The sequence below is a fragment of the Chrysoperla carnea genome, chromosome 3 (genome assembly GCF_905475395.1).
Source record: "Chrysoperla carnea chromosome 3, inChrCarn1.1, whole genome shotgun sequence".
Taxonomy (NCBI): Eukaryota; Metazoa; Arthropoda; class Insecta; order Neuroptera; family Chrysopidae; genus Chrysoperla; species Chrysoperla carnea.
Window position 1 is genome coordinate 87887086 of NC_058339.1, and position 118995 is coordinate 88006080.

Consider the following 118995-nt stretch of genomic DNA (forward strand, 5'->3'; position numbering starts at 1 on the left):
CAAAGATGGAGACAAGCTGACGTTCATAAACATTTACCGGAAGCTGACGAATGTGGATGGGTTCATTCCGGAGGACTCTTTTTATTATTAGAGCCACAAAATGACTGTTTTTAATTTTTCTGTTCACAGATTAACAACATACCCATTATCCACAAAAAACTACAAGAAGGAATTCGTCGAAGGGAAGCTGGATGGAAAATTACCATTTTTCGATTAAGAAATATCCAAAGATGGAGACAAGCTGACGTTCATAAACATTTACCGGAAGCTGACGAATGTGGATGGGTTCATTCCGGAGGACTCTTTTTATTATTAGAGCCACAAAATGACTGTTTTTAATTTTTCTGTTCACAGATTAACAACATACCCATTATCCACAAAAAACTACAAGAAGGAATTCGTCGAAGGGAAGCTGGATGGAAAATTACCATTTTTCGATTAAGAAATATCCAAAGATGGAGACAAGCTGACGTTCATAAACATTTACCGGAAGCTGACGAATGTGGATGGGTTCATTCCGGAGGACTCTTTTTATTATTAGAGCCACAAAATGACTGTTTTTAATTTTTCTGTTCACAGATTAACAACATACCCATTATCCACAAAAAACTACAAGAAGGAATTCGTCGAAGGGAAGCTGGATGGAAAATTACCATTTTTCGATTAAGAAATATCCAAAGATGGAGACAAGCTGACGTTCATAAACATTTACCGGAAGCTGACGAATGTGGATGGGTTCATTCCGGAGGACTCTTTTTATTATTAGAGCCACAAAATGACTGTTTTTAATTTTTCTGTTCACAGATTAACAACATACCCATTATCCACAAAAAACTACAAGAAGGAATTCGTCGAAGGGAAGCTGGATGGAAAATTACCATTTTTCGATTAAGAAATATCCAAAGATGGAGACAAGCTTACGTTCATAAACATTTACCGGAAGCTGACGAATGTGGATGGGTTCATTACGGAGGACTCTTTTTATTATTAGAGCCACAAAATGACTGTTTTTAATTTTTCTGTTCACAGATTAACAACATACCCATTATCCACAAAAAACTACAAGAAGGAATTCGTCGAAGGGAAGCTGGATGGAAAATTACCATTTTTCGATTAAGAAATATCCAAAGATGGAGACAAGCTGACGTTCATAAACATTTACCGGAAGCTGACGAATGTGGATGGGTTCATTCCGGAGGACTCTTTTTATTATTAGAGCCACAAAATGACTGTTTTTAATTTTTCTGTTCACAGATTAACAACATACCCATTATCCACAAAAAACTACAAGAAGAAGGAATTCGTCGAAGAGAAGCTGGATGGAAAATTACCATTTTTCGATTAAGAAATATCCAAAGATGGAGACAAGCTGACGTTCATAAACATTTACTGGAAGCTGACGAATGTGGATGGGTTCATTTCAAAGGACTCTTTATTATTAGAGCCACAAAATGATTGTTTTTAATTTTTCTGTTCACAGATTAACAACATACCCATTATCCACAAAAAACTACAAGAAGGAATTCGTCGAAGATAAGCTGGATGGAAAATTACCATTTTTCGATTAAGAAATATCCAAAGATGGAGACAAGCTGACGTTCATAAACATTTACTGGAAGCTGACGAATGTGGATGGGTTCATTCCAAAGAACTCTTTTTATTATTAGAGCCACAAAATGACTGTTTTTAATTTTTCTGTTCACAGATTAACAACATACCCATTATCCACAAAAAACTACAAGAAGGAATTCGTCGAAGGGAAGCTGGATGGAAAATTACCATTTTTCGATTAAGAAATATCCAAAGATGGAGACAAGCTGACGTTCATAAACATTTACTGGAAGCTGACGAATGTGGATGGGTTCATTCCAAAGAACTCTTTTTATTATTAGAGCCACAAAATGACTGTTTTTAATTTTTCTGTTCACAGATTAACAACATACCCATTATCCACAAAAAAGTACAAGAAGGAATTCGTCGAAGAGAAGCTGGATGGAAAATTACCATTTTTCGATTAGGAAATATCCAAAGATGGAGACAAGCTGACGTTTATAAACATTTACCGGAAGCTGACGAATGTGGATGGGTTCATTCCAAAGGACTCTTTATTATTAGAGCCACAAAATGACTGTTTTTAATTTTTCTGTTCACAGATTAACAACATACCCATTATCCACAAAAAACTACAAGAAGGAATTCGTCGAAGGGAAGCTGGATGGAAAATTACCATTTTTCGATTAAGAAATATCCAAAGATGGAGACAAGCTGACGTTCATAAACATTTACCTACTGGAAGCTGACGAATGTGGATGGGTTCATTCCGGAGGACTCTTTTTATTATTAGAGCCACAAAATGACTGTTTTTAATTTTTCTGTTCACAGATTAACAACATACCCATTATCCACAAAAAACTACAAGAAGGAATTCGTCGAAGGGAAGCTGGATGGAAAATTACCATTTTTCGATTAAGAAATATCCAAAGATGGAGACAAGCTGACGTTCATAAACATTTACTGGAAGCTGACGAATGTGGATGGGTTCATTCCAAAGGACTCTTTATTATTAGAGCCACAAAATGATTGTTTTTAATTTTTCTGTTCACAGATTAACAACATACCCATTATCCACAAAAAACTACAAGAAGGAATTCGTCGAAGGGAAGCTGGATGGAAAATTACCATTTTTCGATTAAGAAATATCCAAAGATGGAGACAAGCTGACGTTCATAAACATTTACTGGAAGCTGACGAATGTGGATGGGTTCATTCCAAAGGACTCTTTATTATTAGAGCCACAAAATGATTGTTTTTAATTTTTCTGTTCACAGATTAACAACATACCCATTATCCACAAAAAACTACAAGCAGGAATTCGTCGAAGAGAAGCTGGATGGAAAATTACCATTTTTCGATTAAGAAATATCCAAAGATGGAGACAAGCTGACGTTCATAAACATTTACCGGAAGCTGACGAATGTGGATGGGTTCATTCCGGAGGACTCTTTATTATTAGAGCCACAAAATGACTGTTTTTAATTTTTCTGTTCACAGATTAACAACATACCCATTATCCACAAAAAACTACAAGAAGGAATTCGTCGAAGGGAAGCTGGATGGAAAATTACCATTTTTCGATTAAGAAATATCCAAAGATGGAGACAAGCTGACGTTCATAAACATTTACCGGAAGCTGACGAATGTGGATGGATTCATTCCAAAGGACTCTTTATTATTAGAGCCACAAAATGACTGTTTTTAATTTTTCTGTTCACAGATTAACAACATACCCATTATCCACAAAAAACTACAAGAAGGAATTCGTCGAAGGGAAGCTGGATGGAAAATTACCATTTTTCGATTAAGAAATATCCAAAGATGGAGACAAGCTGACGTTCATAAACATTTACCGGAAGCTGACGAATGTGGATGGGTTCATTCCAAAGGACTCTTTATTATTAGAGCCACAAAATGACTGTTTTTAATTTTTCTGTTCACAGATTAACAACATACCCATTATCCACAAAAAACTACAAGAAGGAATTCGTCGAAGAGAAGCTGGATGGAAAATTACCATTTTTCGATTAAGAAATATCCAAAGATGGAGACAAGCTGACGTTCATAAACATTTACTGGAAGCTGACGAATGTGGATGGGTTCATTCCAAAAGACTCTTTATTATTAGAGCCACAAAATGACTGTTTTTAATTTTTCTGTTCACAGATTAACAACATACCCATTATCCACAAAAAACTACAAGAAGGAATTCGTCGAAGGGAAGCTGGATGGAAAATTACCATTTTTCGATTAAGAAATATCCAAAGATGGAGACAAGCTGACGTTCATAAACATTTACCGGAAGCTGACGAATGTGGATGGGTTCATTCCGGAGGACTCTTTTTATTATTAGAGCCACAAAATGACTGTTTTTAATTTTTCTGTTCACAGATTAACAACATACCCATTATCCACAAAAAACTACAAGAAGGAATTCGTCGAAGGGAAGCTGGATGGAAAATTACCATTTTTCGATTAAGAAATATCCAAAGATGGAGACAAGCTGACGTTCATAAACATTTACCGGAAGCTGACGAATGTGGATGGGTTCATTCCGGAGGACTCTTTTTATTATTAGAGCCACAAAATGACTGTTTTTAATTTTTCTGTTCACAGATTAACAACATACCCATTATCCACAAAAAACTACAAGAAGGAATTCGTCGAAGGGAAGCTGGATGGAAAATTACCATTTTTCGATTAAGAAATATCCAAAGATGGAGACAAGCTGACGTTCATAAACATTTACCGGAAGCTGACGAATGTGGATGGGTTCATTCCGGAGGACTCTTTTTATTATTAGAGCCACAAAATGACTGTTTTTAATTTTTCTGTTCACAGATTAACAACATACCCATTATCCACAAAAAACTACAAGAAGGAATTCGTCGAAGGGAAGCTGGATGGAAAATTACCATTTTTCGATTAAGAAATATCCAAAGATGGAGACAAGCTGACGTTCATAAACATTTACCGGAAGCTGACGAATGTGGATGGGTTCATTCCGGAGGACTCTTTTTATTATTAGAGCCACAAAATGACTGTTTTTAATTTTTCTGTTCACAGATTAACAACATACCCATTATCCACAAAAAACTACAAGAAGGAATTCGTCGAAGAGAAGCTGGATGGAAAATTACCATTTTTCGATTAAGAAATATCCAAAGATGGAGACAAGCTGACGTTCATAAACATTTACCGGAAGCTGACGAATGTGGATGGGTTCATTCCGGAGGACTCTTTTTATTATTAGAGCCACAAAATGACTGTTTTTAATTTTTCTGTTCACAGATTAACAACATACCCATTATCCACAAAAAACTACAAGAAGTAATTGGATTACATAAAAAATGTAGCGGTACTCAACGGATATTCATCGAACGTAATTGACCAATTATTAAAAAAGGCGAACTGGCAGAAGTCCCTAAAAGAACCAGAAGAAGGTCAATGTTATGTTATTAAAGGATTGTATTCCAACAAAAAGTCAGGTATTTATAAAGTTAATTGCGTAGATTATTTGAAAGGTTATATTAGCCAAGCCCGTTCCCTTAGCGTTCGCTAAAAAGATCATATAACGCATTTCAACAAGAAAAGAAAGGAAAAATCATCAGTGGCATCACTCATAGAAACTGGACATGAGATCGGTGAGATAAAGTTGTAAAAGGTAGTGAACATTCCATAGAAACTTGATGCTTACGTACATGAATAGTTTGTACATCAACAGAATGGTAAAGAACGCTTTGAAGAGCTTATTTTTTGAATTTGCTTACTTTCATTTAATCTGATTTTTATATTTTGTCTGTTACATTATTTTGGTTTTTTTATTTATTCTGTTTTAGATGCACTGAAGATACAAATTCTTGGTGGATCTATTTTTCTCTTTAATTTTTTGATTTCTGGTTTTTATTTAATATTTACAATTATTTATTTTAAGTAAATTAATCTTTTATTTTCAGGTTTAATTTCTTAGTTTGTTTTTTTATATATTCATAACGATAATTCTATCTTAGGATTGAAACTTAATATTTTATAATTTATTTAGTAATTTTGTGGATTTTAGAAATGTGAGTAATTTTTGTATGTTTTGTACGTCGCATCGTCTCCTAATATGTCTGCAATGGTTTGTGGAAGGTTTGCGTTTCTTCTTTGATCACGATATTTTGCGCATGTTGTCAGAATGTGGTTTATGGTGATCGGTGTTTGGCAAGCATTGCATACAGGTTGATTCTCTTTTTTTAATATGTGATTGTGTGTGAGTTTGCTGTGACCAATTCGCAGGCGAGTGAGGGCTATTTCGTCTTGTCGGTAGGTTTGTTATGATGAAATCCATGTTGTGGTTTCGAGTTTAATTTGTCTTAGTTTATTCGTTGTAGCTACCTCCAGCCAAGATTGAGTTTTCTTACGATTTATTTTGTCTTGGCATAATTTAATTAGATCGTCTTTGGTTGTGTTGGGGGTGAGGATTCCATCTGTGTGAGCTGCTTTTGCGGCATTGTCTGCAAGTTCATTTTCTGTTATTCCTGAGTGGCCTGGTACCCACATGAAGATGACTTTCTGGTTTTGCTTCACGTAGTTCTAGTTATGTTTTTTGAATGTTTTGAATAATTGAGCTGTTTGTGTTTAGATTTTTTATTGCTTTTAGAACACTAAGGGAGTCACTAACTATTCATGTTTTATGTGATTGTGTGTTATTCGAGTTTTTTATTATTAATGTGTTTAGGAGGGCTTCAGCCTCCGAGCTGAAGTTTGTGCACATGGGATTTAATTTAAATAGGTATTGGTTATTATTAGTTATAATTGCGAATGCCGTGGAAGTGTCGATTTTTGAGCCATCGGTGTATATTATTTCAAACTCTTTATGTTTGGTGTTGGTTATTTCACTAAAACTTTTTTTAAATTCTGTGGATGTGGTGTTATTTTTTTTATTATTTTTGTTTAGAGAATAGTTTATTTCTATTTTAAATTCAATCCAAGGTGGTATACAGGGAAGTTTCTGAATCTGGTGTAGGTAGGTTAATTATTACAATCTTGTAATTTAATATTTATTTATTTATTTATTTATATTATAAAAGTAAATACGATCAGGATCGTCTTCATTACAATGATTAGAATGTGTGGCTGGCTCTCTTATTAAATATACAGGGTGGACCTCATTCATTAATGTATGTGAATATCTCGCATCTATTAAAAAATAATCTCAACAAAAATTATAGAAGGTTAATAGGGGGGACATCATGTTCTGACATCAGATTGGATCTAATTCTTCGGATTACTTTATTAGTCAATTTATATTTTAAACGGTAAGAGATATTTAACATTTTAAAATTGGAAACTTGATTCTCATAAAAAAAATTAACAATTTTTGTTTAAAACGTTAGTTTTTTCAGATCAAAGTCATGGACACAGGCGGGCAAATATCTTGTATTGCCCTTGACAACATTTTACTAAAATTTTCAGTTTTTTTTTTTTTTTTTTTTAAATGAGAATCAACTTTCTTATTTAAAAGACTTATTCTATCTCTAACCGTTTAGAATTTAAATTAATTATTAAAGCAACCTGGAACTTGGAACCATGACGTCCTCCGTCAAACTCTACAATTTTTTGTTGGTATCGATTATGTTTTAATAGATAGCGTGCCTTTAGTGAGATATTCAGATGTATAGATTAAAATAGGAAAGGACACTCTGTATAAATAAATGTTATACTTATTAGTTATAAATTTAGAGTGTGCGTTAGTGTACAGTGTGGTCTTGAATTAAGTAGTAGATACAGGAGGTAAGTACAATTTACTTTTGATAATTATTGTGTTTTACCATTTATAATTAAATTATAATGTGGAGGTTTATCTGTAACTTGACGTATTACAACTGATGCTAATTGATTGGATCCTCCTTCTACACCTGCAACTACACCAACAGAAACAGATGATCCTTTACATAGATGTCTTGTACTAAATGGTCGTGCATCTGGTTGATGTGGTAATGGAACCAATTGTGTATCCAAATAAGTAAGTAGTCATCAAATGCATTACAATCTAAAATTAAAATAATTAACATTTTTATATTACAGTACAGGCTGTTCCTCCACCATCATTTAATTGATAAAAACAATCCAGTAAATGTATGTGTATCGATTTGGATGATTTTGACGTTAATCGATTTGTACTGAAGACATGGCAATCAAGAAAATTCAATATGGATGGCTACCAGCAGACGACATAATGTGAAAAATGTATTTTTTAAATAATTTTTTTATTTTAATTTGATGAATAATAAATAAAGTGTAGGGACTTACAGCAGCATCGCATCGGTTGGTAAATGATCCTCCCATTGTTTACCATTGAAAGCTGAACCAGAATTCCAACGATATTCACTCATCGAACCACCTTTTGCTAGTTCTTGAATCCATTTTACTAAATACTCTTGATTCGAATTCACTTCTAAGAATGGTATTAATGAACATAAAGTTGGTACATATTGTTGAGCTAATTGTGTTTGAGCTGTTTTACGTAAACGTTCTTATCCAATTGAATCGATTTCATCAACCAGACGACGAAGAATTGTTTGATAAATCCACTAAAAATAATATTCATCAACATATATTTAGGCTCCCTCCCCGCCAGTCATCATATTTTTTAACCCTCGAACTAGAAAAAAGGGGTTTTATGGTTTATTTTTTAATGGTTTCTTTGGTTTTGTTTGAAAGGTAATTTAATGGTGAGTGTTCTTACTAGAAAAAAGGGGTTTTATGGTTTATTTTTTAATGGTTTCTTTGGTTTTGTTTGAAAGGTAATTTAATGGTGAGTGTTCTTACTAGAAAAAAGGGGTTTTATGGTTTATTTTTTAATTTTTTTCTTTGATTTTGTTTGAAAGGTAATTTAATGGTGAGTGTTCTTACTAGAAAAAAGGGGTTTTATGGTTTATTTTTTAATTTTTTTCTTTGGTTTTGTTTGAAAGGTAATTTAATGGTGAGTGTTCTTACTAGAAAAAAGGGGTTTTATGGTTTATTTTTTAATTTTTTTCTTTGGTTTTGTTTGAAAGGTAATTTAATGGTGAGTGTTCTTACTAGAAAAAAGGGGTTTTATGGTTTATTTTTTAATTTTTTTCTTTGGTTTTGTTTGAAAGGTAATTTAATGGTGAGTGTTCTTACTAGAAAAAAGGGGTTTTATGGTTTATTTTTTAATTTTTTTCTTTGATTTTGTTTGAAAGGTAATTTAATGGTGAGTGTTCTTACTAGAAAAAAGGGGTTTTATGGTTTATTTTTTAATTTTTTTCTTTGGTTTTGTTTGAAAGGTAATTTAATGGTGAGTGTTCTTACTAGAAAAAAGGGGTTTTATGGTTTATTTTTTAATTTTTTTCTTTGGTTTTGTTTGAAAGGTAATTTAATGGTGAGTGTTCTTACTAGAAAAAAGGGGTTTTATGGTTTATTTTTTAATTTTTTTCTTTGGTTTTGTTTGAAAGGTAATTTAATGGTGAGTGTTCTTACTAGAAAAAAGGGGTTTTATGGTTTATTTTTTAATTTTTTTCTTTGGTTTTGTTTGAAAGGTAATTTAATGGTGAGTGTTCTTACTAGAAAAAAGGGGTTTTATGGTTTATTTTTTAATTTTTTTCTTTGGTTTTGTTTGAAAGGTAATTTAATGGTGAGTGTTCTTACTAGAAAAAAGGGGTTTTATGGATTATTTTTTAATTTTTTTCTTTGGTTTTGTTTGAAAGGTAATTTAATGGTGAGTGTTCTTACTAGAAAAAAGGGGTTTTATGGTTTATTTTTTAATTTTTTTCTTTGCTTTTGTTTGAAAGGTAATTTAATGGTGAGTGTTCTTACTAGAAAAAAGGGGTTTTATGGTTTATTTTTTAATTTTTTTCTTTGGTTTTGTTTGAAAGGTAATTTAATGGTGAGTGTTCTTACTAGAAAAAAGGGGTTTTATGGTTTATTTTTTAATTTTTTTCTTTGGTTTTGTTTGAAAGGTAATTTAATGGTGAGTGTTCTTACTAGAAAAAAGGGGTTTTATGGTTTATTTTTTAATGGTTTCTTTGGTTTTGTTTGAAAGGTAATTTAATGATGAGTGTTCTTAGATATAGAAAATTAAACATCACAATTAAATTAGCGATGTTTTGCTACGCCTACTTAATATGTGTGTTTAAAAATGGCAGGTTTGATAACGCATAGTCTGTCAATGTTTTGCTATTACAAATAATCAGCTGTCATACTACATATAACCTATGAATTAGAATTTCGAACGTGAATGAATTTCATCTAGGTAAGTGATTTATATTAATTAGACAAATATGATAATTAATTTAAATCTATTCAATTATTTATTAACATTAGTATTCAATTATTGTGGTTGTATTTTATTTTACAGTAATTTATAATATAAGCATAGCTTTTCTATTATGTGCATAGATGGCGCGCAGTGTATCATTTTATTTTGACATTTTACGAAAAGTGAAAGTTCAAGAAAAATGGATAGATTTTTGAATTATTTTATTAATTTATAAAGGTAATTTAAATAAAAATTAATACATAAATTTAATTTATCGGTTCTAAATATATTTATATAGCTTGTGTGAAATGAATCCTAATTTATTTAAAAAAAAAAAAGTTTACATGATAAATGTGACGAAAAGGTAAGTGAAAAAATATTTATATTATATTTTATTATAATTATTGATTATTTATATTTTATAATTAGACATTTTTACAAAGTAATTTTTTTATTCAAATAGCTACACATTTTAGCTCAGACCATATTTGTATTTTATTTTTCAGTCGGTAATTTAAAATTTAAGCATAGTTTTCTTATTATGTAGATAGATGGTGCGCAGTGTATCATTTTATTTTGTTATGTTAGAAATGTCAAATTTGTTTCATGTTCTTAAATGTGATGCTACTTTTTGCATTTTATTAAATTACATAGATAAATTTAATAAAAATTAATAAATAAATTCAATGTATCGGTATTAAATATATGTATGTGTAATGTGTATTTATAAATATAGTTTATTTATATTCATTATTTTAATAAAAAGTTTACATAATAAATAGGCATGTCGAAAATATAAATAAACAAATAGTGTTATATTATAATTTTAATTATATATTTATTTTCATAATATAATTTAGCTACTTTTTTACATAATAAATAATCATGATTTTCCAATTTTTGTTGTTTTTTTTTAATCAACCTACACCAAATTAGATTCCCTCAGTTTTGATAAATATATAATACTTATAATTACATCGAGGTACAAACTCAAAGTTAAAAGTTTTCAGATGTTCATGTTTAAATTTGTGGTTAATAAGTTGTATTAAATGTCAGTTGGATTACGCTCTGTAAAATATCAATTTTTTTAATGATAGTGGGCAGATTACAAATTACATGTTTATCATAGATAGCACCCACCATCGAAATTAATATTAGTTCAGCAAGTTTACCATAGATGGCATTATAGTGTATTTTGTTTTTGTAATCCTTTAAGTTTTTTCACTGAAATAATTTTTAAAATTCATACTTTATTTAGTATGTTATGTTTTCTTTACTACAAATTATCAAATTGATTTTTCCAATCCTTTCTTTATTATTTGCATATAAGGTGCGAATAATTCACTATGTAAATGGAACAAACGAAATGAACAAAATAAATAGTCAAAATTGTTTTATTTATACTTATTAAATAATAAAAGAAAAAAGAAAAAGGTTTTCAGGGTGAAAACACTTACTTACCATTTCCCTATCAGGTACTACTATTTCCCTTGTCAACTTATATTCTCCTAATACAAATGTTAAAAATTTTCATAATTTTTGGTGAAATTTGTCTTGAAAAATTTACCTTTTGAAAATGTAAAATCGCTATATCTCGAAAACGGTTGGTCCTAGAGCAAAAAGGACGAAAATTTTGAGCCACTCCTGAACCTCTTGCTTAGAATGCTTTTCAAAATAACATCGATGAAATTCGTGAAAATGGAAAATTTTGTTTAAAAATTGATGGATTTTTTCTCATTTTTTTGTGTTTTTTGGCCAAAATTACTTCAATTTTCTTCAATTTGTATTAGGAGAATATAATGCCAGGTTAGTACTCTAAGATTTTCATAAAAAGATTTTCTTTTTTATTTATCAAAATATAAAAATTAACGATTTCATCCCTCTTTTAAAGTTCAAGTTCCCGTTCATTTCCCTTCTATTTATTATTCCTTATAGAGCACTGAAAGGATTACAATTTAAAGATAACATACAATTATTTATTACAGGTTGTCGAAAAAGACGCAGAAACCGAACGGAAAAAAGCAATAATCGAAGCTGAAAAAGTCGCTCAAGTAGCGAAAATTCAATACGAACAGAAAGTAATGGAAAAAGAATCATTACAACGCATAGCACTTATTGAAGATGAAATGCATCTGGCGCGACAGAAAAGTCGAACAGATGCTGAATTCTATCAAGCACAACGACATGCTGAAGCGAATCAATTGTTATTAACACCAGAATATCTAGAATTAAGAAAATATGAGACTCTAGCACAAAATAGTAAAATTTATTTTGGTAATAGTATACCAAATATGTTTGTATCAAGTACGATGATGAATCATGAATCAAAACCATCCACAGCATCCACGTCAAGTGATGTTACCGATACCGATACATCATCATCAGGTCCAGGTCAAAAGACCAAATAATCAAATACTGTAAAACTGTAAAACTGTACAAAAATATTAATTTAATGTTTATAAATTTTAATAATAAAAACAAAAACAAATAACCTAAATTTTATCCATTCCTAATCTTTAAAATCTTTACATTTCATTCTTTCCTTTTCAATTTCATTAATAACTTTTCTTTAAGGAATGTAAAAGTCTTCGTTCAGTCTGATCAAAAGTCAATTTGGTGTCTAACGATCCTGTTGGAAAAAATATTTGAAAAACGAATAAGTGTTTGGAACTCTGAATTTCTCAACGTTTTTCAATTGTCTAATTCAGACTTATTATTTAGTCTGAATTAGACAATTCAAAAACGTTTTTACTAACTTAGAAGTTCTACATCGATTAAACTGAAATTTAACAAGTTATACCAACAGCAGCTACAAACTTTGTATTTATCTATTTTTGATCTTCGGCAGGGTGAAGGTTGAAAAGGAAGTTTAGGTATCGAATATTTGTACAATTGTAGGAAATGGTTTGAAGCAAATAAATAATAAAATGTAAGTAAAATGTTTTTTAATAAAATTATATAAAACAATTAATTATTAATAATTATAACAGGATGAATGTGGATCCTGGATCCTGGATCCTTAGAACACAACATCGAACGATCTAAATAATATTTATCTTATTTAGAAGTAAATCAAAGTGACTTCAAGACCTGCACTTTATTTTAAAAAGTATTTGATTGATATTCTTAGTTCACTTGTGTTTGTGTTTTAAATAGATCATAGATCATAGATCATGGTGTGTTCTACGATCCAGATCCATAATTATATTACAATTTAGTTTAGTTTTAAGGTTCAATAACAGCAGTTTTTAAATCATTTAAAATCGGTTCAAGATATTCTTCTAAAGCAAGACAATGACCTGTGTTAGCTTCACTACTTGCAATCAAATTGATCACAAGCGGTAATTTATTGAATTGAATCACTTGATATTGGGAATACATACAAATCAATGTTTTATTTTTACCTAAACCAAGTTTACTGCCTTGATCCGAAGCTAACGCAAATGTTGAGAGAAATGTTGGACGTTGTGCTAGTTCAGGAACTTTATCACTTGTTACTAAAAAACATTCAACATTCAATCAATCAATCATACAAATCAATCGATCGACCTTTATTTATACCATCCCTATCCGAAATTAATATGCAATGCAATCCATGAACTCTAAATTTAATAAAAATCATTAATTAATTATTTATTATTAAATAAAACAAGTAATAAAAGTACCTGTTTAGTAACGTGTTCATGTACTTCTTTAATTCCTGTTCAATAAATTTAATAAAAAATTAATTAATTTAACTACATTTATTGACGGGAAGACGTTACTTACTTCAACCATTTTAACGAATACAAAGTAAACTTTAAAAATATATTATTTAAAAAATAAATATTAAACTTTTATTTAAATAATTATTTAATTAATCATTAATCAATGTTATGTTTATGAATAATATGTCAAACTCTACAACTGTCAGTTTGACTAAATAATAAATTGAAACGGTTTTACCGACATTAGCTGATAAATCAAGTATTTATTTTAAAATGATAAGAAAGGATTGGAAAAATCAATTTGATAATTTGTAGTAAAGAAAACATAACAGAGTAACGTATGAATTTTAAAAATTATTATATTAACAAACTTAAGATTTATTTAATTTGATGCAATGAAAACAATATAAATTATCAAATGAAACTAGTAGTGCCATCTATACGAAACATATTGAACTAAAATAATTACAAAAGCAGAGCCATCTATGGCAAATAGTTTGAACTATTTATTAACTGCGATAGTAATGCCATCTATAGCAAATAGTTTGAACTAACATGATCCGACTATAGTGACATCTATGGGTAATATTTTGAACTAACTGTAAACAACGGTGGTGCCATCTTTGGTGAATATTTTGAACTAGCAGTAAATAAATAGTTCAAACTATTTGGCATAGATGGCTCTGCTTTTGTAATTATTTTTAGTTCAATATGTTTTCTATAGATGGCACTACTAGTTTCATTTGATAATTTACATTGTTTTCAATGCATCAAATTAAATAAATCTTAAGTTTGTTAATAGAAATGATTTTTAATATTTATACTTCATTGTTTTTTGTTAACTGGTACAAATTTAAAAATAATAAATATATTTATTTATTTTTTTATTAATAATTATTTACATTAAATACAAATATAATAATTTTTATTATAAACTAACTAAACTAACATTTTACCTCGATTTATGGTTAAAAATGGTACTACTATTTCCCTTTTCAACTTATATTCTCCTAATACAAACGTTAAAAATTTTCATAATTTTTGGTGAAATTTGTCTTGAAAAATTTACCTTTTGAAAATGTAAAATCGCTATATCTCGAAAACGGTTGGTCCTAGGGCAAAAAGGACGAAAATTTTGTGCCACTCCTGAACCTCTTGCTTAGAATGTTTTTCCAAATAACATCGATGAAAAATTTCCGGGAAATTCGTGAAAATGGAAAATTTTGTTTAAAAATTGATGGATTTTTTCTCATTTTTTTGTGTTTTTTGGCCAAAATTACTTCAATTTTCTTCAATTTGTATTAGGAGAATATAATGCCAGGTTAGTACACTAAGATTTTCATAAAAAGATTTTCATTTTCTTTTTTATTTGCACATAAGGTGCAAATAATTCGCTATGTAAATGGAACGAAACGAAACGAACAAAATAAATAGTTAAAATTGTTTTATTTATACTTATAAAAAAATACCAGAAAAAAGAAAAAGGTTTTCAGGGTGAAAACACTTACTTAAAATTTCCCTATCAGGTACTACTTTTTCCCTTTTCAACTTATATTCTCCTAATACAAATGTTAAAAATTTTCATAATTTTTGGTGAAATTTGTCTTGAAAAATTTACCTTTTGAAAATGTAAAATCGCTATATCTCGAAAACGGTTGGTCCTAGGGCAAAAAGGACGAAAATTTTGTGCCACTCCTGAACCTCTTGCTTAGAATGTTTTTCCAAATAACATCGATGAAAAATTTCCGGGAAATTCGTGAAAATGGAAAATTTTGTTTAAAAATTGATGGATTTTTTCTCATTTTTTTGTGTTTGTTGGCTAAAATTACTTCAATTTGTATTAGGAGAATATAATGGGAGGTTAGTACACTAAGATTTTCAGCAAAAAGATTTTCATTTTCAAATAATTCGCTATGTAAATGGAACGAAACGAAACGAAACGAACAAAATAAATAGTTAAAAGTTTTATTTATACTAATTAATTAATACCAGAAAAAAGAAAAAAGAAAAAGGTTTTCAGGGTGAAAACACTTACTTACCATTTCCCTATCAGGTACTACTATTTCCCTTTTCAACTTATATTCTCCTAATACAAATGTTGAAAATTTTCATAATTTTTGGTGAAATTAGTTTTGAAAAAGTTACATGTGAAAAGTCGGTCGGAAAAGTCGGTGGGTAGAGTAGGTGAAGGTAACTCGTCAACTGACGTTGAGAAAGGATGAACATATTTGCTCCGAACACAGTTGAAAATGGAGTAAAATCCGAAACATGTCTTTATAAAATTATAATAAAGTGGTTAAGCAATAAAATAAGTGTTTTTAAATTTATTTAATCACATAATATATTTAATATGTTCCTAGATATGTTACAAGTGCGAGTTGAGGGTTCCAAATCCGAACAATTTGTCGTGTGTTATTTAATTTTGTAAATTTTACTTGTATTAAAAAGTATTTCCAATATAAAAGTTTTACATTAAAAGATCCGATTAACGACGCTGGTTGACTGAACAATGAAAAGAAAAGTGTTGTAAAAGAACACTGTAATGGAAGTTCTTAGTCCTTTTCTCTGTGTATAGAATGCATATTTGTTGCAAAGATTGATTCTTGATTTGGGGCCAGTGCGTGGTGAATAAATCCAAAGGTGCAGTTGCATGCGTGTCATATAGAAAGTAATATTGCATCTGCGTTGCATATTTGAAAAATAATGTGACCTTGTGTGTAACGACAAAACGAACAAGAAGATACTGCTTTAGTGAGTGCCAAATAAGCTAATTCGTTGTGATGAATTATTGTTAAATAAATGTATCTTTGTTCCAATATCTCAGCAATAAAATATATCTGGGCATTTGTTTTTATGAACATGGAAAAAGTAACAATACCATACAATTTTAAAATGATCTAAAAATTTAAATTCATTAAAAATAAAAATAAAATTAAACAGCTCTTTCCTAAGTTTCTTTTTATTAATTCAAAATATATTTTCAAAATTTAAAAATATATTACAATTTATAAACTATATAAAAAAATATTTTTAAATCGCGATTAACATCATTGAAGTCACAGACAAATTAATTTGATCAAAAAAACTTTGTAAATAACATCATATCTCACATAAAACACATGTATTTGTTTTGAAATATGCAACCTAAAGTCAGCCATATTTATTAAGCTACGCATCTGTGTCAGTTATCAATATTCAGTTTATAAGAGATAGCAGGTTTATGTGAGAGTATTAACTTTTTGTAAATAATTTGTTATATTGTTAATTGTAAATTACAAATTAATATTAATTTTTAATGAAAGAAATAAAACTGTAAAGTAATTAATAAATTTGTTTTATTCATTATGCATGTCTAACAAACGTGCTGTTGAAAAAACGTGAGTTAAAATCGATTGAGCTCGTGTGACCTCAGTCTTAATGTGACCCCGTTTATGTTTACTTAAATTACTTTTATCTGAAAATGATTTACTACAAATGTCACATGAAAATGGTTTTATACCGCTGTGAATCAATTTATGTTTATTTAAATTACTTTTCTTATTAAATGTTCTGCTACAAGTCTCACATGCAAATGGTTTTTCACCAGTATGGAGACGTTTATGTGTATTTAAACTATTTTGCCTATTAAACTTTTGATTACAGATATCACACGAATAAGGTTTTTCACCAGTGTGACTCCGTTTATGTTCAACTAATTGCCTGCTAAAAACAAATGTTTTATTACAAGTATCACAGGAAAATGGTTTTTTTCCACTGTGAATCATTTTATGTTTAGCTAAAGAGCTACCGTGGGTAAATGATTTGCTACAAATATCACATAAAAATGGTTTTTCTCCGCTGTGAGTCCGTTTATGTTCAACTAAATGACTTTGATGGTTAAAAGATTTACAACAAATATCACATAAATACGGTTTTTCTCCGGTATGGATCCGTTTATGTTGAACCAAACTACTTTTACAATTAAATGTTTTATTACACATATCACATAAAAATGGCCTCTCTCCCGTGTGCGATCTTTTATGTTTAACTAAACTACTCCCGTGGGTAAATGACTTGCTACAAATATCACATAAATAAGGTTTCTCCCCCGTATGAGTCCTGCTATGTTCTTTTAAATGACTTCGGCTATCAAATCCTTTACTACAAATATCACATAAAAATGATTTTTCTCCCGTGCAAGTCCGTTTATGTTTGATTGAACCTTTTCTTTTTAATTTTGGAGATACAATAGGTTTATCGGTAATTTGAATTTGTGGTTCTAAAACACTCGGATCTAATATTTCATCTTTAATTGATAATATTTCTGTATTTAATCTGTTCCCATTTTCATGATTTGGTTCAGGTTCCCAACTAATATCACTTTTGTTATCTGGCATCTCTTCCATGCTATCGCTGTTGCTTTCTTCCAATATTTCATCTTTAATCTGTACTTCTTGTATTTTAACACAATCTTCATCTTTTATGATGACTTCTGGAACACTTTCTTCTTTTTTAGCAATTACTTCTGTATTTAATTGTTTTTCAACTTTAATATTTTCGTAAATAACTGGCAACGAATCCTCTTTCTCTTGTTCCCCTGATTTATTGCGTGATAATGTTCCCCCCCCGGTATGATGCAGTTTATGTTTAATTAAACTACATTTTCTATTAAATCTTTTATCACACATATCACATGAAAATGGTTTTTCTCCGGTGTGAGTCCTTTTATGATCCACTAAATGGCGTAACTGATTAAATGATCTACTACAAATATCACATAAAAACGGTTTTTCTCCGCTATGTAATCGTTTATGCACATCTAAACCGTTTCGTCGGGAAAATGATTTAGTACAAATGTCACACGAAAATAGTTTTTCACCAGTATGCATTCGTTTATGTTCAACTAATTGCCTGCTAAGAGTAAATGTTTTATTACAAACATCACATGAAAATGATTTTTCCTTACTATGTGTCCTTTTATGTCCAACCAAATGGCTTTTATTGATAAAGGATTTACTACAAATATCACATAGATATGGTTTCTCACCAGTATGTATCCGTTTATGTTCAAGTAAACTCCAATGTCTATTAAATGTTTTTTCACACACATCGCATGAAAATGGTTTTTCACCAGTATGTGACATTTTATGTTTAACTAAAATACTTTTGCGATGAAAAGTAGCATTACACATATCACATAAAAATGGTTTTTCTCCCGTATGAGTTCGTTTATGTTCAATTAAATGAGTTCTATTCACAAATTTTTTATCACATATATCACATACAAATGGTTTTTCTCCGGTATGAATTCTCATGTGTTGCATTAAACTCCAATTTCTGTTAAATGTTTTATTACAAATGTCACATGAAAATGGTTTATCCCCAGAATGTATCATTTTGTGTTTAATCAAACTGTTTTGTCTGTTGAATGTTTTATCACACTTATCACATGAAAACGAATTTTCTTCAGTATGAGAATATTTATGTTCCACTAAATTACTTTTATTATTAAATGTTTTGTTACACACATCACAAACATATGGCTTTTCTCCAGTATGAAGTCGTTTATGTTGAACTAAGCTCCAATGTCTGGAAAATGTTTTGTCACAAATATTACATGAAAATGTTTTTTCTCCTGTGTGTGTTCGTTTGTGTTGAATTGGTTGTTGATCTTCATTATCAATACTAAGTAATTCATTTTTAATAATGACTTCTGTATTCAAATCAGTTTCAAGTTTAACATTTTCGTTGTTAATTGTATCATTTTCATTATTTTCTTCATGTTTAAAATCACTGCTGTTTTCTAGTATTTCTTCCATTTTAACACTGTCTTCTTGAATTTCATTTTTAATTCGCCCATCTTGCATTGCATCGACTTCTAATATTTCATTTTTAATTTCGACTTCATCAAATGAATTTTTTGCCATTTTTTAATACTTTATTTATTAAAACAAGAAACAAATTCTGGTTTTACTATTATTCTGACAACACGATATATCTTTCACACACCTTGTACTACATACAACACCAAGCGTAAACCATTATATTTTATTCTATGAACGTAAACTGATTCTTATCCACCAATCAGATTATGGTGAACCAAACGAGTTGCCATTATTTTATTTTCAGTCAATCAGTACTTTCAGCGCCTTATTCAAATTTCAAAAATTAACTTTTCATATACTCTTGAATAGAAAACTACACTTATCGATTCTCATATTAATGTTTGTAGTTATATTATTTAATTTAACAAATGTAAAGCATATAAAATTTTACTTGTTTTTTTATTCACCGATATTTTTTAAGCAAAAAAAGAAACACTCATGGAAGAAATTCTGTGAGAGTTTTGCACGTTCAACTCCTATCAGCGAAATATGGTTGAATATTAAAATATTTCGCAAAGCTTCCTTCCATGTTTGGAACGAGGAATTTATGGACAATCTAGCTCCTCAAACGGTTGAACCAGAATCACTCTATAAGTTACCTGTAGAATCAAATAATTTATTGGATGCTCCTTTCTCGGTTCAAGAATACAGATCTATCATATACCGACTAAAAGATTCTTCTCCTGGTTAAGATGGCATTTACTATTCTATGATAAAAAAATCTTTCTGGCGAATCGGATATTCTTTTACTGAATATTATGAGTGATTTGTTTTTGAAAAATATAGTACCTGATGAATGAAGAAGTTCAATTATTCTACCCATATTAAAACCCAATAAAAATCCTGAACGTTTAATTTAATTTTTACTTAATGAAATTTTTATTTTTTGTAAATGGCTTTAATGGCTTAATGGCCCTTGACCAAATATTTTAAATAAAAAAAAATATTTTTGTATTTTTTGATCAGTTTTAAGCAAATAAGTACTCCTACGATTTTTTCTCTAGACTTTTAGTTTTCGAAATAAAAATTCTTGGAAAACTAAAAATGCAATATTCGATTTTAAGAAAAATGTTTATTTGTTTTGTTCTTTATTTTTATTTTTTAAATCTCTGAGGGAATTCGCTTAGCTTACGCAGCTCCTGTGCCACGAATTTTTTATAAATAGTACCTATCTTTCAAAGCCAAAAGTTTAACTGTGCTTGCTTACTAAAAATATTAGTTTAGCGAATCAGAAATATAGCCTAATCAAATAAGAATTTGATCCGGGAAAAATTCATTACAGAAATTTTCCTTGCGAAATTTTTTCGTTTCAGTCTATTTGTTCAAATGAAAATAAGTGCGATTTCCATTGAATTTTACAGTTTGATTCTCATATGTTAAGTGGTATTATGTGTTGAGATAGCAACAGCTAGTAAAATTATTTTGTATGAGGGACTTTTTCTTATATAGTATACAAAAAAATTTGAAATAAATGTAAAAATTTAGTTTCAAAAAAAAAAAATATTTATTTGAACCACGTTAAAAGTTATAAAACATTTAACTAACAATAATAGTAAATCTGACATAAAATTAAAATAAATGAAGTACGACGTAAAATAAAAATAATTCATAGAATAATTCTTTATTGTAAATTACAAATTACTTATTTATATGTATGTCATTCAAGCACACGCGCCTTTGAAAAAACGTGTGTTAAAATGGATTGAGCTCGTGAGACATCACTTTTAATGTGACCCCTTTTATGTTTACTTAAATTACTTTTATCTGAAAAGGATTTACTACAAATGTCACATGAAAATGGTTTTTCTCCACTGTGAATCAATTTATGTTTATTTAAATTACCTTTCTTATTAAATGTTTTGTTACAAGTCTCACATGAAAATGGTTTTTCACCAGTATGAAGAAGTTTATGTGTATTTAAACTACTTTGTCTATTAAACGTTTGATTGCAGACATCACACGAAAATGGTTTCTCTCCGCTGTGAGTCTGTTTATGTTTAAATAAACTACTTCCATGAGTAAAAGACTGGCTACAAATATCACATAAATATGGTTTCTCCCCCGTATGAGTCCGTTTATGTTCATTTAAATGACTTTGACTCGTAAATGTTTTATTACAAATATCACATAAAAATGGTCTCTCCCCCGTGTGTGATCTTTTATGTTTAACTAAACTACTCCTTTGGGTAAATGACTTGCTACAAATATCACATAAATAAGGTTTCTCCCCCGTATGAGTCCGGCTATGTTCTTTTAAATGACTTCGGCTATCAAATCCTTTACTACAAATATCACATAAAAATGATTTTTCTTCCGTACAAGTCCGTTTATGTTTGATTGAACCTTTTCTTTTTAATTTTGGAGATACAAATGGTTTATTGGTAATTTGAATTTGTGGTTCTAAAACACTCGGGTCTAATATTTCATCTTTAATTGATAATATTTCTGTATTTAATTTGTTCCCATTTTCATGATTTGGTTCAGGTTCCCAACTAATATCACTTTTGTTATCTGGCATCTCTTCCATGCTATCGCTGTTGCTTTCTTCCAATATTTCATCTTTAATTTGCAATTCTGGAAGTTTAACACAGTCTTCATCTTTTATGATGACTTCTGGAACACTTTCTTCCTTTTTAATAATGAATTTTGTTGTTAATTGTTTCTCAAGTTCGAAATTTTCGTAAATAACTGGCAACATATCCTCTTTCTCTTGCTCACTTGATTTATTATGTGAACATGTTTTTTCTCCGGAATGAGTCCTTTTATGATTAACTAATTGGCATAATTGATTAAATGATTTACTACAAACATCACATAAAAATGGTTTTTCTCCGCTGTGTAATCGTTTATGTACATCTAAATTATTTTGTCTAGCAAATGATTTATTACAAATATCACACGAAAATACTTCAACTTCGGAGTGTATTCGTTTATGTTTAACTAATTGCCTGCGAAAAGGAAATGCTTTATTACAAACGTCACATGAAATTTTTTCTTTAGTATGAGTCTTTTTATGTTCTACCAAATATCTTTTATTGGTAAACGACTTGCTACAAATATCACATAAATATGGTTTTTCACCAGTATGAGTCCGTTTATGTTCAAGTAAACTCCAATGTCTATTAAAAGTTTTATGACACACATCACATGAAAATGGTTTTTCACCAGTATGTGACATTTTATGTTCAACTAATTGCCTGCTTAGAGAAAATGTTTTATTACAAACGTCACATGAAAATGGTTTTTCTTTGGTATGAGTCTTTTTATGTCCAACTAAATGGCTTTTATTAGTAAAAGATTTACTACAAATATCACATAAATATGGTTTTTCTCCAGAATGTATCCGTTTATGTTCAAGTAAACCCCCTTGTCTAGTAAATGTTTTTTCACACACATCACATGAAAATGGTTTTTCACTACTATGTAACATTTTATGTTTAACTAAACTACTTTTGCGATGAAAAGTTTCATTACACATATCACATACAAATAGTTTTTCTTCGGTATGAACGCGTTTATGTTGAACTAAGCCCCAATGCTTGGAAAATGTTTTGTCACAAGCATTACATGAAAATGATTGTTGATCTTCATTGTCATCACTAAATAATTCTGTGTTGAATTCATTTTCACTTTCAAGTTTAATATTTTCGTTGTTAATTGTATCATTTTCATTATTTTGTTCATGTTTAAAAATAAACTCACTGTCATTTTCTAGTATTTCTTCCAATTTAACACTGTTGCTGTCTTCTTGAATTTCATTTTTAATTTCCACTTCTTCAAATGAATTATTTGCCATCTTTTTATTTATTAATTCTTCTGATACACAATATTAATAATTTTACATATTTATACATAACCTGATTCTTATCCATCAATCACATTATTGTGGATCAAACTGTCTACTGTCTAGTTCTACCCAGGGTTCAGGGTTGCCAGAAAGTTTTCATTCAAGTCGCCCCATCTGTGATCGAAAGTCGCAAAATATTCTGAACAGTCGCCCAATAAAAGTTTGAAAATACCTTAGACATAACAGCCTTGAATTTACCAGGTAATTTGAAATTGATTTTTTCCATAGAATATATAATGATTTTTTCTAAATAAAAATGCTGAGAAGAACTAAAATAAATTTTTGTATACTCTTTTATGATATAATAATTTCAGAGTCAATGGAAAACTCAAGAATATGAATTTGATATATATCTTTATTTAAATAAGTGAAATTTATTACTTTTCACACTAAAAAATGTACTGTAAAATGTACCTGTACTGAGGAATGAAAAGCGCCTAATTTGCGACTTGTTGCCCAAACTCATAAAAAGGAGCGTATCCATGAAAAAAATCGCCTAATTCGCGATAAATCGCCCCATCTGGCAACCCTGGTTCTACCAAGGATCAAACGACTTGCCATTATTTTATTTTCAGCCAATCAGCACTTTCAGCGTCTTATTCAAATATATTTATTTATATTGAATAACGAGTTAAATTTACAAAATTTAAAAAACCCCAGACAAATGTTTAAAGTCTCTCCCTTAAATTACCTTTTTCCTCATTAAAGCTTTCTCCAAACTGAGCCGATTTTGAAAATCATCACCAATTTTTTATTTTTTTCGGATACGGAACCCTAAACTCATGCTTGAAACATAGCTAAGAACACTGTCCATTAAATTACTTTTAAACGAAACAAAAAAAATCACTTTATCCGTTTAGACGCTTCGATGCCACAGACAGACACACGCACGCTCATGGTCAAACACCCTTTTTTTAATTCGGGTGATTAAAATTAATCTTTCATCTACTCTTGGTTCGAAAACAACACATTTTTGGGGAAATAGGAAAAAATAAAAATATTATTCTGGCACGAAATTTCACGCTTAACAACTTTTCTCTATTATAAATTTTCTTAAAAATGAATGGTTATGTAAATATTAAGCTATTTTCGTGTGTAATATGATTTCTAATTGAACAAATGCATCGACCAAGGTAACAACAAGGGAAGCTCACAACACACTTAATAAATTATTATTAACAAATTGGTTAATGGAATTTATAAATGTGAAATACCTCGATTGGGTTTATATCAGCTTCTTTTGATTTCTTAATTGTCCGAACTTTTATAACGCCTTATATAAGTTTCGTTACTTCAAATACTGTGTCATTATTTTCATAATTTTTACAGATTTTACAAAATAATTTTGGGGAATAATTTTACATTTATTAAGGATAAATATTTATTTTATTTTAAAAATTTAAATACATAAAAAATAATAAGATTTAATAACTGTTTCATAAGTTTCTTTAATAATTAAAAACATATTTACAATTTTTGAAAATATATTACAATTTATAAACAATAACAACTTAAAGTGTTTATGTATCTATTACCAATTATGGAGTACACTGAGCTTTTCATTGAGCTCGAAAATCAAAGTCAAGTTTAATGCCTGCGTAAGATCTGCGCCTAGACATACAATATTTTTCGCATGAAGCAGTTTTATCGATAAAAATAATTTTTCGAGTTTCAAGCATATGTCAACTTAAAAAAGTACCCTGCATACGAAAACACTATAAATATTACTACTTATATGTCTATGGAAAGTGAAGACAAGGGCAAACTCTCCACTTAGTATAGAATATTATACATAGATAACGCGAGGGACATGCTAGCCTGTAAGTGGATGCGATATGATGAATGAGAGAGAAGACTGCCAGTTAGTTCCTATGTGTCCTTGTCATAGTCATGTCATAATCATATGATGCATAGAGATTTTGTGTAATGTAAACAATATCTAGCCAATGATATATAGATTAGGCAAGGACACATAGGAACTAACTGGCAGTCTTCTATCTCATTCATCATATCGCAAATTTTGGGCCATGGCGTTCTCTATGTATAATATTCTATGCTCCATTTAGAACGCGTTATCGAGGTTTCGTATGTCAGACCTACTGCCGCGGCGGATTTTTCGGGGTATCAAAATAAAGGAAATTTCAAAAAATATCCGATTGCGTTAAATAAAGCCTGAAGTCGGGGCCCATTAAAATCAGGACCAGCTTAAACCTTCCCAATACTGGGTTCCGACTGTTAAAGTTGCTATATGAAAACTACTACACTTGTTTATTTGATTTCAGACATTATTTAACGCAGTCGGACATTTTATTTTTTATGTAATTATTGATTTTATTATCCAACGTGACTCCGTTTATGTTTATTTAAATTACTTTTATCAGTAAATGATTTACTACAAATATCACACGAAAATGGTTTTTCTCCCGTATGAATTAATTTATGTTTAACTAAATTACTTTTCTTATTAAATGTTTTATTACAAACATCACACAAAAATGATCGTTCTCCCGTATGTGTCCGCTTATGTTCGACTAAACTAGCGGGTCTAGTAAACGCTTTAAAACAGATATCACACGAAAATGGTTTTTCTTCAGCATGAATATGTGCATGCCGAACTAATTGATATCGAAGTGTAAACGTTTTATTACAAGTTTCACAAGAAAATGGTTTTTCGCCACTGTGAATCCGTTTATGTTTATCTAAAGTACTCCCGTGAGTAAATGATTTACTACAAATATCACATAAAAATGGTTTTTCTCCGGTGTGAATTCGTTGATGCTCAATTAAATGACTTTGTTGATTAAATGTTTTGTTACAAATATCACATAAAAATGGTTTTCCTCCGTTATGTATTCGTTTATGTTGAATTAAACTAGTTTGACTCGTAAATGTTTTGTTACACATATCACAGGAAAATGGTTTATTTCCACTGTGAATCTGTTTGTGTTTCACTAAAGTACTTTCACGTGAAAATGTTTTACTACAAATATCACACAAAAATGGTTTTTCTCCCGTGTGAGTCCGTTTATGTTCAATTAAATGACATTGATGTTTAAAACTTTTATTACAAATATCACATGAAAATGGTTTTTCCCCCGTGTGTGATCTTTTATGTTTAACTAAATTATTTTGTTTATTAAATGTTTTATTACAAATATCACATGAAAATAATTTTTCTTCATCGTGAGATCGTTTATGTTTAACTAAATTATTTTGTTTATTAAATGTTTTATCACAAAAATCACATGAAAACATTTTTTCTTCAGTTTCATCGATACTTTTGTACAGTTCCGTATTTAATTCTTCAGTTTTAATATTTTCCTCATTAACTGAAGACAATTGTTTTTCATTTTCATGATTTCGTTCAGGTTCCAAACTAATATCACTGATATTTTCCGGTATGTCTTCGATGATTTCACTTTTACTGTCTTCTACAAAAAAAATTAAATAATTCAATTTATTCACTTTCCTTGAAAATCATATTAGAATGTTAGAAAAAAAATTAAAGCATTTTTTACGTAAATTACGAGTCCGTTGGAGGAGAAAATAGTTTCAGTTTTCATATTCATTCCACCGAACAAAGAGTATATTTCGTGGTATTTTGACTCGCTGAATCGGAATTATGAACTTGGTCAGATTGGGGGGAATTTGTTATAAATAAATTAATTGTTTACACGGCCATAGCTCCTAAACTATTGAAAACAATTTGGTACCATTATATTCTACATGAAAAAACGACCAATAGAACCAGAGATTTGGATAAAATTGTAAACAAAAATGATATCGCATAAGGTCGGCGCGCAGCGCTTGATTTGAAACGTCCGTAGATTGGCCAATTAATAATATTTTAGCTACGCGCCGATTTATGCAATATCATTTTTGTTTACAATTTTAACCATATCTCCGATTCTATAACATATCTCCGGCCATAAGAGCTATGGCCGTATAAACAATTAATTTGTTTACAACCAATTTCCCCTCATTCTGAGCAAGTTCAAAATTCCGATTCAAGGAGTCAAAATACGTCGAAATACACTCCTTGTTCAGTGGGACCTGTAAATGCATACGAAACCCACTCAGCGCCTAAACTAATATGTATCATCAAAGAATAAACAATAGGGAATATTCATGAAATTTAAATTTGGTTCCGTAGCTTTAATGACTGGACATTTCAACTAAACCATTATTTTAGTGAGGACATTTAAAAATTTCTAAAACGGAAATTCAAATTTTTATACGGACGTGACATCAAAGTACGGGCTTGTCAAATTTGTTGACATACTACTATATGATATTAATTATTTACATTTTGTATGGTATTTCATTAAATTATTCTATTCTACGGCTTTTTATTAAAAAAACTTAATGATAACGAGTGTAAATTCTATGTTGTGAATTCATTTTTTTTCAGTGTAAATTATACATTGAACTGTCACCAATTGACAGATCACGTACTTATACGTCATCAACAAAAAGCGCCAAAAAACTGCGTTTAAATATCTCAAAATTATAATGTATATTAAATATTTTTCTATACTTAAATACAGTATTTTTAAGCAGTATTTATATTTTTTACTTTGTTATAACCTTTGAAAATTCACTACTGGAATTGCCAACAGAGTGAGAACCACGTCTCAAAGTAGCTTGACAAGGATAGTAAATGTCGAGGCCTCCAAAATGGTGTTTTCTCTATCAGCTATTTGAATATTGTATTTTTGTCTTTGTTAATCTACTCTGTGATGCCAAAATATACATATTTGGTACACACTGGGCTTATCTATTTAAAATATATGATCTAAGGTTATAACGGTGTAAACAATGAATTAAAAATATTTAAAAAAAAAACATGAATATTCCCTATTTGTAGTTTTTCACTATCTCCGCCAATGGATTCGTAATTAATGTAAAAAATGCTTTATTATGTATTTTTTTTTCCTAAGATAATTTTTAAGAAAACTTACCTTCATTTTTAATTTGTGCATCCTCCGTGATTGTAACATTTTCTTCATTTTTAACTACAACTTCATTATTTTCATAAATATCTGAGAAATAAATTTCCTCTTTTCGATGAATTTGTTCACTTTCCACACTATCACCACTAGATTTAATAACATCACTTTTATTATAAATATCACATGAAAATGATTTTTCATCGATATGATTTAATTTATGTTTAATTAACGTACTTTCACGTGTAAATGTTTTACTACAAATATCACATAAAAATGGTTTTTCACCAACATGAATCCGTTTATGTTCAACTAAATGTGATCGTTTATTAAATGTTTTATTACACATATCACATGAAAATTGTTTTTCTCGTGTATGTGTACGTTTATGTTGTGCTAAATGTGTACGTGTATTAAATTTTTTACTACAAATTTCACATAAAAATGGTTTTTCACCGGTATGCGTTCGTTTATGATCCAATAAACTACTACTTTGACAAAATGTTTTTTCACACACATCACATAAATATGGTTTTTCTCCGTTATGTATCCGTTTATGTCGAATAAAAATACTTTCTTTATTAAAACTTTCACTACAAATATCACATGAAAATGGTTTTTCTCGATTGTGCATTAATTGTTTATGACGATTTAAACTACTTTTTCGATTAAATGTTGCATTACACATATCACATAAAAATGGTTTTTCACCCGTATGAGTTCGTTTATGTTCCGATAAATGACTTCTAGTGGAAAATGTTTTATTACACATATCACATAAAAATCGTTTTTCAACACTGTGACTTGATTTATGTTTATCTAAACTAATTTTTGTATTATATGTTATTTTACAAATATCACATGAAAATAGTTTTTCACCGTCCGTATGGATTCGTCTATGTTGATCTAAATTTCTTTGTCGACTAAATGTTTTATTACAAAAATCACATGAAAATGGTTTTTCTCCCGTATGAATCATAACATGTTCAATCAAATGGAATCGATACGAAAATGTTTTATTACAAAATTCACATGAAAATGATGATTGCTTTTCAACTTTAATAGATTTTCTCGTTATATCATTGTTTTTGTCTAATAATTGTTCCATTTTGATGTTATTGCTATCTTCTTCATTTTTAATTCGTCCATCTTGCATTGTACCATTATTATCGTTCTTTAATATTTTATTCTGAATTAATAATTCTGAATTTAATTGTTTTTTAAATTCAATATTTTCTTCATGGATAAATAAATGGTTGTTTATATCATCAAATGAATTATTTGCCATTTTTTTAAAATATATTTTTTGTTTTCTAAAATGATGTACATCTAATGACAATTTGGGCTCTACTCTTTCTGTGAACTTGGCACTCTTCATACGTTATCTATACCTTAGATCATATATTTTAAATAGATAAGCCCAGTGTATACCAAGTATGTATATTTTGGCGTCACAAAGTAGATTAACAAAGACAAAAATACAATATTCAAACAGCTGATAGAGAAAACACCATTTTGGAGGCCTGGTATTCAATGCGCATGATCGTATAACCGGAATCAACTGCTTCAATGATGTGTTTATATTTCACATTCACATGTGCTTAAAATAAATAAATAAAATTTATTTTGTTTTAACGTTCAAACGATTAATATTGTTAGATAATTTTGTGTTAATTCTATGAAAAAAAAATTTAAAAATGGTAAAATGTTAATTTGTTTAAAATATACTGTTTTAACTTTATTTAAAAGTGGTATAATCTTATTTTAAATACGCGCCAGGATATTATGTTGTATATTAAGAAATGCATATTATGACCAGGCCTCGACATTTACTATCCTTGTCAATCTACTTTGAGACGTGGTTCTCACTCTGTTGACAATTCCAGTAGTGAATTTTCAAAGGGCTAAACAGTTGTAAAATAATATGATAGTAGTTTAAAAATATGAGGTAGTCTAATATATAATAAGTCTGTGGTTAGGGATGAAATTTTGTTTTTGTATGTTCGTAAATTTTCGGGTAATAACGGCATTAAAAACAATGGAAAATGGGGTAGTGGCATTCTACTTTTCTTGACAGTCGATTGTGGTTGAAGCTCAAAGTAAAATCTGGGAAAATTGTACAATAAGTTTGAGAAATAAAAAAAAAAAAACATTTAAAAATGGAAAATAATTCGTTTGATCATAAATTTATCAATGAAAACAATATTAAAGTTGAAACAGAATTTATAACAGTTAAAAGTGAAATAATCGAAGACAGCTCAGACAGCTACAGCAGTGTTAAAGTGGATCATGATCAAATTAAGGAAGAAGTAGAAGAAATATATGAAAGTAAAAGAAGTGAAATTAGTGTGAAATATGAACAAAGTGAAGAAAATGAAGAACATTCAAACGAAATTAACTACGAAAATATTAAAGTTGAAAACGAATTAAATACAGAATTAAGTATTAAAGAGGAAATATTAGATGAAAATGATTTAGAACAAAAACAGGCGAATGTTGATGATCGACCATTTCCTTGTGATGTTTGTAATAAAAAATTTACGAATCGAAACAATTTTCATAAACATAAAAAGACTCATTCTGGTGAAAAACCATATATATGTGAAGTGTGTAATGCATCATTTAATCGAAAAAGTAGTTTAATTCAACATAAAATCATTCATAGTGGTGAAAAACCATTTACATGTAATTTTTGTAATAAAGCATTTAATAGAAAAACCGGTTTAATACAACACGAACGAATTCACACGGGTGAAAAACCATTTATATGTGATATTTGTAATAAAACGTTTAATCAACGACCTCATTTAGATAGACATAAACGGATTCATAGTAGAGAAGAAGGGAGTGTCGAAACATTTTCATGTGATACATGTAATAAAACATTTACTGAACGGAGTAGTTTGAATAGACATCAACAAACCCATGCTGGAATTAAACCATTTTTATGTGATATTTGTAGTAAAACATTTACGAGGCAACATGATTTAGCTCAACATAAACGGACGCATACTGGAGAACGACCATTTCCATGTGATATTTGTAATAAATCATTTTCTGATAGCAGTAATTTACACAAACATAAACGTACTCATTATGATGAAAAACTGTTTTCGTGTGATATTTGTGAGAAGGCATTTAAAACGAAAACACATTTAACTAGACATCAACGAATTCATTATGGAGAAAAATCATTTGCATGTGATATTTGTAGTAAAACGTTTGAGAGAAATGACAGTTTAACACGACATAAACTTACACACAATGGAGATAAATCATTTACGTGTGATATTTGTAATAAAACATTTGAGAGGAGTGATAGTTTAACTCGACATAAACTTACTCACAATGAAGAAAATCCATTATCATGTGACATTTGAAATAAAATAGTTACTGAAAGAAGGAGTTTAGTTAAACATAAAAAAACTCACACACTAAAGAATTAACAAAAAGGAATTATTAACAAGTAAAAACCATGTTAATGTCACAAAAAGGCGTGTTTTTAATTTAACGTAAACAAATACGCCCACTGTGACGTAATTTGTTTTTTTACTAGTTGCATTTTAAGTTTTAATAATTTTGTTTGTTTACTTTAAATTAAAAATACGCCTTTTTGTGAAGTAATTTGGTTTTTTACTAATAATCTAATGTTTTCTTGCAAAAATATAATAAAAATATAAAAAGTAGGGATTTAACCAAAAACCATGAAATAATTTTTTAAAATGCTTTTTCAAAATAATATAATCGAATGAAATCAGTTGATACATGTAAAGAACTGCAAATTAGTCATAACAGCCTCCTTTATCGCCAAAATTTTTCACTGTAAGCGCTGGCATCGATTTTATTGTCCCTACCATGACTACGCACACAACAAATTATTGAATTCTTGTAGTAGCTAAATAAATGAAAATTATTGAATAAAACAAAAATGGTTTCGTGTATGTGTATATTCGCTCCGAGCGTGAATTTCGTTTCCATGACAACGATACACTACTTTAATTATAGAATTAATGGATGCATATATAATTGTGTGGATTGCATTGAAAACTTACATTTAAAATTTAATATTCTTGTTTCACAAATTTAAATAAATAATTACGATAATTAACATTTGAAAAATAATATTTGTACAATTTGATTTCTTATTTTCACAATTTTTAATGCATTAAGTTTAATTAATTAGTGTTTTTCAATCATTTTAATTTGACAGTTTCTATATCATTAACATGTAAATAATTGCAAATTAGTCATAACAGCCCACTTTATCTCCAAAATTTTTCACTTAAAGCGCTGGCATCGATTTTATTATCCCTACCATGACTACGCACACAACGAATAAATAATTTATTTACATAAACTTATAATATTTTTACAATTTGCACACCACAAACGTTTTATTTAAACGTTTTGTTTTATTTTGTATTTGTTTTTAAATAAATTGAAAAATTTTCAACAACATATTTGAATTTTACTTTATTTTATTTTTTTTAAAGATTTTTCTTTTTCATTCTTTTATAAAATTATGAAACCTGAATAAAATGAACGGGCTGCATAGGGTTTTTCTTGTTAGATCCATTTAAAATGCTACAGTAACACTACACTACAGGGGTGTTCAATTAATTGTCCAAAAATTTTCTCGAAACGTCAAACAAAGCGGAATATGGGGTATTGGGAGTGAATATGGAGCTGTATGCTGTAAAATTTACACAAATAACTTTTTACTCCGAATCCAAAGAATACGCCCGAAATGTTGTATAAAGATCTTAAAGTCGAAAAAATCATAAAAAGTTTTCCTCTTTTATTGTTGAATAATTACCAAGAATTTTTTGTTATTAAATTTGTATAATAAATAATTTTCGGCATAATCATACTTTTTTCGATAATTCCCGGTTTGTGATAAACTATCTACTAGCATAACTTGGTATTTGTTCAATCTTCGCAACCCCTGTGACTCCTTTAATATCCCAAAGCCACTTTGATTTGGGCTTGTTTATAACTCTTGAAATATTTGAACAATCTCGAGCACCCTGTATTATAATAGATAATTACAAAATAATAACAATAAAAGTGAAACGAACTAAGTGGGGTGGGGAAATAAAAACAATGAAGGAGGGAGGGTGAAAAGGTAAGTAAAGTAGAAATCTCTTTAAAAAACATGATTTTATCATTAATATTTGTTTTATAAATACTTTTTTTTTTTTAAATATTTTGTGTAAAATTTATTTTTATACCGGGTGTTTAGTCTAAATAAAATTTATCAAAATTGTAACGCTTTAGGTTAAACATCCTGTATAATATAATGCACTAAACACAGTAACACTGTACAATATATTTGATACAGAGTGGATCATTTTAATCGATATTAATTTGAAAAATTTCATAGGAAACTAAAATACAGAAAAAATCAAACAAAAAATGTTGGAACTCAAAGGGGGGCATCTTCTAGACACCATTGACTGACTCATTAAGCAAATATCTTTTGTTTGAAATGTTTTTCCGTAACTCGAACAGCTTAGGCAACGATTGAATGTAAAAATCTAACTAGACATTAAAGCGTAATTTTTTATTCCATTTTTGATACTAGTAAGAGATAGAGGAAATATTTCACTAAGGCAGAACTAACAAACCTTTGTTGTAAACATTTTATTGCCGCGAATTTATTCTACCTTTTATCGCAGTACGTGCCTGAGGTGACTTTTAGAAGATTCCAAACGTCGAAAAGAAACAATTTTTTTCTTTATTTTTCGCCATTAACAATTAAAATAGCCCACCGTGTATGTATAAAAAAATGACACTAGAATAATATTTATATTTGTAAATATTTTGATTAGTTTCTGAGTTCATCTATTTTATTTTGCTTCTAAATATATATAAATGTATATTTTGATTAAAAACATGGAGCATAAAAATGACACGCTTTTTGCAAAATCTAATTATAATAAATTCATTACACAACAACAGTTAAAATTCAATTCTAGAAAAAAAAATAGTTGAATGCTAACTTAAATATAGCTCTCTAGTAAAGGATCACTCCGGCCAAATATACCTACTCATGTCTGAACTAATCTACTAAATCTCAATCTGACAAAAATTAAAAACGAAGATACTTCTTCGTTTTTAATTTTTGTTAAGTTTTTGAAGTCAATTGATTGCTGAGTATAGTCCAGACAAAAATGGGTATATTGTTATATGAGAATAAGTTCTACTTTCGCAATCTTATTTTTATTTATTGAATTCTTTTATACACGACTAATTAGGTCCCCTATCACTTTCTTAGTTTGGGGTAAAAATCCTTAAACGAAACTTCTTAGGGACTAGGATTGCTCTTATTTTAGACCACAAACCTGAAAATCTGTATGAAAATCTTATTAAAAAACTACGCTAACAAATTTAATGTTTGTTTGTTTGTTTGTTTTTTTTTTTTTTTCGATTGGTGTAAAACTCTTTCGTGGATTTTTTTTATCCAAAGAAAGTGAAATAGGGTTAATATTTCTAAAAAGGGAGGGAAACATTGTAATATAAAAATCTCTATTATTATAAACGTTTGATTTATTTTATTTATTTACAAGTCATACTCATAATTAAGGTCTCAGAGCAACAGTTTCGTTTTTTTTTTAGAGCCACTTTTTGAAAATTTTTTATGTGAGACCTTTCATTACTAAAACATTATTTGTAGATTTAAGGTGATTTTATTTTTTTTAGTCTCTAATTTGAATTCAAATGTGAGAAATTAAATTTTCTATTTTCGATTATTTTTCAAATATAAAAGTGGTAGCTGAGTAAAAAATCCAATGGTTGAAAATTTAAAAGGCTCTTTCAATATCAGATAAAATGACTTTTGCATTTTTTTATTATTTTCGAGGAAAGAGAGCCTCTAAAATTTACAATCCTGAACCAAAACATTTGATTTTTTCTATTTTTTTTTCAAAGCATACCAATTTTTAAGAGAATTCGATTTTTTCCTCCACTTCCCATCTTATCTGGGCAATAAATAATGGTAACAAGCTTCGAGTAAAAACTTTTGAAGCATCATCATCATTTCTCCCACCTGAATATACAATTAATAATTTTTCTTGCCTACATAAATTAAGTACAAATTTAATAATTTTATTCAGTCGATAATCAAAAAAAGGCCTTAAATTTTTTTTGGCCAATAATTTTAGGATTTCTAAAAATGAAATTTAATATATCGTGTAGCACCTTATAATCTATAATAAAAGACGGATTGGGTTTTTGGGGAGGTTCTTAGAAAATTCTTTATCTACCCAACTACATAATATTCGAATGCAATTTCGATTGGACTTCTAACTGTGTCCACATAATTTTTTTTACCGTTCGTTCGCCGAACAATAAATTGTTCATAAGACAAAAAAAAAACAACACAAGAACAAAGAAAAAAAACTACAAGTCGAAAAATTTCGATGATATTTACAAAAAGAAGAAAAATAATAATTTTAAAAAATATAATTAATAAATAAATAAATAAAAAATACTGCTAAATACAAAATCAATGAAATCAATATTTTTAAAACTTTCAAGAAATAAAAAAATGAAATATTTAAAGGTTTCTACAAGATCACATTTATCACATACAGGGTACCACAAAAGTCACGTACACATTTTAAATTGAAATCATTTTCTACAATTTATTGAAGTTAATATTTTAACCTCAGATTCTGATGTAGAAAGTCTTACGTTTTAAGAATTTCAAGTCAAAATTTTAAATTCAATTTATTTTAGAAAGTTATTACTATTTTAAATATGTGCCTGATTTTTTTGCACCATCCCGAAATATGTAAAGGATATTTTTAGACAATAAACTTTGCCCGCAGCTTTTTAGACACTATCCAACAACTTTGATTTAAAATTAGGGATAGCACCGATTATACAAATTATTTTTAAATTTATTGGTTGGTTTAATTTTCGTATATAATTTCATTTAGGCGTTCTATAAGTTGTCTCAAGTCTCATAAAATCTCGCGTCTGTTGATTTTTTGACTTTTGACCTTGAATAACTAACGACGCAGGCACGAGATTTTATGGCAACTTTTAGAATGCCAAAATGAAGGTATATACGAAAATTCAGCTTACTATCTCTCATTCCGAGGTTGATTCCATTTTTATAATAAAGTGACTATATCATTCCCGGATTTTTCTACAATCTAAAGAGAATAGTGTTTGTTAAATTATAGACTCTTCTTATATTTTGTTATTTTTTTCAGAATTTCCTGATATTTCCAAACTTTCCAGAAATGTCTATAAAAACCTCTCTAGAAAATTGCATCTCATAAATTATAATTTCCTGGAATATACGCAAAAACGATGAGAATTTAGAAGCAACTTCAATTCCTTCATTAAAAAACACCTCTCATTCTTAAATGTGGAATCACTGGAAAACCTCGCAAGAGAGAAAAGTTATTCTGATGTGAGTAACTGGACACTAAGGAGTCTAGAACAATGAAATAGTCAACGAAATTGCTCTTAAAAATAACTTATTAGTAAAAGCAAAGCATGAACCTTCTATTTACTCATTTGCTTTTTGATGACTTATCTTTGATAGAATATTCTTACAAATTCAGAATGAGATTCTTATTCTTCGGTTCGATCGAAATATGATAACATCAGCTAAAAAAATTAAAATGGATGCCTAGCCTGACAAATGTGATTGGGGATTTAATAAATCAAGAGTATAAAAAGGTCTGGAAAAATTAGCAGACTTTAACTCTCCCATATACTAGTGCTACTAAATATTGTCTAAAAACATCCTAAGACATTGATATTTTTAAATGATAAGAAAAGGAACCTTCAAATCAGAAAAATTGCAAGAATTTAGGACTCGTTCAAATCAATATCTGATTATGGATATCTTGATTCTCCCATCTTATTTTGTTTTAATTTGATCGAGTCCCATTTTAAATTTCAAAACAGTTATCAATATGAAAAATTAAAAAATACAAGTAAAAATTTTTAAAAGAAAAAAGTGCACAAAAAAATTGATAGCTGTTATGAAAAAACATATGTATTTTTTTTAAATAAAAAAAATCCAGTCATAGGTTCAAAAAAACGAAAATTGAAAACACACTAAAATATCTAGGAATAACAATTTTTTAGACGTCTCTTTTAAAATTTCATCTACGTCAAGCAAAGAAAAACTAGAAGAAAATCTTAAAACCAAATATATACATTAAAATTTTTGAAATATTGTTTTTGACCAATTTTGACTAAGAAGTTAAAAGTCCTACGCATAATTCTTCAGTCAGTGGTTATAATGATTTTGTATTTACAAGAATTGAATCCCATTCTATAACCTCTGATTAATATTAATCATGGATTCACTTTTCTAACTTATTTCTAAATTAGAAAATTTAACTAATTATTAAAATTCATCCAAGATAGTGAAATTGGGGGGAGGAGGTCTACTTTGATTAATAAAATTTTAGTTTATTTTTTGCAAAATTATTCGTTGTGTAGTATTTGTTAAATAGTTTAAAATTGTTTTATTTTTTGATTATGGATGATCACAGCCTTTGAAATGAACGACATTTTGATATTTAGAAAATTTGTTGTAGAAGGTTTTGGTTAATTTATTTACAAATATTTTTAGCAAATATTAGCTGGAATTATTTAAAAGGAAACAAGATTTTTTAATAATTATATACAATATACAAAAATTTATGAATAAGTTTAACTGTATTTTTATTCGATTTTGTGATGTGAGGTAAATTTTTATTTGGTAAAACATGTTAAATTCAACGTATAACGATCATTCCTCTACCATTCATGGTAGATAAATTAAACCGAAATTTCCAGAAATTCCGATATATAAATGGCGATAACGATTTAAAAAAATTAAATGCAAGGTGAAGATCGACCTTATACCGTTTCTTGACTATAAGACTGCTTCCCTTTCAAAATAATTTCATTTTATTCGTTAATTATAACGTAGCTACATAATATTTTTGTTTTTAAAAATTTAAGATGATTACACAAGATGGCTAATCGTTATCATTAAAAAAACAGTCTTCGCCTTCTTCGAAGAAATTCGTTTTTGGTGTCGAGTGATATGAGAATTTATAAATCTTTCTTTTCATCGAAAAAAAGTGAGCTAGATATATTCATTTGGATAGTTTTACCAATCAGATTAAACTGTGGTCGAAATTGGTCAAAAAACAATAAAAAATACAAGAAAATTTTTACTTATAGATTTTCTTTACTCATGTACACGTACAATAATTTATTTTTCATTTTAAGTTTTCATATACAATATATATTTAAATTAGGATCAAGAAACGAAAACACACATTCGAGTAAAAAAAACAACCCGTGGTTTTTTAAATGACAACCGCTCCTGTGACTATTTTCACATGATCTTGATTATTTTTTTGGCATTTCGTAATTTGGTCCTAATTTTTCAAAATAAATAAAACTTAGATAAATTGATTTTCTTTTTCAGCAAATTTCTTGAAATTTATATATATAACTCAATTGTTCTTGAAACTTTAATAATTTGTTGAAAAATCGTTGATATTTGGAGAAAGGGGGAGGATGGTTAATTAATAATAAATGATTAATGAGAAATTAATTAATAAATAAAAATTATCAAGATGTATTATTTTTACTACAAGCTAATGCCCTGCTAAGTATATACTATTTGGATAATTTACTTATCACTCGTATTAGTGCGCCATTTTCATCCTTTAACTTCTGATTTTCAACTTTCAATGTTTCAAGTTGCTGAAATTATAAAAAAAAATTTTATTAAAAAAAAAATTGTACTGAAAATTATTTATAAGTTTTTAGAAAATTACAAAAAGCAATAAAATATTTAGAATGATTCTAAGAGCAATCGACAAATTTTGAATTAAAATCGAAGTTTTGAATTTTTTCGTTTTGGAACATCTTTGAAATGATTTTTGGGAGGAATATATTTCATCAACTTTTGTTCGAAATTGGTTAGGTAATATATATTTATCTGAAGCCCTCCGGTTACAACGATTCGTAGTCATTACAAACGAGGGGAGGGGAGGAGCGTTTATACATTGTATTTTTTAGATTCATTCTAAATATGAATTAATGAATTATTAATTAATTTTAGATGAGATTGCTTTGCCGATCTCGAAAGCAGCTGAAAATATAATTATTAAAAATGGGGGTGGTATATGGATTTGATGGTTCAGCGCTGCATCTAAATTATATACTAAAGCCCTTAAAAATTAAGTTAAAATATTTGTTTTCGAAAGCACTGAACGATGAAATTTTTTTCAATTCTACCAAAAAAATATAATATATATTCAAATTGATAATGAAATTATCGAACTTCAACTGAAATTCAAGTTCAAATGTTCAGAAGAAGTTGTATTTTATGGCTGATTTTATCAACTACTTAAAAAAATTTACAGAGAACATGCAAAGAATTTAAATTTTGGTATAAAACAAACAAAAAATTGTGGGAATGCGTTTTAAAAATTTACAAGGTACAAAACAAAATTAAGTTTAATCAAAAAGGGGTCCTCATAATCGTTCTTTTGTCATCAGTTTAGCCATGTGTATATGGGTAGATGCATTAATTTTCGACAAAATTGTGCGGGGATGGAACACAAGATTCATCCAAATGAGGCCGCTAGGTAATTTTTGAATTTTCAAAAAAGTCGAAAGTTTATATCTCAGCGTCTATATAACTTAGACACTTGTTTGAGGCGACATTCGTCTTTGAAAACCCCCTACTTTTAAGAAAAAATTCATTGGTTTACACTTAAGTCCGATTTCACAGCAAGCTGCTAACGAAACCACTATTTCAGAGAAATTTTGTCTATTTTTAAAATCTGTCATATCTACATTTATCGAAGTAGAGGGTTAATCAGTAGCTGATATTTTTTTGATCAGGTATACATTCGAGGTTTTATCTAAACCTCCTCCATTCGATTTTTTTTTTAAATCATTTATTTTTAATTTTTAAATTTCGTAAAAAATTTTAATTTAAGTTTAGAAATAGACAAATAAAAAAAACACAATTAGGAAACAGAAAACTGTTATTGAATTTGGAAAAGTAAAGAAAACATTGAAAAATTATACAGCAGTTCTCTGCTTTTAGGAACGATATATTTGGTTAAAATAAACAACTTTATAAACGTATGTACAGAAAACCTTTTGTTGGAAGCCTAAAATCAGTTCTAAATAGGATAGGCCAGTAAGCGGGTACTTTTTTTTGCAGACATTTTTTTCTTGTAGGAATATGTTCAGGAGTATTCCCCGAATGTAAACCCAAGCTGGCGGGACGGGAAGTCGTGAGCGACGGTCGTCATCTTAAAAAAACGTTTTAACAAATATCTCGTAAACCATTATCGTACGACAAAAATAGAAGGGATTATTTTTGTACATAATAACATTTTTTATAACTTTTATTTGAACTTTATTTGAAATTATGCAGTCAATTGCATTATGAACCCACTTTTTTGCTCTGGCTATTGGGGTAAGGAAAGTTGAATTTTATTCCAGAGTACTTAAAATATCAACACTTATAAATAACGATTAATGTAATTTTTTGGTCTGGTATCATTGGGTCGTTCGACAAGTTACACATAGATTGTGACTGTAAAGCGTGAAAAGTTTTCTTTCACTTCGAAATAGCAAGCCAAACTTTATTTGCAAAGAAAAAATAGGTGTTCTTAAATTTTATCTTAAAAAATGTTGATGTCATTTTGAATGTCTACGAAAATATTTCTGCACATTGATTTATAAATAAAATTTGTTTATTTTAACAAAATCGATCACCCCTGAAAGTTAGGAATCGTTATATTTAGACACGCTGTAGAAAAAAAACACTAAGAAAACAATCAAGCAACATTTAGCTAAAAAAAAATACATTTAACGATATCACAGATTCATAAAGATCAAATAAATATGAAACAAAATGATTTTAAAATTTCGAAGCCGATACCGAAAGATGAGCCCAAAATGTAGAAGCTAACGTCTATCACACAGACTGGCCATAATGGACACATAATACGTCCAATACGTAGTAATGGGTGTATCGAATTGGTAACAGCTCAAGAATTTTGAAAACTTTATGAATCTGTTTATTATAAAATTTTAATTTTGTTTGGTTTTGAGTTATTTTGAGTTTTTGTTTAGCAAACCAAATGATCAGACTCAGACATGCCGCGCTCATATTTTGGTTTACCTATTTACCGGTTGTATTCGTCAATTTGCTGACAACTCGTGTCAATGCACGATTCTCGGCACGAAGCCGTTCATTTTCAGCTTTGAGCTTTTGTAATTGCTAAAACAATAATTATTACTAAATTTATTCTCAAACAACAAATTATTGGAAAAAAATCAAAATCAAATCATTCATTCTCTATAGGCGGAAATACAGGCGCAAAGATTATGATAGTTGGACTGTTTAAATGGTCAAATGAACATCTTAAATGACAAAATAATCCTTTTTTGGATATTATATTAATTATCATTCACTTAATATTTATAGTTAATCAATTATTTGAATATTATTATTGTAATTTAAAAAATTGCAAAATCTGTCCCGAATTTCACTGTGGCAAATGATTACAGGATTTTCAATAAATTCAATCCATCTCGATTTTAAGGTATTTCCAACATGAAAGCACTTGTCGACAGATTTGGCCTATTATTTTTCACAGGCTAAGAATAATGTTAGCTGTGAGATCCCGAAGTTACAGAATTTCGAGAATCAAAGCATGTAAAATTCACTGATCCCTTAGGTATTTTTTACGATATTAAAAAAATTTTCTCGAAAGAATTGGAAAAAAAGTGGGAGAGTTAAAAGCATCCAGTTTTACAAATATTTATGTTGAGACCTATCAACCCACAAATTAACAACATCATTTGACCACCAAAAGACATGCCTCTTATTTTGTGTCGCCTTAAAAAATTATCCAAAATAAAAAAAATAGCTCATTAAAATATTATTTGCAAAAAAAATTCATTTGAGCATATACTAAGGAGTCTGCGATATACTCCTCTAGGAAGAAAATAGCGAACATTGGATAACATCAAATTTCCATAAAAATGAAACACAATGCATATAGAAAAATGTTCATGAAAATATAACATATAAAAAATGCAATATTCTGTGTACAGTGTCTTCAAAGCCTTCTATTTGTTTTAACTTGAGAAAGTTTGAAGAACCCTGTACACCAAAAAAAAAAAAAAAAAAATACGTACTCTAAAAAAAAAAAAAAAAATTAGTACGTTAAAAAAAATTGACTCCTCTTAAACAAAAATTAAGCAAATTCTAAACTAAATAAAAAAAAGCAATAATTTGGCTACTTTTTCAAAAAAAAATATTGCCCACCCGTTTTTTTTTAAAAAGCATAATCAATCTTACCTTTAATTCCTCCTCCATTTCAGATAATTTTCTTTCCATGGCCCGTCTTTCACGTTTTTCTAATTCAGATAGTGAATTTTTACTTGTCTGAAATACAAATATGTCAAATGTGAACACATGCGCATATCCACAGGTGTGTACCATTCACTACAACTGCAAGGTAGCTAGAAGGGGGAAAGGATATTGTAATCCCATTCTGTCCCCTTAGATCAATTATATATACAAACTGGTAAACCTCGTACTATCACAGATTTAGGTAAGTCCTTTATTGTTTCATTTATAAGAATGATAAAAAGAATAATCGAAATCCGTGTAGTCGAGTTTCGAAATAAAAAAGGATGACTATTATAGGTACTTGCTACAATTTAAAACTATACAAAATGCCTTGTGTTTTACTTACAACAGTACTAATTTTTTCCAAAGTTAATTTCGTATCACGCAGCTCTTCATCTTGTTTACGTAATTTATCACGTAGTCTATCGTTATCAGCTTGTGCTTGCTCCCATAATTTTTTGTAATCAACTTCACCATTTTCATTACGTGTGGGAATTAATTCACCTCGTGATGCACTTAAACGTGATTCTTTATTATTATTACCCTGTTGTTCTGAACCACTCTGTAAAAACGAAAAAAACTTAAATTAGTTATATTTATTACTTAAAACATTAGCGATTTTATTCTTATTCTTCGATGTTTATAAAAAGTTTTATTTTAGGTATGGAACCCTATGAAACAAAAAACAAAAAGTGTAACGTATGATAAATTCTTACACAATTCCACGAGATACCATGAAAATCAATCATACAATTTTTTTAGAAATGGCTCTTTTGAAATAATCTTTAAATGAAGGAATTTTTCAGACCATTGCTTTAACTAATTGATCTACTAGGTGAAAAATAACCCAATAGAATTAATGAATAACTAGCCTCGTAGAATTAATGGTCCAATGGATAATCTAAGCTTGTGACTTCGAGCGCCAAACGCAACTTTATCAAAAATCGAAAATTTCGGACGAAGGGCTACGAAGAATTAGGGTCAAAATTCATTCAGGACGACCGTATATTGCAAAAAATTGCGAAGTTCGAAAAAATGATAAATTTTGCAAGGCTTTATCTCGGAAATTATTGAATCTACTAATATTATAGTAAATTTAGTGTACTTTAAAAAAATCCTTAAAAGGTACTATCAAAAAATAGTCCTTTAAAGTTATAATAGCCAATTTTTGACAAAGTTGTGTTCGGCGCTCGAAGTTAGAAACTTGAATTATTCATTGGACCAACGTCATAAAATAATAAGTCTGCATTAAAAATCAGAACTACCGAATTTGACGCAAACTACTCCGTACTTTTAGGCGACAAGATTACTGGATTATATTGCTACAATAATATTAGCCTCGCGAGAATAGAAAATTATCTATTTTTTTTAATGGATTAACTGCGAAAATGTATTTGCGAAAAAGGGATAGAAACATGTGAGTTTTTATTGGAATAATATTAACTAGCTCGACACTTGCGGAAGTCACAGTTACCGTAACCCGTGGACACCTTGTATCCGTTGGTAAAAACAACCAAATTTCGTAGAAAAGTGGTGAAAAAAATCAAAAGTTCTTAAATTAATATTAGGGGAACATGTATTAAAAATAGTAATTATATGTCTAGAGTATGAGGAGAGTATCTGTAAAAACTAACACGTTTGCCTAATAAACTCATTATTTAAATTTATGATATTTTTTCGTTAAATTATTTGTTTAGCGTGTTTTTTTCCTAAGCAATACATTTTTAAACGTGAGTATATTTTTCGTCAAACCTAGACATAATAATCTTGAAAATGAGGGGTGAATTATAGAATTTGATAAAGGAATAAGGAAGATAAGAGTAGGTCAGAAAAAAACTTGTTAGAGTAATAATATATATAAAATAATATGAGATAATAAGCAAAACCTTACAACATATCCTTGTGATTCTAACGATGTTAAACTAATCGATCGACTTCCACCTAAATCCGATGATTTACTATCAATATTACTACTAGCACGCGATAACGATCGATCACGATTATATTTATCGTGACGTGATTTTGCTCTCGATTGTCGTGTCGAATTTGTTATCGTACTGTCTTTATTGCCGTAATTTGTTGTGTTTGACGGAACAACTGCATATGATGATAATGGTTTCGATAAATTTAATGAATTTAACATAGACGATATCGATGCGGCTTTAGAATTATAACTAGGTGTTAAACCACCGTAATATGAGGAACTATTTGCACTGTTATATGGTGAACTGTAACTATTATAGTTCATATACGGTGAACTATAACCACTGCCATAACTTGGAATGCTAGAACCATACGTGGATGATGGTATTCCCGACGAGTATGACGATGAATATGGATTACTTCCATTCGACGAATATAATCCTGCAATACTTCGAGGACGATTATTGGTTATTAAACCCTGTATACTGTTCCGTCTGTGACGTCGAGGAGGCACTGAAGGATGGTGATTTCCATTTGAGCGAAACGACATTTTTTTTCTAAATTTCTCACACAAAAACAAATTTGCACCAATAATTTTTTTAAAACATATTTGAAATTATGAACGATTTTGAAATTGCGCGATTAAATTTTTTTTTGTTCGTTGATTCGAACTGAGAAATAAATAAACTACTGAAAATAAATTTTCAGTGAATTAATAATATTGAAGTGAACGTTTTACGCTTAGCTTGCTTGTGGTGTGTTTTTTTTGGAATATAAAAATGTATATATATTTATATTTTTTTATGTTCTTTGTCTATTGTATATGTTCTATACGTAATACGAACAAAGAACACACCATGCAATAAATATACTGTGTGATTTATAGTCGTAGGCAGTCATTAAGATTAGTCGTACGAAAAAGATGGATCTCGGTAATTGTTCTTCTCGGAAATTTTTGTGGACGGTTGTTATTTAGAATAAATTGTATATTTCTTTCCTTTTTAAACTTAGGTAGGGATATGGCGCGCTTTGCGTTGGCGATCGGTTGCGTTAAGTAACGCTGAAACTACATGAAAATGATTTGAACACATTTTTGAAGTTAATTACTCAGTCTATCTAACCTTAAAGGTAGTACAGAACTGCCGTGCGTCCTTAAACGAGTTAGCGGAACAAATGAATGTAAACCTGGTATGGGTACCGAAACACAGAGACATTCCAGGAAATTGTGAAGCCGACGAGCTTGCTAGAAATGGCACAATGCTGTCGGAAACAAGCATCAATAAGCATCTAGGAGTTACGTTCGTGGCCTACAAGCTGCTCCTTAAAGAGGATATCTTAAAGAGGGAAAATGTTAGATGGAAGGAGGAACGTACTTGTGGTACTACAAGACAGATATGGCCTGAGTGCAATCGTAATAGTTGATTTAAAGGTAGTAAGTAAGTACAGAATGAAATGAGTTTTAGTAAATGTTAACGAATCATCTTGTAAATAGATTAAAAAGGTATATAACGTAACGTAACGCTATTAGAATCATAATATTCTCACGTAAACGTAAAAAAGCTCAAACACATGTTCATGTAGTAAAGAATAATATCATTTCTAAAAATATTCTTTTAATATTTACATGTGGTGTGTGGTACTGGTATGGCATTCAAACAAATTATTAATCTATTCTTTACAGCATCAACTCACTATCTATACCAACATATTATTACTGGTAAAGGGCCAGTCGTTAATATTTGATAGACATTTCAGAATAGCTGTAAATTGGAAACCCTATCATAAAAGTGCTAGCTAAAACATTTTTAAAAAAACGAAAATTTTCAGTCAAGTACTTCTCTTTTAAGGTTTCTGGAAAATTTTTTAAAAGGGGATAATCCTGATGTCGAATATGCCATATTACCCATAAAAATATTAAACTAGACCTGATACAATGACAAATTTAACATTGGTCTTATGGGAAAACGGTAAATGAATGATATGTTTTTATAGATTTCTTCAAAACTACTCGGTGGAAGTTAAAAAAAAAAAAACTGATTTATATTAAAGTTAAAATCTTAATAAATTATTGAAAACAAAAAAAACCGTTGTACCCGACTAATTAAGGATGTATGAACACGGCAGTGGAGACACAAATTTAAAAACTACATATTTTCAATTTTGATGTTGAATTATGAGACGAAAAGTAAAAATAAAATTTTTCGATATCTGGAGTAATTTTCAAAAAATCTAAAATTTTGTTTAATTATTTAGCCTTCAATATTTGGAAAACCAAGGTAGATATCTAAAAAAATTTTTTTGTTATTTTTCGTCTACATTCATAAAGTTATAACAAAATTCATCATCAAAGTTGAAAATACGGTACAAATAATTTCAACTCTAAGTCTAAAATTGCCTTGACGCTCGTACTACCTTAACATATCAAAAATCCAGGTTTTTATTTATACATTGCCTTAATGTGCCATGTATCCTAAAATTACCTATTTAAATATCGCCCTCAATAGTTTGCCGCACAATTAAAGGGGAAAAAATTGTTATAGTTGGAGAGCTGGTCATATGATTTACTGATGGTCATGGTTACGGTCTGCTGAGTTTTAAATATGATAGTAGATAATGCCCTAAGTCACCCTGTGAGGGTCCGAGAATTTCTATGTTGCATATTCCACCCCAGAGGAGGGTTTGAAAAACTGTCACTAAGTGGTGGTGCTGGAAACTATCTGATTGTTCGAAAAAACCAGTGACAGTTTTTCAAAGCCCCCGAATATTCCACGTAGATATTCGCGGATCTTAACAGGGCGACTTTGAGCATTACCTACTATAATATTTAAGGATCAGACCGTATCCATGTATCCTATTAGATACAACTTTGATAACAAGAGCCTCTCAAATATCCAGCCATTCAGAAATGATCGTCAAATACGATGGCGAATCCTAGTCCTATCATGCATGTTCTGTTTCTCATCTGTTTTTAAAGGTGTTTTGGTACGTATGCTATGGAATGCCTGTTCTAATAAGTTCAAATAGTATGTGTTATTTTTTTGAACAGCTACAGCAAGGTAACGCACAGCACACAATAGACAAGAACGCATAATAATTAGCGATCATATGGTGTAACGCTTCTAATATTACTACGCTGTGCTGTGCTGTGTCACTAATCACAAATCATTACTCACTACTTATTGTTTGTTCTAAATTTGAATTTAGATGATAGCCAGGCTGCACTCGTGTTTATCACAAGTCACATAGGCTGAAAAGTGATTGTTTATATTATAGGCAATGGCGACGTATAGCGTAGGCGACGTGGGCCGCCGCCTACGGCCTCGCAGTCAGAAGGGTCGGGTCGCATCTTGAAGAATCCGAAGAAGTAAATCTATTCGTCATCATAGTATACTATAAATTATATATTACTCTGTGACATTTATATTTCATTCCACTGTCAATAGGGGATAGGACTAAATTTTGTTTATCACTTTAGATGAAGAATTTTCTTTTAACGAATAGAAAAGTGAAGTTGGTTTTAAAAATTTTTTACTAGTATGGGATATAGGATTAATATATATTAATTAGGAAAATTCCTAATTAAACAAAGAGAAAGATACTCACTAGTGACGTCATACGTGGGTATCGCTATAGAGATTACATATAAAACTTTGTTTTGGTAAAAGGAGATGGGCAATATTTGAATGCAATCTTTAATTGCTTATAACTTTTTTTTAATCAATTTTAATTTCGCTTTTATATTTTGTTATGGTATCAAGTCTAGTTTGACACATTTTTATGGGTAATATTACCAATTCGACATTCATACATCAATAGGATTACTCCCTATTCATAGACAATTGAATGAAATGAATTGTCAACTATATTGTAATTCTAGTCTACTTCAATAGATGCCACCACTAACACTGCAGGTGGAAATCTGTGTATGTAAAAAAGGCAAAAACATTCGTCTTCGACTTTTTGTGGAAGGTTTTAATCTCTAGTTCTGTTAAATGTCAAGTTTCGTATTAGTCTCAAAACTGGGAATTCTTCATATTTTGCTAAAATTGGTACCAATTAGCAAAAAATCATGAAAGTATCATCAAAAACATAAAAAAACTGGGAAAATTTAAAACATTCTTCAAAACGCCACCATTTTGTAGAACTGTTTGACATTATTTCTAATACTTTTTATTTTATTTTATATTTAAAAAAAATAATAATCATCTCAATGTATCACGCCGAAGAACTGTACAAATTTTCATTTATCTAGGTCTAGAACTTACACTTTCCAATAAAATCCATGTGAAGTTCATATTCATTCGAAAAAAAAAGAAATGTCTATTGTTTGTCTAAAGTTTTGACTTATTAATTTGATGTCAAATAATTAAAATAAAACTTTCCATTTAAAAAAATGATAATTTGTAAAATTTGTGGCACGTGGTGATAACAGATGAAGGTAAAATAATTAAAATATAAATTGGCATCAAGTCAATAAAAAAATTTCATACAAAATAAATCTATTTTTAATGGAAAACACGAAAAAAAACTAAACTAATGAAACACCTGAACCTAACTTTAAATCATGTTTACTAATATTTATTGTTTTAAATACAGTCAAACCTATTTCATTTTGGATTATTTGAAGCTACATCTGACTGAACTGTTCGATCTGAGTAACTAAATAAATTTTTAAAAATTCAATTTTTCGGGTACGGAACCCTGAATTCGCACTTGAATGCACATATCTAAGAATAATCTCCATTCAATTACCTTTCGAATGAAACAAAAAGAATCAAAATTGGTCCATTCGATCAGGCGCTACAGACAGACAGGCGGGCAGACAGAAACATACACATAGATCCATCACTAAGGATTATTTCTACTTCTCGAGGGGGATTTGCTAGTTTAAAAACTTAAGGTGTGAACACGATACTTATAAAAGTATTTTCTAGCTTACAAATAATGAGGTTTCTCTGTATGAAATTACAACACTAAACCTAAAATTATTACTAATTATTTATTTTTAACGTTTTTTTTTTGTCATTCTCTCGTGAGTAGTTCCGATCCATATCTTAAATATAATGAATGCTTTGTTGAGTCAATCAGTTCTAAAAAAAAAATTCGAAGAGAATCCAAAAAAAAAAATAATTTCAAAATTTTTATTATGTTCTACTTTTTTTTTTTTGCCGTTGCAACAAAACAAATTTAATTAATAGTTGTGATTGGCTGGTGTTGTGCATAGTATATGTATGAAGGAGGTGCACTCAGCCTCTGAAATTGAGGAGCTGATAAATGAAATTATCTGCGGAAAGGTGGTAAAACACATATATGGTATCACAATGGGCTCTATAGCCTAAGTGTGTCCTTCGTTGACAGCCAATATAACCTAACCTAGTTGCTTCTAATTCCTGTTCTCTCTACTTTTAAATAAATTATAAATCACGAAAATTAGGTTCCTACTATTTTATAGTTATTGATGAGTACACTAGGCGAATACTGGGAAATCCAACCCAATTTTGATTTGGTGTAGATACTGGAACTATTTTTTGAGAGCGCCTTTAGACTAAATAATGGAAAATATCTTAGATTGACCTTGGACCTATTAAGCCAAAACATTTATTTTATATTTTTATGTTGATGAAAATTCATAATTGTATAAATTTAGATTTGAATAATTTTAATAATAGATCTAAATTAATGTTTTTAGAAAAGTAAAAAAAAAAAGTTCACTTCAACGAATTTATTATTTATTTCTATAAATAAAACTAATATTTAAGTAGTGGATTTGAAGAAAGGTCATACATTCAATAAATTAACGCTTTTAATAAAATTATATATCAAAATTATTTAGAATAAAATATAGGCAGGATTGGATTAATCATGTCGGAGCCTCTAGGCAATGCACTTTGAATATCGTTGTTGAAGATCATCAGCTCTTTTCAAGTTGACGAAGGCATGTGAGTAAAATGAGACGCGAGTGTTTTATTTTTTAAAATACATCCGAATATAAAATTAATTTTTATGATGGAGTGAATTCGGTTACTTCGTTTTTATCCATGCGGCGGCAGTGTGATCAATTTACCGCCCCATTAACTTTTTTTCAAACTGCCGCTTCCTGGATTCAAACCCGCAACCTCCCAGAGAGACTCTTTGAGTCAACTTTTGTACTATCAAAATAAAGGTTTGTATAAGTATTCAGCATATTCCGTTAGATTTCGATATGAAACCCTAAAAATAAACCCTTGGTTGGAATATACAAGTAAACGAAATTCTGATATATAACTCCATCCATTTTTTAAGTAATACTCTGTACATTTATATTTTTTTAATCGTTTTTGAATGAAAACTGCGCAAATAATTATTTTCTAAATAGAAAATTTAGAAACGTACATTTTTTGAATTGATTACAGTCACACGTTCAGTGGCTTACTTTTAATAATATATTTATATGTTTATGTTATTATTATTCATTCTATAAATATATTTATATAAATATAAAAGAGGCACGTATTCAGTCACAAATTTTATTCATTCAAACAGCTTTTATTTTACGCACAAGTTTCTTGTGTAAATTTTATGCGATTTAGCACCCGGCAGATCTTATTAAATTTTTGGCGTTAATGTAAGTAATTGCAACAGTAATTCAAAATTTTATAAAATGGTGTTCAAATTTCTCAATAGCCACGAAGTCAAGAAATTCTAATAAATTTTTTAATTAGTTCTTTTAGTTTAGTGTTGCAAAAATGTACAAAAATTTATATTAAAGGTTATACAAACTGTTGGGCCGGGTAAAAACTCGACGGACACTTGAAATATATAGCTGGCAGATAAAAAACTAAGGGTGATTATAATCAAAGAAAATATTTTTTTGGTCTACAGAACCCTTTTTTTTTATTTCTTAGCCACCCGACTTGCTCTAAATTTCCGTATGGAGAATTCACCCCTGTTTACATTTTAACAGAAATAAAAACTAGGATGGGCCAAATTTAAAAATAAGTTTCAAATCCATATCTGTAAGAATGATGGATTAATTAATAGATGTTCCATTTAAAATAGTAATTGTAACTTGTAAGGCTCCGAACATGACAAGGTCATTAATAAATTTTATTTTAAGAAAATGCACCTAATTTTTATCTTATAATTAGTTCAAGACATCATACATTACATGAACCCCCATCCCATATCTATATAATACATAAAACTTCAATACAAGGTGCCACAAAAATCACACACACATTTAAAATTAGAATAAGAATCTACAATTTTCCATTACTGTGACATAAATCATGTCACCTTCGCCTGCCCACTCCTTAATCAACATAGACTAATGCTCCTAAGCTCCCTAGCTCGTATGGGTGGTTTTAGTCCTTAATATACAGGGTGGGCCATTTTAATTTATAATAGCTGAAAAATTTCAGAGTTTGATGGGGGACATCATATTCTGACATCAGATTTGACCTAGTTCTCTGGGTTGCTTTAATAGCTAATTTAGATCCTAAAAGGTAAGAGATAGAATAAGACTTCAAATTAAAAAATTGATCCTCATAAAGAAAATAAAAAATTTGTTTAAAAATTTTTTTCGAAAAACGTTAGCTTTCGGAACAAATACGACTTTAAAAAATGTCATGATTGCATTTAATCGAAAGAAAATGCGCTTATCGATAATTGTAAAGCAATTTTTCCGTATTTAGCGTGTTTTTTTCCGATTAAATGCAATAATGACATATTTTTAAGTCGCATCTTCTCCGAAAATAAGACGATTTTCGAAAAATGGTTTAAACAAAAAATGTTAATTTTTTAATGAGAGATGATCACCTTTTCTACCTGATGCAATAAGGCGTTCGTTACTTCTGAGACACCCTGTATATGTATTACATATTAAATAAAACATAAATAATAAACTTACATCTTGGTGATTCAATTTAATATCGTCACAATCTCCACCAGCATTTGAATCCTGTTTTTCTGGATCTATTTCCTATAAAAAAATTATTTTCATTACATATTGCACGAAATTCCAAACTATATACATGGAATAAAAAGGAAATATACCGAATATAACTTAGTAAAAGGTTTTGAGAAAACTAAGTGAAATCAGTAGAATGTTTTTGGTTTCCTAATAAATAATTCTTATAAAAAGATTAGGGTTATATTACAAAGCCATCTTTTAATACCTGGTAAGTAACCAGGTGATCTAAATTGGAACCACTGAAAAAGCTGTTCACTTACTGTTTTAATTAGTACGCATTTTTATCGCCAGTTGGTGGGATTTATCTGATTTGAATATCTTAACCTTTAAAAATAGTAAGTACAAGTATTAACATCTGGTAGTCCAAATTGTAGCTACTGAAAGTTGGGCCACTTCTTGTTTGAATTACGTACGAATTATTCTCGACATTTGTTTTCCTTCATTTTATTACGGGATAAACTCAGGTATTATGAATTTTTTTTCAGAGTCATCTATTTACGTATAAATGAATTAAAACAGTTCTCAAGTACTTACATCCATATCAACATGAACAACTCCAGTAGATCTTCGTTTTGGCCTTCGTCTTCTTTGGATAACTGCTTGCGTGGCTTGTGCATTGCGAACATCATTTTCTTTATCTTGTTCTATAAATCACAAAAATCATATTTAAGATTCAATTCATTTCAAAAAAAAAAAAAGTAACCAACCTTTATCTTCAACTGGTTTCGAATTTCGACGTAACGGTAATGTGACTACCGTGTCAGCGGGAGGTGATGGAGGAACAGTTGTTTCAACAGGTGCGGATGATGGCCGTGTAGTGATTTGTCCACTGGGTGTCGTTGTAGCAGCCCGGCGTATAAATACTGTGGGTGTTCCTCCAGCTGTCGTTGCATTATTTGTAGCGGTTGCATCTTCTAATTTGAACTAAATAATAAAAATCTAAAATTAGAAGTATTAGGTGACGTTAAATGGTTAATAATAGAAAAAACATTAAATGGATTTTATGTAGGGAGTTAAATAGTGCGATCATCGGGAAAATTAAACATGAGTGTCCATTTTCAGTTCTAATTTAAAAAATTCAAAGCGTGCTTCTCTATATCGTCTAGGGTCAGGCTTTCGTTCTTTCACAGACATCTTTGGCACTCTATTGGTAGCCAAAGCCCCCACCCCCTTACGGAATTTTCAGCCTTCCTGAAAAGACTCACTAAAGCTACGCTTGACCTCAGGCATATTATATTGAAAAATTATCAAAATTATAAGTTACAATTAACGAAGAATTATCTTGTCAATAGTATTCGGTTTGAAAAACGGGAGGCACTTCTGCTTAGAATTTTATTTTCTCAATCACCAATTATTCGAATGTGAACATTTCGAGATACCTCATATAAATAGATGTTTGATCGATCGGTTTGTTAAAATATGATTGAATACTTTAGAGTTTAGAATACTAATTTATTGTAAATATAGAACTATTCAAATAAACTTTCGAATCTTACTTTCAGAAAAAAATCATATAGACGCTCATGTTTATAAATTATTTCATGCAAACAACAATAAAACTACAGCAACAAAAGAGAATCGACAACAGCCAGCAATAAAAGTGAGTGCTATCTACGGTAAGCAGGAAAAACAACTAAAAGAAACTGATTCAACTGAAAAAAAAGTGAACAACTACTATAGACATGCGTATTTGTTGGAGGAAGACACCCATAGAAGACTTGAACACACATGGAAAACAACAATAAAACAGAGAAACAGTTGAAGATGGTGTCGTCACTACCTTGCTTCCATTATCGACTCTTAAACGCCATGATGGCCGTCGTTCGTGTAACGAATTATTTTGTATATTTTGTTGATCGCTATCTTCATTAGTTCTTGTGACAGGTGTGACCACCGTGGGTGCACCTGTCGTTATTGTCGCTGTTACACTGGGTGTGTTATTGCCATTTGTAGATGTGGTGTCTCCATTTGATGTTGATGTTACTACCACGGTTGTTGTTACATCCTGTACATTAATGAAAGATGTCTATGGATATTGGAGAGTTATAAATGAGCCTATACTAACTTTTTTCTTGGAAACTATCAATCAATAAGAGCTTTTTGAAGAATTGATTATTGAGATTATTAAAAAAGCTCTCCTGGCGCGAATAGAAACAGTTAGAAAACTGAATTTTAAGCCTCCCTGAAAATATTTGAGCTTTCGACAACAAATGGCGATTAATGTACTTGGCATATTGGAACTCATAAAATAAATATTAAATTATTGAAAATAGAAAAAAAACATTGTATCTGACTAATTAAGGATATATGAGCACGGTAGTGGGGTCAATTTTGATGGTGAATTATTTTATAACTTGACAATATAAGACGAAAAGTAAGAATAAAATACTTCGATATCTGGAGTAATTTTCAAAAAAATCGTATTTTTTAAATTTTGTCTAATTATTTAGCTTTCAATATTGCGAAAACCAAGGCAGACATCGAAAAATTTTATTCTTATTTTTCGTCTACTTTCATGAAGTTAACAAAATTCATCATTGAAGTTGAAAATAAGGTACAAATAATTTCAACCCTAAATCTAAAATTGCCTTGTGCTCGTACTACCTTAAATGTTATCAAAAATTCAGTTATTTTAATTTGAAATCTCAAAGTCAAATAATTTTTTGGTAGGTTATTTGGACCATGTTGTCCATCAATAAAGCTCACTTTAAAATTTCATACAAATTAATTCGATAGTTTTCAAGAATAAATTCAGAAGGCGTGCAAATTTTTCGAATAAAGGGGAAGTTAGTTAAAATATATTAGAAAACAAATGAATGCTTTATCCGAAAAAAATAAGATTCTTTCTCTATCTAAGGCTGAAAATAAACATAATATCGAAAAGGCATGCTTGATTGTTAGCCTAAATAGGCTGCTTATATACAGCATGCTCTTCGTGCGTTGTAACTTTCAGTTAAGTGAGTTTAAACTTGAGTGCTAATTAACTAAATTTTTCGATATTTACAACTAGCAAATATTCGCTAGAATGTGTATTTCCGGCCTTACAGACATTAAGAACAAATGAAATATGAACAAACCTGATCAGTTGCATTTTTTGGTTGGTTTTTCTGTTTCACTAATTGTTCAGCAGATTTAATTTCATCAAGCGTAACACCTTGAGTAGATCGACGTGTTTCTCGAACACGTTTTGCATGTGCTTTCCGTTGCGTTTCACTTTCTTCATCTCGTACCGGCGGCACGAATGATCTAAACAATTCATTAATTACATTTTTAAGGCATATCAAAATAAAATTTTTTTTATCAAAATCGTCACTCGCATCCAAAAAAAAAAAAACAAACCAATATTTTGTGGATGTTAGTAATAAAAAAAATCCGTTTAAGTATAAAAACATGAATATACAGAGTAGTGCAAAAGTCGCAGACACATTTAAAATAGGTATAACTTTTTTGACTATATTTTAAAGTGCGTGGCTTTCGCGACACTCTGTACAAGCTTCAATTTGTACAACATTTGTTATAATCAAGATGGTCTTAAGAACATTCCTTCCGAATTTTTTTTCCGTAGTTGCCCGTTATTTTCCGATTTATACAAATGAAAATTTAGAAATTTATCGTGGCTTCTAACTAGCCTTAATATGAATTTTTATACCAATCGAAAATAAAACTTTTAACTTTATACGAAAGCGGTAAAAATAAATTGAAACTTGTACTACAATTTTTTTGAATGATTCCCAAATATTTGCCAAACAAACAAAAACACACAACGCTATTGTTTATTTTTACTTGAAGAAATTCTTGAAAATATTTCCTGGACTGAGTAGTTTACTGCCTGTACTAGGCGTTGCCGGTGGTGGCGTTGGCGTGGGTACACTTGGGGTGGGGGGCGTTGCAGGTGTAACAATTGTTGTTACAGGAGAAGCCCCACTAACCGGTGGTTTATGTGTTACACTATTATCAAAAATTAGTTTTCTATAATATTTTTAATCTATTTTGAATATAGTAACTTTTCATCAAAATGTAGGCTCATTCGACAAAAGCATCAAGTTTTTATCAGATGTTAGTTAGGAACTTGTTTAATACAACGAAGAAAATTCTTATTATCAATCGGTATGAAGTTGTTCCAACTTTGTCGCGAGAGCAAATATGGCAACATAGTTTTAAACAATATTTCTTCTTTAATCGCAAAATAGAGATGTAGTTGAGACAACCACATGAGTAAACAGTCGAAGTTATGTTTCTATGAAAGTAATATATTGCCTAACAAATTTCAAATATTGTTGTTTTGAAATGCATCATAGTTTTAAAAAAATTTTCTTTAATTGGTTCGATGAATTATTAATATTATCGCAAAATTATGATCTGTGATTTTCAATAAATTACACACTGGATTTTCTAAATGGTTGAAGATGTAGAAACTTCTAAAAATTATATGGAAAAAAAAAATGGAACTCACCTTCTAACTTGACTGTTTGGCTGTGGACTGGTGGCAATGGGTGAACTCTGTGATGTTCGATTGGGTGATGTGTTGGCAGTGTTAATCGTGGCCGTTGGTGGTGTACTTGGTGTATTTTGTTGAGGTGATGATCCTGATGAAGAGGTAGTTGTTGTATTTGTTAATTGATCTTGCTTTCTGAAATTCAAATCAAGATATTTTCAAAAAAATTCGTTCTTTTTCATTTTAGTTTCTTCTTGGTTCTAGATTTATAATTTTAGACGATAGTCCGAAAATCTAAATATCGAATACACGATCCATTTCTTTTGTATGAGTGAAATCAGGCTCGGATGGATAGAGATTAAAAATTACAATTTATGTTTTTCGCACAAAATAATGCTTCAGCTTCAAAAAACACGCCACGCTAAGATCAAAAATTAAAACACAAAAAAATATACTCCATATTTAGATATTCGATCGATTGTCTCTTGGTCTAATGCTACAAATAAATTTTTCTACAATTTAGCGTTGAAGTTTCCAGTACTTCCTCTTGTTTAATTTTGAGTACTGTTTTATTTTACAGATCTATGAAGTAATTTACCTCTATTTCCCAAGCGCAAAATAAATTAAACCAAAATTTATATTTTATAACCGATACTAATTCGTTGGTGTCTCTACGAATCTTTTTAACGACTGCACATTTTTTAGTTCAAAAGGTGAATATCAGATAAAAAACAGAAGTTTTTGGCTTACTGTATTTTGTATTTCTTAAACAATGATAAACTAATTTCAAAGACCTTAATTTAACTCTTGTTTAATTTCTAGATAATTTCTTTCGATTCACTACTGAACGAAGACCCAGACGTGTTTCATTGATTAACAGAATTTCTAATCTACTTCGATAATTTTCATCCAAGTTTACTTCAGAATATGATTTGAATTTAAATCAATATCTCGCAGATAGTAAATGATTTTTAGCCGTTCAATCTGTTCTAACTACCAAAAATATATCGATTCATGACGCCTGTGTTCGTTACCTACTCCAGCTGTTGGAAATGAGTGAAAATTATTCATTTCTAATTACTATATACATTGTTATTTCGAACTAAACGTGAATGAACATTATCGTAGTAGACTAGAATAGTTTTTCGAAGAAAATCCAACAACTAATACAGCGTTCAAATAGGAGCCTTCGCCAATTTTTTAGGCCAGATATCAGTCTAAATAGTTGAAATCTAGACGATCTAAGTATTTTGTAATCTACGTTAAATAGCTGGAAAAAAAAGAAAAAATGGATTTTTTTAAAGGTTCATTCATGAAAAGTAATAAAATAAATGAAATCATGCAAAAATAAAAAAAGCACAGAATTTGAAAAAAAAAAGAAGCAAATAAATTCATACCTGTCAGATAACCAGCGATCCGTGCGTAGGGAACAAGATCTGGTAAGAGGATTATTTGTAGTAGAAATGACTTTAGATAAAATTGAATCCGATACAATATGTTTACGATTAAAATGAATAAATTTTTGATCATCATCCTCGTATGTACTTGGTGATATGTTATTATTATTATGAATAGTATGATTATTATGATTATTATTATTTTTAGAAGACGTTTCAGGTTTTTGTGGTGATGGTAATAAACCTAATTTTGTTATAAAATATGTTTGTTCATTACTACAGTCATTGTTACTATTACTGTTACTAGGTGGATAAGAAGATGATGTTTTATTGTTATCTTGTGGGGTGCCTGGAATTGGATATAAGGATTTGGCTTTTTTGATACGTTCTTGTAATTCCATATAACGACGTTTGAACCTGTCACACATGCAAAAACATAGCAATAGTAGAGCCAATCATATTTAAATATTATAGGTCCAAGGTCCAGTCGTATCATTTGATAATCATTTGTAAACATCTGGATTTTGAGACGCTATTGTTAACCTTGGTCCTACCAACTTAATTCTGTACGAAAATATTTAAACAAATAAGACATTTGGATACTTAAATTTTGAAACGAACAGTTCCTTGGCGTAAACTTAATCTGGCAAATTATATACAGAGTGGACCATTTTAATCTATCATGACTAATAGCTCGTTTTGTAGTTAGCCAATCAAGAAATAACTTCAGATTTTGAAGGGGGGGGGGATCATGTTCTGACATTAGATTGGACCGGACATATTTTCGAAAATTGTTAGTTTTCGGACAAAATATGTCATTATTGAATTTAATCGATACACCGTAGCTACAGAAAAATGCTTTAGATAAAATTTGTTAATGGCTATAGAGGACATTCGCCTGTGCTCATGATTTTGTCTTGAAATTCTAGTTTCAAGACCATTTTGAAAAATTACCTGGGTTTAAAAGTTATTAACACAGAATAATGGTCTTTTTTGTCTTTTCTTTGATAACTTTTGTCTAAAAATTTTTTCTAAAGCTAACGTAATTTATTTGGATTAAATACAATAATAACATATTTTTAAGTCGCGTTTTCTTCGAAAGCACAAGATTTTCGAAAAAATTTATTTAACAAAAAATGTTAGTTTTTTATGAGGATCAACTTTCTAATTTAAAAAGTTATTCTATCTCTTACATTTAGGACCTAAATTTACTATTAAAGCAACCCAGGTTAAATCAGATGCCTGAACATAGTGCCCCCGTTCAAATTCTGAAACTTTTATTTAAGTTATTTTTTGATTGGTTAACTACAAAACGAGGTATTTAGGTGTATAGATTAAAATGGCCCACTCTGTATATATACAAGGTGTTCTATAATTGATTGCAGAACTCTTCACTTCCTAAATAAGTTTATGAAGACAAACGAACAAAAATTTTTTTTTTATTGAATAGCTACGAAAAGAGCTACTAGCCATAATAAATTAAAATCACTGTATATTTATACATATTCCATGTATGTATAAATATACAGGGTATGTACATATATGCATCGATTTTCAATGAGAAATTCTATGAAAATTTTCGTAAGAAAATAAGTTGTAAGGCAAATGCTTGACAATAGCCTCTAAAATTCCCAACCTTTCAGAAACGATTTTCAAATACTACGCTTAGTCCTAGACTTAACAAATTATATTAAAAAAAACACACACAAACAGTTAAAAATAAATCTTACAAAACTTTTAGCTACGCCACGACACGACACGACATTTAACTTTCTTTATTTTTTACAAAATGGTTTCTTTTTAAGAAATTCTAGCTAATTATTTGAAATAACATTTGTTTTTTATCTAAGAGACGAGCTTGAAATTCTTCAGAATGATATGTATGTTTATTAATTCTCACAAAAATCTCTCTAAAGAATCATATAATTTTCGTTTCATAATGGATCACGGTCCTAATAGGAGTACTAGTTCTCTCTCACATAAGGGAGAGGTAAATACTAATAATATAACTGTGTTAACCATTTGATTTCATACCTACTAGGCGCGCATAGCTTAAGACCCTGAGCTCTGATAGGCGCGCATAACTTTCGACCCTGGGTTCTACCTACTATTATAAGAAGTTGTTGAAATAGTAAACTACGAAATCGATGCATCATTTTGATATGATTTGTTTTCATCTATTTCATTTCTCTCAATTCAAAATTTTTGAAATTAGAAGCTATACAATAATTAAGTAAGGATGATTTTTTACTCCCCCCCCTTTTCCATGTTAGGGTACATATGATTTCTCGAATCCCTTTCTTCTTATAGAATGAAGAAAATCATTTGGCATCCGAAATGGAACTATATTTCTAATATTAAATTTCAACTTAAAAAATATTACGTAAGAATAAATATCCTTCCCTCTCGGGACCCCTTACGTAATTAATGAGTGGTCCGTTATACTTTTTAGGCGTGTTATGAAAAATGATGAGAGTGAATTTTAATGATGCGCGCGCACAGGGTGACACGAAAACTGACACCATGAAGTAAGTCGATAAACGAAATGTCACTCACAATAGACAATGATAGATGACAGATTAAGAGTCATCAATGAACACAAAAGATAAGTTTAACTGGAGTATAATTTATTTGTTCAAATGTAAATTAATAACGTAAATGAAACAGAAATTGGTCAAATTTAATGGGACGAGGAGAGAATGAATATTATTTCAAATAAGTAGAAAGAATTAAGAGCATTAGTAATAATAAGAATAAAATAAAAATAACCTAGTGATCATGAGGGGGTGCAGTTAGTTTAGATTAGGTTACGTAATCCGAATGTTATACATACAAATTATTCCCTTTTGTCAATCAGAAGCGATTTACGAATAAATAATTTTAGAGACACATTCTTTGGAGTCATTGACACAAAATTTTAAAAGATTTATTACAAGTTTGGCGTCTCTTGATAGTTCGAATTACGCAATTATTGAATGGAAAATTGTAATAATTGCTCTGATCGACGAGGAGTAAGCACGATTAATCGAATATGTTTTTTAATTAATTATTTTCGAACATTCATCCACGAAACGATTATGCCATATTTTTTCGGCGTCTTACAACTGCAAAATTATGTCTTATTAGACTCTTATCTAAAGTTTCAGAAGATGCAGGAGGATCATTTAACTGAACTCAATAAACAATATCTTTTCAGTGATTTTTCTTTGAATTGAATCCTTCGCCGTATTTCATATTGATTTCGTACGCAAATTATTCTCACGCAATCACTCTGGTACCATAAAACCTAAGCGGGACATTCGGCTTACATTTCTAATCGAACTGTTAGTGTAAAGTATAAAAAAAACAGTAAAGATAATGATGATAAAATTTTTCTTAAAAACAAAAAGCAAAAATTTGAGATTTAAAATAAAAATTACAATTTTATGCGAAAACACTCATTTTCAAAACAACAAACAAATAAATCGTGTTTTGTGTGAAGGGATGTTTTGTGTAGATTTCATAATCGTGAATCGTGAATGATTTTCAAATGAAAACTAATATTAAGGAATTTTCCAAAAGTAAAAACAAAATTACAGCAAATTACTTTTAGACCCCCCTGTGTATATACAAGTTTTGTATGAAATGATTTAAAAAAACAATGTAAAGGACATACTTTTCATCATTCTCGAAGCTATGAGTTCTTCTTAAAACGACATCACTATTATCGGATATATTCTTTGAAGTTGGTGATGTTGGACTCTTTTGTTCTTTTTCACCGATACCTGCATAAAATAGAAAAAATAACTTCAATTTTCTATACCTCTTTGGGAGATTGATTAATTTACGTACGCAATGATAGTGATTTGGTTGGTGAATCATTTCCAAGACGCGATCGTAAGGATGCAGGTCGTCGCCATGATGGTATTGTACCAATATCTTCTGTGTTATTTTCAATTGCTTTGGGTGGCACACTTGGAGGAGCTTGTTGAGTAGGTGATGGTAATTGTTTTGTTGAATTATTTTGTTCACTTGTGGGGGTAGTTGCTGGCGATGATGGCGGGTATATCCGTTGAGATGAATCCGTTGTACCAGCATTTACTCGGTTCTTCTTTTCTAATGTTGAAAAAATTTATCATGTTAATAGGATTATAAATGCTTGGAAGTATTAGAATTGTATACAGAATGGTACTAAAAATAAATGAGCTACACGTTATGTGCAGACGAAAAAATAGTTCTACAATTGAATAACTTCTGTCAACCGATTGAGTTTATGAAATGACATGTTTGTGAAACGTCAATTCAGTTCAATTTTAACCAAGAATCGCTTCACACCGAAACAAAATAGTGACGACCGACGAATCCTACTTCACACAATCTGGCTGCGTTAATAAGCAATCTTGCAGTATTTGAGGAACGGAGAATCCACTCAAGATCCATAAAATGCCATTGCATGCCCTAATAGAGCGCGACCACTTGATTGATGTTGTATTCAAAAACTAGTTTAAAGGACCAAATTGAATAAAAATACCACATATACTGAAATCGGTTTTTTATTCATGTCGGTTGTTTTGTTTCATTTTATATTGACATGTAAACATTAAATAACTTTGAAAAAACACAACCGATTTCGGAATATGTGGCATTTTTATTCAATTCGACGAAAATTTGTCAGCTCTGATATATTTATGCCAATAATTTTGAGTCAGTTTGCCCATCTATTTTTAATAATATTCTATATTTTAGATGCATTTGAAAAAATTAGAAAGTTTTCATTCACTGGAAATAAAGAGTGTTAAACAATAAAATGTGATTCAACATCGGGTTGTCAGAATGAGATGAACAAATTTCAGTTGACGACAAGTTTTTTTTTCCTCGAACTTTCTTCGGCATGATGTTTGAGCCACCCTCCACCATTTTTATTTTAGTAAGAAATTTTTATGAAATTAGGTAAGATTTTTCCATTCATATTAGAAAATTATGATAAAGTGTCTAGTTTTTACGGACTCTAGCATGGTTTCAATTTGGAATTCGTTGCAGTCAAAAGTTAATATCGATTATTTACAGGCTTTTAAACAAAAACTTTATAAATAAATGTAAAATTTAAATATTTGATGTTACTCGAGTATTCGGTTTTTCTTTTTACTAAAGCCAGCCTTTTTACTAAGCAGTGTCGTTCAACTAGCAGCCTGAATGATATTCAGCCGTAGCGTCAGGTAACAGAAAGTGGAACTAAATTTAAATGACTAGGTTAGGCAAATAGTTAAACTTTATCAATCCAAGTCATTTGCCTAGCCGTTTGATTGAATGGCTGAATATAAATCACGCCGCTTGTCGACCGATGCAGTTTTGTGAAAAGGCTAGACTGTTAATTGAACGGCTAATTAAGCTAATTGGCTGCGACATATTGATTAAAACGACGCACTCTGTGTAGTGATTTTAAAGAATTTGTTAGGTTTCTTTTAGATTGACCTTCCACATTTGATTATAAACTTAGTCACGTAAGATTTCATAGTAATAAAATTATGTCTATTGTCTAGACACCCTGTATATTCTAAGATAAGTAGTCATACGATTTAATAAACATAAATAATGAATGTTATTACATAACAATAAAAAAGTGAGTGTATTTTTGAATGAAATAGAACAGACATTGTTTTGTGTTATCTGATAAATCTTACCTTCATCCGTAAAGTTATCAGAACTTGTTTCTGTTTCGCTAGAGTAACTATCAGTGTCACTACTTAACGATAATTCCAGATCTACATATGCAAAGTGCAGCATGAAAATATACAAACATTTCATTTAATCGGAAAAATTTTATCCAATACAAAAAAAAAACTAAAAACTAAAACTCTAGAAGAACAATTTAAAAAAAATAATATAAATTATATATACTGACCAACATTATTATCAACAGATCCCACTAAATTTTCATCATTTTCCTTATCTTTTTCAATTTGTAATTCAACTTTTTTAATTTTGGCTGGAGCATCTGCTTTCCGTTTCGCTTGTCGTTTACCAAGTATGATTTCTTTGTTAAGACTAGATTGTTTCACTTTCAATTCTTCTAAGAATTTCAACATGTCAGGATCCGCTACGTCAAATGGAGTTTGTCGCTAAATAATCAAAAATAAACTTTATAAACTTGTTTGCAAAATTTTAGTTATATGACACAATAACGAAACACCAGTTTTCTATAATTTTTTTCAATTTCGATTATTCTCTAAAGGGACCTTCGTAAAGGTTCTTTTATTTTGTAAATTTAAAAAATAGCTTTCAGTCAAAATTTCTGAAATTATGAATCTAATCCAACTTCGGGTGTTGCCGGCAAAGTCGGATTATAAGTTAAACATAAATAATAATCCACATCAGATAGGACTTAAACCTGGCGTAACATTCGCCTGAGGAGCCAAGTAGTTGAAATACAATTCGATTTATCAGGCTTAATTCGACCATAAAAATAACCTTAGTACGTATCCTTGGTAATATTTGATTTTCTAAACATGAAAATAAGCCTGAGAAAACTATATAAATTTTTAGTTACTAGTAGCGATAAATCGCTAAAATATATAACATTTTGGTAAGAGTTCTTACATAAAAATTTTTAATTTCCATATCAGCCAAATTATCAACAAGTAATTTAGCAGCTTCACGTTGATTCCAATGTGTGGCCGCATGTAATGGGGTCCATCCATCGTAATCTTGTTGATCAACATCAACCAATCCATTTTGTAATAAAATACTGAAAAGAAAATATGATTTAAATTTTAAAAAAAGTTTGCCCTCCAAATTATTTCTGTTAATATGCAAATAGCCCAAATACAAGTATTTTGTGAGCGAAAAGATACAAAAAATTTTGTGTCATTATCACACTTTCACAGGAGATCAACGGTAGTTTTATGCTCGTATGAATTTCTAGAACTCTCTCTAATGGATTATTTGCGTGCATCATTTTACTGGAAAAACTCCTATTTACGATTTTAAAAGATGTTTAAGCAAAGTTGTTTTCTGCCCCATAACGACATTTTTGACAATTAACATGTTTACTGAAGAAAGTCCACACGATTTGAAGAAAAGTCGACGGTATTTGATTTAGATATCAGCAAAAATTTAAGAACAAATTTTGTCAATGACACCCCTTAATTCTGCATCCGCTTTATTCATCTTGTCATAATGAAATTTAGAGGGTGCTAAAACAGACCGCATGTTTTTGAACTGGGAAGTGGTAAACTTATTTTAAAGCTCAAGCAGGGAAAGAATCTTTGCATTGAAAAAAAATGTGTCAAAAGTTTTAACAGATGATGGTTTCCGTCAGGATTTCTCAAATAGGAAACTCCTTAAATGCGAGGTTTTCTACAGTGTGGATCATTGCACATTTAATGGAATGATAAAAGCTAATCCGAGATTCATTATGAAGGAATGCAAGAGTTTTATATAAGAAAATTTGATATTTGGGGAATGAAAAACTGTTAGGCAGGAGTATTTTAAGGCAGAAAATTTAAGGACTGGGCAAAATCTCATGACACCTCTTAATGTTGCATTCGCACTATTCTCCTTGTCATAATGGAATATAGAGGGTGTTAAGGCAGACCACATATCTTTGAACTGGGAACTGGAAAACTTGATGTAGACCCTAGATTGGACATGGCAAGCAAAAGACATTGTAATGCTAGAACAAGAAATTTTCTGGCATTTAAAATAATGTTCTGAAGGAAAATTTTAAAGTCTAAGTAAGGAAAAAACTTTTCAATGAAGAAAAATGAGTCAAACTTTTAACATATGATGAATTTGGTTAGGATTTCTAAAATAGAAAATACCCTAAACGCTAGGTTTTAACAATGTGGATCATTTCAGATTCAATGCTACATTCAAAAGGAATGCAAGATTTTTATAGAAAAAAATTTGATATTTGGGGAATTATTGGATGGCGAATATTTGGAGATTAGAAGAAAATTTTATATTTGGGAACACTTAGACAGGAGTATTTACGGCTAAAATTATTCAAAAACAACTTACTGCATAACGTCAATATATCCTTTGGCAGCAGCAATATGTAAGGCTGTAGCTCCAGTCTTATGATGTGGTGCACCCATTGATTCGATACATTCTCCAGACGCCCAATCTCTGGCATCCTTTAACATGCGACGTTGTTCATCGCCTCGAGCTTTCTCACAGTCTATTCCTAAACAGTAACAATAATATATTTAATATGCTGATTTTTATTATTATAATTATTGAAGTGTATCCAGGTGTGATCGTTCATTGTTCATACTTTATTTATTCAATCAAAACACAAACAAGGTCTTTTTATCAAATAAAATCAGTCCTCGGTTATGAACATTTTTATACACAAAAAACTTGCTAGATACAGATTTGGAAATAAAACGACAGTCTTTCAAATTTTCAGCCGTTATTGCTAAATGGGAGTTGCAGTTCGCCAACTGATGATAAAATTCGTACTAATTAAAATCAAAAGAAGGTCCGAATTCAGTAGTTACAGTTTCGACTACCAGAATTGTAATTACCATTTTTTTAAAGCCAATAAAAATATTCAAATCAGTAGTTCCAATTTAGGCCACCTTATTACTTACTATTTATCAATAGTCCAATAAAATGAAAATTTAAACAACCATCAAAATGGAATTCTGCATTTTTGATAAAAATTCGTTTTGACATAAATTTGAAGTATCTTCGTATGTTTTCAAGATATTTTCAAGTTTTTAATGTTTTTCTACCCCCTTAATAGAATTCAATATTTTTTAACTATGTATAATTCAAATTTATGCCAAAACGAACTTATATTCAAAAATGCAGGCTTCCGTTTTTATGGTAGTTTAAATATTCATTTTATTGGACTATTATAAAATCATCTGGTCTAATCATTTTGTATGAGAAAATGGCCTCCTACAAAATTGGGCTCGTTTTTTTCAAAAAAATCTTGTGTAAATCAGAACAGTTTTATTTACCTCTCTTTTGTATTTCATCTTGTAGTAAATCTAACATGTCATCGGACTCAGCAATATCAATAGCCAATTCACCATCGTTATTAATTGCACCAACATCAGCGCCATTTTCAATTAAATATTTAGCAATTGAACAAAAACCGCATGATGCCGTTGCATGTAATGGTGTCCAGCCTTCATTATCACCTAAATTTACATTCGCTCCATTTTGTACAAGAAATTCCACCATATCCAAATTATCTTCAATACACGCCTGTAAAATAACAAAAAAAATATTTTATTAGATAATGATGGAAATGTTTAATTAGGACGTCATAGTTCTTTATGGTATCCCAAAAATAACGTATCTATTCGTTTATTAACTCTCTAGCGTTCGCAGTTTAAGTCCGATTGGAATAAAATTTGGCATCAAGAAGGGTTTTGGTATTTGAAAGGTTAAGTTCGTTAATGAGAAAAATCGACAGATAAACAAGAAGTGGGAGTGTGCGAAAAGTACAAAATTTTGAATTTTTTTAAATAAAAAATATTTTTGTGTTTTTTGATCAGTTTTAAGCAAAAAAGTACTCTTGTGATTTTTTCTTTAGACACTTAGTTTTTGAAATAAAAAACTAAAAATGCAATATTCAATTTTTAATCCCCGAACCAAAAAAAGGGGTGTTAAGTTTGACCGGTATGTGTGTGTCTGTCTGTCTGTGGCATTGTAGCGCCTAAACGGATGAACCGATCTGTTCGGATGAAATTTGTCAGGAGTTTTTACAATTTTGCAAATTTCACTTGTAAAAAAATGTTGTTTTTTTTTTTAAATATTATTTTTAAAAATTTGAGGGAATTCGCTTAGCTAACGCAGCTCCTGCGCTATGAATATTTTATTAATAAACTGACATCAGACCTGTATATTGTAAAATTAGCTTCCATGTTTTGGATTCGAAATCTTAGTTAGGCATTTGCAAACTTTAGTTCAATATTTTTACGGACCTAACCTACGGTCTTTAATAATTTCGATAGACATACTTTTTTAACAAAATGATTCTACCTTTTACCAATTAATTACCTAATAATAATTCAAGGAAAAATTAAATATAATTTGAGGCAATTTTTTTTTGAAAATAACTTATCAATGACCAACAGACCATTTGATTTAATTAATTAAAATATTTTAATTTAATAATAAAATTAAACAAATGAAACACGCAAAAATTTCATTAAAATATTTTTGAATACAACACACAATTTAACAAAAAAGAGCTATAATTCAGTGAAATTTAAACAAATATCAGATTTGGACATAATTTGACTTTCTATTCGATAGTACAAGAACATTAAATTGCAAATATCTCTGAAAATATTAGCATTAAAATTACCAATTAGATAAAAAATGATTAGAGCCTATAAATAATAATCTGTAATTTTACTTGCTATAAGGGAAAAAATTTTGTATTCCATTTTTTTCCTTAGTTATTCCAAATTTTATGTTTTAATCCTCCTGTAAGCCCCCTTGGCGTACAAAATCGAAGTATTCACCAGGGCTGCTTGCTTCAGCTCTAGTTTAAAGAGTCCCGAAAAATACCTTTTCATCACTTTAAAATCTTGATATGCTCAGAAAACGTTCTTTAGTATATAGTGGGGTAAATCAACCGGATTTTGATAATCAACTCGAAAATTTTTGGGAGAAGGCTTACTCACTTACTAAGACTTTTTTCACCAGGGAAATAACGAAAAAAATTTAAAATTGTTTTATCTGTTTAGGAGCTTTGCTGCTACAGACAAACACACAGACACGTTAAACAACATCCTTCTGTTAGTCGAGGGTTAATTAGAAAATTTACGAATAAAAAATAATAATTGTGTAATAAATTAGTTAAAAATTAAAATTGTAATAACATTTTTTTTACGTTCAAGTACGTTCTAAATCTAATAAATAGAATGACGTCACATAGAAAGAATTAGATAAATAGATGTGTAAAAAAATTCTTTTTTTAGCAATATTTTATATTTAGCAGAATTCAGTACTTTCATTTAGTGTTAAAATTCGTTGGTCTTGAGTCTTAGTTGAATAGTAACTGGTATTCTGGTATAAGTATTAGTATTTGTAATAAATGAGTGAAGATATTTATAGATAAAATTATAAATGAAATATTAGTGACTATGAAGAATAATAGCTATAACCACAGCCAAATATATCAGACTATATATCCATATTTAGTCTATGCGCTAAATACACACGCCTGCAAAAAAAAAAACTTTAATTTTTTCTCCTCGTCCTACTTCGTATGAATCTTTTTTTTCAGCTACATGGGATATCATTGGTAAATATACGCCTATTATGGTCCTAAGTCCAAAAATAAATGAGTAACAAATGAAAACAAAAAAAACAATTGACTGAGTTAATTAAAGAAATACCATGTATAGATAGAGTTGATTACTCTGACATTACACATATATCATCTATACATGTCACACATACATAACTAATAATCTCATATTAATACATACTATAAAATTTGCATCTAATGTGTGCCCTCGTGAGTAAAAAGTGATGTTTACAAAGAAATGTTTCAAACAAAAGTTGTTTATTTTTTGATAAGGAACATTTTTTACATTAAACTTTTGTTCTATCTCTAACGGTTTACAAGATGAGTCCTACGGACCCAAGACCCAATTGACCTGTTGCTCATTTACGAACTCAATCTTAAATGCAACACACTGTATATTCTACTAATCATAAATTTATGTAAAAAATAGATTTTTAGCATATAATTGACGAACGTACTAATTCTGCAGCGGGATCTTACCCGAATAAAGAAAAATTCTTAGTACAATGATATTTTTTCTGACGATGTTCTAGTGCTTAGACTAAAAACTATAGCAAATAGTTATTATATAGTTATAGTACAAAGAATTAGCGGGTAATTGGTGCCAAAAAGACATAATCTTTAATAAATGTTATATATTACAAACAATATATAAAGAGCACATTGTTTTAGTTGACATTTCACTTAGGTCACCGCACCGACCATTTTATTACACCCTGTGATACTGTTATAATGTTTTGATATATTACGCCAGTCAAATCCTACATTAAAATCGCAAAGAGCTATGTATAGCTACTTCTTTTTTAGTATGTTATTAGGGCCCCTTAATGGAGTGTGAAACCACGTTTTGCAAGCAAAAAAATTTGCGCTATCGGCGTAATACGTAAAAAAACTGCAAAATTTGCTGACTTTCTGGACATCATTGTTTTCTCATGCAGGGGCAAATTAAAGCAAAACTATTTTCTCCAAAACTATAAAAGATAGAGAGATGAAAATTTGAAGGTAGCTTCAACTTGCGAGCTTTATGAAAGATTTGAAGAGCTTTTTGAATAATATAAACTAATTATATTTAGAAGACAAAAGAAATTCTCAAAATGAAAAAATATTGTTATCACGCAAAAATAGTCAGGTCTGGTTCTTGACGTATTACGACAGCATGTTAAATTACTATTAAATAAAGTCGTGATACTAAATAAGCAAGTGTATTTTCAACCTTACAGTAAGGACTGTGTTGTCATGTTTTGGCAATAATATTTTTTTATAAGTGTTTTGGTAGTAAATTGATTTTTGAAATTTAAATCGAATAAAATAAATTCACCAAAATCAATTAAACCACTCGAGAAAATATATGATTGAAGATTCATCTTAAATATAGGTATACCTAACCTAACACACTTGTTAAAAGTGATCATAGACATACAAATATTGGATTCGTAGCTTATCAAAAGAGGTAAATACCAACTGATTGTTTATATAGTGTGTATCAGCACCAAATGTTGATTCAGAGATAGTCAGAGTAACCTTTCTCGATTTTTTCTTAAGGGAAACGCAAAATCGCTCCCACATAAAAGCTGTTTGTAAGCCCATCGTTAAACGAGCTCGAATTTTTTATTTTTTTGTCCTGCTTTTGGTGGGTAGTTCTTGTGATGTCGTTTAAAATTGTAGAATATTTGACGATATCTCGCGTTAAAATTACCCCAAAAGTTTTATCAAATTCTGAAATAAAAAATTTTACTAATTTTATCGTTTTTTTCAAAGGGTATTCGATTTGGGTAAAAATTATTTTCTAAAGTAATTTTGATCCAAAACTTCAAAAATCGAGTTCTCTTAATCATTTGGCGAGTAGTTTTTGAGATATCGACTAAAATTATAGAATGAGGATTTCTACCACCCATAATCAAAATATAATAAATTATTGTACAATGCATACTAATAATAGGTAAAATTTTAACCAACAGATGTCACAATTAAACTGTTCATTTCTAATAGAGTTATAATTTTGTATAAATCTCTTTACTTAAATTTGTTATGTCTATGGAATATATTAAGATGTGAGTTGTATGGCGTAGCGTTAGTTGAAATAAAATTTTATTATTTATAGATTTTATTGAAAATATTACATAAATAAATATTATTTTCATTTTAAATAATATATCCCGTTTTTTTTCCCTCAGAAAATACAACTTTTTAACAAAGTAATAATCACCGATTTGTTTTAATAAATGATATTGGAATGATTCATTTAGATAGACAATTCATTTCTTTTTTTTTTTTTTGTTTTACTTTTTATCCCGACAACAGCGGGGGTTATGTGTTTAAACGTTATGCATGCATGTATATTCATTTTTTCCCTCATAGCTTTTAAAGTACTTGTTATAATTTGACAAATGAGGTATCGATGATTGCCCGGCTGGAAAAATTTTGTATTTATTATTCAAAATTTATTCTTAACATCTGCAAAAAGTTTTATTTCATTCTGTTAAAAAAGTGGGTTTGCGGACATCTACTTTAATTTATAACAGTTTGGTATTTTATAAGTTTTTTTGTTTTGGAATTTTTTTTAACTTTTAAGTTTTAGCTTTTAAAAATGAGATGTTTAGTTTTGTGGGACCTCATGTATATGGATCAATCATAATCAATCGTTAATAAAATTTTAAAATTTCAACCTACACCACTGAACTATAAATATAGTGTGACATCATATTAAGTTTTTGTTTGATTTGAATAAGTTTTTTTGAAACTTATAAAATGAATCATTTTTAACGCAAATATTCTATTTTATCATTATTTTAAAATCTAAGGTTGTTAAATACAGTACAATCTAATTTTTTTTAACAGCAATTAAACATTTTAATCTGCAAATTAATTATTAGCATCTAACCTCACTAATAATCGGATTGATGTAGTTATTTAATTAATAAAAATAATAAATAATCGTCTTTTGACTCTATTTTGATGGACGAAAATTTTCGTGAATTTTCTTAGAGCTTTTAAGACGGAAGATTTTGGAGATAGACAGAAATCGATCTTCAGTCGGACACTAAGTCAATGATGCATTAGGGGTTAACTAATCAGTATTCCCAACGCACCTACAATCTGTCACAAAAAAACACGTGTTTTACCATTCTAAGTGTATAGGTATAACATTATATGTGAATTACATGTACTGTTAAAGTAATATCACTTAGAATGGTTTAACTAATGCGTTTATTTTGTCTAAGAGTGTACATACACTGTCACGAATCAACAGAAGAATGAAGTAGTTATCGGGAATTATTATGTAACGCTCATTGATGGCTACAAGAAAAAAGCATTCTTTTCCGAGAAAAAAATGAAAGTCCACCAGTCAAAATATATAAATAACGAAGCCCAAAATCTCGTTCCCCCTTTCGTTAAGAAATTTTCATAAAAACTTCTGCTATAAATTATGAAATTTAATTGTTTGAGACAGTAATTCTACTTTCAAAATATTTCAAATATTCTGTAAAGTTATACAAACGGAAGTGATTTAAATATCAATGTCAAAAATATATTTTGTAAAGATATTTTTAAGAACAATCGCACATTTAAAAAAATTTTGTTTTAATATAAGCGCAAAATTCTTTTTATGTAAAAACTTTATTATTTCTCCAGCCTGTCTTATCCTATCCACGCGAGATCTTCCTTATTCCGTTATGAAATTCCATGATTTACTTGCTCATTTTCAAGCTTATCGTGATGACTAATGACGAAAAAGACTCACAGTCTAAAAAAGTACAGCTTTGAGAAAAGCAGACTAGAGAAATAATATTAAGGTTTAATTTTGTTTATTATGTCATTTGTATAACATATCTGCAATAAAATTGCCTATAAATAAAACGAAAGTAAATTACTATTGATATTTTGTATCACTTATTTTCTAGTCTGTTTTTAGCCACGGGTGACGAGTCGAGCTAATCTTATGAATTTCTCTATCAAGAAATCAGATCCAGTTCGAAGATACACCGATTTTATTATCCTAGGACTAAGTGCTTTAAACCAAGTTGACAGTGGCTTCAAAATGTCTGAACACCTAAATCATTTTCCTTGAATAAATTAGCTATGGTCTAGAAAATCTAATCGAAGCCGATCAAGAACAAATTTTTTCCTCTTCCAGAAAAAAAAATCTCCAGCTATGCAAGCCTATCAAATTAAGCCGTTCTAAAATAACTATCAAATATTGGTCCTGGCTTTAGACTTCCAAATCTACATGGGATTACATTGTAAGAATCTCCCCGAAAAATACTTTTAGCCTATTCCGATAATTTTCGTTCACGTTAACTTTGAAATATAACGATTAAATTATTTTTTTTTTAATCTGTGCGCCATTTATATCATAAAAAACCGAAAGTGCTTGATAAATTGTAAATGGCTTATTTACCTTAAATTTAAAGTCGATTCGAAAAAGATCGAAAATTTCATATCAATAAACTTTTGCTTAGTAGCCAATTTCGCCGTAAAATATTAAAAAATCCAGGCACCATTTTATTAAAAGTATAAACAGCGTCAAAATCTACTTTTACATCTTTTATGAAAAGTACAATCAGTGTCAAATTATATTGTCTGTTAATTATTACTATAATAATTAACAGAGGGTATTTTCTGAAAATGTAACAAATTTGTAAAGCAAATTAGTTTATATACAAAAAATGAATTTTGAAATTTTTGTTGACATTCACAATAAATTTTTGTTTTTATTTCATTAGCCTTTGTGTAAATGATTAATTTATTACTTAAATTACAACGTGGTATGGCGACCGCGGCGCTTGGCATTCAAATTCATCTAAAACACATAGGTCTGTTTTAACTTGACAAGATTTGTTAACATTAATGGGGTAGTTGCCGATATCGAATGTGCCACATTCCCTATAAAAAAGTTAAAGTAGATTTGATATCACAACAAAATTTGAAATTGAAATTAAAATTAATTAAAAAACGAAGAAGTGTATCGTATATAAGTAATCGTATCTTTCTTGTTAAACCATAGAAATTACATATAAAAAAGAAATTTATATGTAATTTCTATGGTGATACGGTGCAATGACGTCACTAATCTATATCTTTGTCTTTGTTTATTTAAGACTTTTAAAACTTAAAAGTAAAACTTCTTTAGCTCCATCTTTTGGTGTAAATACATGTTAAAAATAGAATAAATATTATTTATAAGATTATTTCTATCTCTATATATTATAGAATAACACTTGAGCTATAATTAATAAAGATATATTTAAAAAAACTTAAATTTAATATGAGATTTTACTGCTCCACCTATGGTCATCATTTTGAACCATAAATTAAAGATTTCTGTAAAAATTTAAAATAATAAATGTCAAACAATACATGGCCATCTTTTCTGATATACTTAATTCTCACCTTTTCTGATATACTTAATGAGTTACGACTATTTTACACTTTAAAAATTGAAAACTGTGTATATATTTTAGCTGTGTAAAACAATCGAGTGTTCGAAACTTCGAGTGTTATGGAAGTGGGATAAGTGAGATCAAGAGAGGTGAAGGCTATAAAGCGGTGGGTTTTTACTTTAAAACACAGTGAAACGGACGGGTATCAAGCTAGTTGAGTAATAAAAACAAATTTTTTTTTATACATGAGCTAATTTCGAACGCGGGTTTCCGGTAACGGAATCCAGTGTTCTGCCACCAAGGGCCGCTGTATAAATGTATTATATTTTATATACTTATAGTATCACATGGATGTTGTGATGTTGTTGAAACGTAACTCCCGCTCCCTTTCTATCTTCACTAACTTATATCTCCCTTTCAACTTGATCAATCTTTTCGTAATAAGCTTGATCATTTCATAACATTCTGATCATATATTCTCCAGTTTACTCCTCAAGTCAAGCGTGCCTAAAGAAGTTTAACTTCAAAAGTTACTTAAAGTAGTCTTCAATGACATTTCACTCTGAAAGAGATTTATTACAATTTTTAATCTGAAAATCAAACAGCCTCGGACCATTTTGCTTAAATCCGTCACTAAGTAGAATAAGTAAAAACAGAGCATTTGTTAATGATTTCAAACACAATTTTAAATAGTAGCAGTATTTTATAATTATTGTTTGTAACTAAAATGATGTTATTCCTATATATATTGTAAGACGTAACGTAACGCTAACTGTCGTAAGTGTCTTTACGTTGAACGTTGTACGTTCTTCACAATTATACGTGGGATGTTGAGAATGAAACGGAGACGATTGAGACTGACTTTAGTATGGCAACGGCACACGACTCAGACAGCCACACCACAACACGGTCACTCGAAAACATAGACACAGTCGTCAGTCAGTAGATCATACAGTTGTCCTTACACTAACTTATACTCATGGGCAAACAAATTAGGAATATTCACGATTTTTCTTTTTTTGCTTTAAAGTAGTATGAGCGGCAAGGCAAGTTTAGACTTGTGGTTAAAATTATTTGTACTTTTTTTTCAACTTTGATGATGAATTTTGTTATAATTTCATAAATGTAGACGAAAAATAATAATAAAATTTTTCGATATCTGCCTTGGTTTTCGAAATATTGAAAGCTAAATAATTAAAGAAAATTTTCAATTTTAGATATTTTGAAAATTACTCTAGATACCGAAAAGTTTTATTTTTTACTTTTCGTCTCATATTGTCAAGTTGTAACATAATTCACCATCAAAATTTGAAATAATATATTTTTTCAATTTGTGTCCCTACTATCGTGCTCATACATCCTTAAATAGTGGGGACCACGGTTTTTTTTTATTGAAAAAAACTAAAAAATGATTGCTGATTTAACTAAACTGTTTCCCGTCTTGAGACTGCTATACTACCTTAAATAAAGAATAAACAAAATTACAAATAATAATATGCGGTGTGCGAGGTCAGTGATCTTTACTGATATCGGTCACTGGGATTTTATTTGACTGGTCTGCTGCGGGTGCTGGACACACTTTCTCATATTTATATTGGGACAGTATTTATTATGATTATGATATCAATTTTTGTGGATAATGAATGACTCATGCTTTTTTGTTCTTCGATTAAGGTAGTATGAGCGCCAAAGCAATTTTAGACTGGTGGTTAATTTTCAAACTTCATGAATGTAGTCGAAAAATAATAATAAAAATGTTCAATATCTGCCTTTGGTTTTCGAAATATAGAAAGCTAAATAATTAAACAAAATTTTCAGTTTTCGATATTTTGAAAATTACTAAGTTAGGATAACAAAATTCATCATCAAAGTTGAAAATAAGGTACAAATAATTTCAGTCTTAACTTTGGCACTCGTACTACCTTAATATAAAAAATAATTTATCATATTTCACGACAAATTTCTTGACAGATATTTTTTTCGGACTAGCGACTGGTCTATTAATCTTTATCAAATTTGACTGATCATATTATTTTATGACTAAATTTTATTTATCATTTCTAAGTAATTTGTAATTAAGTAACAACAATAATTCCAATCATATAAAAACAAATATCATCACACTTTACGCTTCTAAATCTTACGTTTTATGAACACCTATACCAAAATTTTGTTCGTATCATTAATATTTCACTTGGGACTAAACTTAGTATGCCTTCTTTTTATATATACAGAGTATAAACTTTTTTATTTAATTATTGAAATATAGAGCACATCTGTATTTTTAATACCAATTAAGGTAGTACGAGCGTCAAGGCAAGTTTAGACTTGTGGTTGAAATTATTTGTACCTTATTTGTGCCTCCATTACGGTCTCAAACGTCTTTAATTAGTCGGGCACAACGAATCTTTTTTGTTTTCAATGATTTTTTAAGGTTTTAACTTTAAATAGTTTTTTTTTTAATTTTCACCAACTAGTTTTAGAAAAATCTATCCAAACATATCATCCATCTACCGTTTTCCCATAAGACAAATGTTAAATATGCCAATTTTTTAAGTCACTTTTTTTCATAACAGGTTATATGTTATTTAGTGTATTTTTAATTAATAAAAACTCTCTTAATTGAACGGTAAGATACCCAAATTTTTGTTTTATACAATAATATATTTCGTTAACTATAACATACTAAAAATTCAGATCATTATCTACTAATTTATTTTTTTCTATTACTGGCGAGTCACCCTCCTTAAACTCTTCAAATTTAAAATGAAAAAATAATGCAAGCACTGACCATTCAACACTTTCTATACAGGGTATTCCAACAATTAATTAAGTCAATTTGTTTTCACTTGTTTTTAATTTGCGCTTGAAATATGGTCCATTTAAATTATCATTTTTTTATAAATATCAAGAAAAAAAACTAAATAGCTTAAATTGCATGAAAATTTAAAACTTTATTTTTTTATTCGGAAAATTCTATCTAGTTATCAATTTAATTATGAAAAAATTTAGCTCGATATTATGCCTGATCGATACTACCTAAATCACTCAATAAATTCAATTCTATTATAGAAATTAAAAATTTATTGTTTTTAATATATTCAGAAATTGAATTTCGTTTAATTTTCCGTTAACCCTATAAGTAATTTTAACTTCTTATAACCATAATCTTTTCAGACATCCCTGGAACACTTTTGGATAATTTCAACTTGATACGTTTGAACGAACAGAAGAAAATCCAAATTTAGCATATTAGGAACTTGTTTACTTCGATAAGACAAATAGTTTTCGAAAATCGGCCCAAAATCATAGATATTAACTCAATCAAACATTCGACCTAAATCCTGGTCATTCAGATATAAATATCGAAAATAGATGATTGAGAAAACTACCTGTTATTGGGCGAAGATACTCTTGAAATAAAGTTTGGTCGGTTTCTGAAGTTTTTAAAAACTCTCATATTTATGGATTTTTCTGGTCATATAAATAATAAATTGAAGCCGTGCACTATTTCTAAGAAATGGATCTGATAGTGTTGACATTAAATAAATACATAAAAAATTTGAAATATACCTGAGTAAAATACAGGTAAGACTTAAGAGGTCATCGTATCGAGATCGACTTACCTGATGTAAGGCTGTCAAACCATCGACATTCGGTGTGTTGATATCAATCCCCTTTTCTAAAAGTTTTAAAACCTCATCCTTGTCACCAGCGGTACACGCAGCTAAAAACACACAACTTGATGGAAACTTAACTTTACTAGATCTCACTTTAGGCACAGTTGGTTCACGATTTGTCTCTGAATCCTCCCAACGACGTAATTGTTCAGCTCGTTTGAAATGAGCTGAACTACGAGTCTCTAAAGACATTTTATTTTATGATTTGAATATATCGTCGAAATTTTCTACGATACACACGCCATTCTACGTATAACTCTCTCGTGAAAAAAAATGATATAAAATTAAATGTCTTGCAGGTCTTGCACACCAGCACAGAGCACAGAGGGAGCGGTCCCTGGTGATTTCAATCTTGAGCAACGCACTTCACACAAGTTCCAAACACTTATTTTATGCATTAACTTTTTGATTTTTTATTATGAACAATACTTTTATTCATTTAATTGTCTGTCCTATTTATTATTATACTCAAATATTTGTTAATCAGAGTTCACGTATTTCATTCCGAACATGAGCAGATGTTATATCTCATTTGCATTTTAGTGCATTCTTCTATTTCAATTTCTTATGTTTTACAAACTGGGATTTTATCATATTACTAACTTTATTCATGTGCATTCTTCAATTTTAAGCGGGATTTTTAAATCATATTATTATTCAAACCTACTTTTCATATAACTAGAAAATTTTTTGGGAGAAATACAAGAATATTCTATAAAAATGAATAATTTTTCTAGTGAAAATTACGATTGGATGAGTAGTTTTTGAAACAGTGTCTAAAATTACGTACGATAATCATTAAATAAGATTTTTTTTCATTTTTTCCCCTAACCTTGCCAAAAACGGCAAAAGCATAAAAATTTTACGATTAAACAGCAAGTTTTCGAGTTATTGACTGCAATTTTCTCCAGAACATCGCCTCTTACACACTATTTTGTTCAAAATAAGTATAAAAAGACAAAACAGGCATTTAAAAAAAAATTAATTTTTATTTATTTCAAAATTTACATAAATTAAATTATAAATAATGATTTGTCTTTTAACAATCTCAAAATTAAACATTGGCTAATTTAACGCATTTTTCGTCTAATAAACTATTCTTTAAATTGCTCAAACTAGCAAATACCGCATGTTCGGGTATCGCATGTTCCGGAACTTCTTTCGAAATTAACGCTGCTTTCCAATCGGCATTGATAGCACCTTTATAATCTAATTCTAAAGAATTGCCAATATGTAACGATTCTGCGGGTAATAAATTCTTCACATTCGAGAAATTATTTGCCATTCGAAATATTCGCCTATCTGGTTTCTCTACGCCTGCTTCAAATGAATTTATAACAAATTTAAAATATTGATCAATTTGTAAATTTTTTAGAATCACCGATAAACGAGGATCAAAATTCGAAATTACACCTAATTGAATATCACGACTTTTTAAGGTATCTAATAATTCAACGGCTCCAAAAGTGTGTTTCCAACATAAAGAGGTCTGGTAAATAGCAATCAAATCTTTAGATATCGGTTGTAGTTTCTCTTCATCGGTTGTAAATTCTTCGAATGCACTTTGTATAACTTTATGCCACCATTTTTCCCAACCTATACCAGAAAATTTACCATAATTGGGATGAGTTTTGTTAAGATTTTTTATTGTAGCTTTGATTTTATTATTTAAGTCTTGCTCAGTACATTTAATTCCATGTAAATTTCCAATATTCGCGTACTCTCTGCCAGGCGAATTACGAAATTTTAATAATGTTCCAGTTACGTCGAATGTAATTAATCGAATGTTTTTCAAACTTAATTTAGGCATTTTTATCACCTAGAAAATTACGGATTAAATTTAGAAATAATAGTATTTGGACATATCAAAAAGGATACTTTTAAAAAAAATGCTTATTTATCCAAAATTGTAATATAAATTGGAATTCACAAAACTTTAAAAATAATTAATTGTGTAATTTTGAAAATTTTGAAATATAATACGATTGTCATAAGTAATCCTCCCAAAAGGTTAGAAAATTTTATAAAAAAATATTTCATTTGCAAGACCTAATGATTTAAATTTAGGAAAAATATCTGCATACAATCTGTTATTATAAAAAAAAAATTAACTTATGAATAAGTAGAACTGTTCTAGAGTTTAATTATTTCTTTATCAATAATTTCCCGCTCATTGTTTTTAAAACTGTACTATATAATAAGCTGAAGCTCATTGAAAAATCAATGGTTCAACCATACTTTTACAGTTTTACTACACAAAATATTATTCTGGAATTTGAAGCATTTGTGCTGATTCCGGGATTTTTTGAAATGATAACTTTTATAGGTGCGCTAGACGCTATGTGATATTTGTATAATAAATAATATTTAGTAGGGTAAAATCTTACATGGTTTCGCGTCAGCAACATGCTATAAATATGTAGATGTAGATATATTTCAATGCAAAACGGGTACAGACGTTTTTGTGGAATCATTTGTAATGTTTTTATACCATGTATATATAAAATATACATAGTATATTAAGTTTAGTCCCAAGTTTGTAAAGCTTAAAAATAATGATGCTAAGAAAAAAATTTTGTCATAGGTGTTCATAAAATCACCTAATTGGTCCATTTCCGGTTGTCCGTCCGTCAGTCCGTCCGTCAGTCCGTCCGTCTGTGGACACGATAACTCAAAAACGAAAAAAGATATCGAGCTGAAATTTTTACAGCGTACTCAGGACGTCAAAAGTGAGGTCAAGTTCGTAAATGAGCATCATAGGTCAATTGGGTCTTGGGTCCGTAGGACCCATCTTGTAAACCGTTAGAGATAGAACAAAAGTTTAAATGTAAAAAATGTTCCTTATCAAAAATTAAACAACTTTTGTTTGAAACATTTTTTCGTAAACATCACTGTTTACCCGTGAGGGCGCCAATGAGGCGGAAATTTTATAATATGTACTATACTTGATCAGTTATGTATGGGTCACATGTTTGTATGTGTAATGTGATAAAGAAATCAACACTGACTATATATGGTATTTCAACATTTAACTCAGTCAATTGTTTGTTTTCATTTGTTTTTTTTTTTTTAATCTTAATATTTTTTTGTCCCCAATTTCGGTCTAAATTAATATCTGGAGTAATTTCAACCCAAAGGATATTTTTGTGCTTTTGTACCTTATAAAATTAATTTAAAAAAGGAAATCGTACAGAGAGCATTCAAGAAAATTAAATATCTAATTATTAATAAAATGAACAATAATTTTCAGTGTATTGAAAGAAAGAGATTAAAAACAATAAACTTGTCGCTTTGCGACTAAATGATTAAGTAGGTTTTACGCTTGAGAAGATATATCACGTTCTTTAATTTTAGTAAGCTATTATAAAAAATATTAAAAATATCATTTCAATTGATTGTGAAATTTTGTAAAACGATATGATTGTAGTACAAAAGCGAAATAAATGTAAAATATTAAAATTTTTACAACAATATTAATTTTTGAAATATATTGGAGATCCTCTAGTAAATGAAAGAATCATCGATGCGTCATCAAGTGATAAAATGGGGAACTAATCATAAATAAGTTTGTTATACATTTTAGGGAAATTAATTTTTTTAAATTACAGTAGAAAATGATTTCATAAAAATTTTTCTTTTTTGTATTTGTAGCAATTTGTAGTGGAAACTAAATAGCTTTTTAGTGTGGGTTAGTGCAGTGCTTTTCCGAATAAAAAAAAAAAAAATGCAATGCAAATACTGTGAATCGAATTATTCGAAATAAAAATTTAAGTAATGAATTGTGTTAGTGCATTAATTATACCAATAATTATAATTTGAACTTTGGATGTGATTTTACAAAGTGTAGATTGTTCATTAAAAATGAAATGATTTGTACAAAACGAACTGTGTTTTTATATTTTTAAAATAAAATTTTTGTACATAACATTAAAGGAATTTATAAAAATAATTATTTAAACAAATCGAAAATTTTGTACATTTATTTTAAGGGACAAGTTTAGGGTACGACATTTGACACATTACGAGGAAAAATGTCAGCGTCATACAGTAACATTGAATCGGAATTTATTGATATCAATAATCGAAAAGCTTGGCCGATTTTTTATCAGGTAAAATTTTATTTATATTATTCATTCATTCTTGTAATTTTTGGCCTAATTAGTTTTGAGTTAATTGAAAAAATTGTTTAATTATTAAAGCCGGTTGCACACTTCATAATACCACGAATTCCCACCTACACGTAATTAAGTAACAGGTAATACCTACACTATGTCTCAGAATTTTGACTGTTCATTTTTCTATTGCATTGGGGTCAAAAATTTATACTTTTTCGCCTTGCCTCTAGTGTTTTCTATCAAGATTCTTCGCGAAAAACACAAATTTTTGCGATAATTTTAGCGACAAGTCAACAAAAAAAAAAAAAAAACTTAGATTAACCGTTCCTAAAGATCTTATTTCATTTTTGGTCATTTGTAAATCAGCCAAAAAAAAATTGTCGCATACCGGGTGATTTTGTAATAATAGTGTCATTAAAACAGTTACCATCATCGGAAACATGACGTTTGAACGATTACCTTCCCAAAAACTAAATTTGTTTGCCCAAATTTGTTGTTGTTGTTGCTGGGCGATTCCATGAAAAAGTGTACCATGAATGCAAAACAATATTAGGTACTGTTTTTGATGGTAAAAATACTTTAGTATGGTGCCAACACTTTAGTACTTTAAACGTCCAGTACCTTAAGTACCTAAATAATAATTTTTTTTCGTAAATGATAAGTTTTCCCTAAAATTTTAATTGTGTTTCAAAATAGCATTTTAGTACAGTTTAAATCTTTAAAATGATTTTAAAGTTCCTATTTTGTGTCCTATATTATCAATTTCTAAGTTTTCTTTTAAAATACAATTCAAAATAGAACTATTTTGCAATCCAAAGTGTTGGTAGTGTCAGCCACGGTTTACTTTTCTAATACATTTTATTCTAAAATACTAAGGTCCTTTATTTTACCATTTTTCAATAATTTGTTTTATGTAATTTGGCCTCAGATATTCGAAGTTTAAAAACACTCTCGAACGCGACTTCCTTTTGCAAGTAGTGTCAGTCGCATTTGCATTTTGTTAAATAAATCAACCCTACCCATATATATTATAATTGTGAAAGTAAGGATGTTTGTGTTTGTTACGCTTTCACGCAAAAACTACCAAATGGATTTGTATGAAACTCTTTAACGATATAGCTCTTATATCAGAATAAAACATGAGCTATAATTTTGAACCATAAATTAAATATTTCGTAAAAATGATAAATGTAAAACAATTCATAGCCATCTTTTCTAATATACTCAATGACATATGATTATTTAACATTTAAAAAAATTTGAGAACTGTGCATAGGAAGAGAGATAAGTGAAAGCAAGGGAGATGAAGGTTATAACTCGATGGTCTTTACCATTCTTTACTTTTAAATCCAGCGTAGTGGGTGGTATGAAGCTAGTATATCATAAAGTTTAATGAACACATTTTTACTACGGAGGGATAAATGTAGAATCCACCATAAAACTACTAAAACTAAAACCGTTAACATAATAGTATTCATAATAGGACGCAAAATAAAACGCATTTTGGGTCAAATGTAGTGTCAGTCACACATGGAATCACTCATCTATATTACAAAAATGATGAAAAAAAAAAGATTTAAGAAAATAATGCTTGCAAAGACTGAGACAACCTGTATCCTACTAAAAAGTAATTACTCGAAACTAATTAAACCTTAAAAAAAATGTGTATTTTATGAATGAATGAAATTTTCTTTTGTTTTAGCAAATTCGTATACAAAGCAATGAAATTGCATCAAGCTTTAAATGCCTTGAAGCGAAGAAACCACAAAATAAGACATTAAATCGGTACCGTGATGTGAATCCATACGATCATACTCGTGTTAAATTAACGCGAGGATCATGCGATTACATTAATGCAAATTTAGTTAAGGTAATTATTATACTTTAATTATTATAGAGTGTCTTAAAATAATGCATACACTCTTTTTATGCCTGTAACATTTAGTATATTATTTTAGTCCAACAATCTTAGGATCTCACTACGGAATTTAACGAAATAAGCTGTACAAACCTTTATTTTGACAGTAAAACTGTTGTCTCAAAAGTCACGTGTCAGCGTCCTTATATATTCAAGGTCAAAGGTCGCAAAAACAGTTTTTTGAGAATATATTGTTTTCTTTGCTTTCAATCCCTTTAGTAGAATATCACGTTTTCTTTGCGTTCTTTGCTTTAAATTTATTATAAAAGTTGTAGACGATAAAATTCTCTACAAATTTCGTTTGAAACCTTTTATTATGCATTAAACCGTTTTAAAATAAAGGGCGCAGAAGATGGAGCGCTCAGCTATACGTATCTTAGTGTAGGGTCAATACTTATTAAATAGTTATTCACTATTTAATTAGTATTTAATGAATAATTAGGTAAAAAAACCATAAAATATAATAGATTGGGATTCACGGTTGATCCTGCACTAAGGTACGTATAGCTCAGCACTCCATTTTCTGCGACATCTATTTAAAAAACGGTTCAATGTATTAAAAAAGATTTCAGACGAAATTTGTAGAGAATTTTATCCTCTACAACTTTTATAATAACTGTAAATAAGTTTGAAGGCAAAAGAAACGAGATATTTTCAATAAACTTATTTTTGCGACCTTAGACTTTGAATATCTATATATTCCGTTAGATTGAGAGGTCATCCTAGAAAATCCTCGTCGAATCTTCAAATTAATTGTAATTCTAGAACGTTTAAAGTGGACAAAAAAGATCGATTGTTTAAGAAATATTCAGACTTTAAAGCTACTACCGCAGACTCTTAGAACAATAATTTGGTTATTTCCTAAACCTTCCAATTTTTTGTGTTACAGATATTTATGTTGATCACACGGTATCAACATAAATATCTGTAACATTTTGTACATGAAACACTTTGTACATTTTACTGATGATTCAAATTAATAATGATGAAATATGATTGACCTTCATGGAACTCAATTAATGAAATTCATTTTTTCTTTATTTTATCATCGAAACATCTAATGCTTTTTTAAACTTCACAATTTTCGTTTTAAAAAGTTTTTTAGACCATATAAACGGATTAATGAGTTTATTTATTGAGGTATCGGATAAAAATACAAATAAAAGAATTCATCTAGAAACAAAATGTTTCAAATTTACGCTTCGAAAATCTGACGTGAAGATATGAAAAAATTTTAATAAAAATAGTTTTTAAAAGACAAGCTTTTATTGTACTAAAAAGTAGAATCATTGTTGATATTTTATATTGAGGGCCTCAAGTTATATTGTACTTTTATTTTGTACTTTTTAGTTCAATAAAAGCTTGTTCTTTAAAAAGTATTTTATGGCTAAATTTGTAATTTAAAACTAAAAAAGGCATGTATATCAAAGATGGTGGAAGTGATGGGAAATCAGGTCATGCTTAACATAAAAATGCACTTGTTTGCCATCCAAACTAAACGTTTATACAAAATTTCAGCTGAATCGGTTGAAGATATCTGCTTCAAAATTGAATTGCAAGATTCCACCGGAACAAACATAGCTACATACATTGCAAGTTGAATAAAAGCTTGTAAAATTAATTAAGGATGTACGAGCGCCACGGCAATTTTGGATAAAAGGGTTGATTTTTTTTTTTTATATGAAGTTGGATTAAGTCTAAATCAATTCTGAAAAATTTTAAAGGGAGTTGCCAGATTATTTAAATAAATAAATGACTTCAAAAGTACGCATATTTAACATTTTTTTATGGGAAAAAGTTGATTTCTATTGCATAGATTTCTCCAAAACTAGTCGGTGGAAAAAAAACTAAAACCCTCTGTGCCCGACTAATTAAGGATACATGAGCACGGTAATAGGGACACAAATTTAAAAAATGTATATTTTCAATTTTGAGGGTGAATTATGTTATAACTTGAAATATAAGACGAAAAGTAAGAATACAATTTTTCGATATTTGGAGTAATTTTCAAAAGATTGAAAATTGAAAATTTTGTTTAATTATTTAGCTTTCTATATTTCAAAAACCAATTCAGATGTCGAAAAATTTTATTCTTATTTATCGTATACATTTATGAAGTTATGACAAAATTCATTAGCAAAATTATTATTTCAACTACAACTCTAAACTTGCCTTTGCGCTCGTACTCTCTTAATTTTTTTAAATTTAGATGTTTGTGAGACTTTTGCGCCTCCTTGTGTCTTACTCCCATTATCGGAAATTATAAGAGAAAATTGAATTTCAGGTGGAAAAAGCAAAACGTCGTTATATACTAACACAAGGACCGTTACACGAGACTGTTGGACATTTTTGGCTAATGGTTTGGGAACAAAAATCAACAGCAATTTTAATGTTGAATAAAATAATGGAAAATCAACAAATCAAATGTCATAAATATTGGCCCACAGAAATTGGTATCGATTATACGCAATACTTCAACGATGTTGGTTTAAAATTAGAATATTTATCGATGGAGGATAATTCATATTATATTAAAAGAAATTTTAAGTAAGTCTAATTACCATCGAATAGGTAGTCTAGGAGCTACACAGTCTTAGTGAATTTACTAAAATAAAAACAGAAAATACTTGTATTAATTATACAGTAATTCATTAATATAAATGATTTACAGATTAATTGATTTGGAAAGTGATGAATCACGTGAAATAATACAATTCCATTATACAACATGGCCAGATTTTGGTGTACCAAGCTCACCAACAGCATTTTTAGAGTTCCTTAAAGTGGTACGAGAGTCTGGTGCATTGGAGAGTAATGTTGGACCCGCTATTGTACATTGTAGTGCTGGTATTGGTCGATCGGGTACATTTTGTCTTGTAGATTCATGTTTAATATTGGTAAATAATTTTAATGTTTTTAAAGGGGCTTCCATTAAAAATGATAGAAACTTAAATTAGGGAGCTTGTGTATAAAATATCATTATTTTTTATTTTAAATGGCAATTTGTGTGATATACGATATCAGCCAAATGTAACCCCGCATGTTCACTTTCTCGCTGCTGTCTCAGGGAGGCTGAAAAGTATTTTAATAATCCAATTATCTTAGTCAAAAAAGACGTAAACTACAGAATCTAACGGAATAAGCTGAATATTTGTACAATCCTTTATTTTGATAGTACAACTGTTGTCTCAAAAGTTACACATGGTCACGTGTTAGCGTCCTACGCAAAAATCAGTTTTTTTTTTTGTGCAAAAATAGAGCAGAAGAACGAAATGATATTTTGGGAATACTTGTGAAAGATGGGGCCTCCTACGAACATAAATTGATTGCAGCTGAAGCAAAATACTACATCGTTTGCTGCAGATACGTATAGCTGAGTGCACCGCATCACCTTCTGCGCCCTCGGTTTTAGGCGAAATTTGTAGAGAATTTTATTATCTACAACTTTTGTAATAAATTTAAATACTGTAGAATGCAAAGAAAACTAGATATTCTAAAAAAAAACTGGTTTTGCGACCTTTGACCTTGAATATCTAAGGACGCTGACATGTGGCCATATGTGACTTTTGAGGCAAAATTTGTATTATCAAAATAAATATGGTTGGAATAAGATGGATGTTTTCATTATAATCGCATTTAATTATCGAATTATCTCACTTTCTTTGATTATTAATGTATTGGATTCATCCATCAAGGGGGTGGACAGTTCAAAATTTGTCCTTGAAGGAAATTCATTTTTGGACACCTTCGTAAATAGCAATTCTACTCTAAAAATGTGTAAATAATGTTTTTCTTTTCAAAAATACGAGCCAAAAAAGTTTATGGTTTTTTTGTGTGTGATGTTTTTAGATGGAAAAATATGGAATAAATGCTGTTGACGTCAAAGAAGTGTTGTTTGAAATGAGACGATGTCGTACAGGTTTAATTCAAACACCAGATCAATTACGTTTCTCATATCAGGCAATTATTGAGGGGGCGAAACGATTAACAAATCCAAACAGTGATCAAGTAAGTATCTCTAAATTAGGGTTTCTAGTTTATTTATATTTTTTTGATTCTTCTAGGGGTTCGAGAATTTTTGAGAGTATCTTTAAAAGTAGAGTAGTACGTAAATTTTTTATAATTATTGGGTCCCACCAGTTCGCAAATGTACAACAGTCTTTAATTAAATAAAAAATAATTAGTAAAATTAAATCAACAAAATTACTAGTACATATTTAGATAAGACTTACACTTTCAGAAATACAAGAGAATCAACAGCATCATCTGATAGACGATTTCTTATTTTAGTGACAATGATTCCCGATAAAGTGAAAAAGTTTTATATGCATGTTTTTTGTTTCCTAGCGGACGGATTCTCGAGGCGTTCAGTTCTTTTCGCGTCTCGACTCTGTTTCAAAATAATTATTTATTACATGGATTTTGATTTGTTGTCTAATTTTGATCAATAAAAATGGAAAAAATTGAATTTTATTTTCAGAATAATGTGGATCCAATTTACGAAGCGGTAAACGATGAAGACGGTGATGCAGACGACTCCGATTGTGATGATGACGATGACGAGGATGATAATGAACCACCACCCCCACTACCTCCCCCACGCGGTGAAAGTTTATCACGATCAAATGATTTTAACGATAGACCACTTCCAACCATTCCAAACAGTGTGTCATGTGAGTTGAATGATATGCTCAACAGTAACACAACAAACACACAAGACCATAATAATTGGTACACAGCAAATGGACCTCCAAATCGTCCCTTACCAGGTCTACCGCTCCACGAACGTGATGAAGACCAAGTTGTTCTGACAGAATCAAGTTCAGAAGAAGAAAATTTAATAGCATCGTCACGAAATTCAAAGGAACGAAGGTAAATTATTTTTATTTACATACGACAAAACCTACTTCAAGGTACGAAAAAAATCTGCTCCACCAAAGTATTAAAAAAAAGAAAGGTCGAGTCCGTCTATCCAATCATCTGAATTTTTTCTGTGCTTTTCGAGAAACAAGTACATACAAAGAAAACCAGGATAAAATAATTACCATTAACTTGAAAGGCAGAAAAGTCTAATTTCACCGGTTTATTCAAGGTCAAGAGACTTCAGACCTTTTTTAGAGATCAAGTTCGTTTGTCCAGTCAACTGGATTTCTTCTGCACATTTCGAGGAACAAATGCAAACCAAGTAAACAAGAAGGAAAAATTCCCATCAACTTGACAGACTAAAAAGTTTTAAACTTGGTACCTTAAATCAGTTGATGACACTCCAGACCTTTTTTAAAGTTCGAGTCTGTCTGTCCAATTATCCACGCTTTTTCTTTACACTTCGGAGAGCAAGTACATACCAAGAAAACTTCGACAGGTAACTTCAGGACATGGATTCATCAAGGAATTTTTTTTTAATCACCAGATAAATTAATTACTGTAATTTTATGTTCAAGTGATTCTTTTTAACATAGAAAGAAATAATAATAGAAAAATATTTCTCTTTCTAGTTTATCACCATCACAATTACGGCATCGAAATCGTGTTGAAAAACAGGAAAAATTAGCAGCACAAATACAAGAAATGAAACGAAAACAACAATCAGCAGAATCATGGCAAAATACGAAGAGGTCTCTGTACAAACCAATTGGTTTATGTTGTATTGTTTGTTTATTGGGTGGGGGTATACTTGCATACGCCTATTATAAAGGCTGATTTATATATCATTCAATATATATTTATAAAACAAAACACAACACGATAATAATAATCAACCATTATATATATATATATATAATTATATATAATTTATATAATAATATATATATACATATAATTAATAAAATCAATCAATTTTTTTATAAACAAATTACATACATTTTTTAAAACAAACTTTTCTAAATTTTTGCTAAATAAGAGTTCACCACCGCAATAATAGTAGGGTTGCTTATCATACAAATTTAGACACACCGGGCAAAAACACTCAAATTTTTTTGTAATACACTTTAAGATGATGACAGATCAAGGTGTGCAATTTTCTCGTTTGTGACTCGAATAGAGCTAAAAAGTTTGACTAAAACGAGGAGAAATAGCCAAGGATTATGCAAGCTTAATACGTATTCGTATTTCATTATTCAAAATAGCTGCGATTTCGTTGACTCTGCGAAGTTTACTGAGTGAATTCTGTGATAGAAGTCAGCATTGAAAAATGATAGATCTAAGGGCTCTAAATGACAAAAAGTCCACAAAAAAATATTGGCTTTAATTCTGTGATGACCTAAGAGTAAAAAAAAGAGTTTAAAAGATGGAACGTCAAAACTAAAATACTTTCCAGTCCCATCCGGCGCAGGAGCGTTGTATACAGGGTCTACCAAAACTGTCATTATCTTAAGGTTTGTAAATTCCATTTACATACGTAACTCTCAACTTTCGATACAAACTATTGCTGAAACTACTTCACCAACAGATTTCAGCGTACAACTTTCTTATCGATTGTGTATGGATCAAACTGTTTTCTATACGAAATTCATTTTAAGCTAATCAAGCATGTTTTGTGTGTAACTTGTCCTTATAAACGCTAAATTCGACTTTAAGCTGCCCAACTATAATTAAATCATTCATTAATCTTTAAAATAGCTCATTAAAAATGTATTCGTGTGTGCGTGGCTTTTTATTTTTGTTGAAATTATTTCAAAATAATACCGTATTTTAAAAATAAACCTCTTTCTGTTATTTTTATCATAAATTTTAATTTGTAAACATAGAAATTTTCCATTTCATATTTAAAGTTTTTTTTCGAAAACCTAGTGGGATAAAATCGGATCTTTTTTAGAAAAAAAAAAAACAATTATTATAGTTTGATTTTTATATTTGTCATATTCAAATATATATTTACTGAAAATGCATTTATTTTAAATCATAATTTATGGAAACTACGAGAAAAACAGGAAGAAACCAAATTTAATTGTAGACTAAATTCCAGGCCTGTTCAAAACTGTGAGGTTTAGAGATGAAAGGAATTCAAAGGAATCGGTCGGGTAGAACTTGATATATCATGTCACTCACCTCGAAAAAAGTAGCTTTGATGAAAAACGCGTTTTAAGTTTCTATAGATTGGACCTTTTTTTACTGGAGTTCCTGGAAAAAACGAGTCCTCAAGTCGTCCAACTAAACCTGCCGTTTAGTGTGTAATATGATCGGCACGGCAGGCTTAGTTTAACCTGGGTCTAAACTTTGAAAATATGCAAAACAAAAAAGTCGATTTTTTCAAATTTCTAGACCAACATACCACTTTAAATTTTATTTACGCTGTTAGCATCCTCACCTCCATAATCGTTGACATTTTGAGCGTAGTTTGAAGTACACAACGAATATAAATTCAATTTAATAACATCCCATATAAAAGAGTTTGAAACATTTTTGTTGCAACACTTATCTTATAACAGGCTAGTTTCTTGTTTATAAAGTAAGTTGATAGTGGAATATAACCAATATAAAAATTAAACTATACTTTCTGTGATATGTACTTTTACTATTTTCCGTAATGTGAAAAATCAAAACATTCAATTCTCTGCGAAAAACAATTTTCATTTAGAAAATGACTGAAATTTATTATTAAAAAAAATTACAATATCGAATAGAATAAAAGTGAAGAGAAATACGAAAATAATTTTGAAAAGTTGAAAGTGTTTTTATTATTGTTTGTTATATTTCATATTAAAGACGGGTGACGCGAGAGTAAAAATGGCTCTTTCAAGTAACTTGTTTTACATTCAAGTTAAAATTTTATTTCAATATTTTATTCGTTTTAATAGATTTTGATTTTAAATATATACGAAATGTTAAGTTTTGGCTTACGGTTAAGACTTAGGACAGTGATTTTAGGGTTTTCGACTCGAAATTTGAGAGACTATCGTTAAACTCGTGCCTCACAACTTTATTTTTATAGCCTTCTCTTTCAGGGGGAGATTGAAAAAAGCTGAAATTATAAAAAGCCAATAAATATTGCCTAATATTTTTTATTTAGCAATGTGCATATAAAAATCGCTTGATTTTGAACGAAAGGCTAAAAGATTTCTATTAATAATTTCCATGCAAATAATTCCGCATATATTTCAAATCATTATGTATTTACGAGAGAGTTTTATCATAAACTTTTTTTCATTTTATGAGTTACGAAGTGGAAATGACACCAGTGAAAAGATAGGAGGAAATTTAGAAACTTCTGAAAATAAGCGAAAATCTCTTTGATAAATAATAAAACCTGAGCACCAAAGCAAACTCTGACAGTATTTTACGTTTTTGGTGTCGCAGTTTATTGAGATTTCGTGTGATATCTCGAAAAATGTGCTAACAAGAAATAGAACATCGATGTTATTTAGCGGAAATCTTCTCAGTTTTTTATTTCTTAGATTGGCAAAGATTTGATTCAATACATGAAAGTAGTGTGAGAATGGGGATGATTGAAAACAAACGTCTTTCACCCTTTCTCAATGCTTATTTTCTTCACTGTTTGAAGATCCTCGAAATATTTCGATTCGTTTAAAACCCATAGAATTGTGATATTTTTAAAAGTTTAATTTTTAACTTCCTCTCTCTTTTGTTTTGTTACTAAAGTGGAATTTCTATGAAACGGGTGTTCCATTTTCCATGTTATTTTTCAAGGGAAAACTTCCATATATGTAATACTCCTATATTATCAGCAGAGCGAGAGGTACGGACGAAAATATCACGGTGCAGACGATATATTCTCCTCATTATATCGAGCGTAGGACCGCGACTGTTTTGCGCATGCGGTTTTGTATTCGTGATGCGGGCGAATTATAGAAAAGAACAATTTTATAATTTCACGTTGTCAGATGTTAAAAAAGAACACGCAGACGCATGCGCATAATGTAGAAAGTACGTTCCTAGTAAGTTAAGAAGCTCTGTCTCATAGAGGAACATAGGGTGCTGGAAATATAGGAGCATTACATATATGAAAAAATTTCTGGTTAACAAAATTTTTTTTTAATAAAAAATAACATTTTAATCATCAAAATTTTGGTTAAAATTTTGACACATTTCCATACTTATCTCTTCAATGGCATCAAAAATATTAAGTTTCAGATCATCTTTGCTTTGGGAATCATTACCTTCAAATATCTCTAAAAAAAAATCGAATAGTCGTTAAATCGCAAGATTTAAGTGGTCAATTGACGCCTACTTTACGAAAGATTATTCGATTGCCAAACCGTTCAAATATCAAATATTGCGTCATTTTCGTTAACCATTAAAAAATAACATTGCAAATTGAACACCTGTTACAATATGACCGAAATATACTGACTGGTAAAGACACTGCGTTTCGTTTAAGTTTTCATTTTTCGAAAATTTATCAAAAACATTTAGAATGATCCGGACCTTCTCTTTACCAGTGAGTTTTCGCGAAACCAGAAAAATTCTACTTTTATCGTGTGATATTCTTTAAATAATTTCACGCCCTTTTTTTTTGTTCTGTTGGTACTTTTAGGGCTGTTTTTAATATTAAGACTAACGACATGTATTTAAAAATTTCATTTGGTATTTAGAGAATGTTATGGGGGAAAATTTCGTGAATGAAACCAGTTTAGCGTGTTTTTACAGTCGGTTAATCGTGAATGATTTCATCAGATCTCAAAAATTTTAAATGCATATCGTTTGGCATCAAGTGATTTTTTTATTTAATTTTAATTCAAAATGGGTCTACGGCCAAGGCGTAGTATTTGAAGGTTATTTCAGGAAACTTAACAGGCTGTTTTCTATGAAAAATAGCCTTATTGGAACTGTAATCTCCAAGAAAGCTCCTGGTCTTAGGCCTAAAATGATTTATACCACGGGTGTCAGTTGTGATTTTTATACGTTATAGATTCTTCATTTTATGCTATGGCCTATGGTTCCTTAGCTTTAAAAAATTTTTGAAATATGAAAGCATAAGACGATTATCCCTTTCATTTGGTATAAATGTTTTCGATTGATCGTCTCTTGGGTTAAATAGAATTCCGTTACTTTTAACTCGATTGATTCGAAGTTTTGTTGTTTTAATCGGAATTTTTAGTTCGATGGATCGCTAGATCATTTTTTAACATTAACGTATGGAATGTATCACTAGCACTTGGACTATTAATAAATAAAATAGATAATTAAACAAAAATAATAATCGTTACTAATTTTTGATACTTTGTCTAACATTTCCATTACATTAAAAAAGTATTATTCGTTGATTTGAAAATAAAAAAATGAATTTTCTTAAACAACATATTTTTATCAAAATATAGTTACTATTAATACTATCTTACAATTTACTAATAGGTCAATCAAATTAAAATTTTTTGAAGAAGTAATTGCCAGCAAGCTGGAAATCGTTTTAATAACTTTGTCCTAAATGTGTGTAATCCAAGTTTGCGCACTTCCAGGAGGTGTGCATAACTTTTGGAAGCCCAATAACTGCTAAATTTGGTCTCTTTATTCAGTTTTTTGTTTGTAGCTCGAAAACGGTACGTCCGACGGTAGAATGACATCCCGTTTAATAACATTTTAATGCTCAATCAGAAAACTAGTTATATAAATATTCACACCCTGAATAGAGATTCGAGGTAATATGAATGATAAACATTTTTAATTGTCACTAAAATAGAAAATGTAAGTTTCCACCTAAATGAGAATTTCTCCCGAATTTCTAACCTTTGATTTCGACTATACCATTGATCCGAATTTTAAGTTTCGGCACAGAATTTAATCCTTTTTAATAATGAATAGAATGACATTTTCAGTCCGGCGTACTGGAAAAAAATAACAAAAATTTCGCGGATATTTGGTTTCCAAAAGTTTCCACATCTACTAGGATTGCGCAAACTCGGATTACACACAATAAGGAACAAATGATGGTATTAAAACGATTTCCAACTTACTGGAAATTAATTCCTTCATACATTTTGTATGGATTTTATTTGATTAGTCTATATCTTACAATTTACTAAATATTTACTATTTTATTCATTGATCGAAAATTTTAAAGACTATTTTTCATTTAGAAATTATCCATTCATCGTGAAAAAAATGTTGTATTTTCTGCAAGAAATGGTTTTTGAAAAATTCAAAAACAAAATAAGGGAAATTTTTTGAGTTAACCATATGAACTCATCTAGTTTTTTTAGAAAAAAATACAGAGGCGAGCATAAGAAACGCGAAACATTTTATCCAATTTTGACCATTATTCAGTGACTGAATTTTTACCCGGGACTAGTATGCATGGAAGGTTGTTGCGTACGTAGAAAGTAATTTTTTTCATAAATAACTCAAAAACTATGCATTAATTTTCTTTGCGATTTAACGCGAGTCTCATTGACCCACCAAACCTTAAAAGTTACCTTTCAATCAGTTATTAAATCTCTTGCACCTTTGGTCAAAATTTTATAGAACTTTTTCAGTTTTTTATTTGCTTTGCATTGTTTTTTTCTAAAAATAAATTTGATTCTAGTTAAGTTCATTCGTTTTATTTAACCATATGGACTGCGAAAGGAGAAGACAGAATACGAGAAAATTTTCCCTTTTTTTGACAACGTTTAAATCCATTTTGTATGATTGTATGGAGAATAAATGGTTGTGTGCGTGTATAAAATTCATTTAAGTAGAACATTAAACTCATCAATTTTATAATTAGTTAAAATTAGAATAACAATTAAAATCGGTTATAACGATATTGAAATAGCTAACGTCGTTTTAAGTTGATATTTACGTTTTAACTTTATAAAACAGTTATCTTTAAAGAAAAATGACACCAGCAGCTAATTTCGTGACTCTTTCAATAAAAATCATCTTCCTCGTTAGGTTTTGGAAGTTGTTCAAGATGTCCTTTACAAAAAAAGAACTTAACAATCGCCAACCATTAAAATTTTAACACCAAAGCGGCTGGTATCCTGACTTTTATAGTTCAGTTTACCCTCTACTTTTAATAATAGTAGAAGAGGTGAGCGACAAAAATTTGAAAGCATTTTCTAAAGGCTGATTTAGTAATATTTACGTTATATTGGTGGAGTAGAGAAATAGCTTGTTGTCACGCCGGTTTCTGTAGCATTTGATGCGGGGGCAAAAAACGTGCAGTATTTTCTATAATTTGAAAATTTGTATATATGCGCAGAATATTACTATAAACATAAAAAATATACTCAGTCAATATATTTCTGTATCGGGGCGCGTCAGCCACGCGTTAAACTTGTCACTTTTAACCGGAGCCTGACACCCTCTGTTATAAAAATATACTGACTGACTATATTTTTATGTTTATAATAATATTCTGCACCAATATAAAAACTTTTAATTTTAGAAAATACTTGTTCGTTTTTTGCAGAGATGAAGTCGCTCTCGCGCCAACGGCTATAGCGACAGGCTATTTCTCTACTCCCTCAATATAACGTAAATATTACAAAATCAGCCTTAAAAAATGCTTGCTTTTTTTGTCGGTCACCTCTTAGACTATAAGGTTCAAAAAGTAAATATTAGTCTTTATAAGCTACTAATAGACCACAAGCCCATGCTGAAATTTCACCCGAAAAATTCCAGCATATACCGTCTATAAAACGACCAATTATAGACCACAAGCCCATGCTGGAATTTTTCGGGTGAAATTTCAGCATGGGCTTGTGGTCTATAATTGGTCGTTTTATAGACGGTATATTCACATATATATTTATAACCGATTTTAACTGTAGTATAAAAAAGGAGGAGGGATTAACAGAATTTACAAAAGAAACAAAAAATGTAATCAAAGTAATTCACAAACTTGACCCACCAAATAAGTATTATACTTATTTCTTAAGTAACAAAATAATTGTTATGCAACCAAACTAGAAAATATCGTTTAATGATCGTCACTTTTTTCTTACACGTTAGTCTTATTAACTTTTCGATACAAAAGGTATTTTTTTATAATTTAATCCTTAAATTACATTATCGTTAAAATATACACATTGATTGTTTAAAATAATGAAAAGTATTTTATGGTCACATTTTTTGAATCAAGGTAGAGCCTTTTTGACAACATTTTCGGTGAATTTGTATGGAAATTCATAAGATAATTTTAGGCATCTAGTACGGAAAATCTCATAATATGAGGGCGAGGGATGCGATATTGCAAATTTAATCCTAAGCTAGTTTTATGTATAAAAAAATCTTTTTAAGAATCTAAGCCATTTGATTATCTTTCTGTTCAAGCTAATATTCAACTGCTACTTTAATAACTTTAATCCCCGACCACGATTTTTGGAATTCGTCCCCTAATTAAAAAGAATGGTATTCATTATTCAATCGCACATTTCGGATTTGCCATGTTATTTCAACTATTTTTGTCTGCTAAACGGCGACAATTTCTATGTTGCAAAATGTTGGCAAAACAGTCTCTTTTCATTTGAAGAAAGCATTTAAGAAGTGAATCCTTGAACTATTTTAAGGAAGAATATGTTTATTTATTTTGAATTCGAAATTTACAATTCATTAATCCGACTTTTTAATCAGGGATAGCTACTTAGACGTTTCTTTATGCTTAAAAACTATCGATTTACTTGGCCTCAAATTAAGCCATGTACGGCACAACGGAAACTCGGAACCCCATGAACAAATAACCCATTTTTTCACTTGTTCATATTCAGAGAGTTTCTAAATGAGGACACTTGTTAAGATGGATCTGTGGCCATAAACATAGTTTCCTTATTTTTTACAATCCGTCTATATTCAAATTTGAATTGTGATTATGACAATCGGCCTAACGTTTGTTAAACTCGTGATTTAAGGATTATAAAATAACATTTTTTATTAGTTAATTTTGAGAATTTGGACGTATCATTTAGAATTTTTGGAAATAAAATAAGACTGTGAAAATTGAGACTGTTAATATCTAGAATGGATTTCAGTAATAATAAAAGATAACGTTGCAAAATATTTGTCGCTATTGGGAAACCCTTCGAAAATATGTAAAAAGATAAGTTTTCAGTCGATGAGGTTGAAGTATTTCTGGCCGAAAAGGCATAAATAAGAAATATTTAAAACATGATTAGAGGAATCAAAATTTTGAAAAATGCGGTAAAGGGAAATTTTTAATGTTTGAAATGAATTTTTATTAACATTTGAGCTGTTTTTCGTTTATGCCTATTATAATAAATTCAACGTTGGTGCTCGTACTACCTTAAATATCGACAACTTTGAAAATTTATAGCAGCTAACACAGATTTGGAAACGTGTGCTTGCATAAATATTTTAAGGTCATGACGTTAGAAATACCTTAATTCGATATTTTTTTTAAACTTTAAACCTCCGTGGTTTCGAATTGGAATTTTGGAAAGACATATATTTTGCATCTGTATCTTCTATTATAAATATTTTTTGAAAAAAATTTATTTTTGAAAAGAATAAATTGAATCGTGACTTTTTATAATAAATTAAAAATATTTTAAAAATTTCATTACTACGAAAATATATACGTCTATTTTCTCGTTAAGTGGAAAAATTATTTAAAAAAATGTGATTAATTTTTAAACAAAAATATTTGCAAATATTAAGTAACTATAGAAAACAACTATCCTTGTTAAAAAGTAATTCTAGTTATTCCAGTTTTTATTATTACAGGCAAAAATTGGATGGCGAACACAAGCCCACTGAAGATGAAGAAATTAAATGACTACATGCTAGGAACAATTACAGAATATTCTATTTTTTAAGTTTCATGTAAGCACTTCAATTTTAATATCAATAGACATTGTTTTTATTTATTATTTTATTGTATTTTGAACAGTTTAGTGTAATCATCCATTTTGGATGAACATCAAGAACGGATACATCCATATGGTCACTCTCGGTTCAAGTTCTGAACGGTCGTTCACGACAAATTACTTATTTTATCCAACCCATTGTTATGACCCGTCACCCATTTTTATGATTTGCATCTTTCGCTTTTTAGTAAAGCGTGTATATAACTTTTATACTTGTGTGTCGTCGACAAAGCATCTATTGTTTTAAACTGACAATAACCCGAAGGCACAGTGTTGTTGTTACCTAATCGATACAGAATGACTACATAGATAGCTATTCAGCCAACGTACATCGTACGTCTTCGGGTTTTTTCACGTTACCGAATACATATAAATTATACTACATAGTACGTATAACGGGCAAAGCATCTATTGTTTGAAATTGACAATAACCTGGCGAACGCAACCCACTATACAACACTTAAGGAGCAAACTCCAGTCGTGCGTCGAAGGAAAATACCATCCCTTTAAGGAAAATACCAAGATTTGAAAGCCATGGTAACCAAAGTTTATTTTGAATTTTTATCCTCTTAAATAAATAAAACTAAGTGTTTATTATATCAAAATGTACTCTTGTATTTGTAGTCGAGTGGCTAAAAGTGGATTTTTTTTCAATTCTCTGATAATTACAAAAATCATTATTTAATCGAATAGTTGATAAGTAGTTTTTGAGTTAAATGATTAGGAATTTTAATTTTAGCTCCTAAATAAAATGTGTTAATTCATAAATATTTTTATTGGGATAGCAAAATGGCGGATAAGACTTTGTTAACATGCTGTTACTCATTAGAAAATAGTATGTTCACGGAGCCTTTTGTTATTCAATGTTGAAACAAGAAGCAAAGGAGTATTTCACAAAAAAAACAACTAATTTTTCCTTTTTCTAAGGCTCTAAAGTCTACGCTAGTCATCGAATAATTCTTCGAAGCTTAATAAATGAGATTCGTTGTGTCGTTGGCGAAATTGAAAGACCTAAATGAAAATGCTACAAAATTTCGTTATAAAGATTATCGTCACGGTCTCTTATGGAGAATCGCTTGACCATAACAGACCGTGTAAAGGAAGAAATACGTAAATAAACTTGACTTAATTTTACTTGAGTCTGATAAATCTAACATGCAAGTTTGCGATTTTATGTATTTTATAGCGCAACGGTCACGATTTCACAATTTAATCAAACAAGTGAAAATAAACAATTGATTAAGTTAACTGTTAAAATACTCTGTTAACACCGCATTGGAAATAATTTCTGTTTAAATCAGGCATTTATGAAGTATTTGAATTGCAAAATTGAAAAGTAAAAAGAACAAAGTTTTATTCATTTTTTGAAGAAAGCCATTACAAACTTTTCTTTAAAATCTTCCCATCGAAACCAATTTCACCATAATCGAATGAACGAGCGGAATGGTGTGACGGAGATTATAAAGGTTACGTTTTAGCTTTTTGGAAACGAACTGAAAAAAATTGGTAGGCATTTTTATGTATAGAACTTAATTTTAACGATTATTGTGATTCACAACTTTGTGAAATTCGGAAAGCTGGAATCATAAACATTTGAGAGGGGTGTCAATCATAAAATAATTTTATATCATAATTTCAGTGAATTATGGTATAAGTTATGAAATTGTATGACCACCTAATTGTTTTTTTTGTTTTTTTTTTTGTTTCCAAAAAGAATAATCAATTTTTATTCGTTTCACACTAAACTGTTCAAAATCTTCTTTTTTTTTGCTTACGTAAAATTTATTTTTATCCAAACTAAGAAATTATCACTTAATTTTGCAATAATTATTTAAAAATTAATTACATTATGATAATGATCAAGGTACGAAAATCCCCATTGAATGGCAAAAAAAATTTCCATAATACGATGATTTATTTTTTTCATTGAATGAAAGTTTTCGTTGAATTGGTCTTAAAACAAATACATAGGTGAACCATTTTAATCGATATTGAAAAAAATCCTGTTGGGTAACTAGAATACAGGAAATTTTCAATGTTGGACTCAAAGGGGAATATTTTGACACTTTAAATTTGACGTTAACCTTCAGGGTCATCTAAAAATCACCTTTGGCTCGTTACTGATAAAAGAGAATACTTTAAATTAAAAAGTTCTTATGAAAAATAAATATTTTTTTATAGAAAATAAATGAGGTTAGCTAAGTAAAAAATATTAATAGTTAAGAGGAAAAAATACAAAACACTTTCATATACAGTTAGATTTTCTCATTCAATTTTTCCCTAATCGATTTACAGAAAAATGTTTTTTATGAAGAAAAATGAGTAATTTAAAGTGTTCTTCCATCTCTTAAGGTGTATAAGTATGCTTCCCTTTTTAGTTATCCTACAAGATTTTTCTCATAATCAGTTAAAATTGCTTAGCCTGTCCTGTATATTTAATTTGAATTTCATCAATACGAAATCAATAATTTTTGATTGATTATCGGATATTTTTTAAAGTTTTTATTACCCAAATAAGAAATACAATTAGATATGTTTTACGTTTATAACAATTTTATTAATTATTTCAAATCCAATAATTAAAAGTAGATCCGTTTTAATTAATTGTTTAATAATCATTCGCTTATGAAGGGTGAGAAACGGGTTCAGAAGTTCACTTTTAATGGAAAATGAGATATTTGCATAGTTAACTTTCTACAGGACTATGAAAAAATTTATTCTCCCCCAAAAAAATGAACTTAACTCCTTCTTTATCCTCCATTAGCGAATTTATTTATTAATAATTTGAAAATTGATTTTTCATTTTATTAATCAAATGAAATAAATAAATAGTTGTAAGTGAAAATTGTATGTATTTAAAACAAAAACAAATGTGTATATAAAAGAATATATCAAAATTCATGTGAAACGAATTGTAGGAATTATTTTACCAATAAATTTCACAATTTTGCTACTATTACTTAACTTATCGCTGTTTTTTTTATTTCTGACATCTCTTATTCCAGATTCTAGTACAATTATAGATAAAATACAGGGTGCTCTCTTTTTTAAGTTGGCGTATGCTCTAAACTCGATAAGAAAATTTAACCGCGAAAAATGGTTCAAACGAAAAATGTTAGTTTCAAAGGCACACATCTTATACCTGCATCAAATTCCATCTAAGTTTTCAATCAGGTTCAATTAAAACATCAGTCTGAATCATAACTGAAAAACATTATAGGTGAACACTAAATTAGAAAGTTGTTCTTTATAAATACGAAAACATTTTTTTGTAAACCGAATAGTTTAGAAACTAATTGATAGCAAAAATCTAGCTTTTTGTGCGTTTGTTCTTTCAATTTGAACAAAAATGATTTTTAAAGAAAAACAAACAGCTTTTATTGGATTTATTGGAAATTTTTTTTCGAAGAGTGCCTAGATTTCGCAGAAACAATTATACGAAAAAACAATTTTGGGTAAAACTTTTCAGTCCGTTTCTGTCTAAACTGTACGTGGTTCGCGAAAAAATGTTTCGAACAAAAAATGTTACTTTTTTAATCAATAAACTGATCTGATTTAAAGTGTTCATCTATCGATTACCAGTTATGGAAGTAGAGTGAGCTTTTCATTGTGCTTGAAAATCTAGGTCAAGTTTTATGTCTGCGTAAGATGTGCGCCCACACACCCAACATTTTTCGCTTGAAGCATTTTTATCAATAAAACTTATTTTTCGAGTTTCAAGCATATGTCAATTTAAAAAAGCACCCTGTATGGTAGTCGGACTAACTAGTAATTGGTCTCTTGAGATCACGATGAAATAAATCTAGTGATGTCTCTCCAGTTTTTTTTCGTTTTAATTACTCTACAAATCTATAGCGCATGGATACAATAAAAATTGTTTTCATGCCCTGTAAGGACTATTATTTTTATCCAAATCATTGCTTGAATTTTGAGCTTTTATCAACACGCTTAAATTTCAAAATTTATGTTGTTTTTATTTTAGGAACAATTAGGATAAAGAAGACAAAAAATAAGATAAGCCGATATAAATATATAAAAATTTTATTCGATTTTCTTATAAAATAAATGCTGACATGCGTATTGCCAAATAGTGATTGCACCACTTACATGAACATTTAAGGAACGTATTACACCACATTGTGGAATTTCTACGCAAACATCCACGATACTTAATAAATTTGGAGGAATGCCTTCTTTCTCATTACTGTAACCAATTTTTAAATAGATCAATTAAAATAAAAAAATATACATACATAATAGAAGGGAAATAATATGCTAAACTTCGACAGTGATTCTATGAGTCCCCTTACCCTTGCGCTAAAAATAACATATTCGACAGTGTGAATTTAAGTGTGAACAACGCATAGAAGTAATACGAGTTGTATAGACATAGAAATCGCAATTAAATTTTAATGCTAAAAACGGCTCCATCTAGCTATGGATAAATAGGGAGGTTAGTTTTGACTGCAGAAAAAGAGGCAGGACTGATAGATGCTCTTCCCTCTCGCTGTCAATAATAATTGCAGCACAATCAAGCGCGCAGACGTTATAGTTTGGACTGGAACACATGTTTCGAATATACTAATGATTAAACCACGTATGAGAGAGAGGAAGACAGCCATACGCGCCTATCGTATCTGGTCTCTCTCTGTGACCAACCATTTTGGCGGCGACTTTTCAGATCTATGATATTATCTCTGTGAAATAACGTACAATATTTTTACTGACTGAATAATTCTATGATAGAACTTAGCACCAGAAACAATAAGGCACAAGGGTTAAAATAAGCACCTGATTTTGTAAGGAAACCCACAAAAAAATCGGGGCTCTAAGTTTATGCATGACCAAGTAAAATTAAAGGTTTAAAAAATAAAAAACGTATTTTCCTATATTTTATCCACGCGGTTCACTCGTAAATTTCCTCTTATTTTTTTGAACACTGAATACTTTTTAGCATGGTCAGAGGTGTAAGCGAGAAAATTAGACACCCTAATTGTGTCACTATCTTTTTCTGCCTATGTATATACATTCGGAAGTTTTCTACATTATTTCGTTTCCATCTTGTATTTGGTTCTTACCCCAATAGTAGAACTGTTCTTTTTGGAAATTTAAACTCAGTTAACTGAACACTATTCGTGGACTGTTCACAACCGACAATCGTATAACCATTTCGTTTCATTTCAAATAAATACTCAGCTAATTCATTGACGGGCACATCTTGAATATCTAACCATTTCTCAGAAGATACACTCAAATTCTGAAATTCTTTTGATTCAGCCTGTCGTAAATTATTAATTACATATCGTTCCACACCAAATATTTCACAAGTACGACTTAATCCACCCAAATTTGGGGCACGTTCAACTAGCGATGCGATTACAATTAAATTGCCACAATTTTTATGAAATTTTTGCGTGGTATCCATAACATCTAATTCAGAAGTAGCGATCTTTACTGGAATTGTTTTCTTTTGATAAATTTTTTGGAGATCATTTTCACTTGATTCAGAGACAGCATCCACTTCCTTAGTACCCCATGATATCGATGTACATGAATTTAATATATCGGTATCATTTTTAAAATTTTTAAATAATGATGTTTCAAAATATTTTAAATCCAAGGCTTCGTCCGGGAGCAACGTTAAACGCGGTAAGTGATGATAGATGGTTTCAATTGTTAAATGATTGATGGGGTCGAACTTTGTTAAGAAAAAATCATTTTTTAATTTTTCGTAGGGTTTACACACTACGTTTGACGGATTTAACGCTTGTTGTAAACTTTGATAAATTGTTTTGTATTTTGTTTGTTGCTCAAGTTTTTCCAGTATCCATAAAAATGTTACCTGAAAATTCAATGCTCCATTATCGACAGTAAGTAGTTGAGAGTTTAGGCTTTTTTCACGATTCCTTTAAGGAATCGTCAAACTCTTTTATTCTGTATTTGAGAATTTTGTGAGATTTTTTTGTAAGGAATTGTCAATTGAGAATTAGATACTTTTTCGTTAGTGTAGAAGGTGTATTATGGTAGAAAATTGGCGACTGTTTCACAAAAACAGTGTAACAGTTACCAAATTAGCGACGAATAACATTTCTCAGGATAATAATTGCGATTGTAGTAAATATTCATTTTATTTTTTTGCTTTATATATTTCCATCAGGGTTCCTATTACGAAATACCAATTTATAAAGATGTAACTTGACGCTCAAACGTCGACGTCAACATGAAAATAGGCCATAAAAGAGAAATTATCTAATTGGGACAAATTTGAAATTTTATTTACATAACTTACCTGAGCATATAGTCGTACATTAAAATTGGACATCATAGCCAACGGTAAAATTATAAAATTTGCATATGGTAAAAATTTCATTGGATTTAACAGAGTTAAATGATACACGACACTGACAATCGATATTAAACTACTCATACGAAGTAATGAAAATTCCTGAATACGGGATTGTAAATTTTCTATTAATTGACAATCGTGATGTATGATTAATACTAAAAGCCACTCCAATTGATAACGTATACTGGGTTGAGGTGATTCGATTTTTAATATATCACATACAAATTCAAATAATTTTAAATTTTGTGCTTCTTGATCTAAGAGAGGTTGTAGGAGTAACATCGATTGAAGTAAACGATTTTTAAAAAGATGTGTGTTTGAATTCGCATAATATCTACAACGATTATTTGTTCGATATTCGTTAATTAATAAATTTAAGAATTCATCGATCAATTTAGATTGATGCTTTGATTTAAGAATCATTGAAACTATTTCAATTGAACGAACACGTACTAATTGATCCCATACATATTTACTGGAACAAAATTTATAATAATAATCAAATTTTTATGGTAAAAAGAGTCCAAACGAAGAAATTTTGATATCGAGTAACTACTTACTTCTCAACAGAACTTAGAATATGAACATGTTCTAAGTTTTTAATAATTTCAGTTGTCTCAAATTCAATCCTAAAATAAAAATGTTTTTATTAAAATTTTAAATTAAACTAAAAAAACCCCGACTACGATCTTGTAAATTGTTAGAGATAGAACAAAAGTATAAATGTAAAAAATGTTCGTTATACAAAAATAGACAACTTTTGATTGAAACATTTCGAAATGAAGAGGTCACCGTCCGAATATTAAACGAATTGAGCGTCGAAGTTCTGCCTCACCTACCATACTCTCCAGACTTCTCGCTAACGGACTAAATTCTTTTCAAGCACTTCGATAACTTTATCACGGATAAAACCTTTGCCAATCAAGACCAGAGAAAAACGGCATTCGTCGACTTCATCGAATCCCGAGCACCCAATTTTTATGCCGACGAAATTAATCGATTTGTTTTACGTTGGTGAAAGTGCAGTGATTCAAATGGCGCTTATTTCGATTAAATTGAACATTAAACATTCACTGAGATATTACAGTTTAAAGTGACTCAAGTGATACAAACAGACAAAACTTTTGAAACAACCAAATATTTGAAAATTATCTTAAAAAGTATAACATAAACAACATTCTATCTTAGCTTACCTTTCATCCTTTCGTAAATTTGTACCAAATATTAAACCTTTAATAATGAAAGGTTTTAATGATTCGATTACAAAATAATCATCAACATTCTTAAGAATTAAAATAAATAATTCATCATACAATAATTTCGCTAAACCACGCATCTGTTGACCATTTTCCAAAATCATATTACCATAATGAAAAATATCCAAACGTAAATTTTCATGCAATAATAATTCATGACGAAAGAAAGCTTGAATAAATTTTAACATGGCATTCCAAAATAAATCACATTTTTTTAATTGTGCTGTTTCATTCCAACAAACGCTCATTAATCGTTGAATATCATTTTGAATAAGTAATAATTTTGGTAAAATTAGCTGAATTAATTCCATTGTTACGGAGACAGATTCACGACCTCCACACTCTAAGCTTTCAAGAATATGTGTTTGAATTTGTTTTAAAGAGGAATCATCAATTTCTTTGAAATTTTTTATACAAATAACTTCTAATGAGTTTAAAATTTTGTAATAACAGCTGATTATCTGTCGATTTGGATTCGTTTTATGGCTGGATATGGATGGTAATGTACGAAGTATTTTTTGTACATCACAAATATACTCTGGATACGATTGAGTGTTTTCAATTAAAATTTTTAATATTGAAAGCCAAAAATATTTTAATTCGATAGAAATCGATTCATTGATTAAAGATTCACGACATTTTGAAATTAATTTCACATCTGTAAATAATATTAGTATTCGATTAATAATAATAATACACAAGAGGGTTACTCCAAATGGATCCCTGCTAGACGAATCTATAGGATTGTGTCGAGGCCAGACGCAACGCAGAAAGCCCACAGCTTCTTCGCTAGGATGTCAAACATTCTAAACCTGACGCTCTGCAAGTTTCTACAGGTACAAATGACATGTATTAAGGTTTCATCGTCCTTCATACAGATTCTACAAGTGGGATTATCATAGATTCCGAATTTAGAATAGCAGAGAAAGCTGTGAATTTTTAGGCTACTTAGTAGATAGAGCCCTTGTCTTTGTTTCAATCAAAAAAAAATTGTCCTTAGATAATTACCTGTGAAATTTTTTAACAGCAATTGGCATAGACGTAAATAATTATCAATATCTGTAATTTCCAAATGATCATTCTCATTAATACTTCGTGTTATGAATCCAAATAAATGCGCACTTGATTTTTGGACTAAACTAGATATCTCTTGTTTCAATTCAATATCATTTGAGGTATCAATTTCTTCGTACATATCCGTAATGAAAATAAAAGATTCATTTAAATGATCCTCAATCGAATGTCGTGTGCTTATATTTATAAATTCATTTAACTTATTCTCGAATAATTTTAATAAATCATCATTTTTAATATAATTTGCACCATTTAATAGCAATAGAATTTTCGATGAGTTAATTTTATCAATATCGAAATTTATATCGTTTCTTTTCAACCATTTTACCGTATTGGTCCATAATTTTGAATTCATGTTTATGGAACATTTAATTATTAAATATTGAATTTGATTTAATAATTCGATTGTAATTTTATTAAAACTTTGTAAATATTGGAGCAATAAACACTGTGAAGCATTTCGAATATATAAATTTAGAACTTTATCCGAAATATCAATCAATTTTTGTATGGTTTCTTCATGTATATTAGAATCTGCAAATATAATAATATTAATAATAATAGAAAAGAAGGCCACTACAAATGGATCCCTAAGACCTAGACCAAGGGGTCTTCTGTGCCCTTCTTGAGAACAACCTATCACCCGAACGGCGAGAAGTCTCCGCGAAAGAGGTCTTTTCTTTAATTTTTCTTTAAAAAAAAATCATAAAAATTTCATTTTATTTTTGAATAACTTACGATTTTCCTGATTTCCATAATAATGCCCTGTCAAATATTATTACCTAATTTTTCCCATTTGAATGCAACCACTATGTACCAAAATACTAAGTGATATCGCTTACCCTCGAAACTAGTAGGGCCAGCTTCTAGCAAAGCACAGCACACATGAAAGAATGGTACAGCTTGCCATTGAATTTTCGTACATTCCAATAAAAATGCATCCAATAATTTTCCATCTTTTAAATGTTTAAAAAATGACATTAAATTGATATTTTTATCTGATTTTTGATATAAATACATATCATTTAATTTCACAATTAAATCATTGAAAATATTTAAGCTTAATTTTTCCAACTTAAATATTTGATCGATTCCATAGCGTTGTATTATCGAACTATCGTGTGATAATAAACGTCGATAAATAATCACTTGCCATGTTGAATGTAATTCTGTTAAACAAGCCAAAGAATTTAACGCTGGAAGTATAATATGCGATTGTTTTTCGTCTAAAGTTTCATATAAAAATATAAACGTTTCCCAAATTTTTTTATCATGTTTTTTATCGTATTTAATAATTTTCGAACTAAATTCATTGATATTTAACGAAAATTTTAATAAAAATAAAGAACTTTTGCGACAATTCGAATCATAAGAATCGCTTAACCCTTTTTGGATCATTTCCCAAAACCATGCTTGCTCCACGACACTCCGGTCATTTTTACGTGGATCTGTTATTAAATAATCAGCTACGCAACATAAATGTAAATAATTTCGAGTTTTTTGAAATTGTTCGATAATAATTTCCCTAAGTTCGTTATTATATAAATTTTGATCGGTTTTATCGAAGGTTTCTAAACATTGTAAGTATTTGGGTAATATTTTATAACTAATAAATGTAAAAATTTCATTTTTTGAAGTTAATATTGATTTTGTAATGATTTTTTTCACTAACAAAAAATTTTCTTCTCTAGAAACGAATATAAAATGAATTGCATGAAGTAATTGTAAACATTTGATAAAATTTTCATCATTTTCATTAGATTCGAGAATTAAATTTAAAAATACGTTTAATCTTTTATTAAAATTGTTAGGTTTATAACATAAAATATATAAATTTATAATTTCGATATAATCCTGAATCGAATTTTGATTGCATTCGAGATATTTTTTAAATAATATCTTACAAAACGATTCTTCTATAGGTTGATTTTTGTCCGATTGATGAAATAAATATTGTAAATTTAATGCAAATTTCAATAGTTCTAAATTATTTTCAAAATTATCTTTTACATGATTCAAAAATTTTGTTGTATGTTGTGGAATGTCTTCATTTTCAAATCGATGTAAAAATTTGAGTATTGTGGGCACTGTATATTTTAATTCTTGTGTATTTTTTATATTCATTTTGAGATCTTGTTCGTAAAAAATGGCATAAGTAAATTTAGAATATTATGATAGAAAAAAATTTTAAAAATTGTGGTATTTTATTATTGAACAATAAATTTAATATTCAGTTTTAAAATTTCAATAACCACTTCTAAATATAAAACCACATGTTATCATCAAATTTGACATCTGTTTAAGAAATTTTGATAGATGCTTGGGGTGCGTTCGGAAATGTCCCCTTGGATGGAATGTATGGTGAATTCACCCACAAAGCGATTAAGGACCTCCTTAGACTCTAGATTATCGTTGTGTGCGTAGTCATGGTAGGGACAATAAAATCGATGCCAGCGCTATCAGTGAAAGTTTTTGGCGTTAAAGGAGGCTGTTATGAATAATTTGCAATTCTTTACATGTTAATGTTATAAAAAATGTCAAATTAAAATTATTGAAAAACACTAATTAATTAAACTTAATGCATTAAAAATTGTGAAAATAAGAAATGAAATTGCACAAATATTATTTTTCAAATGTAAATTATCAGTACAGTTTGTTTTTCAGCGCTAGTAAGCGCTCTCAAGCGCTTTTTTCTGCCAAACGCACCCAATGATACCAGCGTTAATTAATAGAGCTTTTCATTTTAAAATCACGATTCACATTTGTTTCGTACTAAATGATTTATAACCAATGTGATAAAATGCATAGCAAATATCTTCTATCTTAGTCCTACTTACTGCTGTCAGTACGAAAAAATAAACTCTGCACTTGCGCATATGACACGATGAAAAGGTCTATTGAAGCTCAAATATTTTCAGCTTTATCGCTACTTTTTATTTAGATGGCACTCTGATCGAAATTATAGCATGTGTTCAAATTTAACGCTAGAAGCTAGCGTCAAGCGTCATCATGAAATCGTACCTTAAAATCACTAAACCATAGAGATGTGAAGAATGTATTCTATGCACTAAACATGCTAAACACAGATAAAATATATTAGGGGGAACTTGGGAAATTATTCTTCAATATTCGTACTCAGTCGTTCCGTCATTCATCCCTCGTTACATTTTGTGTGAGACTTCGTTTTGAATTTTGCCAAAACATAAGTAATTTTGATTTATTTTATTTTATTAGCTCAATTATTTTTGTACTTATTTTTATTTTGATTAAAGATGGATGTGATAAAATCGAATACAAATATTATTGAAAAGTGGCAATCATCAAAAAAAACTATTAAAGCACGTTTTAATTTTCTGTTTAACAACGAAATACTATCCGATATTAATTTTATTGTGGGAAAAAATAAACAATTTCGAATACCAGCTCACAAACTGATTTTAGCAGCTGCAAGTGATGTGTTTGAAACATTGTTTTTTGGATCTTTAGCAACTAAATCTGATCAAATTAAATTACCTGACATTGAACCAACAATATTTTTAGCATTTCTAAAATTTATTTACACAGATGAAATGAAAATCGATCATGAAACAGTGATGTCTACCTTATACGTAGCAAAGAAATACAATGTAACAGCTTTAGAAGATTATTGTGTAGATTATTTAGAAACAAATTTAGATTGTGATCATGCTGTTTTATTGTTAAGACAAGCCAAGTTCTTTAATGAGCCAGAATTAGCAGACAAATGTCTAAATATTATTGATCAAAACACAATAGAAGTTTTAGCTGTTGACGATTTTAATGATATTGATTTGGAGACTTTAATTGAACTATTAAAACGGGATACTTTACAAATTAAAGAATCAAAGTTATATGAAGCCGTTTTAAGATGGACGGAAGTAGAATGCGCCAGAAGAAAATTAACCCTTACATCAGAAAAACAACGATTAGTTTTAGGGCCAGCAATTAAGTTAATACGTTTTCCATTAATGACAATTGAAGAGTTTAATAATGGCCCTGTTCAAAGTGGATTATTGACTGATCGTGAAATTCAAGAATTAATGTTAAACATTACAGTTAATTCAAAGCCAGCTGTTGAATTTTCGGATGTACCTCGACACTGTGAAAAATTGATTAGAAATGAACAAGTTGTGAACAGATTTAAAAGTATTCGTAATAAGTTTTTGATCCGGCGTTGTATAAATGATGGTATTAATTTGATGGTTGATCGTCCTATATTTCTGGTTGGATTTGGTTTGTATGGCTCTAAACAAGCACATGTTTTATTGGATGTAGATTTAGAATTAATACATAAAGATACAAACATAGTGTGTGCTTCAAATAAAGCTTCAATTCAAACTTCTGATGGTTCAAATCAAACATATAAAGTTAAATTCAAGGAACCAATTAAGATTACACCAAACACAAATTATACAGCTAGCGTTACAATTACAACTAAACCAGTAAGCTATTAATTTAAAATACTTGTATAACTTATGGACTAAGAGCCAGCGCTTGCCAGACATACGTTAAAGTATAAAAGCTGAAATTTTTTTTGCGTATTCTCACTGGTGTAGGGACCAATCTTTGGGGGCTACAAACCTTGACTAACGGTTCCTTCGGTAGGTAGCAGGTAATCAGGGGCGCAGTACCCGAGCTCTCTCACGTTAAAGTATAAAAGCTGAAATTCACACAGAGTGTTCAAATGACCATTTTAAGTCAATATTGAAAAAGACAGATCAATCCATCCAACTAACATTAGAAGACATATCGGTCAAATATTCAATAAGTAAATCGTCATAGTTGTATAAGTCATAAACGGTTAGTGATACAAAAAAAAATTAAACAAAACAAGAGAAAACAAACAATTGACTGAGTTAATTGTCGAAATACCATGTATGGACAGTGTTGATTACTCTGTCTGATACTATAACTGATATAACCATAACATACATACTATACAATTTTGTGCTCTCACGGGTAAACAGTGATGTTTACGAAACAATGTTGTTTAATATATTCTATCTCTAACGGTTTACAAGATAGGTCCTACGCAGCAAAGAGCCAAATGATCTTATGACCCCTTAGAAAAATTAGAAAAAATCGTAAACAATTATTTGTTTCGGAATTTGATGAAACTCAGTTTATAAGGTAATTTTGACCCAAGAAATTCAAAAATCGAGTTTATTTGGCGATTGGCCGAGTAATTTTCGAAAAAACCGATATTTCGGATCGATTTCCGGTATTATCACGAGAATTATTCGGCCAATCGTTAAATGAAACCGATTTTTGTATTTTTTGGGTCAAAATTACCTTATATACAGAGTTTTATCGAAATTGGAGACGATAAATTTGTATCGATTTTTTGCAATTTTTTCAAGGGGTACCCCTTAGAAAAATTCGAAAAAATCGTAAAAAATTATTTGTTTCGGAATTTGAGGAAATTCAGTTTATAGGGTAATTTTGACCCAAGAAATTCAAAAATCGAGTTTATTTGGCGATTGGCCGAGTAATTTTCGAAAAAACCGATATTTCGGATCGATTTCCGGTATTATCACGAGAATTATTCGGCCAATCGTTAAATGAAACCGATTTTTGTATTTTTTGGGTCAAAATTACCATATATACAGAGTTTTATCGAAATTGGAGACGATAAATTTGTATCGATTTTTTGCAATTTTTTCAAGGGGTACCCCTTAGAAAAATTCGAAAAAATCGTAAAAAATTATTTGTTTCGGAATTTGAGGAAACTCAGTTTATAGGGTAATTTTGACCCAAGAAATTCAAAAATCGAGTTTATTTGGCGATTGGCCGAGTAATTTTCGAAAAAAAACGATATTTCGGATCGATTTCCGGTATTATCACGAGAATTATTCGGCCAATCGTTAAATGAAACCGATTTTTGTATTTTTTGGGTCAAAATTACCTTATATACAGAGTTTTATCGAAATTGGAGACGATAAATTTGTATCGATTTTTTGCAATTTTTTCAAGGGGTACCCCTTAGAAAAATTCGAAAAAATCGTAAAAAATTATTTGTTTCGGAATTTGGTGAAACTCAGTTTATAAGGTAATTTTGACCCAAGAAATTCAAAAATCGAGTTTATTTGGCGATTGGCCGAGTAATTTTCGAAAAAAACGATATTTCGGATCGATTTCCGATCGATTTACCTATACCAGAATTTTTTTCGTAGCATCAATATTTTAAAGCGTTACAAACTTGGGACTAAACTTAATATACTATGTATATTTCATATATATATGGTATAAAAGTAGGTAATTTAATTATTTGCGCTGCATATATATTTTTATATGCAGCGCAGACAAGACTATTTAATCTTGGATCCATTTGTCCCATTCCCCATATTTGCGCACCATATGACAACACCGGAAAAAGCAGTGCCTTAACCAATCGCAGACGTATTGATCGTATCATTGAATTAAAAATTTATTTTTGATTAACAAATAGGAACATTTTCGCCACTAACTCATGTGTTACTAATGATATTTGTCACCTCAGAAACACATTCCACGAGGGTAAATTTTAAAATTATCTTCTGTATTTTATTTTAACAGGTTGGGTGTTGGTACTACGGTACTGAAGGACAAAGTCAAGTTATAATTAATGATTTAAATGGCAAACCCATCACTTTTCAATTTGCATCCATTGGACGTGGTTTTACAGATGTGATTAAAGGACAAATACCAGAAATAATATTTACATATTTATAAATATTTTGTTGGATCTTGTATTTTAATTATTATAATTATAAATTTATTGAAAAATTATAGAAATGTTTAATTTAAATATATTTAATATTTATTGACGTCATGTTATTTGTGACCATAAGGTCCGTTTTGAACATCATTGTCCCTTTTTCCGACACACATTACTACGAGGCTATAATTGAATTAATTGGATTTATAATTGAATTGATTGTACTTTTTGATAGTTTTGTTTTTCCAAAAATTTCAATTATAAAGGTTGGTAGAAAACTTTCGAAGCTTTGCAATTTTTTAAAGGGAGTATCCTTTTTGTTATATGAAACGAATTTGAAATTTTACATAGTTAAATAGTTGTAGAATACTATACAGGGTGTCTTTTGTAGGTTGATTTAAAAAGAAAAAAAAAAAACACAAAAATTACCATAACTTCTACTTGATTATTTTTCGTAAAAAATTCTTAAAATTTACATACAAATTAAACTAATAAGAAAAATTAAAATTATAAGGGTTTATTATTAATGTTTACATTCTTCATGAAATGCTTCTAAAGTACGAAAATCACGCCATGTTGGTGGTAAATTTGCATGTATATGACTTCCACAACGTTTACATGGCTCATTAAATAAATTTATATAGCTGTGTAACCAAGTCTGCAAAAAAATAAAACGCATTACATTTTTCATTGCTCTCAGGGCCAGATTAACCGATTTTCAGTTTTGTTTTTGATAAATGGTAAGTAAGTAAGTAGATTTTTATCGCCAATTTGAATATTTTTATTGGTCTTAAAAAATGGTAAGCACAAATATTACCATCTGGAAGTCGAAATTGTAACTACTGTATTCGGGCCTTCTTTTGATTTCAATTAGTACGAATTATCGCCAGTTGGCGAGTTGCAATTCCCAGTTATCAATAAAACTTATATACAATCTTTCCATTTTTGTCAACAACAAAAAAATTTTTTTTTTCAATATTCCCATTAAATTTACTCTCTATGAAATATTTGCAATTTCTTTCGTGAACACGCGGGGTCTTTAGGCAGTTTCCTACTCTGGTTATTGTTTAATCCGGTTTTGTTTAATCTTGAATGGTCTAAACTGTTTACTTACCATAAATGATTTAACAGCTAATTCAGGTAATGTGGGTGAATAAAAATGTAACATTGCTGCATGTGCATTTTCGGTGACTTTTCGAAATACTCGATGTCTGGATTCTGTCCATAAATCTAATATTTCATTAAATCCTTTTACAAATACCCATTCGATCATTAGACCTTTTAGGGAAATGACTGCTTTCAAAACACGACCTAACGTTATCTGCAAAAATATTATTATTCAGATATATTCTGATATTTTTTCATTTTTCAATAATAATTCCTCAAGAATCGTCAACGCAAGGATTCAGTGTGCCATCAAATGAAATTCCTTGACTTTTGTATGATTATAATAAAACTTCCCTGATTGTTTTTTAGTCCCATAATTCTAAATTTTTCTATTCGAAAAATACAGGAATCTTTATTTGCAGGTATCAAGATGTTCATTAGAGAGCAGGAGTAGATATGTGAAGATTACATTTTTTTAAACTTTAAATCTAAAAACGAGCACACCGGCTATCTATAAATATAGTTTCCTTGACGATGAGAACATACATTGCTCTAGCAAAGATTTAATCGGAGAATTTTAACATATTTAAATTGGTTTCATGAACTCAGTATCAGAACCTAATCTAGCTTTGAATGATTGAATCCTAGAACGATTTAATTGAAAGATGTCACAACTGTATGCCAGCTCCTTGAATTGAACCTCAGAACGAGTAGACACTGCATTTTAACTCGGGAGTTAAACAAGAGAAGTTAAAAGAAGATTCTACTTGTTATACCATGCATATATGTAGTATGCAAGGTATACTAAGTTTAGTCCCAAGTTTGTAACGCTTTAAAATATTGATGCTAAGAACAAAATTTTGGTATAGGTGTTCATAAAATCACCTAATTAGTCCATTTCCGGTTGTCCGTCCATCCGTCTGTCAACTCGATTCAAAAACGAAAAAAGATATCAAGGTTCTAACTAATATTAATAAACTAATTACCGAAGATTTTGTAGGTATCAAGATGTTTTCAAAAGACCTTTCAGTTTAGGTGCTAAAGGCCCGATGTTAGCAGCCCATTAATTGCTTACCTGTAAAATTGCATTTGTTGTAAATGGTCTTGAAGGAGTGATACTCATATCACTATACAATCGATCAATACTGACGATTAAATTATCAACAGCCCTAAAAAAATAAGTTTATCTTTAATTTTAAGCCTCGATATCTTAAAAATAAATAAAACGTACTCTGGTAAAACATTATGACTACTCGTTTGTGTTCGACGTCGTTTTGCACTACCAGAACTTGTGTAGGAACGTTTTAATGAATTTTGACTGAGTAATGAGACAGCTAAGTTACTGTAATCATGAATTTTATCAGTCCATTTATAACTATTCACTAGTTGACTGTATAACGCTTGGCGTTCTTGTGTTGTCTCCTGACTTAAGTATGTTGTGTTGCCTAAACTAAACGCTCCTGGAGGTGATTGTAAATTTGAAACAGCTTGTTCGACATCTCTGTAAAAAATACCAATAAGTTTTAATTAAAGTTTATATTTATACAGGGTGTGTTAACGCACATCTTACGCAGACATTAAACTTGACCTAGATTTTTAATAAACACTTTAAATCATAAAGTTTTTATTAATTAAAAAAGTAACTTTTTTTCGAAACATTTGTCAGCAAACCGTACAGTTTAGGAAAACACAGACTGAAAAGTTTTACCCAAAATTGTTTTTCCGTATCAAAATTGTTATTTCGTATAATTGTACCTGAGAAATCGAGGCACTCTTCGAAAAATTTTCCAATAAAGGTGGGTTTGTTTTTTATAAAGACCATTTTTGTTCAAATTGAATGAAGAAACGTGTAAAAAGCTAAATTTTTTGTGAATTATTGCTTAATTAAATTATTCTGTCTTTAAAGTGTGCGTCTACTGTTTGTCAGTTATGAATCAGAGTGAGGTTTTAATTGAACCTGAAAACTCAGATCGAATTCTATACCCCTGTGTGCTTTTGAAACTAACATTTTTAGTTTGATGCATTTTCTTCGATTAATCTTATTTTTCTAGTTTCACGTAGATGTCAAATTAAAAAACATCCTATAAATATAATATTTGTTCCCCGAACGTTTGGGCTATTCCAACGACCCACTCTAATTCAAATGAGCTGTAATTTGGTATGTGAAATTGAAATACAAAGCTTTTTGATGTTGTGAGTAACAGGCCCTTCTTTCAGCAATTTGAAGGGGATTCTCAGGGGAAAAAACTTTTTCTTAAGTCATTTTTATGGCTTTGCATATCTGTATAGCCTCTACAAATTGAGTTAGACAGTTGAAAAACGGTATGTAGGTTGAGTTTGCGACTAGAATGTGCTTACAGATGAAGGCATCTAATTCTGATTTAATTAATTTAAAGGCTTACCTTAAGTTTACGTTAACTGTCGATAATAAATCTTGTAATTCGATTATAAATTTACTTTCTTTTAAGTCTTCTCCATGATCAGAACGTAATCCATTACCTAAAGATTCGAATACTTGGCTTACGTTCGATCGTAATACTTGAAGGGCACCTAAAGCTACGTTTAATTGATGTAATTCCATTTTATTATTTCAAAGTTATTTAGTTTTTCAGATTGACATGTTTCGTGATCTATGCTGTCAACATAATTTTGTTTATAGGTTAAGATTTTCAGAATTTCCATATATTTTTAATGCCGTAATGACCCGAAAAATTACGAACATACAAAAACAAAATTTCATCCCTAACCACAGACTTATAATATATTAGACTATTAATTTAATAGCTTGGTAAGTTGATACACATAAGGTGCTTGGTAAGTTGGTAGTGAAAAATAAATTATGAAAGGTAAAAAACAAGTGAAAACAAACAATTGACTGAGTTGAATCGTTTGTTCTTTGACGTCACGTAAATAAAGACAGATTTCCACTCTTAAATAGCCACACACACATAACTATTCCCATATTAATACATACAACAAAATTTTCACCTAATTAGCGCCCTCGCGGGTAAACAGTGATGTTTACAAGAAAATGTTTCAAACAAAAAGTTGTTTATTTTTTTATAAGGAACA

The 118995-nt window shown here is 29.6% G+C and overlaps 12 protein-coding genes across 21 annotated transcripts; 4 read left to right on the forward strand and 8 right to left on the reverse strand.

Annotated features, from left to right (window-relative positions):
* The first annotated feature begins 9787 nt into the window (after positions 1-9787).
* Positions 9788-12274, forward strand: LOC123294695 (erlin-2-like). Of its 2 annotated transcripts, none has more exons than XM_044875815.1 (2): positions 9788-9811; positions 11803-12274. In XM_044875815.1, exon 2 carries the CDS (start codon positions 11899-11901, stop codon positions 12223-12225), a length of 327 nt encoding a protein of 108 aa, XP_044731750.1. In that variant the 5' UTR covers positions 9788-9811; positions 11803-11898; the 3' UTR covers positions 12226-12274. The 2 variants fall into 2 exon arrangements, with proteins under 2 accessions (XP_044731750.1, XP_044731751.1); XM_044875816.1 differs by lacking the exon at positions 9788-9811 and adding an exon at positions 11600-11623.
* A 482-nt stretch (positions 12275-12756) lies between these two features.
* LOC123296324 (ragulator complex protein LAMTOR3-A-like) lies at positions 12757-13594 on the reverse strand. Its single transcript, XM_044877785.1, has 4 exons — positions 13586-13594; positions 13483-13538; positions 13351-13419; positions 12757-13307 (listed from the first exon to the last, which is right to left on the reverse strand). The coding sequence occupies exons 1-4, from the start codon at positions 13592-13594 to the stop codon at positions 13043-13045; spliced, it is 399 nt and encodes a 132-aa protein (XP_044733720.1). The 3' UTR covers positions 12757-13042.
* Positions 13595-16859: 3265 nt separating this feature from the next.
* On the reverse strand, positions 16860-23796 carry LOC123296325 (zinc finger protein 271-like). Its single transcript, XM_044877786.1, has 7 exons — positions 23787-23796; positions 22611-22997; positions 22411-22438; positions 21399-22336; positions 18946-19381; positions 17578-18159; positions 16860-17223 (listed from the first exon to the last, which is right to left on the reverse strand). Exons 1-7 carry the CDS (start codon positions 23794-23796, stop codon positions 16860-16862), a joined length of 2745 nt encoding a protein of 914 aa, XP_044733721.1.
* Positions 23797-25262: 1466 nt separating this feature from the next.
* Positions 25263-26490, reverse strand: LOC123296326 (zinc finger protein 271-like). The gene is made up of 2 exons (XM_044877787.1): positions 26481-26490; positions 25263-26354 (listed from the first exon to the last, which is right to left on the reverse strand). The coding sequence occupies exons 1-2, from the start codon at positions 26488-26490 to the stop codon at positions 25570-25572; spliced, it is 795 nt and encodes a 264-aa protein (XP_044733722.1). The 3' UTR covers positions 25263-25569.
* Positions 26491-28412: 1922 nt separating this feature from the next.
* On the reverse strand, positions 28413-29472 carry LOC123296327 (gastrula zinc finger protein XlCGF71.1-like). The gene is made up of 3 exons (XM_044877789.1): positions 29064-29472; positions 28791-29003; positions 28413-28441 (listed from the first exon to the last, which is right to left on the reverse strand). Exons 1-3 carry the CDS (start codon positions 29470-29472, stop codon positions 28413-28415), a joined length of 651 nt encoding a protein of 216 aa, XP_044733724.1.
* Positions 29473-30165: 693 nt separating this feature from the next.
* On the forward strand, positions 30166-31564 carry LOC123296328 (oocyte zinc finger protein XlCOF19-like). Its single transcript, XM_044877790.1, has 3 exons — positions 30166-30181; positions 30396-30710; positions 30888-31564. Exons 1-3 carry the CDS (start codon positions 30166-30168, stop codon positions 31562-31564), a joined length of 1008 nt encoding a protein of 335 aa, XP_044733725.1.
* A 7202-nt stretch (positions 31565-38766) lies between these two features.
* On the reverse strand, positions 38767-79119 carry LOC123294688 (protein phosphatase 1 regulatory subunit 12A). 8 transcript variants are annotated; one of them, XM_044875804.1, is made up of 20 exons: positions 78574-79119; positions 67258-67507; positions 66308-66473; positions 64886-65033; positions 64191-64407; positions 63970-64050; positions 62141-62404; positions 61965-62073; positions 58310-58726; positions 56931-57107; positions 56261-56425; positions 55555-55723; positions 54258-54482; positions 53185-53401; positions 53012-53121; positions 52415-52486; positions 42953-43165; positions 42550-42636; positions 41365-41463; positions 38767-38918 (listed from the first exon to the last, which is right to left on the reverse strand). In XM_044875804.1, exons 1-19 carry the CDS (start codon positions 78817-78819, stop codon positions 41365-41367), a joined length of 3432 nt encoding a protein of 1143 aa, XP_044731739.1. In that variant the 5' UTR covers positions 78820-79119; the 3' UTR covers positions 38767-38918. The 8 variants fall into 8 exon arrangements, with proteins under 8 accessions (XP_044731739.1, XP_044731737.1, XP_044731736.1 ...); XM_044875802.1 differs by having other exon boundaries at positions 41373-41463; positions 42950-43165; positions 78574-79116; XM_044875801.1 differs by having other exon boundaries at positions 42950-43165; positions 78574-79116.
* A 554-nt stretch (positions 79120-79673) lies between these two features.
* Positions 79674-80532, reverse strand: LOC123295707 (rhythmically expressed gene 2 protein-like). Its single transcript, XM_044877135.1, has 2 exons — positions 80506-80532; positions 79674-80446 (listed from the first exon to the last, which is right to left on the reverse strand). Exon 2 carries the CDS (start codon positions 80435-80437, stop codon positions 79682-79684), a length of 756 nt encoding a protein of 251 aa, XP_044733070.1. The 5' UTR covers positions 80438-80446; positions 80506-80532; the 3' UTR covers positions 79674-79681.
* A 1798-nt stretch (positions 80533-82330) lies between these two features.
* Positions 82331-100080, forward strand: LOC123296477 (tyrosine-protein phosphatase non-receptor type 1). Of its 2 annotated transcripts, XM_044877957.1 has the most exons (8): positions 82332-82736; positions 84445-84612; positions 86945-87207; positions 87332-87557; positions 88510-88668; positions 89141-89532; positions 90156-90275; positions 99283-100080. In XM_044877957.1, exons 1-8 carry the CDS (start codon positions 82659-82661, stop codon positions 99332-99334), a joined length of 1458 nt encoding a protein of 485 aa, XP_044733892.1. In that variant the 5' UTR covers positions 82332-82658; the 3' UTR covers positions 99335-100080. The 2 variants fall into 2 exon arrangements, with proteins under 2 accessions (XP_044733891.1, XP_044733892.1); XM_044877956.1 differs by lacking the exon at positions 99283-100080 and having other exon boundaries at positions 82331-82736; positions 90156-90409.
* A 3395-nt stretch (positions 100081-103475) lies between these two features.
* LOC123296329 (probable methyltransferase TARBP1) lies at positions 103476-109715 on the reverse strand (the record flags this gene model as incomplete). Its single annotated transcript, XM_044877791.1, has 7 exons — positions 103476-103629; positions 104504-105267; positions 105715-106246; positions 106332-106400; positions 106965-107685; positions 108036-108635; positions 108944-109715. Coding segments are annotated over 7 exons (3612 nt in total), but the record flags the coding sequence as incomplete, so codon positions are not given.
* Positions 109716-110438: 723 nt separating this feature from the next.
* On the forward strand, positions 110439-114839 carry LOC123296330 (BTB/POZ domain-containing protein 2-like). The gene is made up of 3 exons (XM_044877792.1): positions 110439-110517; positions 111441-112561; positions 114675-114839. The coding sequence occupies exons 1-3, from the start codon at positions 110439-110441 to the stop codon at positions 114828-114830; spliced, it is 1356 nt and encodes a 451-aa protein (XP_044733727.1). The 3' UTR covers positions 114831-114839.
* A 478-nt stretch (positions 114840-115317) lies between these two features.
* LOC123296463 (mediator of RNA polymerase II transcription subunit 27) lies at positions 115318-118572 on the reverse strand. The gene is made up of 5 exons (XM_044877942.1): positions 118326-118572; positions 117155-117424; positions 116999-117092; positions 115931-116137; positions 115318-115474 (listed from the first exon to the last, which is right to left on the reverse strand). Exons 1-5 carry the CDS (start codon positions 118502-118504, stop codon positions 115340-115342), a joined length of 885 nt encoding a protein of 294 aa, XP_044733877.1. The 5' UTR covers positions 118505-118572; the 3' UTR covers positions 115318-115339.
* Between the last annotated feature and the right edge of the window lie 423 nt (positions 118573-118995).

Coding starts and splice junctions, on each gene's coding strand:
- LOC123294695 (XM_044875815.1), top strand. CDS start 11,899: ATGGAAAAAGAATCATTACAACGCATAGCACTTATTGAAGATGAAATG.
- LOC123296324 (XM_044877785.1), bottom strand. Junction 13,420..13,482: donor ATGAACACGTTACTAAACAG/GTACTTTTATTA, acceptor TATTAAATTTAG/AGTTCATGGATTGCATTGCA. Junction 13,308..13,350: donor AAAGGTCGATCGATTGATTT/GTATGATTGATT, acceptor TTTAGTAACAAG/TGATAAAGTTCCTGAACTAG.
- LOC123296325 (XM_044877786.1), bottom strand. Junction 22,439..22,610: donor ACCATTTTCATGTGACGTTT/GTAATAAAACAT, acceptor TGATATTTGTAG/CAAGTCGTTTACCAATAAAA. Junction 19,382..21,398: donor CCAGTCTTTTACTCATGGAA/GTAGTTTATTTA, acceptor ATGAAATATTAG/AAGTCGATGCAATGCAAGAT.
- LOC123296327 (XM_044877789.1), bottom strand. CDS start 29,472: ATGGCAAATAATTCATTTGATGATATAAACAACCATTTATTTATCCAT. Junction 29,004..29,063: donor TAGACGAATCCATACGGACG/GTGAAAAACTAT, acceptor AAATTAGTTTAG/ATAAACATAAATCAAGTCAC. Junction 28,442..28,790: donor TCGAGAAAAACCATTTTCAT/GTGATATTTGTA, acceptor TGATATTTGTAG/TAAAACATTTACACGTGAAA.
- LOC123296328 (XM_044877790.1), top strand. Junction 30,711..30,887: donor ACCATTTCCTTGTGATGTTT/GTAATAAAAAAT, acceptor TTTGTAATAAAG/CATTTAATAGAAAAACCGGT.
- LOC123294688 (XM_044875802.1), bottom strand. CDS start 78,819: ATGTCTTTAGAGACTCGTAGTTCAGCTCATTTCAAACGAGCTGAACAA. Junction 65,034..66,307: donor GGATATATTGACGTTATGCA/GTAAGTTGTTTT, acceptor TTTTCTTTTCAG/TATTTTATTACAAAATGGAT. Junction 53,402..54,257: donor GAGTCGATAATGGAAGCAAG/GTAGTGACGACA, acceptor TTTATTATTTAG/TTCAAATTAGAAGATGCAAC.
- LOC123295707 (XM_044877135.1), bottom strand. CDS start 80,437: ATGCCTAAATTAAGTTTGAAAAACATTCGATTAATTACATTCGACGTA.
- LOC123296477 (XM_044877956.1), top strand. CDS start 82,659: ATGTCAGCGTCATACAGTAACATTGAATCGGAATTTATTGATATCAAT. Junction 82,737..84,444: donor CTTGGCCGATTTTTTATCAG/GTAAAATTTTAT, acceptor CTTTTGTTTTAG/CAAATTCGTATACAAAGCAA. Junction 87,558..88,509: donor TAGATTCATGTTTAATATTG/GTAAATAATTTT, acceptor TGATGTTTTTAG/ATGGAAAAATATGGAATAAA.
- LOC123296330 (XM_044877792.1), top strand. CDS start 110,439: ATGTCCCCTTGGATGGAATGTATGGTGAATTCACCCACAAAGCGATTA. Junction 110,518..111,440: donor AGACTCTAGATTATCGTTGT/GTGCGTAGTCAT, acceptor AAACTATTAAAG/CACGTTTTAATTTTCTGTTT. Junction 112,562..114,674: donor TTACAATTACAACTAAACCA/GTAAGCTATTAA, acceptor TTATTTTAACAG/GTTGGGTGTTGGTACTACGG.
- LOC123296463 (XM_044877942.1), bottom strand. CDS start 118,504: ATGGAATTACATCAATTAAACGTAGCTTTAGGTGCCCTTCAAGTATTA. Junction 116,138..116,998: donor CAACAAATGCAATTTTACAG/GTAAGCAATTAA, acceptor ATATTTTTGCAG/ATAACGTTAGGTCGTGTTTT. Junction 115,475..115,930: donor TAGCTGTTAAATCATTTATG/GTAAGTAAACAG, acceptor ATTTTTTTGCAG/ACTTGGTTACACAGCTATAT.